Source organism: Coturnix japonica, chromosome 6 (genome assembly GCF_054131305.1).
Source record: "Coturnix japonica strain WE chromosome 6, WE-NBRP24, whole genome shotgun sequence".
Lineage (NCBI taxonomy): Eukaryota > Metazoa > Chordata > Aves > Galliformes > Phasianidae > Coturnix > Coturnix japonica.
The window spans coordinates 17223806-17356509 of NC_140668.1; the positions used below are offsets into that span (position 1 = coordinate 17223806).

At 45.2% G+C, this 132704-nt stretch overlaps 5 protein-coding genes and 3 long non-coding RNA genes across 9 annotated transcripts; 3 read left to right on the forward strand and 5 right to left on the reverse strand.

Moving 5' to 3' along the window:
- Positions 1-26712: 26712 nt before the first annotated feature.
- Positions 26713-29511, reverse strand: LOC146760402 (uncharacterized). The gene is made up of 3 exons (XR_014947702.1): positions 29446-29511; positions 27893-27967; positions 26713-26981 (listed from the first exon to the last, which is right to left on the reverse strand). It is a non-coding gene; the product is annotated as an uncharacterized LOC146760402 (long non-coding RNA).
- Positions 29512-29902: 391 nt separating this feature from the next.
- LOC146760403 (inositol 1,4,5-trisphosphate receptor-interacting protein-like 1) lies at positions 29903-31690 on the forward strand. Its single transcript, XM_085551587.1, has one exon. The coding sequence runs from the start codon at positions 29903-29905 to the stop codon at positions 31670-31672; it is 1770 nt and encodes a 589-aa protein (XP_085407713.1). The 3' UTR covers positions 31673-31690.
- Positions 31691-72145: 40455 nt separating this feature from the next.
- LOC146760404 (uncharacterized) lies at positions 72146-75690 on the forward strand. Of its 2 annotated transcripts, none has more exons than XR_014947639.1 (4): positions 72146-72556; positions 72914-73020; positions 73466-73593; positions 75550-75690. It is a non-coding gene; the product is annotated as an uncharacterized LOC146760404 (long non-coding RNA). The 2 variants fall into 2 exon arrangements; XR_014947640.1 differs by having other exon boundaries at positions 73469-73593.
- Positions 75691-82930: 7240 nt separating this feature from the next.
- LOC146760405 (uncharacterized) lies at positions 82931-86110 on the reverse strand. The gene is made up of 8 exons (XM_085551562.1): positions 86016-86110; positions 85715-85834; positions 85065-85188; positions 84651-84737; positions 84463-84567; positions 84012-84151; positions 83767-83834; positions 82931-83288 (listed from the first exon to the last, which is right to left on the reverse strand). Exons 1-8 carry the CDS (start codon positions 86067-86069, stop codon positions 83195-83197), a joined length of 792 nt encoding a protein of 263 aa, XP_085407688.1. The 5' UTR covers positions 86070-86110; the 3' UTR covers positions 82931-83194.
- Positions 86111-89575: 3465 nt separating this feature from the next.
- LOC146760406 (C-Jun-amino-terminal kinase-interacting protein 3-like) lies at positions 89576-100884 on the forward strand. The gene is made up of 5 exons (XM_085551589.1): positions 89576-89944; positions 97086-97206; positions 97482-97552; positions 97966-98057; positions 100842-100884. Exons 1-5 carry the CDS (start codon positions 89627-89629, stop codon positions 100867-100869), a joined length of 630 nt encoding a protein of 209 aa, XP_085407715.1. The 5' UTR covers positions 89576-89626; the 3' UTR covers positions 100870-100884.
- Positions 100885-102390: 1506 nt separating this feature from the next.
- Positions 102391-111301, reverse strand: LOC146760407 (kinesin-like protein KIF20B). Its single transcript, XM_085551588.1, has 7 exons — positions 111054-111301; positions 110303-110425; positions 108350-108617; positions 107794-107855; positions 107471-107590; positions 106056-106251; positions 102391-103792 (listed from the first exon to the last, which is right to left on the reverse strand). Exons 3-7 carry the CDS (start codon positions 108540-108542, stop codon positions 103038-103040), a joined length of 1326 nt encoding a protein of 441 aa, XP_085407714.1. The 5' UTR covers positions 108543-108617; positions 110303-110425; positions 111054-111301; the 3' UTR covers positions 102391-103037.
- A 1764-nt stretch (positions 111302-113065) lies between these two features.
- Positions 113066-114834, reverse strand: LOC146760408 (obscurin-like). Its single transcript, XM_085551590.1, has 3 exons — positions 114450-114834; positions 113975-114239; positions 113066-113139 (listed from the first exon to the last, which is right to left on the reverse strand). Exons 1-3 carry the CDS (start codon positions 114790-114792, stop codon positions 113106-113108), a joined length of 642 nt encoding a protein of 213 aa, XP_085407716.1. The 5' UTR covers positions 114793-114834; the 3' UTR covers positions 113066-113105.
- Positions 114835-115330: 496 nt separating this feature from the next.
- LOC146760409 (uncharacterized) lies at positions 115331-118965 on the reverse strand. Its single transcript, XR_014947641.1, has 3 exons — positions 118784-118965; positions 116766-116937; positions 115331-115675 (listed from the first exon to the last, which is right to left on the reverse strand). It is a non-coding gene; the product is annotated as an uncharacterized LOC146760409 (long non-coding RNA).
- Positions 118966-132704: the final 13739 nt, after the last annotated feature.

A 132704-nucleotide genomic window follows, 5' to 3' on the forward strand; every position in this document is an offset into this window, starting at 1 on the left:
CTGACCTTAAGGGCCTGCAGGGATGGGGCACCACCACCTCTTTGGGCAAATTGTGCAGTGCCAACACCGCCCTTATTGTAAAAACTTATGTCCAATTTAAATATCCCATCTTTCAGTTTGAAACCATTTAACCATTTTCCTCTGGATGAACACACCATCAGGTCTGTGTCTCCCCTGAACTGAGGACTCCACATATGGAGCAGTGCTCCAGGTGAGGTCTCACAGAGCAGAGCAGAGGGGTGGGATCACCTCCCTCAGTCTCTGACCACCCTGTTTTTTGTGCAGCCCAGGGTACAGTTGGACTCAATGATCTCTAGAGGTCCCTTCCAACCCCTACAGCTCTGTGATTCTGTGATACAGTTGTCTTTCTGGGCTGTGAGGGCACATTGCTGGCTCACAGACATCACTTTGGTCTCTTTTGGCTGAAATAAAGATGGAAGGCTGCAGCTACGTGCTGTACCTGTCATGCTGCCCAAGTGCTTCCTGCCCCCCAGAGCCATGTGCCCCACTCAGCCCTAGGCACAGTGGCTGCTTGTCCCCACCTGCTTCACACCATAACCCCTTGCTGGCCTTGCAGCTGGGGAAGATGCCATCAGTTAGAAGTGCTGCCCAGCAGCTGGGCACGCAGGCGTTTTTCTTGGGGAAAGGAAGGAGAAATACTTTCCTAAGGTGTTGTGTGCAAACCTGGGGAAGTGACAGATTAGGGAGACAGTCTGGATTGAGCAAAATGCTTAAAAACAAACCAAAACCACCTCTGAGTGCTAATGCAGTGTGCTATGTACACACCCTAAAGGAGACCAACAGCAGTGCAGGGAGGTAGAACAGCAATGGATGGGTGGCTGCAAGGTTTAGCATCCCTGTTGGAACTTTGAAGCAAGAGGGAGTAAATGCTTCTTTTTATGGTAGTCTGTTGTGGCTAATCAAGAAGCGTTTGGGAACTGCGGTTTTTACTCATTTTTACAAGAAGCTCAATGCCTCAGTGACGGAAATGTCGGGGCAGCGCTGCATGCAGTGTGTCCTCCCCTGAGGGCCGGGCAATGGGAGCACTGCGGTTATCGGGCACAGGGGACGCTCTGTCCGGCGGCGGCAGCGCGGTACGTCAGGTTCATCGCTGTTGGTTTCCCACGGTTTAAATTATTCTAGTTTCAGTTCTGCGGTCTGTAAGATGGGGGAGCTGTTGCATTGCACAAGAACCGCGCAGGCTGCTCCTCCCGGTTCCACGCGGTGAGAGCCTCCCGGGCCGGGCTCACCTGATCCATCACCAGCGATGGCTCCGCGGGAGCCTGGCCCACGGAAGGGACTGCTGGATAAGCCTCTTCCTTACTTTAATAGCTCTAACGCTATGTAAAGTGGACTGGCGTTGCATTGAAGCCCACAGTGCACGTGTTCGCGAGCAGCAGCACGGACTCATTTATTGCCCCTGGATGTGCTTCACTGCTGGGTGATGGTGAAGCAGGCTGGTCCTCAGGTCAGCTTGGTTCCCTGGCTGAAACTAAGCCAGGTGAAATAGATGCTTGGTTGCTGATGTGCACCTTGGGATTCTTAGTTTATGGGTTTGTTGGTTTGTTTGATTGTGGGTTGTTTTGGGCCTTTTTGTTGTTGTTTTGTTTTGTTTTTTAATCTTTTACAAATCTTTTCAGCCTAGATTTACATTCATGATTACAGTATTATACTGTTTGTTCTCTAACAGCCTCGCTTTCTGAGAAAGAAGTAAAACAAAGCACTGACACCTTTTGGGTTGATTTCTAAATCTCGTCTGCGATAAAATGAAGATTTCTACCAATTGGCACCTGACTTTCAAAATGGTGGTTTATATCTCTCAGCACTTTTTATCTAACAAATGCCACCCAGCAGATCAGTACCAGCACAAGGCCTGTTGGACAGCAGCGTGGCCCCAGCACCAGGCTGCATGGGGGACGGGGAGGATGGGGAGGAACACAGAGCACCACTCCAAGTGCCTCCGTCAGCACTGTCCACCTTTCCAGCCTGCTCACCACAGGGTCAGTGCACTCCCACTGCATTCAGGCAGGCAGAGCTGCTGGGTGAGGAGTGCATGGGATGGGACGGGCTGCACCCAGCTGTAGTGAAGTGCCTCTGTCCCACACACTGCAGCCACCCCTGTGCTCATGAAATAAAACCAAGCATCTGGGTTAAGGATGTGCTCCATTGCCCATCTCCTTTTCCCTTCTTCTGGCAGTACTTAGGTGTGCCCTTGGCAGTTATTAATGAGCTCCCTTAACACTTGCACTCTTTTCATGTTGCTGTTTGCTTGGTTGTTTTTATTTTTTTAATGCTTTCTTATTCACATTATTCCTTATGTGACTTATCCTTGTGGAGATGACATCTCTATAGGAAGTAGCAAAGTCAGCATCATCAGCCTGCATGAATTGCCTGAGCATCCTTGCTGCTTCTGAAGCAGCCAGGTGAAGGGCTGGTTTACAGCATGAACTGAAAATGGTTTGCTTGTCTCCCAGCTGCTGATTCAAGCATTTACCTTAGGCCAAGACTTAAGTGGAGAAGAGTAATTTGAGCCGCTTGCTCCATCTTCCTTCTGCATGTCCTATCTATTATACCCACCCAATCAGCTGAAGGCTCTCAATTAGCTGATGAGTGGGAGGATGAAGAACCATTTATGCACACAAGTTTAAAAAAAAAAAATAATAATCACTCGGTTTACAGTCTTTGTGGTCACAGCTTAAAGCAGAATTTCGTTAGAGAATTTCATCACTGGCATAACCACACTTCAGTGACAAAGTTGCATCAAAGCAAATCAATCGTTACTCCAAAATTTTACTCACAGGTACTGGCAGGGTCTAATTCTGTCTGATGATTTTCTGACCAGAGAAGGAATATTCCACTGGGCAGGAAAAGGAGTTAGATAGAATGACTTAGGCAGAAACATCCCAAACAAGTAGAAATGGAAAGATGCTGGGGTAACTAATATTGTCAGGAATTTGCCAATGGGGAAAAAAAAATAATGCAGAGGCACATGGGCAAAAGAAGTCTTGTAATAATTCTTCAAAAGAGAGGGAGCTGGAATCTGGCATGGATCCCCATAGCTTCCAAGCTTGTTCAATTAAAATCAACACTGAGTGGGTTTTCTTTCACTTCCATTACTCAAGCTGCATTCTTCAAAGGGATAGCAAATGAGTGATATGCATATGAAAGAACCATGGAGTATGAAATTACAAAATGATACAAGGTTTGGATATTTGCACTTTGAGATATTAAATCTTCTGAAGAAAAATATTTGAGCAAATTCTGAATAAAGGACCCTACAGAGGAGGAAGGAAGAGCTGTGAGATAAATCTAATAAAGATGATACTATGCAATTTCCGAACACTCTTGAATTACTGAGTTTAGCTGTGGCAGTGTTTCCAATGGAGGATTCACTCCCACGTAGTCAGGCAGCAAGCACATTTTAAAGCCCATTTGGAACTATTTTCTACTCATGGTGCCATGGGGCAGTCTATGGGGAATACGTATGTCACAAAATCAGAACCACAGGGGTGGAAAGGGACGTGTGAAGCTCCCTCAGCCCACCCTCTTGCTAAAACCCAGGTGACTTTATTATTTTTATTGTTAAAAGTGGACATCAGAAATTCACTTTTTTCTGCTGTAGCAGCACCAGCCCTTTGGTGCTGACCTGAAACATGTTCCCTAGCCCTCTTCCACTCCTGCTTTGCTGTTCCACTTCTCTCATAGTACTTCACACGCTCCATCAAAACCTCTTCTTACTTTTCTTTTAGAAACCTTTGTTTCCTCTGTGATTTTTATTGAATCCTGGATGCATTTCCCTATGGTCAATAAGCTTTTTTCCCCAGTTCTTGCAAGTTTTCTCATTTCTTATGGCCTCTTTAAAACATTCATCCATTTGAGGCACCATCACTCAAATTTTCCCTTTTGTGGAGGAGCCTAAATGCGCTGCACACAGCTACATGTTAGTAGGAAGGGATTTTTTTAAAATCAAAGTGGGGCTGTCTATGTGCAGTAAAGAAATAAGTACTACTGTCTCCATTTAGTCCATTCTCTTATGACTCCGCTCTCAGATTTCAGGCTGGATAGCAAAAGGGTGTGCTGCCAGAAAAGCTTTTCACCTCCTGGAGAAGTGCAGATACTCATGGACAAGATGTTCTCAGTCAGCACACCCAAAAATGTGTGTCCTGTGTAGTTGGTTCAGAGCCCATCCCCAAGGCTCTGAGCATGTGGGCCCCACTCACTGCAGGCAAAGCCTTTCCTGCTCCCCGCTGCAGAGCCACACATCACCCAGGGACTGATCCACACAGCTGTTTGCTTTCTCAAAAACAAACAACAACAAGAAGAGAAGAAAGAAGTATCTTTAACCACATTCTGAGAGATTTTATTAGCTCTATCTGATTTTAGAATCATTTTTAAAAAATAAATTTACCATGGCAACTCAGTAAGTCTGTGTATATTTCCAGCAGAAAAGCAGAGGAGAGTTTTGACATTCCTGGTTTTATCTTCAAACATGATGGGCACCAAAACACACAAAAGAGCACCCACACAAAACACCTGGTCTCATTTCTGATATAGTTCCATACCAAACATGGATTTCACACAAAACATGTACAGGTGCCCTGCTGGGAGACATGCGGCTGCCCCATCCTGCTGTGCAGCACAGACTGTGTGTGAGTGGGCTGAGAAAGAGGAGGGTGAGGAAGGCTTCTTAGTTCAGCACGGATCCACTTCATCTTGACTTCACCTGCAGAGTCCGCTGGGATGCTGAGCCGTGCTCTTCCGCAGCTCTGGTGTTATTACAAGCCTGCATTATGTTGAAAGCCAGTAATTAGATATGTTCTTTAAATTGCTCAAGTGTTTGTATAGTAAGCAATTACCAAATTCTACATCACAATTCTACAATTAGCAATTCTACATTGTTAATAATGAATTTAAGGCTTGTGCAATAGCTCTCAAGTGCTTGGATTCCTCCTTGAAGGATCATGTCTGCTCTCTAAGCACAGGCTGCACACCAGCCTGCCATCAGCAACCAGGTTGTTTGGACAGCGTTGGTCCCTCTGCCCAGCCCAAGGGCCAAGCAGGTAAAGGCCAGGAAACAGCAGCTCCAGCTGCAGCTGTGAGAGTGGGGGCAAAGGGGAAGCTGTGTGAGTCTCTGGTACCTGAGTACGGCCAGGAGGATAGGATGTCCTTCTGTAGGGGAGGGATGTGGGGAGATGCTGCAGAAAACAAGCAGCCTCAGGAGTTTCCTATCCTCCCTGCTCTCCATCTGACTCATATGAGGGGAATGTGCCCCTTTCCATAGTCCCCAGCACCCAATTCCCAGACAGAGCTGGCACTGCTTGCTGAGTGTGGCACCCACATTCTGGGAGGTGGTGAGAACACCTGAAGTCATTTTCTGGTTGTTTTCTCAGATACAGTTTGAAAAATCTTCAAGGTTGAAAAAGCCAGTCACAAGTGGCATCCCTCAGGGGTCAGTCCTGGGACTGGTGCTCTTCAACACCTCAATGACAGACGGTGGCATCAAGTGCAACCTCAGCAAGTTTGCAGATGATACCAAGCTGAGTGGTGCCATCGATACATTGGAAGGAAAGGAAGCCATCCAGAAGGACCTGGACAGGCTGGAGAAGTGGGCCTGTGTAAAATTAATGAAGTTCAATAAGGCCAAGTGCAGGGTGCTGCACTTGGGTCAGGGCAGCTCCAGGTATTCATACAAACTGAGGTAAGATCTCCTTGAGAGCAGCCCTGCGGAGAGGGACCTGGGGGTCCCACCAGGAGGTGGATGAGAAGCTGGATATGAGCCATCAGTGTGCACTTGCAGCCCAGAAGGCCAGCTGTATTTTGGGATGCATTATAAAAGGGGTGGCCAGCAGGGAGAGGGAGGTGATTGTCCCCCCTCTGCTTGGCACTTGTGAGGCCCCATCTGGAGTGCTGAGTCCAGGCCTGGGGCCCTCAATACAGGAAGGACATGGAGCTCTTGGAGCAGGTCCAGAGGAGGCCACTAAGATAGTCAAAGGGCTGGAGCACCTCTTCTATGAGAAAAGGCTGGGGGAACTGGGCTTGTTTAGCTTAGAGAAGAGAAGGCTCCAGGGAGACCTCATTGCAGTCTTCCAGTACTAGAAGGGAGCACTTAGGAGGGGGAATGCCTGTTTATGAGGATGAATAGGGATAGGGCAAGAGGGAATGTTTTTAAACTAAGACAGGGGAGGTTTAGATTAGAGATTAGGAGAAAGTTTTTCACCTAGAGGGTGGTGATGCACTGGAACAGGTTGCCCATGGAGGTCGTGGATGCCCCATCCCTGGATGTGGCTCTGGGCAGCCTGGTTTAGAGGCTGGCGGCTCTGCATGTGGTGGGGAGATTGAAACTAGATAATCATTATGGTCCTTTCAAACCCAGGCCTTTCTGTGACTTTGTTATTTTACGATTCAGACTCAGCTCACAGTGGATAGATGTTAGTGGGCTTTTGATTAGAACCAATTGCATCATCTGCTGCATTTCGCAACACATAAAATGTGATTAGTTTTCCATGTTGCAGAGGTAAAGCAATGTCAGCCCTCATCTAAACACTAAAGATGGTAAAGGATGTGTTGATAGATTTTATTTCTTAATAGAACCACTGATACGGTTGGTGAAGTTTCAGATCTGAAGAGCTTTTTTTTCTGAAACATTGCCAGTGTTCTTCCAGTGCATTAGGCAGCAAAGCACAGGATCCTGCCTCTGCTGTGAACATTCAGTGCTGCTGTCCTGATAGCACCACAGCCCCAGTTCTGTGCTTCACATGGGCAGCGGTGCTTCTGTCCTGAGGAAGGGCACAGCCAGTGGGGAATCCCAGTCAGTGGTTTCTACAACTGCCTCACAAAGCTGACTCTTCTGCAAGTGTCAATTTGATTAAAAAATATAATAATAATAAAAATCCTTTGTAAGACAGAAACATTTGTGTTCTCTTGCTTTAGAATTGCAAAACAATGCATCCAGGAAGAAGTTCCTTTCACCCTGAGCTGAGCTGCTGATAATGCATCTAAGCCTTAAACATGTAAGGGATTGCTCTGGCTAATTACGTGCTTCATTTTAATTGCAAGCCAGAATGAAAAGTAAAAAGGCCAAAAATACAAAATGTTCCTGTGATTTTCAGAACAGCTCCATAAGCAGAGCTTTGCTGTGCTCTAACATAGGGTGTGCCAAATGAAAACAGCAGCACATTGCACACAGAATGGCAGAGTGGCTGTGGGTGAAGCTCAGGGAGCATCATGGCCCAGGAACCAACACTTACTGCTGCACAGGTGTTAATTCAAGCTTTCGGTTGTGGGTACAGTTAATAATGCATCAAAGAAGATCTGATGTATTACAGACATCGCATAAACTATTACTGAAAACTTGTCCTCCATATTTTCCCAAGGCTCACAATCCACTTTATGAGCCTCCAAGTTGTGTGTTTTTCCCATTCGGGTGTCCCCTTTGTGCTTTATTTATTTTCCCAATTTGTATGCATTTATTCAGTCTGCACTGTATAGCAGTTACTATTTATCACTGCTCCACATGCCATGAACTCTGCTTGGCAGCACTGAGCAGTCTGGAGGCCCCATTTGTCTCATGATTGCCTTGAAAGTCCTAAGCCACCACGGCCACTCAGAAAGACACACTATTTTTTTTCCTGCAGGATAAATAAATAATTCAGCAAAATGAAGCATAAAGATATTTTTTTTTTTTCCCCCTCAAATTTTGCTTAAATAAGAATCAAGAGTTTGGGAAGAATTTTCTCTTTTTTTGGAAAATGTTTCAGTTCTAATCCCCTTCTCATCTGCAATTTCAGGTCACCATTGCCTGCTTCTCCCAGTTCATTTCCATCTTTCCATAATGGAAAAGGGATGAAAAGAAAATGGAAGGAACAGAACACAGAACAAAAATATTGATTGATTTAAGCTTTCTTTTACTAGAAGTGGAAACTCACTGAGGAATCCCTTCCTCCAACTTTCTCTTCCTCTTCTCTTCTCTTCTCTTCTCTTCTCTTCTCTTCTCTTCTCTTCTCTTCTCTTCTCTTCTCTTCTCTTCTCTTCTCTTCTCTTCTCTTCTCTCTCTCTTTTTCTTTTCTTAGTATTTATTGTAGGAATGTGGTGTAGTGGGCATGGTGTGATGGGTTGACAGTTGATTTGATGACCTTAAAGGTCTTTTCCAACCTTAATGATTCTGTGCGTCTATTTTTTATACAACATAATGTCCTGATGATGGCTATCTCAAGCTGGTTCTGCCACTGCCGTCCACCTGGACGAACCCCTGTGTGCTGATGCCCCTTCCCATCATCACCCAATCCCCTGGACCATAACCCATTTCCTCTCTCCCTGACCTCACAGAAGTTACACTAGCTTCACCGAGTGTCACCATCTCTCCATTTCTGCCTTTTTTAGGACAGAAGGGTCTGGCCCAAAGATAGCATGGGTGTCTGTTTTACAGTTTAACTGCCCTGAGTAAAACTGAAAAGAATTATTTCCTTTCATTATGCTGCATTGTCAGGTGGGAATCATCATCTGTTGATTGTCATTTAAGAGCACTTTCTTACAGCTGTCATGAAAGCAGTAAAGGTAGACAGCTAATCAGACAGAAATTGCTAGTGAGCTGTCCTCCATTAGTAAAAGAGCAAAAGAGCATTATAGTTCTGTGTCCTGTCAGAATTAAGGCACTAACTGAACTGAGAAACTGTTCATCGTTGCTGAAACAGAAAGACACAAAGATGGCATGATGTTTTCACCCCTGAGTTTTGTGGGATTTAGATGTGATGTTTCCTGAGTACTAAGTGCAGTAAGTGTACGTAGCCTGAGCCATCCCTGGGGCAAGGCTGCTCTTGCCAGGGCTCTTAGGGTCACACAAGTTACTGGAGCCCAGCTGTGCGCTGTACTTACATGGGCACACCTCATATATAACCAAAACCATGGCATTACCGAGCATTATTGAAATCTTAGGAATCAGATTCATGATAATCCAGATCTCATGGCTGCAGCAGGCGCTCACCTGCTCATTCCCACTACTCATGGGAAAAGGCAGGATGCCCACTGCAGCTACATGTGCAAAAACATTGCTGGGAACCATAAGACTACAGCAAACAAATAACATTATCTCATACACAAGTTGTATTACTTCAATAATACTTGTTGCTGTAGTGGAAATGCTGTAGTGGCCTGAAGCAATGATGGAGCACATGGTGGGAATGCAGAGCCAACCCAGGGGAGCTCTGACTGAAAGAGGTGGAACTAGGATCCTCCCCTTCCCAGACCTCATTAACGGGCTGGCAGTGGAGGTGAGTATTTCTTGTTGGAGATCGCTGTGTAGTTGAGGCTTTGGAAGAGTAGGCAGATTCTTATCTTTTTTTTCTGTGTACACAGCTGCTCTGTTTGAGCATATCTCTGTTACAGCCTACAGTGCTGTTATTACTGCACTTTCTATTGTGTTTCTGTTGTAACACAAACCATGATTTTCTCCTCTAAAGTTGGTACTCACATGTGGAGTGTTCTTCATTTTGAAAGGTGGCAATTAAACTCAGTTTTTAAGTGTAACACTTAATGGACTTTACACAGTTCTGATCGTTGTGATGCAGTTCCCCACAGAAATGTTGCCCATTTCCACGTGGTGCTTCCCCCACCCTGTGCTGCTGCTGCCCAGGGAAACCCTTGCTACTTGGGATCCCACCCAATCTAATGCCATCCCCTGACCCCATGGACAACACCTGCTCCTGCAAGTTGCAGCTATAAAACCCTTAATTGTTGCTGTTACTTAATTATGTTATATTATAATGTTACCTTAATTGTTACTCTCCTCTCTGCTTAGCTGGTGCTTCGGGATCTGTGTACTTTCTGCTCTCCACTCTTCATTGTCCTGTGCTTTGGGTCTGGGTTCTTCCCTGCGGTCTGTTCGTAGCAAACGGTGCTGCTTGCTCCCAGCTGTGTCCTAGCAGTGTCCTAGCATCACTCCTTCCCCTAGGCTGTGCCCTGTAGCACAGTCAGTGTTTTGCTGTGGGTGAGGTGTGTTGGGAGCTGCAGGAAGCAGCACTGCTGTCTCTTACCTTTACTGATTAAAAAAATAATAATAATAAAAAATGTTCCCAGAGATGCCTAATTCCTGCAGCATATTTGGATTTCCTTAAGTTTTTTATAAAGTTCTCACCAAATGTTCTCTGCAAAGTAACAGTGCTGTGGGATGTGTGGAGAGAGCATTTGTTGTCTTTTGTTTCTACGTAATATATTTAGTATATATTGTTCATAGATGTTGGGAAAATTTCAGCTCCAAACATTTTGCTCAGTTGTCTTTTAATCCCAGAAAGAGACTGAAGAGAGCCTTCATCTTTCTGTATTTGTATCCCTGTGGGGCCTCAAGGTTCTGGGGAGCACAGTCCCCTGAGCCCCGACACTAATGAGCCCTTCCCCTTTCTCCATTGGCTGAGCTACTCAGGGTTCACGTTCTCCTTGATTCACCAGTTTGTTGCTTTGCCCAACTAGAACCATGTTTGTATCCTGTAAAGTCTCGCTTTTGCAAACAAGATTTACTTGCAGGTGCTAAGCTAGCATCTCCTGCCATATATTTACAAGATAAGATTGCTTAACCAGATCCTTGGGGCTGAAATTCTTCTTTTCAGCTTTTTCTATGTCTTGTTTTGAGGGGACCCCATATCCTTCCCAAATTTTATTTTGCAAGGACACTTCATTCTTGTTTCTCCTTCAATAGATAACCTGGAAAACTCAGTACATAGTGGGAACACAAAGCCTGCAGATGATTCAGCCTGTGCTGAAAAACTTCCATTGCTAGTGGACTTCATCACTTTCTCTCTTGATACTTAGTTGTGTGAGGTCCTTCTTTCATGCCTTTGGTGTCGGCTTTAAATAATCAGGTATAAAATCACTGATGAAGTTTATACTGCTGAAACAAAAGGCAGGGGTTTATAGTGAACTGTACACAGTGCATAACTAGGTATCTGGTATTTCTGCAAGAAGCAAATGAAATGTCATCACTGCAAATATTTGATACTGAATCAGGTCTTGGAGACAGCAAGAGGCAAATTGAATACTCAGAGTTTGAGGCAGCGCTGTCTGGTTTGGCCTCTGCCCTGCTCTGTGCAGCCATGATCCTGCCAAGCTGGAAAATGTGATGGTGAACTTCACAAAGGACATAACCAAATGTAATGGAGTTCTTCAGCACAAGGAAGAGGTGTCTATGCAAAAGATAAGGTATGGGAAGAGGGAAGGAAAACAATTGAGAAACATTCTGCACTGCATCTTGCAGCACATGAACAAAGCAGACCAGCAGCAGCACTTCTTGAAGCAGTCTCTGCTGCTTGCCTGGAAATTCACTGTTAGAAATACAGATTGCTCCTCTTCTGGGCAGGGCTGATAAACAATCTCAGTGCGGATTCCTTTTCTCTCATTAGGCCTCGTTCCTTCTGCTATATTATTTATGACTTATCTGAAAGAACAATAATTGCAGGATTGTTCAGTGATTTATGTGTCACGAGTAGTGCACATTTACTGTTTCCTTTGTACTTCCCCTTGCTTCACTGGGAGAGCAAGTTGATTGCATTTCAAATGGAAAGGACGTTGTGCAGCAGCACAGCGCATAGAGGCCTGTTGGCTGAGCATGTCCCGATGTCACTCCAGGACAGCAGCCCCCAGCCTTGCAAAACTCATCCGAGCACTGAAACACCTGGTGGGGCAACCCAAGGACTCCTGTGGAACTTTTCTGCAGAGGCAACAGGGGGAGGGGGTGAAGGTTGAGTTGGGGTCCTGTGGCACAAGCGGGGGGACTGGGGGTAGACCTCTGCCTTCCCTGAGCTGCCTTGTTCCTTCTCCTAGACCTTGTAGGGGGTTGGGTCTGGGCAGTGCTGGGGGCTGCCCTTCCTGCCACCTCCCACTGCTTCTCTGTGAGCGTTCTGTGGTGCAGTCCACAGGTGATCAGCTTAATGAAGGAGATGCGTGTTGCTCTTGGCAGGTACCACTAAGCAGTTACTAGGAACCCAAACCTGCCATTATGGTGGGTCTTTTTATTTGGTTGGTTAGTTTTTTGTTTTGTTTTTAATTTATTTTTATCTCACATCTTTCTCACTGAAAGACTGAGCCTGGGCTGAGAATACGATGATTTCCCTGTGATTAACTGCCTTCAGGCAATGGGACCTCAGCCCCTGGCCTGGTCCTGGCTCCCATTTCCCACCCCTCAAATGACCCTCTGGTTCAGTGCTGATCCCCAACTCCAGTGCAGTCCCTCTCCATTGGTGTTTTCATTTTTTTTTTCTATTTCAGAGACTTCATAAAGATGGACTGAGGCTTTTGTAGCATGACAAAGACAGAAAGAAATGTGGGTAATAGGAAATAGGAGCGTGTGAATGGAGAAAGCTTGATTTCACAAACTTTGAGATAATTAGAGAATGCATGAATAAAGTCTTAGGCCCAGAATGCGGTTTGCAACTAAATTCATTTTTCCTGAAAAAGAGGCAAAATTGGATGACTTTTCTCTGTGTGGCATCATTAATACTTGAATGTTACACAAGTCTGTAAGCATCATCCTCTAATAATGGCTTTTCAATTGCTGTAGCAATGCAACAAACTGCCTGTCGCTGAGAAGTGGGTCTCTGACTGTGCTTTCCCATCCCATCAGCTGTGTGTTGTTTCGGCACTGGCTTTGTGCATTCAGCTCCCACAGCCCGTTAGTGTCTGTCACACCCTCCCCACCACCTCGCAGCCCCATCTGTGTGCTGGCAGCACTTACTCCCTTCCACTGTTGTGTAACTGCAGACCTCTGCGTTCAGAGGTGAAGAAGTCACAGAGTCACCCGCACAGAGTGCAATTGGTTTTCATAAATACCATTCATTATGCAAATTCTGTATTTACAGACAGCATTAAGGTAAAGTGAATGTGAGGAGCAGAGTAATAGAAACTGTGCTTTTGACATCAGGCAAGAATATTTGACAGAAATGGATTAGTAAATGAGTACAAAGATGTTTAGAGAATGGTTGCATGGCCCTTTTTGGCTGAGAAGTGCCACAGCCTGAGCAGAGCAGAGTGGCAGTGGGTGGGTGTGCAGGTTCTGCTGAGGAGGGTCTGTCCCCCCCCACTCCACTGCTGAGCTGCAGGATCCAGATCTTCCTTCATCCTTCCGGAGTCACACATGTCAGTACCCACCTCTCACTGGAGCAAATGTATGAACCATTCAACTAATGTCATTGCAAGCATCCTGTAGCTTCATAGTCTAGAATCTTAACCATGGTCTCCATTCTTTAAAGCAAACAAATCTACTGCTCTGGCTGTGCATATTTGTTTTGATTTTGTTTGTCTCCTTATCTGCTCCTTCCTGTGGAGGAATCAAACATACCAATTTACTCAGTGTAAAGGGATCAGCTGGAGCCTTGTAAAAGTGAGGCAAACGCTCCATTTCCCTCTCTTCATGGCTGCATTAGGTATGGCTCTGCATCCCATGGCACCTGTACCTCTACACACTGTTGGTGTTAGGGCAGGATGTGATACAGATGTGGTGCAGGTGCTTGGTGGTCAGTGCAGGGGGTCCCACAGAGCCATGTCAGTGGGGTTCTTGTCCTGGCAGCCCCCCAAAGGGCCATCAGTGAAGGAGAGATGTCAGAGCCATCCCTCCCACAAAGAAGTGCCTCCACTCCAGGCCCTCCCCATGGGACACTGCAGCCCTGGCCAGAGCTCTGGGCTAGAATGGGGTGGGGGCCCCGATGCTCCAGTTGTGCCCCAGGGGGCTGCCAGGGCTCTGCTCCCCACTCTTGGAAACCATGTGGAGCTGCCCATAAATCCTGCTATGGCTGCAATGGTGCTGCACCATCACCTTCAAGCCTCTGTGGCCTCAAAGGACCGTGGCTGGTGATTAAAGCTACATAGAAATCTGCTTCCCGTGCTCACGTATTTTTTGCCTGCAATTATAACTTCAGGCCTGACGTATCAATTACTTTTTACTGCTGGAGCAGAAAATGTCTCCATTAATTTTGATATAGTATAAGTGCAGGCAAGGCGGATGTGATTTACAAAATGTGATTTTGTCTATGAGGTTTAAAACTATAGTGTCACCTCTGGGTTTTATTTAGCAGCACTGAAGTCAGAGTGTGATGGAGGTGAGCATTATCTTTTCCTCTATCAGCGATTGTGCAGCCTATGAGTGCATTCCTTATCAACCTTACCTAATTTTATTTTAGGAATCCAAAAATACCAAACTGAAAGTACCATTAGAAATAACAGTAGTTTTAAAATGAGAGTAGGGTTATTCTCTTCACAGTTACTGACCTTATTTCTTGCTGACACCTGACAAAGGTGGGACTAAGAGAATCTTCTCATCACCTTTGTGGGGGATGTAGGAGTTGAGAGCATACTGAATCTTTCATCCTTCTGACATTGAAACTGCCCGCAGTTTAATAAAACTATTAGAAGTTACACCAGAAATCATAAAATTTCCCTTCTCCTTTGCGTTATTGACCTGGCTTTACCAATCTCCAGAAGAGGGTTCTGGGCTTTAGCATCTGCCAGGCTCTGCCTCAACCCCCACCACTGTGCAGGATCTGTACCAACATCCGAGGTGACAGTGTTTTTGTATGGAACCATCATGGTCTTTGGTCAGACAGGAAGATGTGAAATGACTGATGACTCAGAAATGTACATGCTCATCATGCAAAATTACCTCGCAGCCACCTGTGTAGGGCACATTTCCTTTTCTCTGGGGCTCTACATGTAATATCCTATTACAAGGAAGCAGTAAGAGAACAGAGCATGCTATCTATAAAATCTCTAAATATAGTTCAGCAATAATGCTGCTGCTTTCTGCAGATTAAAAAATGGACTGTTCAATCTGTAACACTAATACAATCAAGCACAGTCATGAGCAGCATCATTCACACTGACTTGATTAGTGAAAAACAAAGCAGAGTGCTAATGAAGGCTCTGACAGCATTTGTCTCTGTGTTAGGATGGGATGATGTGTCTCTTCTGCAAGGCTGTTTAACTCTTATGGACTTCCTGATCTTAGGAAAATTTTCTTCTCTTTGTTCGAAGAACAGTGGAAAGATGTTATGAGCAGCCCGAAAGACTTCTGCAGATCAAAACATGGAACAGTTTAAGGGAATCCTGTTCTGCTTTATGGTTCTGGAGCAGGGTGGATTTGGGACAGTTTGGGAGGATTGGGTGGGATGGCTGCATGTGTGATCCATGAGCACCCTGGAAACAGCTTGCACTGATAAAACTGGTAAACAAATCCAACTGTGAGAAAAAAAAAATTAAAAAGTTAAAATCATAGAATCATGGAACCACCAAGGCTGGAAAAGACCTCCAAGATCATCCAGCCCAAACATCCATCCACCACCAATATTTCCCCACCGAACTATGTCCATTAGTGATGCACTACATGTTGCCTCCAGGCAAGGTAACTCCATCACCGTGGCAGTCAATTCCAGTGCCACTCATTCAGAGAATATTTTTTTCCTGACATCCAACCTGAACCTGCCCTGGTGCAACTTGAGGCCAGCCCCTCTTGTCCTATTGCTAGTTATGTGGGAGAAGAGGCCAACCCTCACCTGAATCAACTAAGTTAGTTGATAAATCAATTAAGTCAATTGACAAGATGTACTAGAACATGACAATGAGTAGTTACCCCCAGAAATAATTCACCTGCTGTAACAAGCCCAGCAAAGGAAGTACCTGCTTGGGACTGATGACAAAAAGGCCAAGACAGACCTCTCCCAACCTGCAGAGCACTGCCTGCACAGCTCTGCTGTAGGGCACAGCTCCGTGGGTCGCTCCTGCACAGTGCCATCCCCACTCACTGCTCTGCCCACTCAATGCCAGGATCACACCATGCACCACCACTGTCACAGCAGAGTCAGGCTTCAGGACTGGTTTTGTGGTGAGGAAGCACAGTGCCTCACTGTGATGATGACTCCTTGCACATATGAGTGGCATTTCCCTGTGCATTCAGTGCCTCAAGACATGGCTGTTATCCTTTCCCCGGCTCCCTGAAATGTGTTTGCCCACCTGGCTACAAGAGGTGAGTTCCTTCATGGCTCACAGCTGTTGGCTGCTGAGGGCACAGCACTGCCTCACATCTGACGTGCCTTCCCCTCAGCAGTTTGTGAGCAATAATGTGAGTGCTGTATCAGCCCAGCTGTGTGCTTGACATAAGCAATGAGATACGGGGGGGCCACAGCTGAGGGTGCAAACTGCGTAACCTTTGTGTGTTTTCCAGAAAAAACAGCTGTCCTGTGCAAGATCTGCACACGATGCTCTGAGCTGGAACTGGGCCCTGAGCAGTGCAACGTGGGCATGCCCTGTAACCAGCTGACACTGCCCGGCTCCATGCGTGGTGTTTGTCCTGGCAGAGCTCATCTCTAAACTCTCACCAGTGCCTGGTCCTCAGCTGAGGGTGGTTCTGTTTACCCACCTACAAACTTCATCTTAAGCCCAGTCTGAGCACACATCAAGCTGCCAACAACCCTCACATTGGCTTCAGACTGTTTATTGGACCAGGTGTGATTTTTTTCCCTTTTCTGTAGTATCCACCCAATTTTGTCTGCCCAAAGTCTTGATACTAGTGCAGATCAGGGGCACACTCTTTCCCCGTTGGAGAGGTTTTTGCCTAGATACATACATCAGGATCAGTTCTTTTTGTCCCATCGTGTGTTGTATTTTTCAGTCCTCAGAGAATTTACTATTTCTCCTGGCTTGTTTGAAATATTCAGTTTGTGCTGTTTTCCCCTCACTTGATTGTGCTCCTCTGGTGCTGCCTTTGCTCCATTATCTGTCTGATGCAGAGACACAAGGCACTGGACAGTGGTTTACACATGATCCAGAACTTCCCTCAGCCTTTGAACCCTTCACTCAAATACCCGTCTGCGTTTGTCAGACACCTCCATCGCACCACTCACAGGTGCAGTAATAACTGTCTGGATCCTTTCAAGTATCAAAACTGACTCCCACTGAAAATCAGTCATCAGACAGACAAGAGACAGGCAGGATAGCAGAGAGCTGCCTGCCAACATTTTTTTCTATAAAAGCTCATGGAAGCAGGCAAAATATAAATGACTTGTCAAAGACAGCTTAAGGAGAGATACTGAGAATATAATTATGGCCACACAAATTGCAAAGATTGCTGCTGTGTGCTCAGAGAAGGATGTGTCTGAGGTACATGCTGGGGGTCAGAGCTCTGCTTTGCTCCCATGTCATGCCCACAGTACTATCTTTTCATTTATACATGAATGACTGAAGTCTTTCCTTATTAATATTTTAATTAACATTTATTATATATATGTATATATATATTAATCATCTTTTTCTCCCAATCTTAGGCTATCTTCATAAGGTGTTTGACTACCTATTTCCTTTCCTGTGACTTGCATGAAGAGAGGAAAAAACACATGGGGATGTCCTCAGAACAACCACTGCTGGAAAACAGGGCACTGACTTTTCCTCAAAGTACTCCTACACTGGTGACTTCTGCCACCACTAAGTTCTCTGTTGGGAAGCTTAGTGCACTTTGTCCTGTCTTGCTGCAGCGCCTCCCATCTCTTATAGCCATCTCTTGCCTGAGGGACTCAGATCTCTTCCCTTGGCTCTAAATGAGAAACACCAGGAAACAAGTCCTCCTCTGGGGCAGGCCAGGTGAGAGCCAGTGGGTGCCTCCCTGCTGCTAAGTAGTTCAGGACATTGTTCTCCCAGCACAGACCTCCAAACAGTGATAACGTGTGGAAGATAAGGCTGAAGGACTTTGTCAAGGCAAGCTTGGATTACTACATTTTTTCTGAGGGGGAAATAAACCACCACCAACAACAACAATAACAACAACAACAAAGCTCTATGACTGAGAGGACGTAAATGAGCTTCTGTCATGCTGCTGCTCCCTGAGCTGGGGTGCTGTGCAGCACTCTTACATCCATCACCATAATCATGCAACACCTGACCTCCTGCTTAGAAAAGCCACCTGATTACCAGGTGAGGCATTCCAGGTTTTATCTGTTGTAGCTCTGGCCTCCAGTTAGTACTTGTGGGTAACCTCTGCTCCTTCTTCAGGAAGGTGCAGCCAGAGCTGCCCACAGACAATAGTCATGACCCATACTCCTTGTCTCTCATCAGGGTGTCATCAGCACTCTCTATGCCTGCTTTGGAGAAGTGGTTTGCATGTACTTGATAAGAGCCCTATAATCATCCCCAGTGGTGAAACTGGCTCCAGTGGGGATGAGGCAGCTCCTGCAGGTGATGCAAATGAAAGCAATGAGAAGAGGTAAGATGGAAAGGTGTAAACATCTGCTCCAAAGTAATCCCCTCTTCTCTGCTCTCTACATTACCGATGACCCTCCTACCAACCCTGGGTTGTGTCAGCCAGACAACCACTGGTGTGGGTACATCTGGCAGCCCTGTTGCCCAGCAGAGCAGTGGGGCTTTGCTGGCACCTTCTGTTTGCAAGGCAGGAGCACAAGCTCACCCACCCTTCCCCCTTCTAATCTCTTTCACATCTGTTCTATCGTGGGCTGTGTTGCAACAAGCAGAAGCTACACTTACCTTCGCCTTATGTACCAAAACCTGCCTGTGTGCAGTCACAAAATTCAGCAGTGTGAGGAAATGAGAAAATTGACACCAAAGAAAACAAGTGCAATCACGGAGCTTCCCTTTGCCTATCTGGCTGCAAATGTTCCAGCTGGTATGAAGCTTCAGACAGTGACGTGGGCCCAAGATTGTGGTGTTTTTCAGTTTTTCAGTGGTTTTCTTTCTTTTGTTTGGTTGCTTGGTTGTTTTTTTCTTTTTAATTATTATCTTATTAGAGACTCCATGCATTTCAGTTCTCCCTTCTATACACTGACTTCTGCCTGGAGCAGTGTAGGTGTGCCTCATGCAGCTGACAGGGACTCCCTTACACACCTTTGTAGCTGCTCCATCAAGCAGTGGGCTCCCTTACCCCATGTTGTTTGCAGTGAAGGACCTACCCTGGGCTGCTGGTGGCTTTTATTAATTTCAAACACTTTAATGACTACAGAAAGTACCAGGTAAAAATTAGGTGACTGCCACCTCCACTAAAGCAGTTTTTTGCATACAAATTAAATGTTGACAAGTGATAATGGCAGGCTTGCTTCTGGACTCAGAGCCAAAGGCAGAAGACTACTGCCTAATTGGGAAAAACAGCAGAAAATGAATTAAATAATAGGGATGAGGAAGATATTTCATTAGCTGATCACATATGCCAAGCAATTCATCTTCAACATTTGTCACTTTTCCAACATGAATTTTAAAAAGTACGGTGCTTTATCAAATGTGTGAGGCTCTTCCAGAGTGAGTGGTGACTGACCACTCACAATGAGTTCATTAAAGAAGTTTCACACTAAAAAGAACAAATATTGGTGGAGATTAATTGATTTCCTGTTACCATACATTCAGTCTGAATGATGTAGCTGAGATGCTTTAGTTACATCCACTTCATCTAAGTCAAGTGCAGCCTTCAGTGTGCTATTCATTTAAGTTTTCCATGAGTAATGAGTGTTAGAATAAAGTTAAATACTATAACTGTCCAAGCTGTCGTTCCAGCTTTTCCTCAGCTTGCCCTGCATTCTTTGGCTAAGAGCAGATCTTATACCAAGCCACTCTTGCTGGAAAGTACTGAAGGTTCATTCACATTTCTCTGTCCCCTCAGCTCTGCCAATTACATTTTCTACATGCACCATGTCATCCTCATTACTTGCACTCACTGGATGATTTCTGATGGCTGAAGAATGAGAGAAAGCTTTACAGATGCTTTCCTCAGAGCACAAGACCTCTCCATCCCCAAGTATAGCAAGTCAGGAAAGGAAGGTAAGAGACCAGCATAGCTGTACTGGGACCTGCTTGTCAAACTGGAAAACAAGAAGAAAATGCACAGGCAGTAAAAACTGGGAGAGGTCCTGTATGAGGAGTATGAGGATGCTTGTGTAGGGATGTAGTCAGAAAAGCCAAGGCCCAGCTTGAACTAAACTTGATGAGAAGAACAAGAAAGTCTTCTACAGGTACCTCAATAAGAAAAGGAAAGTCCACAAGGGTATACCACCCCCCCCCCCCCCCCCCCACCTCCCCCGCAGTAGTGAGTGACACAGGCAAGCTGGTAACAACAGGCAAGGAGAAGGCTGAGGTGCAGTGAAATGGCATGTAAATTCAGGTCCAATATAGCAGTGAGCTTTCTGTATGGGAGAGGAGCGTGCTCTTGCAGTGCTTCTCTATTCTCCTTGCAGCTGGATCTGAAATGTGCTGCTTGCAGCTTGCATTCACATCTGTCTGCTGTGGTTCTGTGCCTCTCTGTGTCTGCAGTTTGCACTCTTGGTAGGGATGGCCTTTGGGATGTTCTGTTACGTTTTCATTTGAAGAGAGAAGTGAAAATGTTTAATCTCAGAGATCCAGCCCTCAGGGAGCGCGCAAAAGGGCAAGAGTTTGAGCAGCATGTCTTCCCATCCCACATAGCCATGTGCCAGTCTGAAAGAACACAGACACAGCAAGCAGTGCAGCTCCAGTGACCCTTCTGTGTGGCTGTCCCAGGGTCCTTTCTCCTTTGGTTTCTGATCCCAAGAACTTTACACGGCATGCCTGGCACGAATCTGATATCTTAAAGATTATTAGGGACCCTTCAGTCACCAGCTCAGTTCTTAACTCTGGGTTACATCATCTGAAGATGGAAAGTTCTCCATTGTAAGCTCTGGTATCTAAAGGCCAGTTTGGAGGGGAGGCAACACAGCCTGCATCTCTGGTACAAACTAATTTTGTTTTGGATTTTAGTGTGCAGGATTGTAAATATTTTAATTGCATTAAATTTCTCCTTTAATGAACAAACAGCTATATAATTACAGGAGCATATTCACATCTCTGCTGTAATGGTTGTTTAAGCATTTTAATTCTGCACTATGTTTGCAGGGTTGGACTCCTCTCTGAGAAAGTAATTTTGGGTGCAGAACAGTTCACAAGCCCTTACCTTAGGAGTGTATTTTCCCTTTAATTTACCCAGGAATATTGTGAAAGTTTGGGTATGTGCCCAAAGCCAAGCTTTGTCTTTCTGTCATTTGATTACCTTGTCTGCACCTCCCTAAAGCCCAGAAGCAGATGGTCAAAAGCAAATTTCCAGCCTTCCACAGAAGGCCTGTGGCTGTAAGTTCTCTGCTATTCCTTGGTAGATCACATTATTTGGTTTTATAAACACTGAAGTAGAAAGCACTCAGATGCTGCACTTAGCAGCGCTGGTGTCTGGCACAAGATGGGCTGTATGATTTTGTACTGACACACACACCCACTACCACTTCCACTCAATGCAACTTCCTTGTGTCTCACCAAGTAACAGCCTGTTCTTGTCCAGTAATGTCTTCATCTTCCTTTTCTCCTGCTGCCCTTCCAGCAGTGACCATTACACATCGCTTTGCCTATGAGGGTCTGCTGCATCTTCAGTCCTGCAGTGTCCTACAAACTGCACTTTGTTAAGAATGGTCTCAGGATGTGCATCCTTTCATGCCAAAATCAGTTTTATAGTTTTCTTTTGTTGTTTCTTTAAATACTACATATGATTTCTTTAGATACAATATTAGCCTAATTAATGAGTGTGAGAAGAGAAACATTTATCCAGTGCCCCTTACTACCATAACATACACCTTTCAGCAGTTTTAACATTCTTGGCACAACACATATGGAGCTGGAAGGAATCAGTGGCCTGAGAGCAACTCACATCATATTGCTCCATAGGTTTGCAAATAGAGCAGTGAAACAAAAACACAGGAGGTAAAGCACTGAGGTATTTTTTTCCTGGGCTTGATAGCTTAAAAAATGAATGAATAAATCACCGCATTGTTGAATGAAATGATGCAAGTATTGTGCCATCTGGCTCAGCAAGGAAGTTACTCACAACAACTGTTTTAAAGTGAAAATTGCAGTGACTGTCCACAAGCAGTAGCAGTAGACAGTTTCAGAAACAGTTTGTATCTTTAGTTATAAAAAAGATGTTAGCCCTTCATCCTACTGAAAATGTCAGACATGTATGTGTTGACTTTCTTGTTCTGTGAATCTAATGTGACCTACCAGGCTGTCACGGACTGAAGCTTGTACAGATGGAATCCCTTGCTGTCAGGCCCAGTTATTGTCAAGTCCACCAAAAAACCTTGCTGGTCATTCTCTCGTACTTCTTCCAAAACACAGGAATTCCCAGTTTCCTCAGGTCCTGCCCAAAGCACCTGGCACAGTTTAACTGCGATGGGCTTTGCCCAGTGCCAGGGGATCTTGTAGGCACGAGGAGCAGATGGATGTTGAAACTGGAAGGGACAAAGGAAATAGCCCCTGGTCTCCTGTTAGCACACTGGAGTAACCATTTATACTGTCAAATACTGCTGAGATTTAGTAAGTGCTTCAATAAGCAAATGATGGGAGGCACCTGTTAATTCTTCTTCTAAAGCAGAATTATTTTCCTTCTGACTTGGGAAACAGACATATGAGCCCAACTTTTCCCTCATAACTGTCAGTTTCATCAGATTCATTTTGGAATAACAGATCTAGCTGAAATCAGAAATAGAAAGCACCAGCCATATTTCAGACAGTGGATCCTATGTTAATTCTTTGTTGTTGCTTTGTTTTTTATTTTTGAAAAACAGAAGTTAATTTACTTATTTGGCTTTTAGATTCACAGTTGATATAACAGAAGATGGATAGGAGATTAAGTGTGGATTCCAAGGGGAGTTTTTCAGAGATTTTCATATGAGCAGTTTCTGTGGCTAATGGAGTTACTAACAGTACATTTAGGACTTGGTTAGTGTAGGCATTATAAAAAATCGAAGTGTGAAAGTTGAGCAGAGACCATAGGGCAAATGGGAATTAACTTGCTCAGGTAGACAGTTGTAAGATGAAAATTCAAGGCAGTAGCTGGATCTAAACACATTCAGGCAATGACAGAGTGCAGAGGTGAGTACGGAAATAGGGAGATGTAAATAGCTGATGGCATAAACAGTGCCAAGCTTGATTATTAGTTGAGAAATACATGGAAGAGATGGGCTGGCAGGGAATCAATTGCCCATTCATTCCTTATGCTGATGAGCTGATTACTCAGTGGGCTTTTGTGAGAGGAATCCATCGCTCTCCACTGTGCTATGTTTTTGGGGAATCAAACTAACTGGGAACAGCTGGGACAAAGTTTGCAAGTGTTTGGTCATTGGTATAAAACAGATGAAAGTCAGTCTGTATTGCTTGTAAAGTAATTTTCCAGCTGGTGGAAGTATGAATTATGATAGGAAAGGCAAATAGGATCAGTTATAGGATTATATTTAGAATAAGAGGGATTAATGCATGTAATTTTGATGCAAAATAATGAACCAGACAAATGTGAGGAGCAAAGGGGGAATGGCAGAGGAGCAGTGAAAGCAAACCAAGATCATAGAGGGTACATACAGATGTGGCCGAGTAGACGGAAGGGAGGGAAGTAGATGAGAAATTTACTGAGGGTCATAACAAAATGAGACTTTTACAAGAGGTGGTGAAGTCCTGTGCTCCAGTTTTGGCTTCTATTGACTCCATGTGAAGATGAAGGCAGTGAAATGTCTCTGATAGGCACAGCAGGTCTCCCATTGGCATGAGGGGTTCCCTTGTTGTGAGGGAAAGGTTTGGGATCAAAGAGTTTGCCTGCCTGAATTCTTTTGAACTCATCTGTTGCCTGTAGCCTTGCCAAATTAGGCAACACCATGGTTAGCCTGTGCAGGCAGTTCTACCCCACTGTCAGAAGCTTCTTTGAATGAGATCAGAGACAAAAATTTCAGTAGGTCTTCTCACAACAAAGTGGGAACCCTAAACAGAGCCTATAGCACTGGGGAGGCAAGAATTCTGGCTCATGTGAGGGCTGAGCCCCATAATTTGCCAGACTGGACATACTGTAACTCTAAACCCATTTCCAGATTAATTACACAAAATCTGCAAACCACTGTAAAATCATTTTCATCTGCAGAAAATATATTATGGTATTTCCTCTTCTTCTCAGATTCAGTGAAAGCAAATTTTCACATTCTCCTCTGAACAGACATTGCCAGGAAAACACTTTTGAATGTGATGTGTGTTATTCTCCCATAATTCAATCCTGTACTCTGAATGCCACAAGTGTCTCTGTTATTTTGTCTTTCATTAGGCTGTGAACTCAGATCAGGAACAGTGTCTCCCCATGCACTTGCAAAGTACCAGGAAAACCAATGACTGTGTGCTGTGAATGATGAATGTGAAGCTCACTTGACCGCAGACAGTGTAGGCCAAGGGCAGTTCTAAAAAACAACTGCCTGATGAAATACTTGTGTTTCTTTGTGACGCTGAGTTCAAAATGCTGTATAAGAACCAACAGCTTGAAAGAAAATAAATATTTCTATTCTTCATTTGCTTCAGGTTTAGGAGAGGGTGACCCAAGACTTCAATTAGGGTTACATCTATTCCAGAGTGAAGAACGAGCAAAGCAAATAAGTAGGCAGGCCTGGGAACAGACTTCTCAGAATGATGCAAAGATGATACACAAAAAACTTACAGGAACAATGTGTCCTAAGACACCTTCTATTTCTATGAATGTAGATCAAGTATAATAATGTGAGATTTTTAAATGAGTTAGTCTGATGGAGACCTTTATATTGCACATCTTTACTTCCATATTCCTTGCTCTCGGATTTCTGGTTATATACTGCTGGTTAAATGCTGCTAGCATTCTTCTTCTTGATATTTCTCTGGCTTGAATAACTTCTGCCATTACAGAATCAGTCTTGTCTGGAATAGAGGAGTCCTATTTCTATGATTTCACTATGTGTCTTTATGAAAGAAACATGTACCAGTCTTCAATTTGTTTTTGTTTCAATCTATATAGGACTTTCAGGACCCATTCCCAGATACAAATATTTGAGATTTTCAGTTCTGAATATCCTGTCTCAAAATACCCTGCAATATTAACTTAAAATTCCGTGCTTCAGTAGGAAGCCTCATGAATACCTGAATTAACTGAATACTTATAGAAAGCTGATACATGCAAAACTCATCCTATGAATTACACAAATGTTACCTAAAAGTGATCCTCACACGGTGCTTTCCCAGATTTTTACATGTATGTTACCAGTGCATCCAATGATGTGATTTACGTTGGAATGGTTTTATTGGTCAGTTTTTGCAACTTTGGTCTTTTTTCTTGATCAAAGAATTTCCATTTTTCTCCACTAGAAAACAGACACATTGAAGACTGCTTCAGTGTCCTAAAGATGTATTGAATCGAGCTAACACAGTATTTTCTGGGTAAACTAAGCACGTGAAAAGTGATCTTGCTTTTTTATTTAAAATTAGACAAATGCTCATGAGCTCTGGGTCTGCTTCCAAGTTGAAGAGAAATAGTTTTATTGATTTTAGTGCTCTCGATAAATTAGGAACGTGCTGAGAAAAATGCTCCGCTCCCATGAGTTTGGAATTTATTTTCAAACTGAAGGGAATGTTTGCTGTGTTTACTGTGGTATTCAGGCACTGGGTTCCTTTCATCTTTCTCAAGATGCAGCTATATACAACTAGAGGATGCAAAGACAGTGAAGCATTTGTTGCTTTGTTTGTTTTGTTTTTGCATATACTGAAGGTTTTATTTCATCACCCACTTTCATGGAAGAATAATTCAGAATTAGTTCAAAGTAAAGGAGGCCTGAACTCCTTCCTTCCTCTAGCTCAGCAGAAACCAACATTTTTGGAAGATTTGCAGAGGAAGGAGCGCAATGAAAAATGATCCCACTGAGTCTGGAGTCCAACCTGTCATTGATGCAATCCACACAAAAAATCAAAGCCAACCTTCCACAGACATTCTTTGACTGAGATGAGCACCACATGCAGATTGAGGAGCAGACCTCGGTGATTACATTGCTCTGGTTGTGATAAAAGAAGGCAGCACTGGGAGGGATTCCCTCTGCTGGTCCTGGGGGGCCACAGTGATTCTTAGAAGGTCATCCTGCCTCTCTGGTCTGGGCTTGAGAGTGAAGGAGAGCAGTGTTGTGTAGATGAGCAAATCTATCTCATTTACCATTTCATGTTTTGAGAATGAATGAAAACAACTGAAAATCTGTCTCCACAACATTCTCATATAAATTATTTATATCAGGATTGTTTTCAGCCCATAGAGACTGCAAAGCAGTAAAGGTTCATCCGATCCCACAGGGATGGGCTGGCTGCTCTGATGGGGCACTGCCTGGGCTCAGCTCCATGCTCCCCCAGCAGCCCGTGCAGGCAGGCAGCAGCCAGTGCCTGCAGTCCATGCAGCCCCAGCACAGCACAGCCGGCGCACAGAAGGCTCAGCAGGTGCCGTTTCCCCCTCCTCCTCCTCCCAGCTCAGCACCCCGCAGCTGTCTCCACCAACTCTCCCGTGCAGCGTTAATGTGAGGGAAAACTGTGGCATCACCATGGTGCAACTCTGACTTCCCCTCATCCCTGATCAGTTCTCAGACAGGTGTCAAAAGAAACATGATTTCAGGAAAAAAGGGCATTAAGATGTCAGTATAGAGACAAACTCAACTTAGACTGTGAGCACATCTGTATATTCTTGATTATCTTTTTAAGAAAACTAAAAGAAATATTCCTGAGTGCTCCACTGGAAATAGTCAGCAAATAAGATTCAGTGTTCATGGAAGAAACCTCTATTATCTCTGAAACAAGTTAGCATAGCACGGGCAGTCAGCAGCCAGTGCTGCATTTACACACTTAGAATGAGAAAAGGAAAACCTGAAATTTCACAAAGCATTGAAAAGAAAACTATTTTTGATATCTTAAGGCAGATGCTGGGTCGTGGTCTGATGTGTTGTGGTTCAGAAATAAAATAGGTCTTTAAAAGGAACAACAGCTCTCTTTTCTCTGGAGGAGAAGTTCAGTGAATCCTTTCAATTTCCAAAGGCGTAGAGGTCAGACTGCCCCGTGCCCTCACTGTGTGCTTTCTGCATGAGGCTGAGATGACTTGTGTGATCTCATAGGCATGGGCTGCTTTAAAGACTGCTTTATGCAGTACATTCTGCCTGGAAAAGCAAACTTACTTTTAGTATTCCTTCACACATGATTTTGCACAGACGGCTTCCCAGGGAGTTGAACTCAGCCTGCACTGTGAATGGTTTGAAAAATGTCTATTATTTAAAAGTTTCATTGTTAGAACTAAACCCGAACTGTTAAGAAGGAGCCTCAGCCACAACCAAGAACAAGTTCAAACTCAACAAAAAGAATTGCTGGCCATCTCTCCCGTTCTTGTCTTTTAAAGCTACAATAACAACAGAAAAACAATAAAACACTTTCCAAGCTTGGGAGCACTTTAGCATCAGTCTTGCTGACAGGAGCACCTTCCTCAATTATATTTTCATCATCAGAGAAACTATGAGCCCACTGTAACTGGATAAAAGCCCTTCAAAATGAGAGCTTCCTTCAGTGTCTCACTCCCAATCAGAGGTGCTTCCACGTGGCAGCCTCCAGACCTCACAGTTTATAACAACACAATGACACTTAATGACATTTCTCATCGCATTTCTGTCTCACATGGGGAGTGCACCACTGGAGGGGATGCACTAGGCCATGTGTGAACTGACTGGAGAAGAACTGGAAATACGTCATCACTGTTTTGTTTAGAAAAGTACTTCTGACAAAAAATCACAGGTTTTTTGTGACTTCATAGAAAGATTTCTTTCAAAAATATGAAGTAAGACCTGCATAAAAACTTGAACAAGATAAGCATGATTTTCAGGTTAGTGAAAATCAAGCACATTAATAGACAGCTCCTGGTTTCTGCATACAGAGCTGATTTTCTCTCCGTTGTCTCACTTGAGGGAAATTGAGCAATAAATGATGGGAACCAGTGGAGAGCATCCTCCTTCCAGGGCTGCAAACTACATTTGTCTCAGTTGTGCACACAGTCTGCATTCACACTGTGGTGAGTGCTCACCTGTGAGTGTGCAGTTCAAGTGCTTGTCCGGATTTATTTCTTGGTTGTTAATGAGTATTCAGTTTAGTTGTTTACCTGAAATGCAAAAAGTAGAGATTGGAAGTTTATTGTCATGTGCAAAATTATTGAGGGTGCACTGGATAGATGCATAATGCAAGGGGCTTTGACTGGTTTGCCTACAGAGGAACCCACATTGGTGATTCTCTGAGCAGCAGCAGCAAAGCCTCACATGTGGAGGCTGACCAGATTGCAGAAGGGGAACAGGATACAAACAGTTTGAGGAGCTGCTTCACTGACATTTCCAACACTGTTTTGGTAAAGGCCTTCGCTAAGCACAGTGACCTGAGATAAGCACAGAGTCAAGTTTAACATGCCTGAGAGGAGGATCTGGAGAGGAGGATGTCAGAAGTGCTCCAGTGTTACCATGATGACTGGCTTCCCACTTGCCCCCCATTGTAGTTGCACTGCTTGGCACTGGAAGGCACCAGCCTGGAGCTCCGGCTGCAAGGCTCCGCCAAATGCAGGAAACAACAGACACCCAGAGACTGGTGAAGTACAGAAATCTGAATGCTGAATTCAGATTCAGGAAAGAATAGGTCCTGTTTCACTGGGTTACACAGCTTCTGTTGGTTAATAATATTTATTGATATCCTTGTTACCGGAAACAGAGAAGAAGAGCGATTATCTTCTGTGGAGAAACCTACACTAGGGAACCTGCTGTAGCAGGGGATTTGGTCTAGGGGATCTCGTGAGGTTCAAATGACTTCCAACCCTGTTGATCTGGGATCTCCCCTGGCTTCAGGAGGTGACTCTGGCCTTACCTCCCAGAAGTCAATACAGCCATGGCTGGGAGCCTTGTGCTGCAGGCAGCAAGGTATGCAGGTGAAGCACAGCTGGTCTGACAGCTGCCATCACGCTCCTGTCCTACAGGGCTGTCTCCTTACCTACCAGACCACTCTGTGCCTGCAGGGCTGCCTTGGTTCAACACCCACAGGCTCCCAGCCAAGCCTTTCTCTGTTGGCCTTTGAGAAATATTCCTGCCTCGTGCACATGTGATTTTGCAACATGGGGTAGACAGCAGTTGCTCCTGCTGTTTTCTCTACAGCATAAGCTCACCCAAAGGAGCCAGAGCCCATGCAGCTGAAGAGGCTGCTGCACATGTGGGCATCCTAATCATCATTGTTAGAGCCCCTTTGAGCTGCTTGGATCGAGCCATCTGGCCTTTTGCTCAGAGGACGTTCAAACCACCGGTGGCTGAGGGAGCAATCAGCAAAGGGCTGTGTGATGTCAGGTGCTGAGACTTTGACATGACCGGCACTGATCTTCAGCTTTGTTCCCTCTGTGGCATTTCAGCACTAAAATGAGTTTCTGCATATGCTGCAAATTCTTATGTTTCCTCAGGAGCAGTAGTTTTGATTTTCCTTTTCTGTCCAAATGATTTTCCAGGGACAGTGTGTTTGGAACATAACCTGTGGGGTGGCACATGAGGAGCACAGCATCCATGGGAAATACCACCCCATTTTATTTTAAAGAAAGGCCCGGGCAGCTCCCACCTGCTTAGTAAAGAGCGTCCCCAGGAGCTCTGTCCAGAGATATGCCTCCAAATTGAGGCAGTGCCGTGGCTCAGTGGCCATGTGCCCACCCTGGGCAGCTGAGAAGGGTGGAGTCGGGCAGCCCATTTGTGACATCAGCAGGAATGCATTGCATCACAATGCAGGGGATGGGTTTAGGGCCACAGGCAGGCAGCGCTGCTGCATTTTTGACCTGGGCCAATGGTGAGTGCAGCAGCAGGGGAAGGTCGGGCTGGACGAGGGATGTGGTGCAAACACCGGCCCCTGTGGGAGCACCACGGGCAGTGCTTGGAACTGTCCCTGCCAGCGCTGGCCTCGGTCCCTGCTGCCACCCAGCTCCCTCGTACCCACTGCTCCTACCTGAGCACAGGGCCATGCGGCTCCTGGCCCCGCTCCCTCCCAGCCCCACTGAGCCCCTCTCTCCCATCTCTTGCAGATCATGGCTTTGGTGTTTGTTCTCGCATTGTTGGTGCGGGCGCTAAGTGTCAGTGTCAGTACTGATGTGCTCATGCTCGAGAACGTGCAGCGGCGCGAGGTTGATCTGCAAAAGCACATGATACCTCCGCAGCACGAGATTGAGCAGAGGAATGAGCAGCAGAGCTGGGTGGACATGTCATCTCTGCTCTTTGCTCTGCTGGATTACTGGAAGATCTGGTTCAATGTGGGGCTGATTCTGTTGCTCCTTTGGAACATGTTGCAGTCCATACAAATGAGCCAGCATGATGAAAGCAGCAGTGAAAATGACAGCTCCAGTGGCAAGGAGGAGGCATCGGGGGCGGAGCAAGAGGAAGAGGAAGAGGTGGAAGAGGTTGAACAGGAGGAACATCAGGAGGAACAGGTGGAACAGCAGGTGCAGGAGGAAGAGGAACAGGTGGAACAGGAGGAACAGCAGGTGCAGGAGGAACAGGAACGGGTGCAGGAGGAACAGGTGGAACAGGAGGAACAGCAGGTGCAGGAGGAGCAGGTGGAACAGGGCGGACAGCAGGAGCAGGTAGAACAGCAGGAGCAGGTGGAATTGGTGGAAAAGGAGGAACAGGAAGAAGAGGAGGATGACGAGGAAGAAGACTTCAAAGATTCAGCACTGACAAAATTTCTCACAAGGCGTGCCCTGGAAAAGGTGGAAGGAAGGGCCACCAGGTGCCCTATAGTGGAGGAGCTGATGAACGAGCTCGTGCAGACCTTCAGATTCATCTGGTCCAACAGCTTCTTCCCGGTGCTGCAGCCCGCCATTGGGGTGGGCAGTGCCTTTGAAGGCTGGAGTCCCCGGGAGTGGGACAATGTGTACTGCCTGCTCGTGCCCATAGAGCCTCCCCCCGGGCACACCTTCCTCCTGGAGCTGGGAGATGAAGGGCACGGGCTGGCAAGGAACTCCCGCGTCCGCGTGGAGCTTCAGTGCATGTGCCAAAGGGAGAAGCAGCTGGGGAATGTGCTGTGCTTCCTCCACCACCATGAGGAAGAGCTGAGCCAAAATCAGGACCCCAGCCTGCTACAGACTCTCTGCACTGACTCCTACCTGGATGTGGAGAGAACTGTCACCTGGTTCACCGCACAGGTGGCAGCAATCTGGAAGACCACCCACCACGCGCACGCCTACAGCCTGAAGGTGCTGCCTTCCAGACGCTCCTGCAAGCTCCAGCTGACAGAAGCCTACAGCGGGGAAAAAGTCCTCGTCGAGCTGCTGTTCGGGGTGCAGCAAGAATACTCGGACATCTACCTGACCAGCCAGAACACAGACGCCGGCTTTACGCCCAGCACAACATGGCCACAGAGCTGTGCTGTGGCAGAAAAGAAGTTCTTCCAGCACACGGCCAGGAGTACCGGACAGGACAGCTCCCACCTGCACTGCCTGACGTTGCTTGCCAGCATCTTAGTGGGCATGGGCTTTTCCACCTATGTCATCAAGACTCTTGTCCTCCACACTTTGGCCATCATCCCTTTGAAGAAGTGGCGCAGGAAGTATTTCCTGAATCGGATGGAGAATCTCCTGCGGTACCTGCGCTTCTGCCTGGATGAGAAATGCCTGAACCACTTCTTCCTTGGCAGCAAGTCGGTGCACAGCACGATTGTCCTGCCGCAGTCCTTCCGATCCGCCAAGCCGCTCAACCTCTTCCAGCACCTGGAGGAGGACCCGGACGCCCACTCCATAGCGCTGCGTGAGTTCAGGGAGCTGAGAGATCGCTACATCAGACTGCTGCTGTTCGGACGCTGAGAGAGACCTTTGTCCGAACCCTTCTCTTGTTTTGGCTGCAAGCTCACATCCTGTGAGCAATAAGACTCTGAGACCTATTTAGGAGGCCAGAGGTGGCTGTTTCCTTGTGGCAGTCAGTGTCACGTTGGAGAGAGCTTACCAGTGGAAGATCCGGCCTGTGACCAAATGACTCCATCTTGGTATGGGAGATCTGGGGATGGAACCATTGTATCTTGTGAAGGCAAGATGCAAACAGATGCTTCCCTGCTCCCTCTGACGACCATCTCTACTGAAGATCAACATCTGAACTACGAGTCATGCTGGAAACCCAGTGGTGACTAATTCTCTCTTGCTTTCTACAAAGACTCTTTGCTTTTATTTCCTATCTCTTTTCTATCACCCGACTTCCCTTCCCCATTTCCCTAAACAACAACAACTTTTAATAAACTCTTATAAACTATATATCCTGTTGTGTCTCAATCTCGCCGTCGTGTGTACGTATATTGAAAGAATATAGAGGCCACTAAGATGGTCAGGGTGCTGGAGCAGCTCTCCTGTGAGAAATGGTTGAGGGAACTGGGCTTGTTTAGCTTAGAGAAGGCTCTGGGGAGATCTCGTTGTGGCCTTGCAGTACTTGAAGGGAGCGTATACAGAGGAGGAATTGCTGTGTCACGGTGTTATCTAGATCAATCTATGTCTGTGACGGGGAGGGGCAGTAGGCTCCTGTTCCCCCTGGCTCCCAGCGTATAGGAAGGGAAAATAAGAAAGGGGTAGGGAGATGGGAGCTGGACTCAAGAAAACAAACAGAGAAGTGGCAACGATCTAAGGAGGAAAACTTATTATTTTACTAATTACAATCTAATGGAAATCGAGGCTAATAAGCCAAGTAAAATAAAAGGGAAAGAGAGAGAGAGGTTTTCCGAAGACCGAGAAGCCTACTTTGAAACTGAAGGTGCCACGGCTTGGAAGCACACCCAGACTCGCTACCAGGCAGTTTGAGAGAGAGACAGCATCACTTCCGTGATGTGTTTCCCTCTCTGACTGTGAGACCCTCTGGGACATGTAGTTGTTTTCTGTGCTCTATATGATGTTATGATGTGGAATACCAATAGAAAAATGTACAAAACCATGACATTGTGAGGGTGGGCAGTGATAGGACAAGGGGGAATGGCTTTAAATTCAGACAGGGAAAGTTTAGGTTGGATCTTAGGAGGAAGTTTTTCACTCAGAGGCTGGTGACGCACTGGAACGGGTTGCCCAAGGAGGCTGTGGATGCCCCATCCCTGCAGGCATTCAAGGCCAGGCTGGATGTGGCTCTGGGCAGCCTGGGCTTCTGGTTGGTGACCCTGCACACAGCAGGGGGTTGGGACTGGATGAGCACTGTGGACCTTTGCAACCCTGGCCATTTCATGATTGTATGATGGGTGACATAAATCGCTGTCTGATTATTGTTGCAATATGCTTCTTTTCATGTGCTCTTAACCAAATACTGCTGGTGTTGCCCTGGGTGTCCTGTTTGGGGTCGTATCCTGGTAGATGCTTTACGAATACAAATGGTGCATAAAGGCCTGTATAGTTCATTAGGACCAGATCTCATGTCCATCGATAGCAGTATTATATAAAAATAATATACCTTTACATATATAAAAATGATAGACCTTTCAGAAGGGTATATAAATGCAGCACAGTGGACAAACATATATTACTCTGTCCACCTGTTTGACAAAAATGTATATATTATTTTATACCCTGAAGCAGGGGTTTTAATATTCCTTCAACAATATTTTGATATAATCATCAATGACTATAACTGCTCTGCTCTGGATCTTCTTGTCATCTTTCTAAATGTCTGCTCCATTTTTTCATCATGTTGGACCAAAAATATAGCGTGGTGATGAACTACACAGGTCTGTTTTGTGCTGTAGATGCTTAGCCCTGGAAGTTTATCAGTAAATAAGAGAGATGAAAAATCCACTTTAGAGAGAGGATTAGGTAAAAAATTCAGCTTCTTGAAAGTAATCTGAGAGGTACTACTGACGTATTCGCCAATTAACCTGACTTATCCCAGGACTTCAACTGTCCCGGGGAGAGAGACACAAACATGGATGCCATCATGTCTTCTCTCAATATATTGCTCTGTCACACACCTTATATGCCATCCTAAATCCCGCGCAGACACGTACACCCGCTACGCAAACCCGATGCACGCGAGAGAACCTATACACACACCTACCTAAACCCGCAGCCCACTAACTCTTAACCTACAGGCCTAACTCAGCTATTCTAGAACACTCCATCTACTCAGAACTACTGTATGCACTCATAAATCCTCGCAAAGACAACTTAGCACCCCAACATACTACAGAACTCTGTGATCAGTGGGAGGTTGGCACAGGTTTGCTGTTAAAAATGGCACTTTCTGCCCTTCTGTGTCCATGGGCTCCTGAAGGATTTGTAAATCCTTGTGCTAAAGGTGGATGAGGCTTGCACATCTCCTGCCACCTGATTATTACCTGTGCAGATGGAACATATCTCTGGGTTCTGCCTGCAGGTAGCAAGGACAGAGCAATCCCACATGGACAGGGACTTGCCAAGGTATAGCTGAAAGCAGGTGGTAGATAAGATGAATTGCCTTCCAGCAATTTGCAACCAGAACGAGGAGAAATTTCATATGATAGTGAGCTGCAGTTCCTCCTATCAAACCTGACCTGGTGCTAAGCCTTCTAACAGCTATTGTCTCGGACCATTTAGAAGAGAGAGTCCCATTCAGCATTTCCTGTCCCTGCTGTTACCTGGAGGTTTTTTGCTGTGCTCTCACTGCTCCTTTCCATGCTGATCTTTGGGATGCTGCATTGCTGTAGCATCACTGAGGAGCAGTTAGAGAATCACAGAATCATCATCATAGACTCATAGGATGGCTGGGGCTGAACAGTACCACAATGATCATCTAATTCCATCGCTGGTGGCACCACAAAGATGAAAGGAAGAGGCTTTGTGTTATAGGAGCATTGCCATGCAGTGCTGATTGCCTATAGGGTTTCAAGCAAGGAAACACCAAAATAATAGATCAGAGCACCCATGATTTTGTGTTGTGTTCACGACAGTATTTGGCCCCTTATTTGCTATGGTGAGTTTCATTTGCTGGAAACCTTCATCTCTCTTTTAAATGATCATTCTTTGGTTTGAATCAAGCTTTAAATGGGAGTCAGTGAATGCGCTCCTGGATTTCTGTATGTGTTTGCCCGGTGGGATAGGTTGTAGTTAAGTGAAATGCATGGTGTAAGCAAAGAGAAATTGCTGTATGCAAACCATAATTTTTGCGTACTTACTGTTTGGAGTGCTGATGAAAGGGATGTATCACAGCATTTTTATCATGTCGGCTGCTCTCCCTGTCTCACTGCCTGAAGGGTGGCAAAGGGCCCCTTTCATCTGGAGGATTATGAGGCCATCATGGTAAACAGCAACACCTGGTTGGGTTGACCTTGTTGGAGCTTTCATCTTTTGTTCGAAGTTTTGAAGTGTTCCTTGTGGTTCTTTTGTTCCCCGAGTCATGACTTGATGTTTAGCGAGATCAGGGAGGAGCAGCTTCTTGCTGGAGTCATTAATGTGGATGGGGAGGGGAGAAGACAGTGGCCAGCTGAGTGCTTCCAGAGTCCCAAGGTTGGGGATGGCCCTACAGGTTTGGAGCTCAGTTCTGGCTGCACAGAGGGTGCCTGGATCTCTGCTTCTGCTGCTTTCACCCCAACAAATGCTCCTTAAGAATGAAATGCAACATGCCGCTTGGCTTCATACCTCTTAATCCCAGAACAGGAGTCCATCCACAAGCGGATGAGAGAAACTGACAACAAAGGACTTAGCAAAGAGACACTGACAGAGTCAGTGGGCAGTGCTGCCAGTTTCTGCCTGCACTTGTAACCAACCACCCAGCCTTGCCACCATCACACTGGCTTCCTGAGCTCATTCATTTACTCTGGGGGGTGCCTGCAGGGCCTGGAGCGTGCAGGAGTGGAACGGGAGGCTGTCCATGAGGCACTGTGCTCGGGGGGATTTCCCTGGCTGGACCATTGCATGTTCTCTGCCTTGCAGCCTCTGAATGCAGACAGAGCCGGATCCTGGTGGGCGAATGCCAAAGAAATCTCTTAGTTGGTAGCCGAGTCTCATACTTGCCTTTATGATATTCTTTTAACATCAAAGTAAGATTCATATATAAAGCAGAGCACCCAAGAATATATCTCTAGTAATGGTGACAGTGAAATGTCATTTTTGGATGGAATGTTTTTATTTCCCTTCCTTTTTAGTCTCACCTTTTTTAGTTTTCTATCCACTGATTTTGCCCAGAATTTCCAGCCTGTGGAAATATATTCCCGTGTTTATTTAGCACTGCTGCTTTTCCTGCGCTAGCAGTATGGATTTAGACATTGGCTCATCCTTTATGCAGTTCAGAGAATGACTTCAGAAAAAGTCCTAATCCAGCAAAGGTGGATTCTTCAATAAGGAAAAATACAGCTCAGATTGCAAGAATAAAGATGGAATGGGTCTTTGCTGTGTTCTGCCTCTTCCAAGCATGTAAGATTTTTCACTCAGGGGTGGTGACCCCAGCACTTGCTCTTGTTGAACCTCATCCCATTGGCCCCAGCCTATTGATCAGCCTGTCCTGGTCTCTCTGTGGGGCCTGTTTACCCTAAGGCAGATCAGCACTTCCTAACAACTTGCTGTCATGTGCAAAATTATTGAGGGTGCACTGGATAGATGCATAATGCAAGGGGCTTTGACTGGTTTGCCTACAGAGGAACCCACATTGGTGATTCTCTGAGCAGCAGCAGCAAAGCCTCACATGTGGAGGCTGACCAGATTGCAGAAGGGGAACAGGATACAAACAGTTTGAGGAGCTGCTTCACTGACATTTCCAACACTGTTTTGGTAAAGGCCTTCGCTAAGCACAGTGACCTGAGATAAGCACAGAGTCAAGTTTAACATGCCTGAGAGGAGGATCTGGAGAGGAGGATGTCAGAAGTGCTCCAGTGTTACCATGATGACTGGCTTCCCACTTGCCCCCCATTGTAGTTGCACTGCTTGGCACTGGAAGGCACCAGCCTGGAGCTCCGGCTGCAAGGCTCCGCCAAATGCAGGAAACAACAGACACCCAGAGACTGGTGAAGTACAGAAATCTGAATGCTGAATTCAGATTCAGGAAAGAATAGGTCCTGTTTCACTGGGTTACACAGCTTCTGTTGGTTAATAATATTTATTGATATCCTTGTTACCGGAAACAGAGAAGAAGAGCGATTATCTTCTGTGGAGAAACCTACACTAGGGAACCTGCTGTAGCAGGGGATTTGGTCTAGGGGATCTCGTGAGGTTCAAATGACTTCCAACCCTGCTGATCTGGGATCTCCCCTGGCTTCAGGAGGTGACTCTGGCCTTACCTCCCAGAAGTCAATACAGCCATGGCTGGGAGCCTTGTGCTGCAGGCAGCAAGGTATGCAGGTGAAGCACAGCTGGTCTGACAGCTGCCATCACGCTCCTGTCCTACAGGGCTGTCTCCTTACCTACCAGACCACTCTGTGCCTGCAGGGCTGCCTTGGTTCAACACCCACAGGCTCCCAGCCAAGCCTTTCTCTGTTGGCCTTTGAGAAATATTCCTGCCTCGTGCACATGTGATTTTGCAACATGGGGTAGACAGCAGTTGCTCCTGCTGTTTTCTCTACAGCATAAGCTCACCCAAAGGAGCCAGAGCCCATGCAGCTGAAGAGGCTGCTGCACATGTGGGCATCCTAATCATCATTGTTAGAGCCGGAAATGCAGGAAACAACAGACACCCAGAGACTGGTGAAGGGTCCTAAACCAACAGGCGGTACCACCCTCATTTGTAAATACAAGTCACCAAGCCCTGGCTTAGATGAGCCAGGATCCTGTTCACAGGACTACAGACTTCTATGGAATAGTTCTTCTTTCTTTTTTTCTTCGTATTATAAATTTTGCAAACAGATCACTTAACCCAGAGCAGAACAAAACCACGTGTAATTAGCTGTGAAGTAAGTGACACCATTCAATTCATGAGAATTTTGTTTTCTGCTTGCTCAGAAGCACAGCACTCAGCACAGGATATGATCTGCAGTAAGAAAGGAACACATCTGACACATTGGAGTCCTACTGGGATTTGGCAGTTTATTTCCATGAGCTGATTGTCAACAGTGGGGGAATTAATGACCACGTTATAAGCAGTGTGCATCTGCACAAAAGCACTTATGTTTGGCATGTATAGTGTCACACGTGCAATGAAATTAATTACAGAATTATGTGCAATTATGGTTATAAGTGTAACACATTAAGCAGTCTCTTGCCAACTATTTAATGCACGTACTCTCAGTAAACTCATTTTTTTCAAGGATTCACAACTCTTTTCAAACATATACTTCAATTTAAGCAGTTCCTGGAGTTAAAGTGGTTGACTTGTGATTTATACTCTGCTGATGGGGACATTTTTTTTTTTATTTTCATGTCCTTTTAAACTGCTTATTGTAAAGATTTCTCCCCATTGCAGTGTTTCTTGTGCCACTTCTTCTTACTCTGTTCCCTCATTTTTTAACTGACTTTCCCTTTGTATTGTCCTGTCATTATACGTACCCAGAACAAACAAGGTATGGAACAGTGTCTGCCATTGGTTTGTGTCTTACTGTATTGTGGTTAGGATGGAGTAATTAAGGTGAATAGACCCAGGGTTCCAACACCCCCCAGGGGCAGCCCCAGGTCCTGCAAGAGCAGCTCCGGCCCTGCTGCAGCCCTCACCATGCCACTCACGTCACACTCTCAAAGAGCAGCTGCAATTCCAAAGAGGGTTATTTCATTTGGCACAGAATCTTTTTTAAATGGGTAGCTTCCCAGACTTATGCTGAACAGCAACGAGCAAAATTAACTTGTAGAATTGTGTGTAGAATTATCATGACCAGTGTTCTAGCTGTATCAGCCAGCAACTACATCCCTAAGATGCAATTGTTATTTCATTTTTGTAAGCCCCTTCCCCATTTTCAGATGTCACAGAATGACAGAATTGTAGGGGTTGGAAGGGACCTGCAGAGCTCATCGAATCCAGCTCCCCTGCAAAGCAGGCACTCTACAGCAGGCTGTACAGGTAGGCATCCAGATGGGTCTTGAATATCTCCAGAGAATGAGACTCCACAACTCCCCTGGGCAGCCTGTTCCAGTGCTCCATCACCCTCACTGTGAAGAAGTTCCTTTGTATATTGGTGTGGAACTTCCTATGCTCCAGTTTGTGGCCATTTCCCCTTGTCCTGTCCACACAGACAAATGAAAAGATGGTGGCCATGTGCCTTTATCTCCCACACTTAAATGCTTATAAACATTAATCAGATCCCCTCTGAGTCTTCTTTTCTCAAGGCTGCACAGACCCAGGTCACCCATTTCCTCATAGGAGAGATGTTCCAGGCCCTTTATCATGTTTGTGGCCCTCAGCTGGACTCTTTCCAGACGATCCCTGTCTGTTTTGTACTGGCAGCCCAGAACTGGATACAGTACTCAAGAACCGGATACAGTACCATATACGTATTTTTTACTTCCATAACTCAACACAACCTTCTGTTTGGGAGACAAACAGCAACCTGTTTGTGATACACACCTGCAGCGTGTATCGGTGCTTTTGACTGAGTGAAAATTCATACATTCAAAATATGATTGCCAAGAATATAAAAGGGATCTTAGGCAGCTTCTCTTCCCAGAGTTTCATCACTGGCTGCTGAGCTCATAGACAGAGCTGTGTTTGACGGGGGCAGTGCCTGAGCACTTCACACAAAGTGGCCAAGGAGCAGTGCTGCATTTCTGCATGGCTGCATTTCTGCATGGCTGCATGGCTGCCTTCAGTGCTGCAGGAGCTGTCAGTGCTGGTTGTCTCCTGGCAGTTGGAGGCATTTGGGCTCCCCAGGAGCAATTTTGCAGAAAGCCTAAGAAAAGAGAAAAAGCAGTGTGTTTTTACAGACAGCCTTCTAGGGAGAACAAAGCGCTTCCCTTGATTTCTGCACATAATTTAGGGATAACTTAATTAGCTTCACTGAAGTCATGCTAATTTACCTTAGGTAAAAGTGATTCTCTTTCTCCTTTTGTGAAAAGGGAACAGTGTAAATTTCCTGATGTTAATTAAGACAGAAGCAGACTATACCTTCATGTATTCAGTGCAAAATAAGCAAGACTAGAACACAGCCCAAACTCCAGATTACAATCACTGGCATGGTCATCGTTTGGCACAGGCATCCGCAGCAGCTGGGATTTCTGCAGCTGGCTGATAGAACAGCATAAGGAGGAACGTGTTACAGAGGTGCTTGAGAACTGCGTGGGTTTCTTTCCATGAAAATATCAGAGATTTGGGAAAGCTTTTTTGAGGGGCAGGTGCTACAGACAGCCACTGTGCCAGGACCGTGGGGAGCTGCGTGGTGGGGTCACCATAGGACATAGAAGGTTCCAAGTTGGAAGGGACCCACAGGGATCACACAGCACCACCCAGACCTGGTGTCAGAGTGGTGTCCCAACACTCCCTGAGCTCCGGCAGCTCGGGGCTGTGCCTGCTGCCCTGGAAGCTGTGCCATGCCCACCACCCTCTGGGGCACAGCCTTTCCCTCACCCCCACCTGCCCTCCCCTGACACAGCTCCATGTGTTCCCTCAGACCCTGTGGCTGTCAGAGAGCAGAGCTCAGTGCTACCCCTCCACTCCCTGTGAGGAGCTGCAGGGTGCCATGAGGAGCTGTAGGGATGCCATGGGGAGCTTTAGGCTGCCATGGAGCTGCATTCTGACATGAGGAGCTGCTATGAGGGAGTCATAGGGCTGCTTTGAGGGATAACTAAACACAAAGACTACTAATACATTTCTGTTATTGTTTCATCTGAGGACCTCTATAAAACAGTGTAAGAGATTATTCTTTCACACCATTGTCTCAAAGTTTGCTGAGGACACAGATGGACAAGTCCTGGTCAAGGGTTGAGAAATCCTTTGTCTAAATCATAGAATCATAGAATTACCCAGGTTGGAAAAGATCTTGAAGATCAAGTCCAACAGCAGCCTAACAATAGCACCCTAACACTAACAACCCTTTGCTAAATCATATCCCTGAGCACCACATCCAAATGGCTCTTAAACACATCCAGGGATGGCGATTCAACCACCTCCCTGGGGAGCCTATTCCAGTATTTAACAACCTTTCTGTAAAGAAATGTTTCCTAATATCCAACCTAGGGACACATATGGACAAGTCCAGGCAAATCACAGTCAGAGTTGATGAAATATTTTGTCTGAAGATTTGCAGTCCAAGGGCAACGATAGAGAAAGAGATAAGCCACAGCTTAGTGGCTGGGAAGCAGTCTTTTCTCAAGGGAGATGCCATCTCGGGGGTTCTGCACATGGCTCTTACCCAAGTACCCAGGAATGCCACATTGGCAGAAGAAGGATAAAAAAGGGACCAATAAACATGACATCAGGTGCTTCACAACATGATTCCTGCATGCTGATAGACTCTCCTGGGCCTGCTACCTGAAACTTGCCCCTTCCTCTTGGGCCTGCTCTGTCTCTACCTGCTTGCTGCCTAAGGCCGGCCACTCTGCTGCTGCTCTTCCCTGCACTTTTGCCTTGGGGCATTGCAATGGCATGCAACAGAACACTGCTAGGTCTTGGTGGTGACTATCCCTGCTTTATGCAATTTTTGCTTCTTTCCTATATTTCCTATTGCCCACTTTCCCTTCCCCATCACCCTAATTCATAATAGTTGCCAGTCCTCCCCTTCCCCATCTCCCTGATTAAGATTTGTAATAAGCTGGTTGGACCACCATTTGAACTCTTTGTTTCTTAATCTCATGTCAGGTATACATATATCAAAGAACCTCCTCTCCTTCCTATGAATTGGAGCAAGACAAACAGCTGTAATAAATAATGGTTTTCCTTATCAACATGTGTGGGATCGCAACCTTCCTTCCTTGCAATTACACTAGAATAACAATTTTCTGCTAACTCCAAGTGGGCCTCAGCGTGAGTTCCTCAGATCTGAACTTTACTTGAGGATAATCAGGGTTGTTTAATTTCTGAGCAGCAGCTTCACTGAGGTAATTGATTTGTTCTTGAAATCGTGGTTTCAGGGAAATGCTCTTTGTAATTTCCTCAGCTGATATTTCATGTTGTGTAAAATTGCAGCTGTCACACTGCTTTGTATCACAATATGGTTTTCAATGGAAACATATCACCAGCTACAAGTGATTGTTGAAGGAAGTTTAAAAAAGGCACAGAGAAAAAGAACCCTGGAACTGTGTATTCTTTGAAAAGCTATAGAAAAATTCATGGCAAAATACACTGAAGTCTATGGACAGCAACTGTACTAATTGCAGTTCATGGAAGTAATATTTTTTTGATGAATAATGTATGCAGAATGAAACTTATTCAGTACAGTTCATCCTTTAAACAATGCCTGCAAAGATATGACAAGCAGCTGGAGAGATCTTTGTGGTGTGTGTTAGCCATGAACACAAACTACCAGTAAGCTATTAGGGAAAGTGCAAATTGTCCTTTACCTTACAAAATCTGTGTATTACAGAAACACACAAAAGGCTTAACTGGAGCTCTGCTAGCCAAGCGATGGTACATATTTTCAACATCTATGCCCTTGTGCATTTTCAAAAACCTCCTAATTTGTAGCACTTAGAGACCAAGGCATGATGGGCAATGGGTGGAGTGAAGCAATGCTGCGTGAATGAGTATTGGCAGCTGGGTGAGAGGTGTAGAATGGGTATTTTATTCCTCTATCCAGTTGCCCTCTGGGATGCCAGGCCCTTGGCAGATGGACATGGAAGGACATAGAAGAGACAGAGGGCACAGCTGAAGTGAGGTACATTTTGAGCAGGCACAAGATGACGCTATTGGCGAGAGGATGGCCAGGCACTCTGCCGGAGCCCAAGGAAGCTGTGGGTTCTCCATCCCCAGTCAGAGTCGGAGCTGGACTGGCCCAGGTCTGCAGTGGAAGCAAACCTCCAGGCTGGCCACATCCGAGCAGAGGACTGGAATTGCATTCTTCCAAAATTTGTCTAACATTTTTTTTGTGTGTGATTTGCTGTTCTTAAATATACGTATATATTACACATGTTATATAAACATTTAATTATTGTGTATTTGTATACTTAGAATATATCATAGAATCACAGAACAGTTGTCTGGAGGGACCTTTCAAGATCATGTAATTCCAGCCCCTCCAGAATTGATTGCCATGTGCATACTAAATATGTATACATCAGCTATGTAGTTGCTCGTTTCTCAAAGGACACCATGAGTATTGAACTGAAAATCTATCTGTAAAATGGAAGTATGATTGAAAACCACACCAAGATATTTTGAATCCAGTGATGTTTCTTATAATAGAACTAAAAGAAATCAGGCTTGCATGTCACCCACAATCTAACAAAATGTGTTTCTATCACATAATCTCTAATTCTAGGGTTTGACCAGTTTCATTTTATTATTTCAGCTTCTGCTTTTAGCTGTAATGTTTTAAAACTTCCATTGGAGATCTCTTGGTTTGCTTCATTTCATCTCATTCTATTCCTCAGTTTTAGACAGTGACTATAGCAAAGAATGTTTCTGATTTTCCTGAAAGTCGTCATTTACTCACAGTGATTTCTGACAAATGCTCTGTTGTACAGTTTCTTTTTTATGATGATTGCATGGAATGTGCATATCACCATTATTTCCATTATTTCCTTTAAGCCATTTGGATGAAGATTTGCTTGTACATTGACAAAAGCTGTATACCTTGGCTTTCTGAGTTTTGGTTGCATTTATCTTGCTTCATTTTTCCATTTAAGGATTACTCCATGTTTAACCAGCATGGAAATAGCACAGAATTTGGAGGTTTATTAATATCTATAATACAGAGCATTTGTGTCTGTCTCATGCATTGAATAAGATGATAGAAATGGGAAAAGATAAATGACAGGATTTTACAACTGATGTAGCAGCTGTTTTTGTGATGGAAAGCAAAGCCATTTCAGTCACTCTTTAATATGATTGGGCGTAGCAAGGTTATGCACTTGAGGAAGAACTGACAGAGGGAGCACTCTTAATAAGGGACAACTGAATTGTTGTGTACGAAAGAAGTGTGAAGCAGAAAGAGAGCAGTGAGCCAGAGGAAAGCCTGGAGCCTGAACCTGTTGAGCGTTAAATCCCCTTCCCAGGAATGTGACTCATTTGTAGCAATCCATGTTCCAAATCAAACCATCAGCAGACACATCTGCCTTAATCAGGGAGTATCTTTTCCAGACATTTTCTGCACTAATGGGACACATTTTCTGTTCATATTTTGATGGACAGAACAGTGCAAAAAACAGTCATCCTAAGTGAATATTTATTGTTGTATCTGACATTATTAAATGCCAAGCAGACATTATTTTACTGCTAGATTTTTAAAAAGATTCAGAAACACTCTGCAGATTAATGCAATTCAAATATAGGTATTTCAAATGCATTGTGATATTCACAGTAATCAGTATAAAAAAAAAATCAAATCAAGTCAAATCAAATCAAATCAAGCATTACTCCTCCGTTTTCACATACTGAGTTTCCTGGTAAGGCTTACAGCGTCAGGATACTATGAAATTATTTAAAAGACCAAAATGAACAGCCACTTGTTTAATTGCTGTAGACTTTTATGCCAGGTTAGACCTATATTTGTTTCATCATATGGGAACAGTCCCATTCTATCCCAGACAGCCATTTTATTGTGAACATTGCTCTGCACTGCGAGACCACACCTATGCCAGAGGTACTTGTTTTCTTCCTACACATTAACTAACTTTGGTTGTTGAGCAGCATTGACACCAGAGGCTGTTGGGCTCCTTACCACAAAACCATTCCTCAAGAGAGGCTGAAATACAGTCTTACCCATCACTCTATGATACAGTGCACAGAGGGAGAGAACAAAGAGGGAGACAAAAAACTGAAAAAGAGAGCAAGAAAGAATATCCTCCATGTGATCTTCTGCTTTGTGTTGATTAATAGCATTGCTTGTTCTGCATGACAGTTACTCCCAGTGTGAACTGATAGATCATCCAGGGATCTTACCCAAGCCAGTTACCCATTAACTCGTAAACAAAGTATAAATATTAATTAATAATTCTTGGTTTTACAAAGTAAAGGACCCATTAAAATCAGGCAGCATGGAGATTTCATTTAGAAACACCTGCTGTCTCTCTGACTAGGCTCCCATAGGCAAGGTTCAGTGCGACGGCAGTGTCTTTTGAGGGTCGTTGGATGCCTGGGAAGCAGCAGCAGCACTTCTGTACCAAAGTGTTTCCCTTCCCCTATGCATATTTTAAATGAGGTGAACGTGCCCTGTCACTCACCAGCTCCATCAGCTCCTTATCTTAGCAGCTAATCTTGCTGCAGGTAGTAAAAAAAATTACTGCAAGCTATTAAGTTTCTACTAAAATGTCAAATTCTGTGGAGTCTTGAAAAGAAAATGAGTGTATAGTCCCATTCCAGCTAGACAGATTGAGTTTGGTGTCCACTATGAACTAAAAGATTTACTCTCCAGATTGGCTAATTCCTTGAGCATTAAATGCCCCAAGAAAGGGAGCAAACATACTATTAATAACTCTAATGGCTAAAAAGCATATTATTTTCAAGTGATTTGTTAATCAGCATGAGTTCTGCCTACAGCTATTGCAATCAGTCATCTTTCTCCAGTAGTAGCTAGTGTCTTAATAAAGAACAACAAGGGATTTGGAGGAGCTAAAATTGTTCAGGCTCGAAGGACGATAACAGAAATTATTAACCAACTTGGATAAAAGCCACCAAACAAGATGGGAATACTATTGGAAGGGCAGATTGTAAAGCCTCATTGGAAACAGATAGAGCCAAAGAATGAGTTTGTGAGAACGTCTGTTCCGAAGCTGCTTCCCTCTGATGAAATTCTCATCCATAGTTTAAAATGGGAAGAGGAATTTTCTTGCATAAGACATCAGTGACTCATGGCTGTGGCTGCAGGAGGGACCTTGGATTTCTGGTTGAGCCTGGGGTGATGAAGCTGAGCCTGGAGTCCCCTGCAGTGCCCTCAGAGCTGCCCGCCAGACCTTGGTTGAGTTCTCAGCTAAGCAAACAAAATGATGATAATTTGTTCCTTAAAAAAAGAAGAAGAAAAGAAAAAGAAAAGGAAAAAAAGGAAAAGAAAAAAAAAGGAAAAGAAAAAAAAAGGAAAAGAAAAAGAAAAAAAAAAAAAGAAAAGGAAAAAGAAAAAAAAAAGAAAAAGAAGAAGAAAAAGAAAAAGAAAAAGAAAAAGAAAAAGAAAAAGAAAAAGAAAAAGAAAAAGAAAAAGAAAAAGAAAAAGAAAAAAGGAAAAAAGAAAAAGAAAAAAAAAAGGAAAAGAAAAAAAAGAAAAGGAAAAGAAAAAGAAAAAGGGGGGGAAAAAAAGGAAAAAATAAAGAAGGTTCTTTGCTGTTTATGCTTCTTTTTGTCCTTCAAAGCAAAAAATAAAAATAAAAATAAATAAAAAATTTGGGCTTGGCCCCAAAACTCCAGCATCCAGGAAGGGTTGTTATGACAGATGTGGTGAGCACCAGAATATCTGTGGGCAGGGGAAGTGAAACCATTGGAAGAAATTGCCCAGAAGTTGTCTAATTAAACAATTTGTGAAAACATTGTTGTCGTTGCCTCAGACAGCCTGGTTTGTGTGAGTAATTCAACGTTGTGTGAAGGCTGGATGAATGAATCTAATCTGTTTGAAGCTTCTGGCTTTATTGGTAACATTTTATAAATAAAATAGCAATACAGAGGGCTGTAGAATCCCAGTGCTCAGGTGGGATGCACATGATGAGATGCAGGTAGTGGACTGTAGAACACCTTCTGGGCAGGCACCCAGCACCCAAAGCACAGGGCTGAAGGACACAGCCCAGAACCAACGAGGCCACTTTGCAAAGCACAGATGGGCTTTCTAGGATGTATTTTTTTCTCCTGCACTTTTTAATTACTTCTTAAATCTGGGATCTTTTTAAAGCAAGTCAGGAACATTGAATTACCATTTTAGGTTTTTTGTTTGTTTGTTTGTTTGTTCATTTGTTTGTTTAGAATTATTAAACTGTTTTTATTACATTTTCAGACTTTCTATGGAATAATAAAAATTAAAAAGCTTAGATTGAGAAACAACTCTACAACATTTATTAGATGACTGGCATCTATGAACATAAGATTTCTTCATGAAATTTTGTTAATGAACCCACAACAAGCAGGGGAGCATTTTGGTGCCCTGATGTACACAGGTGGTTTCCCAGCAGGTGGCCAGCACTGGCATTCCTGCAGTAATTGATTAGCTCAGGTGTACAAGTACAGCACTGATTGATTACCTATTAAATAACACTCCATTGCATTTCTTTCAATTATACAACACAGGATAGCTGTTGCCAGCCAAGAATTCCATGATATCAGACATATTGATTACTTATAATTGTTTATTTGCATTTGGAGCTGAGGACTTGGAGCAAACCTCTGTGAATGGCCACGAGGAGCACGTCTGTATCACACAGACAGTGTGCTGGGCTGGAGGACGAGGGCTTGGATGGGTCACTGGGCTTTGTGACAAAGTACTGTGAACAAAGGGGACAGTCCTCCTAAGCAGGGCTGAGCAGAGGATCCTGCCCTGGGCTCCAGGTGGAGACACGGCAGCTCAGGACAGGCTCTAAGGAGGTGGTTCCAGTTGGGGAGGCCCTGCACTGCACACCCACCTGTTGATTTAATGCAGCTGAAAGCTGGCACTGCGCCTTGCATTGCTCGTGCAGTTTTAAACACACACAACTCCCAGATACTGGAATTTTACAAGGCCACATGCACATGTAAAGCAATCCTCTTGCTATTCTGAGGCAAAGGGAAGCTCTGTTCTAAAAATCTAACAGCTCTTTATGGCCATGTCTCTCATCTGATTGCTTTGCATCATTTCTGTGATCTCACTTCAGGATGCATTTTGGTTGGCTGTTTGTGAGAGCTTTTGTTAGTGGTGCTATTCTGGGACTGCATCCAACTTGCTCCTCATCAAGACCTCTGAGAGAAGTTTCCACATGAACCAAAGCCCTTAGAAGTCAGAAGTTTGAAGAGGAGATGCTGCAGCCAGTGAGCGGTGGGACATCCAGGGTCAGAACTATCATTACAGGTACAACAATAACTCCACTGCTGTTCCTACAGCCTAGACATGGCTGGGGGGGGGGGGGGGGGGAGAGAAGGGTGGGGAAAGGGGGATCACACATTCTAGCAGCCCCACTATCTGTACCAGGTTGGCAGAGGCTTGAACCCCCTGAGCAGTGCTGGGTCGGCTGGCCTCTGACACACTCCTATCCAGGGCTGACCTCCAGAACAATTCGGCATGAACAGGGGCACCCAGAGCATCAGCAACATAACGAGAGGAGGGGTTGTTCTACACATGCTTCTTTTTCTGAAGAAATCTTTTCGCCATCATCTCCCAGTGTGCTTTTTTTTCCCCGCAAAGCTGTGATCAAAGTCTTCAAACATATGGCTCCATGGCAAGGCAAGGATTTCCACAAGCTCCTGGACTCATCCTACCGCTCCAGACATCAGCTTCTTGGGCAGTCATACACATGGCTGGGATCCTTTGGGCTGTTTCTACAGAAGGTTGCAGCACTACATTACAGAGCCGAACCACTGCCTTAGGAAAACTATTCAGCAGCAGCAGCTAACTAGTGATAGGATGAGAAGTAATGGCTTCAAAGGTGTGCCAGAGGAAGATTTAACAGCCCTACAAAGTCCATCCTCCTGAAGATAAGAACAGGGGAGAGACCTGAAGAACATTCAGAGCCATACCAGGACTGCATGGTGCAGTGCAGCACAGTCAGGGCGCTCAGCATGGCCACAGTCATTGGGCAATTCCCAGCCCCAGCACCAAGGACTCAGGCTGTGCTGGTGCTACAGAGTCATGAGAGAAGCACTGCAACAGTGGGAGCTCTGCACAGGGGCTGTGCTGAGGGGTGGGCTGTAGGAATGCAGGAGTCATGCAGCCGCAACATGTGTTGGTAGCCATGGCAGGGGGGGATTTGATTCTGCCAGAAGCATCATAGCAGGGTACAGCTCAGGTATGAGGAGACAACAAGGTGTGTGCTGCAGAAGACTGCAAGAGTAAGAATTCATGAGTAGCCATAGTTATACATCTTGCTGAACAGATTCATTTCCCAATTTTAAAATGGCATTTGTTTTGTCATGTTTCTCATCACCATTAGTGCATAATGGGGCACTGTGCATCAGTTTAAATGAATTCATAATGTGTGCTGTAGCAAGTCTATTGAATAGGAGATAAATAGGTGATTATTCTGACTCTGCTCTGATGAATGGGATTACTTATGGAGTTATGTGCCACTTCCACAACCTTTTATGGAGAGAGATACCATAAATCAGAGCAGACTGGGTGACCCATTAGATGTCATAGCCAAAAAAGAGGAGGACTGACTACAAGAAGTAAACCAGAAAGGACTGACAATGCTAGATGCCAGCTAGCACAGATCAAAGAAGACTGATGAAATGTGAAGACATAATGTGGAGACTTGGGTGACCAGGACCCTCTTAAGGGAGTAATGTAAGGATGCAATGAGAAAAGGAAAGAAATGAAGGACTTGAGACTGGTACAAGCTTTAGGAGAGTCATGGGCACATTCACAGGAAGGTGAATCCTTCCAGCATTTCCCTCTGGGCTTGAGGGAAATGAAATTAATGGTGGGGAAAGGAAGGGAAAGAGCAGGGAGATGCCGTAATATGTATGTTCACTTTTACACAAAGGTAGAAGAAATGAATTAGTGAGAATTTAGCAATGATATCTAGAAAGTTAGAAGGTAAATGATGTGAAGTGGCCACAGATGTATGATTATTTCCTGAGGACATCAGCTGAATGGATGATGGATATTGTTGCCTGTGATAAAATGTTTGCTCATTAAGACCGGGATGTGGTAGCATTGTGGTGGAGTGCTTGTTCATTAGGACCGGGATGTGATGGTGGAATATGGAGGCCACAAGGGTTGCAGAACACTCTAATTTTATGGGTAGATTGTGTACTCTGCATAGTTACAGGCAAAGCGCGCCCCGATGGATACAAAGTTTCACGGAAGGACCAACCAAGGAACGACACACCAAGTGGCACGATCACGACCGACCAATTAAAGGACAATACACTCGGGATGGACCTTACAAAAGAAGTTGCAAGGGACGGGAAGGTGCGGCAGTTGGAGGAACGATGATTCCCCTGTCGCCCAGCGCTGAATTGCCTTTTTGTTTTACCCGCTACAATTAATAAAAGTTTCTAATTGGAACATTATGGGCTCATTGCTTATAAATTGATGACAATTTGGTGCCGTGACTCGGATGGGAATACTGGCGTGGGTACGAGGAGCCTGAGGGGGGCGCCCCGCCTAAATAGGCGGCCTCGGCTCCTATCCTCCCGCCCTACTCCCACCGACGATCCGAAATTTAAAACACAAAGGCAAGGAAAAACCGGTTAACCCTTTAAATTTCGTGCACGAAAGTCCGGACGAAGACGCAGGACAGGTGAGTATAGTCCGGTCTGGGTTGGGAATCCGGCGTGTGGCGAGTGTTGTGTGCTTGTGAAGGGGGGCCGGCAGCCGGCACTAACCCGAGCGAGTGTGGACCCCACAGTAGTGCGGTTCCCATTGCCCGCGAGGGCGTGGGCCACGACCTGGGGGAAGTGAGTGAACGCAACACTGAGTGAGGGCACGCCGAAGGGTGGGTACAGGGTATAAGCGGGACCCTTTCACCACCACAACCCCTAGAGCTACGGGCACTAGGAAGGATTATTATTTAGGTGTTCCCCTAGAGCTACGGGCACTAGGGAGGATTATTATTTAGGTGTTCCCCTAGAGCTACGGGCACTAAGGAGGAGGATTACTATTAGGTGTACCCCTAGAGCTACGGGCTCTAGGGAAGGATAGCATCCTAGAGCTACGGGCACTAGGGGGAGCTACAGACGTTGAATAAAACAAGAGAGCAAGAAGTAAAGAACGAGATGGGGCAGTGTAAAACTAAACCATCCGCCCCTTCTAAACGACCATCCATTCCTAAGGACTCACCTCTAGGGTTCATGCTAAGTGCCTGGACGCACTATCCAGGAACAAGAAATAAAGATAAGGCAAAGATGATTTATTATTGTGTAGAAATTTGGAGCGGACAACAAATTGGCCCGGCAGTATGGTGGCCTAAGTATGGTTCTAATGAAGATTGGGTACAACAGCAATTAAATTTTTGGGTAAACTCCAAAACCCCTTTCAATAAAGAAGAAAGTGACTATGCAGCAGTATGGGTCACTCGCCCAGAGGGTTTAGGAGTCCCCATTTTTAATTTGACACGAACAGAAAAAGATGTCGAAAAACGTAAACCTCGAAGGGAAGAGGAGGCCTTAGTGGGACCCCCACCATATGCTTTACCACCAGCAATTCCCCTACCTTCTCCTCCTCAGTTGGATCATGGGCAGATGGATTCGAGAGAGGCGGAAGTACAAAAGATAGAAGGGGGAGGGCCTGTGACACGGGCAAAGGCACGACAAAATAACCTCTACCCTTTAAGAGAAATGCCCATGGGAGGTCCACAACCTCAGATGGGGTTTATATCAATGCCCTTAAATTCAGGGGATGTTAGAGATTTTAAGAAGGAAATGGGTAATATACTAGAAGATCCCCTGGGGGTGGCAGACAGAGTAGATCAGTTCTTAGGGCCAAATGTTTATACCTGGGAGGAACTACAATCTATTCTAAGTATACTGTTCACAGCAGAAGAGAGAGGTATGATTAGGCGTGCAGGGATGCGCATTTGGGATGCTCAACATGCCCACGGGCCCGCTGCGGATATTAAATGGCCCTTACAGAATCCGCAATGGGACCATCAAAATCAACATCCTAGGACTCACATGCAGGACCTGCGAACTATCATTATCCAGGGCATTAGGGAGGCAGTCCCAAGAGGTCAGAATATAAATAAAGCTTTTAATGAAAGACAAAAGAAGGAGGAAACACCCACTGAATGGCTAGAAAGGTTACGCAAGAATTTACAACTATATTCAGGATTGGATCCCGATACACCGATAGGCCAGGCTCTGCTCAAAACACAGTTCGTAGCTAAGGCTTGGGAAGATATCCGCAAGAAACTAGAAAAGATAGAAAATTGGCAGGATCGGGGGCTTGATGAACTTTTGAGGGAAGCTCAGAAGGTATATGTAAGAAGGGAGGAAGAAAGACATAATAGGCAGGTTAGGATGATGGTAACAGCGGTCAGAGAAAGTAGGGAATTGGAAAGGAAAATGGGGGGATGGACGCAAAATCGAATTCCAGGACAGCAAAAATTTAGGAAGCCTGAAAACAGGGAGGAGGAGAGAATATGCTATTATTGCAGGAAAAAGGGACACCTGAAGAGGGACTGCAGGGTTAGAATGAGAGACGAAAAGTCCTTCCAAGAAGACTAGGGGTGTCAGGGGCTCTATATATTGGGGAACCAGAAACAACAGGAGCCCTTGATAAAATTGAAAATTGGTCCCCAGGCTGAGGAGGTAGAGTTTCTAGTAGATTCAGGAGCAGAAAGGTCTACTATACAACAGATCCCCCTCGGATGCAAACCTTCCCGGGAAACTACCAAAGTAATAGGAGCAAAGGGAGAACCCTTTACAGTAGGAATAGTTAAAAATGTAATGATAGAAGCAGAGTCCAAAGTGGGGTTGGGTGATTTCTTGATACTGCCTGAAGCGGAGTTCAATTTGTTAGGACGGGATCTGATTATTGCATTAGGCATAGGACTAGAAGTAGAGAATAAAGAATTGAGAATCAAACTCTGCCCTCTCAGGGTAGAGGATGAACAAGAGATCAATTCTGATGTCTGGTATACCCCTGAGAGTGTGGGACAACTAAAAATACCCCCTTTCACGGTAAAAATCAAGAATCCTGAAATCCCAGTAAAAATAAAACAATATCCTATTTCCCTGGAAGGAAGGAGGGGTCTCAAACCAGAAATAGATAGATTAGTGAGCAAAGGATTACTGGAACCCTGTATGTCCCCATTTAATACCCCTATATTACCGGTAAAGAAACCTGATGGAACATATCGGTTGGTTCATGATCTGAGGGAAATTAACAAGCGCACTGTATCTAGGTTCCCAGTTGTAGCTAATCCCTATACGTTGCTAAGTAAACTAGGGCCCAACAACTTGTGGTATAGTGTCATAGACTTAAAAGATGCTTTTTGGGCTTGCCCTTTAGATGAGACATGCCGCGATTTTTTTGCATTTGAGTGGGAAGACCCAGATACTAACAGAAAACAGCAATTAAGATGGACTGTACTCCCCCAAGGCTTCACAGAATCCCCTAATTTGTTTGGGCAAGCCCTAGAACAGATCCTGCAAGAGTATCAGCTAGATCCTGATACCAAATTAATACAGTATGTAGATGATCTGTTAATTGCTGGAGAGGATGAGGGAAAGGTTCGGAAAGAAAGTATTAAATTGCTGAACTTTTTGGGACTGAAAGGACTTAAAGTATCAAAAAGGAAATTGCAATTTGTGGAAGAGGAGGTTAGATATCTAGGGCATTGCTTGAGTAAAGGAGAAAAGAAGATAGATCCTGAAAGGATACAAGGAATATTGTCCCTGAAGTCGCCAAACAATAAGAGACAAATAAGACAATTGCTGGGATTAGTGGGATATTGTAGACAATGGATTGAAAATTATAGCAGTAAAGTAAAGTTCCTATATCAAAAGCTCAGTACCGATGGATTAATAAAGTGGGATAGACAAGATGAAGAGAATCTACAAAAGCTGAAGGAGGATCTCATCAATGCCCCTGTCTTGAGCCTGCCTGACTTAAAAAGACCCTTTTATTTATTCGTTAACATAGACAGTGGTACAGCGTATGGGGTTTTAACACAGGATTGGGCAGGGAAGAAGAAACCCGTTGGATATTTGTCAAAATTATTAGACCCTGTGAGCCGAGGATGGCCCACTTGCTTACAAGCAATTGTTGGGTGTGCGTTATTGGTAGAAGAAGCCAGGAAAATTACTTTTAACAGCAATATAAAGGTACTATCTCCCCACAATATTAGAAATGTGCTCCAACAAAAAGCTGAAAAATGGATATCTGATTCTCGTCTTCTAAAGTATGAGGGTATCTTACTGGAAGCCCCTAACTTAACCCTGGAGACCACAAGTCTCCAGAATCCTGCAGAATTCTTATATGGAAAACCCGAAAATGTGGGACTCATTCATAACTGTTTACATACGATAGAAGAACAAACAAAAATCAGACCAGATTTAGAAGAAGAAGAATTAAGAGAAGGGGAAAAATTATTTGTGGATGGATCCTCTAGAGTAGTGGAGGGAAAGAGAAGATCAGGTTATGCAATAGTAGATGGAAAGACCCTCCGGGTATTGGAATCAGGACCCTTGAGTAACACTTGGTCAGCTCAAGCTTGCGAGCTTATGCTGTTTTACAGGCACTAAAAAGATTACAGGGAAAAGAGGGCACTATCTATACCGATTCCAAATATAGTTATGGGGTAATACATACCTTTGGGAAGATTTGGGAAGAAAGGGGATTGATAAATTCCCAAGGAAAGGACTTAATACATCAAGAATTAATAAAGCAACTCTTAGTGGCCCTACGAAAACCAAAGAAGATAGCGGTGGTACACCTTAGAGGACACCAACAGGGGACCGATTACAAGACTAGAGGAAATAATGCAGCAGACCTAGAAGCTAAGCAAGCTGCCCTCAGGGAATTGGTCCTGAGGCAGGAGAGGCAGGAAGAATTGACACATGATGAGGCCCCTTCGTTTACACCGAAGGAAGAACAAAAACTGAATCAAATGGGAATAACTAAAAACACAGAAGGGAGGTGGTATTTAGCTGACGGGAGAGAGGTACTGACTAAGTCAATAGCATCTCAGGTGCTGACCCAGTTGCACGAACGGACCCACTGGGGAAGCCAAGCTTTAATAGATCATTTTGCCACTAAGTACATGTGTATAGGCCTACATAATTTAGCTAGACATATTACTCAAGGATGTATTACATGCTTAAAGATAAACAGAGCCGTACAAAGAAAACTGCCTATGGGGGGAAGACCCTTGGCCACTAGGCCATTTTCTAGAGTTCAAATTGACTTTACCGAATTTCCTAAAGTAGGAAGATATAAATATGTATTAGTCATAATAGACCACCTCACACATTATGTAGAGGCATTCCCCACAACTAAAGCAACAGCTCAGGTAGTAACAAAAATATTACTCGAACAAATCATCCCTAGGTATGGGGTAACAGAAGTAATAGATTCAGATCAAGGACCACACTTTACATCAAGAATCACTAGAAATATAGCTGAAGCCTTGGGAATAAAATGGGAAGAACATACTCCCTGGCACCCACAGAGCTCAGGGCGAGTAGAGAGAATGAATGGGGAACTAAAAAAGCAATTGGCCAAATTAACACTAGAAACTAAGCTCTCATGGATAAAATGCATTCCCCTTGCCCTCTTAAACCTTAGGGCCCAGCCCCGGGCTGACATAGGAATATCTCCCTTCGAAATGTTATACAGAATGCCATATGATGCAGGAACCCCTAAAGATCACCCGGGGGTGTTAGATAAGAACATTCAAGCTTATATCACGGAATTAATAAAGTATAAACAGGAATTGTGGAAAAAGGGACAATTGACTCAAAGACCCCCTCTTGACATTACCCTCCATCGAATAAAGCCTGGAGATTGGGTTCTGATAAAGACCTGGAGAGAAACCACACTGCAGCCTCGCTGGGAAGGTCCCTATCTGGTATTATTGACTACCAATACTGCCATCAGAACTGCTGAAAAAGGATGGACACATGCTAGTCGTATTAAGGGTCCAGTACAAAATCACGAATGGAGAGTCACTAGTCCAGCGGGTGATTTGAAAGTAAAACTGTCACGAAACCCTCCGTCAAGGAAAATGAGAACATGAATTAACAATGATTGTATAAACGTATCAGTATAGAATTTAATGTAGAAGGGAATATTTTGACTATTGTGAATGCAACTGTTGGGATATGTTTTAGAAAGGTAGTGGACCCACTGCGAAAACAGGAATACACAAATTGGTTATTAGCCTTCAGAGTGGCCGTGGAAATTTTAATAGAAGGGGGTAAACCTGGGGGTGAATTTGGATCCTTACCAGCATCACTTAAGTGTATAACCAGTGGGAAAAAGAATAGGGTGCAGTACCCCAAAGACCCACTTAAAAGGGAAGCAAAACCAGCCCCTCCTGAAGAATACTCTTGCTGCCGAGAAGATTATACACCCCATGGCTCGAGGCAACCGAGTTGATGGGCGAGGCAGAGGAGATAAAACATGTGGAGGGGTCTGCTCCATTATGAATGAATCCAAAGATTTAGGATCCAGAAGATACCCCAAGACTGGAAATAACTCCCCCGAGCAATTAAAGACTCACTACTGCAGTGGGAAAACTGCCTATCTAAAACTAGCTCAATTGATAATAATATTAAGTCTCATTAATGAGGGTTGGGGTACAGAGGTACAGACACATGAGCCATTTAAGTGGTCCCTAATCAGATGGGAAGATCAGAAGGTGATAAGCACAGACGTGACCCCAGGCGCTCCCATCCTTAAAAGTCAAGTATGTGACTTAGTACCAACACAACCATGCCTGAATCGCAAGGCAATCTATGCTTGCCCAGCATCAAATCCAGGAAAAAGTTATTGTAATTACCCAGGGGAATATTATTGTGCATACTGGGGTTGTGAAACGGTTTCACTGGGATTTCTGCCAGGGGGGGGACGAGATGAATATATAACAATTAGTTGGGGTCCCTCAGGTTGTACACCTCCGACTTATGGGACTCACTCTGGTGAAGGAACATGCCAACATTTAGAGATAAAAATCCTTAAAACAGAAAACACAGTGTGGTGGATAGGAAAGACTTGGGGGGTACGAATGTGGGAGCCTGGAAGAGACCGAGGGGGCCATTTCCTTATTAAAAAAGAAAGAGTTCCGCCAGACCCCCCAATAGGTATGGGACCTAACGTAGTAATAAATAACAATCAGAATAAGACAGAAGCTGTTACTGTAGGCCCGACCGAAGCAAGCCCTTATATTACCGAATATGGCACCCTTTGGAAAATAATTCAGTCTAGTTTCAAGGTGTTAAACAACACCCACCCAGAATTAACTAAGGAGTGTTGGCTATGCTATGATATAAGACCCCCTTTTTATGAAGCAATAGGGTCCGTAGCGAAGATTAGGAGAAGAAATGGGACTAACCCAGCAGAGTGCCTATGGAAAAAGGGAAGGCCTAATGTTCCAGGGATAACTCTAGCACATGTTACTGGAAATGGTGTGTGTGTGGGAACTATACCTCTAGAAAAACGACATCTATGTAATAAAACTATAGAAGTACAAAGTCAGGAGAAACCCTCAGACTGGCTCCTACCCGCAGACAATGCTAAATGGATATGTGCCAAATTAGGGGTCACTACATGCTTATCGACTAAGATATTTAATCAAACCACCAATTACTGTGTACAAGTAATTATAGTTCCACGAATCATATATCACCCTAAAGATTATGTGATCAGTCAACAAGAAACCTCTGAACATCACCTGATTAAAAGGGAGCCATTCACAGCCCTAACCGTTGCAATGCTATTAACTATAGGAGGGGCCGGGCTGGGGACTGGAGTAGCATCTTTAATAAACCAGCCACAGGGACTGAAAACTCTTAGACAATCTGTGGATGAAGATCTACAGAAAATAGATGAAGCCATCGATGCGCTTACAAAATCGGTACGGTCTTTATCAGAAGTAGTGTTACAAAATAGAAGGGGGTTGGATCTTCTCCTATTGCAGCAAGGGGGACTATGTGTGGCTCTTAAAGAACAATGTTGCACTTACGTTGATCAAACGGGGGTAGCAATAGATACAATGGCTGAACTAAGAAAACAGTTAGAACAAAGAAAAAGAGCCCAGGAGTCTCAAAGAAGTTGGTATGAGAGTTGGTTTAATAGTTCCTCCTGGTTCACTACATTATTATCCACAATAATGGGACCAGTTATTATGATAATATTAGGTTTGACCTTTGGACCCTGTATTTTAAATAGACTAATCGTTATCGTTAAGAACAGGCTAGAGGCAGCCCACCTAATGGTAATTAGAAAAAGATATGAACCCCTTGATGGGGAACCAGAAGAGGATGCTCTAGAATGGAGTCGACAAGAACTAAAACGGTTTAATGAGCAAAACAAAATAGTACAATAAAAGAAAAGGGGGGACTGTGATAAAATGTTTGCTCATTAAGACCGGGATGTGGTAGCATTGTGGTGGAGTGCTTGTTCATTAGGACCGGGATGTGATGGTGGAATATGGAGGCCACAAGGGTTGCAGAACACTCTAATTTTATGGGTAGATTGTGTACTCTGCATAGTTACAGGCAAAGCGCGCCCCGATGGATACAAAGTTTCACGGAAGGACCAACCAAGGAACAACACACCAAGTCGCACGATCACGACCGACCAATTAAAGGACAATACGCTCGGGACGGACCTTACAAAAGAAGTTGCAAGGGACGGGACGGCGCGGCAGTTGGAGGAACAATAATCCCCCTGTCGCCCAGCGCTGAATTGCCTTTTAGTTTTACCCGCTACAATTAATAAAAGTTTATAATTGGAACATTATTGGCTCATTGCTTATAAATTGATGACAATAGGAATGTGAAGGATATTTAAAGATATGAAGAATATATATAGCATAGTAATGGACGATGAAGTGTTGGGTCATTGGTAATTAATAGGCAGAACGTATTTAATCTGGATCAAGTTTGGTATGAATGAGACCATTCCAAAATTACAAACATACATGAAGTTGTTACAAGCAGCATTTTGCATTTGGTTTTGAACACACAGGACAGTGTGAATGTAGCTGTGCATCCTAAATGCTCTCCCAATCTGCAGAAGCAGAAGATGCTTTCATCAACAAGGAGAAGGTGCAGAAGGAGGTGAAGGCTGCACCAACAGAAAATGCCACGCTGAGCTGTGAGGTGGCCCAGGAGAAGATGGAGGTGAAGTGGTACAAGGAGGGGAAACTGATCACCTGGAGCAAGAAGTTCAAGGCTGAGTCAGAGGGCAAACAGCGTCGGCTGGTGGTGAGCCAGGTGGAGAAGAAAGATGCAGGGGAGTACAGCTGCGAGGCTGCTGGTCAGAAACTCACCTTCAAGATTCATGTCACAGGTAAGACAGGTGTTGTCTGAAATACAGCAGAGAACAGTAAAGTAAAATCTAGTTTCTATTATACAGTGATCCAGTTGCAGTAGTCTGTGCTGAGATTTTTTCCCTAGACTTGATTGCCTGGGTTTGTAGAAAGTATTTGGTTTTAGTATGGCACAAAGACCTGTTTCAGTCTGTCTGTAGAATAATAATTACTGATATATGTACAGTGGAAGCAATATTCAAGATAGTATTCAAATCTCTCCTGTGCCTGAGATCCCAAACTGTAATTCTTGTTCACCTAAACATTTGACTAAGATAAGTATGTGCAGTGAGGCTGGAGTGCATGTTGTACGTGCAGCCTTTCATGGCAGGAGAAGCAGGAACTTCTCCTAGTAGTACACTGCCTTTTTACTATGCCTTTATATTGGAGGCTGCATCTGGATAGGTGAGTCTGCTACACAGTAAGAGACCTGGTAGAGCTGACTATTCCCAGAACTCAAAGTAAAATAGATATCTGCAAATCACACACAAAGAACAAAGGACTGCGTTGGTGAGCATATTTCCTTTATGCCTTTGACAGTCACAGTTGTGGCAATGGTAGAGGCCATGAGGAGTCTGTTCAGGAAGCCAGGAGTACTGTTCTGGGTCATGAAAAGGCAGCCAGTGGTTTGACTATCACATGTTTATGTGTTTTGATTTTTCACAGTGGGTCTTAAGTAAAAGGAACTCAGGTTTTGGTTGTCTGCAGGACAGATGTTCTTTTGGGTTCAATATGTTTGCATAGTGACTTGCAACCATGGGACTGGTGTTCAAGGACCCTCTTGGTTCCTTCAGTTCCTAGGTTCTTTCTTGCCTAGATTTGACACTTTGTTTCAACAGAAGAGCTGATATTCTCTAGTGAAGGCTATTAGTTTGGGCACAAGTGGTAACCTAAACCTGTTCCAACCTGTACATACAAACCTGCAAGATGGTCTCATTTCAGTCCCTCAGTAAATACTTTTTCTTTTCTTCCCTCAGAGCCAAAACCTGTGTTTATAAACCAGGAGAAGGTGCAGAAAGAGGTGAGTGCTGCCCTGGCAGCAAGTGCCTCCCTCAGCTGTGAAGTAGCACAGGATCCAACTGGAGTAAAATGGTACAAGGATGGAAGACTGCTTGCCTCCTCCAGAAAGTTCAGAATGGAATCTGTGGGCAAAACACGGCGTCTTGTTGTGGAGCAGCTGGAGAAGAAAGATGCTGGAGAATACATCTGCGAGGCTGCTGGCCAGAAGATGACCTTCAAGTTGGAAACAACTGGTGAGCATTCGCTTTGGGAACACTAAGCAGCTTTGGTGGGATGTGGATGTGGGGGAATGGCTGGTTTCATTGACATGAGAGAACAGGCAGTGATGCTGTGAAAACAGATGGATGATGCTCAGCCTGGCCATGTGCCTCAGAGCTCTTTGCTCAAGGAAGCCAAGTGTAGTTGTGGGTTTGCTCTCAAGAGCACAGTTTGGTAGGGATGAGTTGGCGGTTGGACTAGATGACCTTAGTGGTCTTTTCCAGCCTTAGTGACTCTGTGGTTCTCTGCTTCAGGAAAGACCTACTCGCTGACTTACACACGTGTCCAAGTCAAGGATGCCGCAGAAATAAAATCTGTAGCAGAAAAGGCAGAATCTCGTGCCCATCTTACAGTTAAAGGTAATTATGGTTCAGATGATGATTTTGCTTAAATTATCTTATCTTATAAACCAGCTAACATCCTTTGCTTGAATGTCAAGGAAGTTAAACACCACCAGGACCTTTCACAGAAATGCAAACTCCTACCTACCTACCTTTCTGCCCACAAAATATCCAGCTTGTCTTTTCGGATTTACTTTTGCTAAGTAAATAGATTATTTTCTTAGGAGGTTTATTTTCTACCTTTCGACTTCAGATTTGTGTTTGAACATTTTGGGATAAAAAACATAGCGTGACTTTTTCTTCATTTTCTCTGTTTGTTTGAAAAGAGCTCAGGGTTGTTTTTTTTTTTTAATATATACAATGTTAGGGTATATATATGATGTTAAGTGTGGTAAAGAAAAGGGAGACATTTGAGTTAGCACAGTACTCAAGAGTTCAGTCCCCAGCTTTGCCACTGTTACAATTATAAGGGCAAGAACATCCTGGAAAATGAATTTCTCCTAAGTAGAGTCATTACATTTGAGCTACAGAGACCTTTACTAGGAGAAAACTTGTTGTTCAGAGCTAAGTTGCTGTATTTAACCAAAGTAATTATCAATGTCCATGTTTCAGTGAACCTCTATTCCACTTCGTAATGCGAGGAGTTTGATATCGGGATGGGAAGGTCATGGTTTGATTTAGATGTTGGACTGGGAATCAGAAGATCTGGGCTCTCTTCAGGTTGTCAGTCTTATTGTCTGACTTCTTAACAACATTCCTTTCTTTCTATTATTTTTTAATGATGTTTTAAGGCATTTTGAGCTGATAGGTGTAGTGTTCATGTGCAGTAATGCTGACGTGAGTAAGTAGGGTGATAATGTAAGGGTTTTTTACATTCCTTCTAAATCTCTGCTTTCTCTTGTTCCATCCTTCTTAAAGAGCAATCCATTAATCTAGTAAAGGAGCTGTGTGATGAGTATTTGACTGAGCCTGAAGAAGCCAAATTTGAATGCGAGATATCCATTCCTTCTGTGAAACCTCCCGAGTGGTATCTACGTGGGGAAGTCTTACAGGCTGGCAGAAACTTGATTATGCAGCAAGAAGGCACCATCCACCGGCTGAGCATACCGAAAACCACCACTGATATGACAGGCACCAGACAGTTCTCAATTGGCAAATCCAAATCCACAGCCAGTCTGCTCATCAGAGGTAACATATCCTGGCTTGGTTTACATCATGAAGATGAAGAATTAATTAACGTACAGCCTTCCTTCAGTGGGGTCTTTGAAATATTGTGTGTGTGTCTGGAGGGTCTCCTCCATTTCCAGTTCAAAGTCGTTGGACACTAAATGAGACAGCTGCATCTCAGTAAAAGATCTGTTTGAATATTTGTAATGTGCTTACTATTCAGATCTACAGAGCTGAGGTTTTGTCCTTGGCTATACCAAAGAAGTCAAATCAGGTGAAATTAATTGTATTTCTGAAGTAGACAAGTTTGAGTTTGGTAGCACGTAAATTTGATGCAGTTTGTCATTGATTTCATCTGAAAGAAACTTCCAGGCTTTTTATCTGCTGTTGTCCCCAGTGTAACAGTCTCCATTCACATCCTAAAGTACTTGTTATATTTTCAACTCACTCTTATTTGAATAATTGCCTCAACTGGGAGCAGTTTAATAAGCAAGAGCTGGACCTTGCATTTGGTATATAGTATACAGTGTTACTTTATGGAAATGTAGTCAAAGGCATTCCCTATAGGCAATCATTTGTTTTATCTTTAGAGTGGTTCAAAGAACCGATGTGAATATGAAATGAAATGGAATGGAATAGACGCAAGAGACTTTCCTCTTCTTCCAATTGTCCTCATCCTTTCTTCTCTTCCACCCCTGCTTTGCAGATTACCATATACAAATCACCAGGAAGCTGGAGGACAAGACAGGTTTGGAACGTCATTCTGTCATCCTGTCCTGTGACTTCAGGCCTTCTCCAAAGGTGTTGAAATGGTTCAAGGGCCACACACCCATTGAACCCTCTGAGAAGTACAAGATCAAGAGGGATAAGCATTCAGCAGAGCTCAAGATTCTGAAGCTGAAGCCCAATGATGCTGGTGTGTACAAGTGCAAGGCAGGAATTGCAGAGACTGAGGCCACACTGACAGCTGAAGGTATGAGCAGGGAGGGTGGCCTCTTCCATGTCCTATTTCACCTCAGATTTCTCTTCTTGAGGTTGATTTCTGCTGTTCTCTCCTGCTAACTTTATAAATGTATAATCTCCACTGAGAAGATTACACAAAGATCATCTAGTCCAACCATTCTACCACATCCCAGTATGATTTATAGTAACAGTGGTAACAGTTCACCTTGTTTCCCCACATTCCGCAATGTAGAAGTAACGAAGCACCTGCAGGATGTGGAAATTGAAGAAGAGAGCTCTGCTGTCTTCTCCTGCGAGCTGTCCCATGATGACGAGGACGTGGAATGGTTCCTGAATGGCAACCTCCTTTACACCAACAATTGCAATGACATCAAGAATGTTGGCAATTGCTGCACACTGACAATGAAGCAGGTTACGCCTGAGGATGCTGGCACAGTGACAGTGAAGTCAGACAAGGTGTCAGAAAGCGCACCTGAAGGTGATAGGTGGGTCTGATCACACCCCTCCTGGATGTAAGAGATGCTAAGGAGCTCCAGTTCATTCTATTGAGCAGCAATCCTGCTTCTCAAGCTCCCCACTATGGGGTGACAAGTCATCAGGGGCTTCTTCCAGTGGAAGGTTCCATTGCAGCAGATACCAACGAAGGAGGATGGTTTTGGTGTCCTGCCAAAGCATTCCATTGCTTTTTATCATCATTTTCCTTAACACAAGGAGAGTTAGAAGAGCAGTTTCTTTTACTGCTTCAGTGCCATGCAGTGTCAATGCTGTTGTCTCCAAGGATTTATGACTGCAGGGAGAAATCGTTCAGTGTGTGTTTTGCCTCCGGGATGACTAATGACCAGGCTGTGAGCAACCTGATCTAGCTGTGAATGTCCCTGTTTATTGCAGGGGAGCTGGGCAAGATGGTCTTTAAGGTTCTCTTCCAATTCTAAGGAACTTGTGCCTGAAGTGCAGAAGTGGATTCTGCACTTCTTCATCAGTGGATCCACTTCTTCATATCCTCCCCATGATTACACAGGAAATACAACAAAAGAACATGCATGGTCTTACTGTTGTCATTTGCTTGAATACGAAGACGTCTCTTTTTTATGGTTGAGATTTTTGATTATATGAGTCGGGAGGAACTCACGTTGTTTAGCTTTCTCAATAGGCGATCGTGATGGTCTCTATCATCTGGTACCCCCGTGGATTCATCTACATCAGGCACGAGTGAAAGAATTAAAACACAAAACAACCACCAAGGTGAACCCTTCCAAAAGGGGGAAAGTTCCAGTTGCTGCAAGCCACCGAGGTAACCAATAGAGGGGCCCTGATCCCCCTCATGCCATCGAGATGCTCTGGCGTGGTATGTGCCTCAAACTCAAAGCTCCTTCCCACCTCCCAAGGAAAAGCAAAACAACCCATGCATCTCCAGCAAAGCTGCCCAGCAGACAGCAGGGAATGCAAACAGCTTCTGGCTGCTCCCCTGCACTCATGTGCATGCCTGCACATGACAAAAGATGTTTCAATTGTGTCTGTGCTGACAGTGCAGCCCTGAGGAGCGGTGTGGACATGGCATGGCAGGGAGAAGGGATTTCCCTTCCAATGGGAAAGTGCCTGTTCATGTGTTGGTATGTAACCGCTCCATGGCCTGCCCCACATGCTTCTGAATGGGCAGCTCAACTTTTGTGTCACTCAGCCACCTGTGGCAGAGGTCAGGATTTCTGCAGGGATGGGAAATCATCCCATCACTTAGTGCCTTACAAGGAGCTGAGAAGCTTTTCTTGCTCAAGTCTTGCTTCCAAGCTTAACCACCTACAATGAAGTAGGTATCAATTTTCTGGTGTCCTTCAGTTCCATGTCCATCATTTCCCAAAAGCAAAAGAATTTGGAGGTAACCAGCTGCAGTGAAGTGAACGATTTCAGTGCCTGTTTCTGATGGTGGCAATGAGTTCAGAGGTCACACTTAACTGATAGTGCCTGTTTCCATTCTGACAAAGGCTGTAGTTGCAGCTGACTTCCCGAGGCTCCCATACGTGGTAGTGACGCAGCCTTGGGCTTGTGCGTTTGCATGACTCCCACCTTTCCTTTCTGTGTCTTGCAGGTCAGCTGGTGCTGGAAGCGGCCGGTATCTGAGTAGGAATGAAGGTGAGTGCAGGAGCAGCTGCTGAGGGGAGGAAGGAAGTCCATGCTAATGAGCTCTGAAGCACCTGCGGGTACAGTACCAGAATAGGCAGCAGTGATGCAGGGGGCTCCCCAGCAGGAAGCTGGCTGATCCAAATGCTTGCTAGGAGTTTGGAAGCCCAAACCCTTATGGTCTCTGTAAGGGTGGCCAGTAAAAAGATGTTAACCAAGATGGTGGTAAATAGTCAAAGGTTATTAGCAAAGGGAAACTCACCCACCTTGATCAGAAAGCTGAGGCAGTCTCAACTGGGGAGCAACCTCCAAGAGATGCTGCCTCAGTGGTGGTCAGCCCTTACATGAGGTCTCAGAGGAGGTGGAGTCGAGGTCCACCCCTTACTGGAGCACAGCTAGATTACTCTCACCTGTGCTCCTGCAGCTGACCCAACACTTGCCTCAGCTGATTAATGAGAGGTTCAAGCTGTGATTTCTCACACAGTCTGTAAGCTGAATGCAGCCTAGAGGCAGCATCTCCTTGATCACACATGGTGGTGTGCCTGAGTGAAGAAGTGATCAAAGCTGGATGCAGAAGAGTCATCTTAATTTCTCTTCTATTTTATTTCAGATGGCACCTACTGGGCGTTGGTTTCTTAAAATTTGGATCTAGGAGGTGGCCTCTCCCTTTGCTTCTGGTGAAAGCTGCAGCAGGAGTAGAAGACAAAGGTTTTCTTGGTGACACCAACACCAATTATTTGATTCATATGTAGAACTGTGATGAAGATGGTGAAGAACAGATCCGCCTCAAAGACATGCTTGATAACATAAGGAATGAGCATTTGATCCAAGACAGCCAGCGTGGCTTTAGCAGGGGAAGGCCATGCCTAACCAGTCTGGTGGCCTTCTATGATGGAGTGACGGCATTTGTGGACAAAAGGAAGGTAACAGATGTCACTGACCTGGACTTGAGCAAGATCTTTGACATTGCCCTCCACCACATCCTTATCTCTAAACTGGAGGGATGTGGAATTGACAGGTGGACCACCTGGTGGATAAGGGATTGGTTGAAAGGCCACAGACAGAGGGTGGTGATTCATGGTTCTGTGTCCAGGTGGAGGCCGATAACAAGTGGTGTCATCCAGGAATCTGTCTTGGGACCAGTGCTTTTTTACATGGTTATCAGTGACACCAATGATGCAATGGAGTGCACCCTCTGCTGTTTGCTGAGTGGTGCGGCTGACGCAGTGGAAGGAAGGGATGCTATTCAGAGGGAACTCAACCGAGAGGTTGGCCTAGGTGAATCTAATGAGGTTCAGCACAGCAAAGTGCAAGGTTTTGCACTTGGGCTGGAGGAATCCCAGGCATTTCTACAGACTGGGAGGAGCAGTCCTTAAGAGAAGCCCCGCAGAGAAGGACCTGGGGGTCCTGGTGGATGAAAAACAGAACGTGAGCCATCAGCGTGCTCTTGCAGCTCAGAGAGCAAATGGTCCCCTGGGCTCCATCAGAAGAGGGGATGGCCAGCAGGGACAGGGAGGTGATTGATCTTCATGATCCTTGAGGTCCCTTCCAACCCGGACCATTCTATGATTCTGTGATTACACTCGCTGTCAGAAATAACGGCAGCTGTACAGAAGCTGGATATATTGTGGGACAGTTCTTGTAACTAGCTGATTTTAAGACCTTGCCAGAGTTGAGAGTCTAAATTGCATGTCAGAAGAAAACTGGGAAAGTGGTTATTGCTCATTCTTTTTCATTTGCTGATTCTTTCTTTCGGGTTCCTTTTCCAAAGGAGATTCTGGTGATGGAAGCAGTTGAAGAAAGAACCAAAGCAGCTCTTGCCAAGAGTGCTTGAAGTCCCTGTGGAGAGAAGCAAAGAACTTGGGCTTCCTCTGGGATGCTCCCCACCATGTCTCAGGAAGGAGACAACTGCTGTTCCACTTTCTGCTCTGTGTGTGGAAAGGTACGTCTGGGTTTCTTCTGCTTGTTTTTTCTTTCTTTTTCTGGCTTTGAAGGAGAAGGAGTGGAGCAAAGGAGACCCACTGGTCATTTGTTAGCTCAAGAGCAGGATGGATTCTGCATTGACTGTGAAAAACCTGGGCTAGTAGCATGGGCATGTTTCAGGCTGGACTCTTCTTTGGCTGCTTGGTTTCCTTTTGGCTACAGGGAGACAGCTGTCTAAAGGTGTGTTTTCAAACCCACTCTCCAAAACCACGTTTCATTGTTGCAGGTGGTTCAGTGTGCTCTTGCAGTGCAGATGCTGTAGTTTGCTGTAGAATCTGAATGGTTTCTGTTCCTAGGGAAGGACTGGGAGGAGGTAGTGAGAAGAGAATTCAATGCCTGAGGTGTATCTTAGTGAGAAGTGTTGTCATGAGATGATGAAAGTCTTGAGTTGTCAAAGGCCAGTGATGCTCAGACTCCTTAACCTGCTGGAGCAGGGTGGAAGCAAGGAGTGGGCACTGCCGTCCCACAAGCTGCACTTGGTTCTGGTCTGCCAGGTCTGTGCTGGCCTGGATTTCTTCTGAGAAGTTTGTTGGAGCTGCTTGGAGTAGTGAAGGGTGGGGAGGAAGTGCTTCTCCAGAGCTAAGGCTCTGCATGATCATCTTGGATGGTTTTAACCATGATATCTGAAGACATAGTTTCCGTCAGAATGATCCCAGCATTGTGCAAGTGTCTCAGATGTCTGAGAGCACCTGCCTCCTCCAGCTGAGCCATAGGAAAGCTAACTGTGCCCAGTAATTACAGCTTCTGCAGATTGAATATGCTTCCAAGTGTTTTCCTTAGTGATCAATCATGTCCCAGCACTGTGATATTTCATCTCTGGCACAGTCTGGAGCATCTCTGCAATCCTTGGGTGCTGGAGGGCACGTGGTGAGTGCGTGGACAGTGTGGCACAAACGTGTGTGTGTGCTGAGGAGTTGGGTTGCACACAGGTGCACACAAAGGGGTGTTTGTGGAAGGTGTAGGCACGTAGGTGTTCCCAGGGGTCGTTGGCACACGTCTGTGAATGCAAAGGAGGGCACACGATGCAGTGCGTGCATGGGGGTGTGCAAAGCAGGCAGGGTGACACATGGGTGTGCATGTGCACATGGATAGGGGAAGGCTGGGGTTACAGGTTGACCTGTGCTGAGGTGAGTGGGGGCTCACGGTGTTGCTCATTGGTAGATTTGTTCACACTGAGTGCTAACAGGAAACTCGCACACCCTTTTTGTTTCAGCTGTGCCAGTGCTGTGATCCCTTGCTGCTGGGATGGGGTGTTGGAAGGATAGTGTGCATGCCAAGCTCCCATCTCTTGCAGGAATCAAGTGTAGAGCAAAAGGGATGTTTGGGCCAGGTGACTGTAAGAAGGCTGGCTGCTTTGGATGGTGGTAGCTGATGGAAACAGGTGCTCTGGGGACCGTTCAGCTTTTAACAGAAGACAGGGGTCCTGCAGCAAGAACGACTAGGTTCTCAAATGGCTTCAGACGTGCACACCGAGTACATCCCCGCAGACATTTACCGGTAGGCGGCTCTTGCAGAAGAAGATTCAAGCAGCAGAACCTTTTGCTCAGCTACAGCACACAAATGCTACAAAAGCAGGAACAACCCGCAAGCTCTGGGTCTGTTTGTCTTGCACAGGCATGCACTAACTGCGTTTGATGGTACCCCCCATCCTTGATTTCCTTCCCTGCTTCTTGTCTGATGGCGCTGCTGAGCCAGGAACAAGCTGCCCAGTGTGGCAGAGCATGGTGCAGAGCTGTGCTGGGACCTCCTCCCCTTCCTCTGCTGCACATCAGTGCCCCACACGTGCCATCGGGATGCTCTGGCACGGGATGTGCCTCCAACCCAAAGCTCCTTCCCACCTCCCAAGGAAAAACAAAGTAACCCAAGCATCTCCAGCAAAGCTGCCCAGCAGACAGCAGGGAATGCAAACAGCTTCTGGCTGCTCCCCTGCACTCCTGTCCTAAGTAAGAGACCCTATGAGGACTGGCTGGGAAATCAGTGCATGACACACGTGAGTGTGCACAGGATTGTGCAAAGCAGTGGGGTTCCACGAGTTTGTGTGTGTGTGTATCTCTGCTGTTATGAAAGCATGGGAAGACTGCCTTACTGAGTCCCAGATAATTACTTATCCTTAAATGATTTTTCCTGGCCAAATTTAGAGCCTCTCACAGGTAATCGAGATCAACAGGCTGTTGTTGCACAATCAACAGGCACAATCTAGATGATCAGCTGAGGAAAATAAAGCATCATGCCAAGGGTACTAGATAAGTGAGCAGCTTGAGATCTGCACATTTATGTGATACTCATGGTCTTAGACAATATTTGCCTAGAGAGGTCACATTGAATGAAAGCAAAATATAAGATGAATGAAAATATACACAGGAGAAGAAGCCTCTGAGGCTTCTGAAGTGTTATGATCAGAAGACATAAACTCTGTTAAAGCAAACGTTTCTCTCTATTTTTTGTGTTATTCCAGGCAGGCCTTGATTACCGCCTGAACACATGCTGTGGAAGCCCAGCTTATGCAGGACCAGAGCTAATCCAGGGCAAAGCGTATATTGGCTCAAAGGGATGTAGAGCGGTGTTTGTTTTCCCCTCTTTCCCTTCCCTCTCCACAGAGCATTTCAAGGCAGTGGAGCTCAGGTAGGCTCTCTTGGTTTCCCTTCTGAATTCTGCTAGGTTGCATTGCTTGGTAGCTCTCAGAAGCTGTCAGTGGCCACAGCCTAGAAAAGTGCAATTGGTCTCAGTTCACACAGCTGGCTGGTTTGTCTCAGGCTAATCCTGAACTGCCTCAAGCGACTGCTTTGGGGCTCTACAGAACAGCAACTTCAGAGATCTCTTTCTATTACTAAGTTTTTGAAAGAGCAATTTGCTCTGTTCATTATCCATCATTTCTGTGCAGTCTGTTTTGTCAGACTTGTCTTTAGCTTCCAAGTTGTATGTGAAGACTTGTTTGCACTGTAATGCACAATGTACTAAAAATTGAGAGATGTAAATGCAAAGAGTTTTTCCAGCTTTGATTTCATGTCTGGAATTTTGGAACCCACTACTTGCAGTTGTTAATCTGTCCAAACTGGTCTGGTTTGGGATGCCCTCATCCTTCTTGAATCGCTGTTAAAGACGGAGCAATTCCTACAAGTGCCATGGCCCCACTGTTGTTCTAATTCTTGTTTCTTTGTTTTCCACACACTGCTTTTCAAGCCTCCTTTTTCTTTACAGTCAAAGTGAGAATTGCACTGTGAGGTGTCTGAACCTTGTTGTGCCTCTACATAAATAGAACAGCAGCAAAGCCAGACAGGTGACTGTGCTGACAGCTCTCGTAGCCAGTAACACGTAACTGTGCTAAATCCCTTGTGACAGCTTTGATTTCATTTTTGCCAGTGAGATCCTTGTAAAAGGAACTGCAGCAGTGTGATGAGCTAAGGTGAAGGTGCTGGTTTTAGTAGTGCTCTAAGCTGAGTGGAAGGGCAATTGAATGAGGGTTATATGCTTTCTCTGGGACAATAAGGCTTTATTTCCTGAGGGAAAGAGCCAGCTTTTCATGGGCTATATGTGGGCTTTGGCAAGGGCAGACAATCCAGTCTGTCAGGAAGCCATTTGAGGTGCTTCAGGTTTGTAAGCTTGTCTTTTAGTTTTTGAGGCGGATATTTGGAGCATGGGTGTAGTGCTGTATGCTCTGCTGTGTGGGTTTTTCCTTTGGATGATGACAATATGATGGCACTCTACAGGAGGATACCAGTGGGTATCAGTGGTGCTAGAATACACTGAGAAGGGAAATAGCTGAGCTTGACAAGAGGCCTTGCTTTTCAGATGGCAGAACATGCTGAGCTGTGGGTAGAAAGGCCTGTCTGCTGAATATTGTCCCTGTTTTTGCTGCTTTGTCTACCAGTATTTTGTGGATTTGGTTCTACGCTTGGTTGGCCTTTGTGGCACTGTAGCCTAATTCTGTACCATGATAGCATACAGAATTTAAGGAGAAGTATTTTCTTGCCAATGGGCTGGATTTTTTGTATCTGGTTCTTCAACTGGCTGCTCCCTATACTATCTGTAGTAAAAATATAGACACATCATTTGATTTCCCTGAAATGAATGTTCCTAAATGCCAGCTCTTCTCATGTCTACAAAGATCAAAGTTCTGCATTTGCTATTAGAATTTCCTCTTCCAGAATCAGGAGGTAATGTAGGACCCCACAGATTGCCTTCAGAATCCAACAGTTAGTTCTGTTTCCTTTCGGAGTGCATAACAACCTGAGCACATGAATTGAATGACGTGGCTTTTTAGTCTGGTACAAACTCTGCTGTACACTGAAACTTGGTCCATTTGTAAGCAGGACTTTGTCCATCTCTGCAGGACAGCAGAAAACCCTTTGTGCTAATCGTGATGCCAAGAAGCAGAATGCGGCAAATGGCAGATGATCCAACTGCTTCAGGTGTTCATTGCCTTAAAACTGAGAATAGTTTTGGACTGAGAGTTTGTAAGCAGAACGGAGCTCTTAAAGCTGTCAGAGATTATTCCTGCACTGTTCAATTCTATCTGCACAACATACACAGGATCTCAGAACTGCATTGCTGCAACTTGTTGAAGTGATCTAGGATGAGAAAGTTTTAGAACTCAATCAGAATGCACTATAACATGGATAATCCTGTAGGTATTAAGGTACAAGCTTGCTATTTCTGCACTGAATTTGTTTTTATTTTACATGGCCGTGATCTGAAAGTTGCTTGAAACGCAGGCACCTAATCACTGTTGTGTAACTGAATTTCACACGTGATAGGTCCTGAAATATCCTGGAATCTAAAACTCTGACTTGTTTTAAGTCTGCTGCTTGAGTCTAATCAGGGTCATAGTGTCTGTGTGCAGTGGAGTGTGTGGGGAGATTGTTGCTGCAGATCCTGGGAAGTTGCTGTGTATTTGCAGACAATGGCTGCTGTTGGTCACTGGGTGCCACTGTTGCTCTGAAGAACAGCTGTGCTGTGCATGCAGCACAGCATGCTGTGCACGCCATGGAAGTAGGAATCAAGAAGAGATAGAAGCGTCACTTCTGCTCTAGTAAAAGGTCTCATCTGCTGACAGGCTTTTGTACTTGAATTCAGAACTCAGGACCTGTTGCCACAGAGGGACTAGTTGCTGAAGTTGGACGACTCTTTCTGTTTACTCCTTGTAATATGTAGCCATAACACTATTTAAAAAAGAATCTGAAATCATGGCTAATTATTGACTGCTGCACAGCAGAACACTACCACGGTGAGACTGGGCTGTGAGATGACTTGAAAGCTGTTTCCTCAGTATAGGTCTTATTCTTGCAGCTGGGACACCTTGATGAAGACTGTGTAACAGCTTTTTGTGTTTCACAACAAGAGAAGAGAGAGTAGATCAGCATTAACGTCAGAGGTAATAAACGTATGTCAGTAATTCTCTGTATTTAAGCCCACTCCTACAGTAAATAACCTTACTGTATTAACAGACTCTAACACTCACTTATTCTCAAACATGAAATATTTCACACCTTTCAGAGGTAAGTTACCACTGCAGAACTTCATAGTCTACCTAATAACTGCATTTCTGAAGTTCACATTTATTCCTTTTTTCTCCTTTAATTGTGTTTTCTCAGCCTTTTTGTTATTTTTTTACCATGCTGAAATCCTTTTGAATCTCTGGAAGTCCAGGCAGACTCAAAACAGAAACTGATGGATGAACAGCAGATGTCACATGCTGGCTTAACTCCCTGCTTTGAAATGATTCACTGATAGGTGGAAAATATCAACACATCAGGTAGGACAACCAAGCAAATTTGGAATTACAGTTCACAAATACTTCAGGAAATAAATTAATTCCAGTAACTTTAGAAAATAAATGAGAAAAGCTGAACTGAGTGCTTCTAGAGATGCTGTATAAATGTCAATAATGACATTCCAAGCTGTAGAAGAGATTTAAAACATGATGGGTACTCTGGCTTTAACCTGAATCTGAAAGTTGTCTCTTGAAATTGAGTTGTCTTTCTGTTAAATAGAAAGTGGTAGAACTTGAAGGATTGTTAAGATTTCCATATAACCTTAGTAAGACTAGATGTAAAATGTAAGTTTTATCTAGGCAAGATCAATTGTGGAGCCACTGTTACTTCTTTTTTAGGTACAGGGAATAAAGAGAACGATCGACCTACAAGGGGAAAAAGTTCTTCAGTTCAAGTCTGTGATATTATCACAGTCTTAATTCAAAGGACTTCTAATGCCTGATAAGTAATTCAAGCTTATTATACTACGCTGCGTCTGTCAAGCATTGTACCCACGGTTCTCATAGTAGTCAAAAAGCTGCTGAAAGTCCAGCTGAATGTCGATGCTCCTTGGAGCTGGGCTGAAACTTGGCCCCAGAAATGGGAGTCCAGCTGAAATGCTGTACAAACTGAATTAGTAGGAGCTTTGCCATTCACTTCAGTAGAGAGATTCTGGCACCAGCTTTAGATTTCACATCCAGCAATTGTACAATACACTAACTTTCAAGCAAAAACAAGAAAAGTCTGCTTCTTTATCTCTTACATATTGTGTGAATCAGCTGAGGCCTGAAACTACCCTAATGTGATCAGACGTGAAGGTTGCACATCAAGGGGAAAATATGGCAGACATGCAGAAATTGTCTTTGTACTGACAATGTTTCTGAAGAGATCTACATCCTCTTGTTTTCTAGCAGAATTACGACCAGTTGTGGCAACCTATCTCTTGCTTCAGTCTAAGAAGGCTCGTGGCAAGCACATTCCCTTGAGAATTCCATCCCAAACAGGACGTGCCAGTACCACACAGTCAGGAAGCCTGGGGGTAAGTTTTAGAGTTCAGCACAAGGTTCTGGTCAAAATGCCTCTGTGTGCTGAAGCTCTGCCCGGGTAAACAGTCTGGTGGCCTAAACATCGGTGAGGGAGCATGTGTGCAACCAGTCTTGGTCATCAAATCTTGTTCTATGATAAGGCCACCGACTCAGTGTATGAAGGAAAAGGATGTAATCTTTCTAGATTTCAGGGAGGCCTTTGATCCTGTCCCTTTGGCTGCATGTTCCCAACCTTCCATCAGGAAGCCAGGAGTACTGTTCTGTGTCATGAAAAGGCAGCCAGTGGTTTGACTATCACATGTTTATGTGTTCTGATGTTTCACAGTGGGTCTTAAGTAAAAGGAACTCAGGTTTTGGTTGCCTGCAGGACAGATGTTCTTTTGGGTTCAATATGTTTGCATAGTGACTTGCAACCATGGGACTGGTGTTCAAGGACCCTCTTGGTTCCTTCAGTTCCTAGGTTCTTTCTTGCCTAGATTTGACACTTTGTTTCAACAGAAGAGCTGATATTCGCTTTGGGAACAATAAGCAGCTGTTTATGTGGCTTAGAGGAAGACTGTCTGTCTTCTACACTGTGGGCATGGAACAGCCACAATTCCCCCTGGAACAACATCAATGACCCACACCACTAATTGGATTCTCCTTTTTAATGTAGTGGTAGCGAGGTGAAAATGTGGCTGTGGAATATTTTTGACTAAGGAACTTCTATATAGATTTTGTTCATCTTTGCATGCCTCATCACCTGATCTGTGTCAGTGAGCAGAAGCTGAAAGCAGGCATGGGATGTTCTGAAGAGCAGAGAAAGAGATAGGGAGGAAGGTGATTAAGACAATCCTCTCTGCTGCTGTGTGTCCCAGCACTGCCCAGTTCTGTGGCAAAGTGTTGTACAAGATGAAGAGGCCAAGAGATTGGGAGTAGAATGAATAGAAAATATGCCTTACTTAGGCCATACTCAGTGTATTAATACTTCTCAGTTAGTTTTAGAATTCTAGAAGTGAAAGGTAAGGAGGTAGAAGCCTGCAAGTTGTGTCCTTTTTTACAGCTGCTCTTTTCTTATGGGAGGATGAAGTGAAGAAGATTGGTCTATTCTACAAGCTGTTCCAACCTTTACGCTTGAATTGCTGTTGCAGCTGCTGTAGCATCCCCAGCATAGACCAGAAAAGACCTTCTTGCCTCCAGAGATCCAAGTTTGTCCTCTGCTGGCCACTTGAGAGCTCAGGGACTATGATGGGTTCTTTTCTGGTGTTTGCTTTTCACTGTCATCACCCAGTTTCTATCTCTTCCTAAAGCAGCTGGTAGGTTGTGTTCAGAGCCTCAGCTCTTCCTGACTCTGCTAAGCATGTCAGAGCTGATGAGGAGGATGTAGAATGGGGTTTGTGTCCCTTCAGACACCCACACTGGAGAAATCTGCAGCTGGCATGCACCCCACCAGCTCCCTTTGGCTGTGACTGCATGGGAGTGGTTGCTAGCAGGTCATGTCATCAGGTTGAATGTGTCACATTCCCAGATCTCTGATTCCATTGGCTGTGTCTCCAGTGAAATGAAATACAGCGGTGGCTGCTGGGGTTCTTCCATCTGTACAGATTTTTAATGGTAGTCAGGCAAATTAGACTGATGCTAAAAAACAGAACAATAAAAGCAGCAACAAGAGACAATCCCAACCAACCGACAATAGCAGCAAAAAACCACCACACATCTCATTAGGTAGAAGATTCGAGACACTGGAAGGTAGTCTTTAAGTCTCTTTAAGGCGCTGTTCTTACATTGCAGAATTAGAATGATAATATAATTCCATGCTGATAATATCTCCAGATTTCTATCTTTTGGATTTCTTTCAGCCTGCCATGATCCCCGAGTGTGTCTGTTCATGGGGTTTTTCATTTGGTTTTGTAGAACACGTTTGTTAACTTGTGCATTCTCATAGTTCTTTTCTTTCCTCTGCATCTTAGAAATCCCAGTGAAGTTCACCAAGAAGCTCGAAGCTGTTAATGCTGAGATTGGAGGCAGTGTCACTTTAAGCTGTGAAGTGAGCCATGCCAAAGGGAAGGTGGTGTGGCGCAGGAATGCAGTTGAGATCAAACCCAGCAAACGTTTCCAAACTGGAATTTAGCTAATTGTAGTAGGGAATCCAAGCCTTAATGAGATGAGTTGTTTAAAATATGAGTCCTCCATCTAAAACGGCATTGAACTGTTACCCTGGTTTATGATAGAAGTGAGAGTTTAACAGCAGAAGTCTGAAGTTATGCTCCATATTTCACAGAATCACAGAATCACAGAATTGTAGGGGTTGGAAGGGACCTCTAGAGATCATTGAGTCCAACCCCCCTGCCAAAGCAGGTTCCCTACACCATGTCACACAGGAAGGCGTCCAGGCGGGTCTTAAATATCTCCAGAGAAGGAGACTCCACCACCTCCCTGGGCAGCCTGTTCCAGTGCTCCGTCACCCTCACTGTAAAGAAGTTCTTCCACACATTTGTGCGGAACTTCCTATGTTGTACTTTCATCCCATTACCCCTAGTCCTATCCCCACGCACTACTGAAAAGAGACCAGACTCACCACTATGGCTCCCACACCTCAGGTATTTATAAACCTGGATCAAGTCCCCTCTCAGCCTTCTTTTTTCAAGGCTAAACAGACCCAGTTCCCTCAGTCTCTCCTCATAGGGGAGATGCTCCAGGCCCTTCACCATCTTTGTGGCCCTCCGCTGGACTTTTTCCAAGAGATCCCTGTCTTTTTTGTACTGAGGAGCCCAGAACTGGACACAATATTCCAGATGAGGCCTCACCAGGGCAGAGTAGAGGGGGAGGATCACCTCCTTCGACCTGCTGGACACGCTCTTTTTAATACACCCCAGTATGCCATTGGCTTTTTTGGCTACAAGGGCACACTGCTGGCTCATGGTTAATCTGTCGTCCACCAGGAGGCCCAGGTCCCTCTCAGCAGAGCTCCTCTCCAGCAGGTCTTCCCCCAGCCTGTACTGGTGCATGCAATTATTTCTACCCAGGTGCAAGACTCTACACTTGCTTTTGTTAAACCTCATCTGGTTTCTTACTGCCCAGCTCTCCAGCCTGTCCAGGTCTCACTGAATGGCAGCACAGCCTTCAGGTGTGTCAGCCAATCCTCCCAACTTCGTGTCATCAGCAAACTTGCTGAGGGTGGTCACTATCCCTTCATCAAGGTCGTTGATGAAGATGTTGAACAAGACCGGACCCAGCACAGACCCCTGGGGGACACCGCTAGTTATAGGCCTCCAGCCAGACACCGCACCGCCAACGACAACCCTCTGCACTCTGCCAGTCAGCCAATTCTCGACCCACTTCACCGTCCACTCATCTATCCCATACTTCCTCAGCTTTGTTATAAGGATGTCATGGGGGACAGTATCAAAAGCCTTACTGAAATCAAGGTAGACTACATCTACCGCCCTCCCCCTGTCCACCCAGCTAGTGACATCTTCATAAAAGGCCACCAGGTTGGTCGAGCACAACCTACACTTGGTGAACCCATGCTGAGTACTCATGATAACCTCCTTATCACCCAGTTATCTGGAGATGGCATCCAGCACAAGCTGTTCCATCACCTTCCCTGGGACAGAGGTGAGGCTGACTGGCCTATAGTTACCCGGGTCTTCCTTCTTGCCCTTTTTGAAGACTGGACTGACACTGGCTGTCCTCCAGTCTTCAGGCACCTCCCCAGTTCTCCAATACCTCTGAAAGATTACAGAGAGCGGCTCAGCAACGACTTCCGCCAGCTCTCTCAGCACCTGCGGATGCACCCCATCAGGTCCCATGGATTTATGGACCTTAATGTTTCCTAGGCACTCACAGACCACCTCTTCCCTGACTAAAGGGAAATTTCCCATTCCCCAGACTCTCTCATCAACCTCCAGGGTCCGGGATTCCTGAGGGAGAGCCCTTTCACTAAAGACAGAAGCAAAGAAGGCATTCAGTATTTCCACCTTCTCAGCATCCCCTGTTACCAGAGCGCCCCCTCACCTAGTATGGGGCCCACATTCTCCCTAGCCTTCCTTTTGCTGTTAACGTATTTAAAAAAGCCTTTTTTATTATTCTTTATCTCCTTAGCTAGATTCAACTCCAGGTGGGCTTTGGCCTTCCTGGTTGCATCTCTGCAGTCCCTGACAACATTCTTGTATATTGTTCCCAAGTGGTCAGACCCTTCTTCCACATATCATGTACTATTTCTCATCACTCAAGAGAATATTTGAATATATGAATTCCTTTGGCTATGTTAGAGCTCATAATGAGGTAAGCTGATGTTCTTTAAATGCTCGGAGTCTAGCAATGTGGGGAAGTGGACTGCTATTTGCTATTGAGCTTTAGGCTAAGAAGCCTGATTTTAGAGGACAGTGGACTTCCCCTTTCCCTTCCCCTCTCCTCCCCTTCTCCCTGGACTGATCCCGCATGGTTTGAGAATGATTTCAGAGCAAGGTAAACGAGGAATAGCCATGTGAAAACCTGTTGTTTTACTGCACTGTAAAAGACACTTAGTCAAAAGACAAGTGTGTGTTCCAAGCTTGAGATTGCAGGAGATCCTAGAAACAACCCAGCTGCTCAAACCTGTAGTCTGGCTGAATATTTTATTGTCAGTTTTGGTCAGGAGGAGATGCTTGAGTAAGACAAATAAAAGGTCATGGGTAAGTTGGTCCTTCTTGTGATATACGTCTAGGCTTTCATCAGGGAGAAGCTTAATTAGTCCAAATAATTATAGCAGAAACACCACACCAAGAACATGTGAGTGACATTTCAACTTTCTTGACGTGACAGTAAATTTTAATTTCAGAATTTCTGAATTTTCTATAGCCATTCCTACATGTTGAAAACACTGCACTGTGCTTAAGCTTCAGCATATGTTCCAGTAAGCACAGTTCCATTAATTCTAGGGGAGTGGGTGAATTAAGCATAGATCTGAAGGCTGCCTTTGCTCAGTGCAGAGATGGAAGGACTCATGGAGATCTGACTTGATATTTTCCCTTCTAGGATAGGAAAGAGCTCCATCAAAGTAAAAAAGGGGGCATTACTTCCCAGGGAAATAAGAGAAGTCTCATTATTCACAAGTGGTGAACTCTCATTTTCTCTCTCAGTCTGCAACCAGGCTGGGTTGCTGTTTCAGTACTGGCTGTTTTATGCAGGAACTCTGCTCCTGAGGTTAATCCAAGTTGTATCCGAGCCCTTCAGAATAAAAGGGAAATAGCAGCACAGAAATATGGTCTGATTCTGACATAAATAAGTGCAGACCTGGAGATTTAAAAGGGATTGTGTGATGTTCAAGGGATTTTGAAGCAAAGACGTCCCCTAGGTAAGATTTGTGGCTGACATTCCCCATACATTGTGGGCACACAAGCTAAGGAGAGACTAATGATGAGCATGCAGAGAAGCCAATGGTTCAGACAGGTTTGTTGTTTGGAAAATAAAGATGAGGTGATTGGTGGTAAGCAATATGGCTTCATCGAGGTCAAGCCATGCCTGACAAACTTGGTGGCCTTTCATGATGGAGTAACAGCATCAGTGGATAATGGGAGAGCAACTGACATCATCTACTTGGACTTGTGCAGAGCATTTGATCCTGTCCTGCATGACATCCTGGTCACCAAACTGGAGAAAAATGGTTTTGATGGATGGACCAGTTGCAGGATAGGGAACTGTCTGGATGGTCACACTCAGAGAGCTGCAGTCAATAGCTCAGTGTCCAGGTGGAGGGTGGTGTTGGGACCAGTGTTCTTTAACATTTTTGTAGGCAACATGGCCAGTGGAATCAAATGCAGCCTCAGCAAGTTTGCAGATGACACCAAGCTGAGCGGTGCTGTTGATGTGCTAGAGGGAAGGGACGCTACCCAGAGGGACCTGGACAGGCTGGAAAGGTGGGCCCTTGGCAGCCTCATGAACTTGAGTGTGGCCAAGTACAAGGCCCTGCACCTGGGTCAGGGCAATCCCAAGCACAGGCACAGGCTTAGAGGAGAATGATTTGAGAGAAGCCTTGATCCTGTTAAGAAGAGTTGGTCTGGAGGGAGGTGTCCCTGCCTATAGCAGGGGCATTGGAACTAAATGACCTTAAAGATTCATTCCATCCTATTGTTTTTCTACCCTTAATTTTGCTTGAAGAGTTTTAGAATAAATGATATTCTGGTTTCCATGAAAACTGTTTGCAGGGAGCTCCATTGTAGCTAGTAAGTCTATCTTTAAGTTCAAGGGCAATAATGCATTGACTGTGTTGAAGAGAGAAATGACTCAGGAATGGATGATGGTTTAGAATAAAACATAATCCTACTTATTTTCTATGCAAATATGTGTAAGGAAAAGATGCTGCACTCAGTTCTGGAAATATCCTGACAAATAAATCTCTACTGTTTCACACCTAGAGATATCAAGATTGTTAAACCACTGGAAGATGTGGAAGTGAATGAATATGGGAGTGCATCTTTGGTCTGTGAGATTTTACACGATGAGGTTCAGAGCCAGTGGTACAAAGATGACAACAAGCTGAAGGCTGATGACAACATCAGAATGCGGCAAGATGGTAGGGTGTAAGAGGGAGATCTTTCTCCTGAGTGGGTTGTGGGTTGGAGATCAAGCAGAAAGGACATCTGAAATGAAGTGAAGAAAGTTCAGAAGTGAGTTCCCCTTTTGTTTTGGGACTGAGGTTAGGGTGGAACAAGTGACAGGTGGGAAGCTTAGTGTGGGAAGTGTGATGCTATCCCACCATCCCACACTGCCAGGAGCAGGTAGGAAATGAGTGCAGTTCTTTCCAAAGTGGGGGTGACCAGGGCAGTCAGTTCACCTCTCCAAAGAGGTTTTGTCTGACAATGAGTGTGATCCTTCTGCATCAGGTACTTTGAAGGTGACAGCAGCCGCATTCGGTCAGTCCTTGTAGAAGCCATGTGTAGATTACACTTTGGTGGGGATGTGGACGTGGGGGAATGAGTGGTTTCATTGACATGAGAGAACAGGCAGTGATGCTGTGAAACCAGATGGGTGATGCTCAGCCTGGCCATGTGCCTCAGAGCTCTTTGCTCAAGGAAGCCAAGTGTAGTTGTGGGTTTGCTCTCAAGAGCACAGTTTGGTAGGGATGAGCTGGCGGTTGGACTAGATGACCTTAGTGGTCTTTTCCAGCCTTAGTGACTCTGTGGTTCTCTGCTTCAGGAAAGAGTTACTTGCTGACTTACACACGTGTCCAAGTCAATGATGCAGCAGAAATCGAATTTGTAGCATAAAGGGCAGAATCTCGTGCCCATCTTACAGTTAAAGGTAATTATGCTTCTGATGATGATTTTGCTTAAATTATGTTATAAACCAGCTAACATCCTTTGCTTTAATGTCAAGGAAGTTAAACACCACCAGGACCTTTCACAGAAATAAAAACTCCTACCTACCTACCTTTGTGCCCACAAAATATCCAGCTTGTCTTTTGGGATTTACTTTTGCTAAGTAAAACAGATTATTTTCTTAGGAGGTTGATTTTCTACCTTTAGTCTTCAGATTTGTGTTTGAACGTTGAGGGATAAAAAACATAGCTTGACTTTTTCTTCATTTTCTCTGTCTGTTTCAGAAGAGCACAGGTTTTGGGTTTTTTTTAACATATACAATGTTAGGGTATATATATGATGTTAAGTGTGATAAAGAAAAGGGAGACATTTGAGTTAGCACACTACTCAAGAGTTCAGTCCCCAGCTTTGCCACTGTTAGAATGATAAGGGCAAGAACATCCTGGAAAAGGAATTTCTCCTAAGTAGAGTCATTACATTTGAACTACAGAGACCTTTACTAGGAGAAAACTTGTTGTTCAGAGCTAAGTTGCTGTATTTAACCAAAGTATTTATCAATGTTCGTGTTTCATTGAACCTCTTTTCCATTTTGTAATGCGAGGAGTTTGATATTGGGATGGGAAGGTCATGGTTTGATTTGGATGTTGGACTGGGAATCAGAAGATCTGGGCTCTCTTCAGGTTGTCAGTCTTATTGTCTGACTTCTTAACAACATTCCTTTCTTTCTATTATTTTTTAATGATGTTTTAAGGCATTTTGAGCTGATAGGTGTAGTGTTCATGTGCAGTAATGCTGACGTGAGTAAGTAGGGTGATAATGTAAGAGTTTTTTACATTCTTTCTAAATCTCTGCTTTCTCTTGTTCCATCCTTCTTAAAGAGCAATCCATTAATCTAGTAAAGGAGCTGTGTGATGAGGATGTGACTGAGCCTGAAGAAGCCAAATTTGAATGCGAGATATCCATTCCTTCTGTGAAACCTCCCAAGTGGTTTCTACGTGGGGAAGTCTTACAGGCTGGCAGAAACTTGATTATGCAGCAAGAAGGACAGCCCTCCCGCCCACGTGACCGCTACTGTCCAATCACCGTCTCCGCCACCCCCGCCCCTCGTGGTGCTGTGCTGTCCCGTGGTGCATTGCGCGGTGTCGGTAAGATGGCGGCCGTGAGTCTGAGGCTCGGAGACCTGGTGTGGTGAGTTCAGTGCGCTGCGCTGCGGGCGGAGCGCGGTCCGATCCGATCCGATGGAGTAGAAGGACGCTAAAGCCAAACATGGGGCAAAGCAATGGCAATGGCACCTGCAGCACGGACACCCCGCAGCTCTGCCCGGCCCTGCACCTTCATAGATGATCCCGCATCCTCCCCGCTGGGTGGGCGGGGAGGAACGAAAAGGGACGGGATGGGGATGGGATGGGATGGGATGGGATGGGATGGGATGGGGATGGGATGGATGGGGTGGGATGGGGATGGGATGGATGGGGTGGGATGGGGATGGGGATGGGATGGGATGGGATAGAGATGGGATGGGGATGGGATGGGGTGGGATGGGATGGGATGGGGAACGGGAGGGAATGGAAAGGAACGTAAGGGCTGTGCCAGCAATGCCGCCGCCAGAGGCCGCCCAGGCCCCGACCACCGGGGTACCACGAAGCCACGGCGGCTGCTGGGGCCGCTCCCTGCACAGCGGCTTTGCCCCCAGCTCCTGAATCCCCCGTCGTTGTGTTCCCCCATGAGCCCCTGCCCTGAGTGCTGTGCTTCAGCCTCAGTTATTGAGCCCACTGTTACTGCCTTCTCAAAGGGTTGCCCAAGGAATCAGAACAGCAGAGCTCCCATTGGGCCCAAGGCAGAGTTTTGCTGAGGGTGAAGGAAGGAGGAAGTTTCAGCCCTGGATGGACGCCATTCTGTGCCCACAGAGGAGCTTTGTGCCCTCGATGCTGAAGCAGCACCCAGAGCTGGCGGCGGGTGCAGGACCTGAACTCAGAGCCACAAGGAAATCAGAACAGGATGCAGTCAGTGCTGATTGTCACTGCTTTGACTCGGCTTTAAGACTGTGCAGAGTCTCAGAAATACCCACAGAGTAACAACAAAAAGGAGCAGGGCTGGAAAGGAACAGGGCTGGTTTTAATTGTTGTTGTTTTAAACTGTCCAATCAGGCGATGGTGTTAAGCCGTCATGTTGGACAGGTCCAGAAGGAGCTCATCCACATCCTCAACGTCACATCAGTTTCTCCTTCCAGTTCTTCTGTGAGCTCCATCAGAAGCTCCTCAAGGTTGTTGTCTTCAGTGATGGCTGCTTCCCCCACCCCTGTGCAGCTCAGCTGCTAATTTTCTGCCCCTTGTGAGGAACATGATGTAGTGTTGGATTCCTCTGGCAGTGCCATGGGGTCTGCGTGGCTTCCTGGGAGCAGCTCCAGACTTGTGGGAAGGAAAAGAACAATCTACGTGACATTTCTGAGATGTGCTTTCAGCTCTGAGGTCTGTAGTTGACCCTCCCGCCCCTCACACCCACATAGGGATGGTGATTCGATTAACCTGCGGCTGCCTTTGGAGTTAAGGAAACCAGCAGGTGCCTTTTTCATCTGTTCAAGTAGAGCAGTTTGAGTCTGGCAATCAGGGGCTGGGCTTTGTAGCAGAAACACATTGCCACCCTCAATGCTTTGTCTGTAAACATGTCAAGAAATCTTCCTCTGCAAAATCCTGCTTGCTGGCTGAGGTACTTTTCCCCATGAACTCAGCAGAGGTTTTGACAAAGCAGTTTCAATGATCTCAGATGACCTCTTCCTTTGTTGCATTATGCCATGACACATCTCAAACACCCCATTTTCCCCCAGTGTGAAAGAACTTCTGTCTGATGGGAAAAGGGCATTAAGGAAGAACAAGTTGTGGTCATCACCTGCTTGGAAGCTTTATGACTTCGGTGCTGAGCACGGTGTATTCGGGCGGGACTGAAGCAAGAGTCTCCTAGGAAGAAACAAGACAGAGTATGAAGCACAGGTCAGAGTTTCCACAAGTACCTTGTGAGACATCTGCTGCCTTCAAGGGAAACAGAAGAGCTGTAGAACACTTGGAATTTCTTCCTTTTCTTCAAGGGCAATGTAAACCTTTCATATCCACTACTGCTTTTTCCACTGCTCTTACCATTGGTAGTTTTTTAGCTGGGGGCTCATCCGCGTCCTCAGCAGCAGATGGATGAATTTCTGCTGCTTTTCGTTTCTGTCTCCGCATTGGGGGGAAGGTGTTTTTCCAATCAATGGGCCTCACAGAGACCCTGCGCCCACCTAAAGTAAAAGGAAGAGAGAGCTGGTACTGTCTTGCTGCGCCTCAAGAGAGATCAAGTTCTCTTATCAGTCCCACCACCCTTCCACAAAGTTAAATACATTTGGCCAGTGGAATTGCAATGCCCTGTCCGGGATTCTCAGCCATGTTTTGCACACGGTCATCTCTGTGTACCAACAACGCGTACAAAGGAACAAAGAAACCCAATAGCTGCACTCAGTAATAATCCAGGGCAAGGAAAAGTCTGACAGAGAGCAATGCAAAATGACAGCACTGCTTTTCTGAGGCACCGTAACGAGTTCCTCGTGCTCACCTTTAACTCTTTTCTTGCAGGGTGATTCCCCTGCTTTTCCCTTCTCCTCCTCCGACCGTTTGCGTTTAAGTCCAGCCGGGCCATGGGAGGAAACTGGGATGTCAACTGCAAAGAGTCCCGGGAAAGAACAGTCAGATCTCAGTAGAAAAACAGAGCATCAAACCCAGGAGCCTGTTGAGTATCTGTACCTCTCTCTGGTGCCTTGTCAACCTCTGTCTGGTTCCCCAGACTTTTTGCAAGGCCGCTCTTTGGAGGAAGGCCACTGGTGTCAACTTCTGGCAGAAAAGAAACAAGGAATGATTGATGAGCGTCTCTTTGGGGGCAGGTTTGAGCACAGTCAACCACAAGCTTCACATTTTCAAGCACTGTTTGTTACATTTGCCTTCCGCTGCCCAAATGCTGTGCAGTCAGCACAGACCTGCAGTGCATCTTCCTCACTCCAGAAAAAGCCCAGCGCTGCTCTGACAGCCAAAGCACAGACGGATATTTCACTATCATGACTCTCCCCTGCCACCCCAATGAATGGTGACATGCATCCCGCACCCGCTCAGAACTGACATTCAGAATTGAGCCTTTCATGCTTCACGCCATCGGACACTCACTGTGGCTCAGCAGTGCAGTTGGTCTGTTCCCACCGCGTTCCTTCAGGTGACGAAAGGCGCAGTGTGGTTTCTGGCAGCCTCCGGGCTGGTTCTCCCAGAAGCAGGGAATCAAACTGCGCTGCTTCTGCAGAGAGAAGGAAAGAAAGGGCCATGGAAACGGGCACATCAGGTCTGCAGGGAGATGCCGCGCTCCAACAGCCATCAGAAACCATTGTGTGGAGCCTTAGCTCTGTACCCTCATTTCCTGCCCCTCCTTTCACTACTCCAAGCAGCCAGAATGAACTGCTCTGGAGAAATCCAGGATGGAGAAGGCCCGATAGGGCACAACCGAGCCCTGCTGGCAGGAGGGCAGTGCCACTCTCTCCTACCACCCAGCTCCAGCAGCTTTAGGAGGCTGAGCAATGAGAGCTTTTTGCATCTGGGGAGAAAATGCTTTTGGCTCCTAATGCAAACATCTCCCGCTGTGATATACCTAAGGCACTGAATTCTCTGCCTTCTTTACCTCCTCCCAGTCCCCTCTAGAAACAGAAACCAGTAAGATTTTCACAGCAAACATATCCAGCCTGCAGAAGTGCATTCAGCCCAACCACAGCCATGAAAAGTGGTGTTGTAGACTAAGCTGGAAAGCACATCTTTAGGCAAACACTCACATCAATCCTCATGTGACGGAACTTGCAGTTACTCCTCGAGCAGCCGCCCTCCATCCACAGTCTGCAGACTCGTTCGCTCCCCAGAGCCGCTTCACAGTGGCGGAAGGGGCAGCTGTCTCCCTGCAAGCACAAGGAAACCACAGGAAAATAAGAGCACAGCCTGAAACATGTCCATGCCATTAGCCCAGGCTGTTAGCAGCGCTATGAGGGTAACATCACCAGCAGGTCTCCCCTGCTCCACCACTTTCTCTTCAACATGAGGAAATGGAAGAAAACCCAGGCAGAAGAAAGTCAACCGTACCTTAGTGCAGGTGGAGTAGAAGTAGAAGTAGCAGTCGCCTCTTTGCTGAGACATGGTGAAATTCTTAGAGCCCGTCTGGGTTATCTCCAGAGGAATTCCCTGCTCTTGCAAAGAGACGGTTGTGCTCGAACTGCTTGGATCCCCAAAGAGTCCTCTCGGACCGGAACCCTACAGGAAGTGCCTACAAGGGAAGAATCATGAGGAATAAGCATTTTCCCAGCTTTCTTTTGATGCAGTTTGGGCTCTCGAGGAGGGCAATGCCTTGGAAGCAGCTGATTGCAAGAACTGTGCCAGCTCTGGAACCAATGTGTGTCTAAGTGCCATGACTTCCCCAGCAAGTGCTGTTCTCCATCCCACCAGCAGTTATATACCTTGCAGCATACATTTTGTGTTCCTGCCATGAGAAGGACTCCATCATCTACCCTTGCTGCAGCTGCAGTGGATGCAGTGCTACCACTCACACGTTTGAGAAACCTCCAGTTCTGGCTTACCCGGGCACAGCTGCAGTTCTCCTCCCTTCCAGCTAACACACCAGTGCAATGGCTGGGCAACACCGTCAGTGAGAGCAGGTAGCACCAGCAGCCACCACCACCGTCACTGCCAGCCGGGACAAGGGCTGACACAGCGTGTCCACACTCTGCGCAGCACTCACGGCTCTGGCACTCACTGGTGGCAGCCGTGGCCCCAGGCAGCGCTTGTGAGCTCACTGTGCTTGTGATGTCACTGCACAGCCCACGGCCCAGCTCAGCACCTGGATCTCACCAGGACTTCAGGGGGTTCTGTTAAAAATGTGCTGGATCCGGGGGTCAATAAAGCACAAGTTGCACTCCATGAAGTCTGTGCTCTCCTTCCCTTCTAATGTCTAAAACAAAGGCTGGGGACCAGCAGCAGTTCTGCAGGGCTGTAGCAGCGATGCTCAGTCACGGCTTGAAGCAGAGATTGAGCACCTGGTGGGATGGCAGGGCCAACCCAGGGCAGCTCAGGCACATGCAAACCCCTCCCAGACATCACTGAAAGGTTGGCAGTGCAGGTGAGGGTGTCTGACTGGAGATCACTGCCTGCCTGAGCCCTTCCAATGGTCAGCAGTTTTTTCCTTCCTTTCTGTGCCCCACAGCTGCTGCACTCGGGCTTATCCTCACCTGCTGCAGCCCAGGACTTTGATACCCCATTATCACTGCTGTGCTTTCCATTGCACTGCAGCATCACACAGGGCAGTAATGGCAGTTCATCATCCTCACCAAAACGTGTGACAGAATCTCACAAGGAATCAATTTCCCCTGCAAACAGCCACTCGGAAGGGCCTCCATTGAGCTGGGAGCTCCTCCCCAGCCCAGCTGTTCTGCTCAGACTCCTTCCAGCAGCCGCCCAGCACCAAACCCAGCTCACCTTATTGGCCTGGTCAGTCCGGGCTGTGCCCAGCTCACACACACGCCGCAGCGGTGCCTGCAGTGGGCTCCCAAAGGATGATCTCCAACAAGGAATGCTCACAGCTCAGTGTCTGTGTGCAGTACGCTCACCAGAGCACCAGCTCTGCTCGACAGCTGGGGGCCAAACCCTCCCAACCCAGCAATGACTGTGACCTCACACAGACCCACATCACTGCTGCTCTTTCATCATAAACACAGGCAGCCAGCACCTCCTAGATCCAATTGTAAGAGACCAACACAAGGGTCACCCAGTGGGGTTATCTGAAGTAAAGTAACAGAGAACTGAGGTGACTCTTGTCACAACACTGGGAATGGGGACCAAACCTTCAGGCCAGGTTTCTTGCAGTTAAGATTCCTCAGAGGGAGGTTTGCAGTCCCAGAGAAGCCCATGAGCTCCTCTGCACGATGCTCGGAGCAGAGCTGCCTCGTGATTCATCAGTGCTCCATTCCATAACTAAGTACATCTCAGATGAAATAATAATATTTCATGGTCACTTCTTCCTTTCTGTGAGACAAGCCTTAAATGTGTCTTTTTAAAGTCGTCGTGCACCGAATCTACAGCATGCTAGCAATATAGGTATAATGACATCACATAGAATGGAGTGTTTGCAGGGCTTAAGGCCGTGAATCACGGGTGAGATGTGATATTCCCACTGCAATGATGCTTTTAGGGCAGGTTTAAGTGCCTTCCGCTTTGTGTAACGTGGAGTCTGTAGGATGACAATAATGATTGTGGAATCACACTCATCTTTGAGCTCTAACTCACATCCACGTCAGGAGCCTTCCCAAAGATCAGGCCCTGGTTTGCCTGCCCTGCTGGGCCCAGCTCAGTGCAGGACAGGAGATGGATTTCTGCTGTCCCTGTGCTCAGACTCCAAAGCCCAAGATAAGCTGCAGCTGAGATCTCACAGAGCACTCTGAGGTTTCTCTGCAGCTGTTTTCTGCTGCTGTTACACAGCACGGAATAGCTGGGATCCCCCAGGCACTGCCCTCGCACCAATAACTCCATTGTGCTCAGGATGTGCCAATGTGCTGAAGTCAAACTGTGCCATGTGGGTTTCACACAGATCGAACGCAGGCTGCAGATCTGCTGGCAGCCCTCAGGAGCTCCCCTGCCCTAATCCCACTCTTGCACTCCTTCCCTTCGTGCTCTTGTGGCCTTTAATAACACCGTGACACCTGACAGCCTCCTCCTGTCTGTAAGCTGTCATTTTATGCAGCCGTTTCTCTTCCGTTTACCCCCCAAACTGAAGATGTTTCCCTGCAGTGAATAAGCGATGAGGTTCTTTTCACCTCTCCTTGGACAACTTCCTTTATTGTTTTTTCGGAGCATTAGGGACTCTGAGACCCTGGAGTGTGTCCAGAGAGGAGCAATGGAGCTGAGAAGGGCCTGGAGCTCAGTGGGGTCCTATGGGGGTGACCAAGGGGACGGCAGGCAGCCAGTTTTCCCTGTTTTTCTCTCTGGATCCATCCCCGCCTCAATGGGGCCATCAAACCCTTTTGCTGCAGAACCCGCAGGCACTTCACCTTGAAGGATCATTACCTACATTGAAACTACTGTTACATGCAGGCGCACAGGAGTGCCCTGGTTTTCACAGGCTCTGGGCAGGGACGTTCAGGTCTGGAGACGTTTGGGGCATCACTAATTGAGCTGCAAAATGAGCTTATAGCTCCTGACTCCTCCCATCCAGAAATATCGCTCCTATATCGGCCCGCGCTGCCGGAGCTCACGGGACTCGGCTCCCCGCCGCCGGGATTGGGTGGTGCGTGCAGGGCTGGGGGTCGGGCTGTATTGTGCTGTTGTGTTGTGTTGTTGTGTTGTGTTATGTTGTGTGTTCCCGGTGTTCCCCTGCCGCTCTCCAGCTCGGCTCGTTCCGGCCCCGCATCGTTCTGTGACTCCCCCCCCCCCGCCCCTTGGCGGCTCCATACATGCACACAGCGGCAGCGTGGCCCGCACGGCGCACACGGGGATGCCGCAGCTCCGCCCCACCCCGCCCGGCTGCAGCTCCGTCCGCTCAGCGCCGCGTCTCGGTGTCGGGGCGGCGCCGCGCGGCTCATTGGGTCCCGTTGGCGGGCAGGGCAGAGCGCGGTGGGTCTCGGCAGCGGCGGATTGGAACGGAGCGGATCGGAACAGAACGGAGCGGATCGACGCGGGGCGCAGCGCATCGCTGTGGGGCTGGCACGATGCTGGAGATCCAGCTGGATGATGGCGGCGTGGGGGGGTACCCGGGCAACGACTATTGCTCGGGGTCGGTGATGTCGGAGCGGGTGTCGGGCCTGGCCAACAGCATCTACCGCGAGTTCGAGCGGCTCATCCACTGCTACAACGAGGAGGTGGTGAAGGAGCTGATGCCGCTGGTGGTGACGGTGCTGGAGAACCTGGACTCGGTGCTGACCGATAACCAGGAGCACGAGGTGGAGCTGGAGCTGCTGCAGGAGGACAATGAGCAGCTGCTCACACAGTACGAGTGGGAGAAGGTGCTGCGCAAACAGGCCGAGGAGGTGAGTGAGAGCGGCCCAGCGCCAACGGGGCCCGGCATCCATCTTGTGCGCGGCGCCAAAGGCCGGGGATGTGATGCAATGTGATGCGATGATATGATGCGATGCGATGTGATGATGTGATACGATGTGATGTGATGTGCTGCGGCGGTACCCGCATCGCAGGCCGCGCTCCCGGCCCCGCTCCATCTGCTCCGCACAGCCCGTGCGGAGGGGAAGGGGAATGGCTGGGAATGGCTGGGAATAGCTGGGAATGGCTGGGAATGGCTGGGAATAGCTGGGAATGGCTCCGCGTTGCTGCGCTGCCCCGAGCTCGAACACCGGCTGCACGGGGATGACTGGAGGATTCCTGCCGGTTTCGGGTTTAAACGCGGCCCTCAGATGGTTGATGTCTTCCCTGTACTTCCCCTGCCCTGGAGATGGTTCCCTGTCTGATCTCAGCGGCCTTTCCCCGGGTGCTGCGGGTCCCGGATCCCCGGGGCTGCGGCAGGTGCTGGGAGCGGGCGGCATCGGGGCACAGCGCCTCATGCGGGGACAAAGGAGCCGAGCTGAGCGCGCTGCTCCGCACTGAGCGCTCGAGTCCGCCGACACCACCGGCATCTTTCTGGCCATAGGCGCGGCCGGGCGGCTCCGGCCTCCAGCAGGGCCGGTCTGCGACGTGCCGGACACATTGGTACCGCTAGAAGTGTAATGCTGTCGTGTCATCAGCATGTCTTTGCAAAGCTGCTGGGAAAGGAATGTATGCGTCTGTATTGGCTGTGTTTTAACACTGGGAGAGTAGAGGGTTTTTTCCGTCCCAGGAGTCTTGCTCAGAGTCGGGTTTTGATTTGCTTAGATGTGGTAAATGAAATCCCTTCATGACTCCAGAGTAAAGCGCCGTGCAGTATTTCAATGGAGGTGCTCTGGGTGCTGGATGGTGAGGACGTGAGCCCAGGACATTTATCGCCCTGTACTAATGCTGGTCAATTTGGGTTGTAGCCTTAAGTTTTAAGTATGTGTTAATAAAACTTACAGCTGATCTTTTCAAATTCATATGAAGGCAGGGAGGGATTGAAAAGCAATTCCAAGTGTGGGACTTCATTCCACAAGCCGGTATTTTGTAGCTTCTGAGAATTAAATACTTGGAAATGTGCTGCTGCTGGGGAGGAGTGGGGCTCGGGGCGTGGGGTGGAACAGCCCCATGGATGGATCCTGCATCTTTGGACTCGTATCTTTCTGCTCTCAGTTTACCAGGTACAGGGGGTGCTGCTTCCTGCTGTGCCTGCTCCTGGAAGCAGATGTGGTGACAACATTTACGTCCTGCAGGGACGCTCAGACCCACAGCATGGTGCTGTTGGCAGATGTAAAAGCACTCTGTCATCCTCAGGTGCATCTGAGCTGAATGGGCAAAAAAGTATCTGCATAGGGCCTTGTTAGCAGAAAGGAATAGATAATGTGCTTCTATGAGAACAAATGGGTTTTGTCCCCTGTGTAGCCTCTGCTATCAGCTCACGTGTGTGAGATACAGCTGTCATTCCCTTTGTGTGTGACCAAAGCACACCATTACCTGCAGCAGTTTCCTGTGTGCCTCTTCCTGTGCAGTGGATTACGTGTTATGGAAGTGAAAATCTCTTATGCTACAGAGAATTCTGCTGTTCATCAGCTCATTGTAAGCAGAGAAATGCACCCCCCACCAGAGCACGCCTTGCACTTCTGTAGCAGGGGAAGCCCATCTCCGTCCCTGAGCAGCACTCGGCGCTGTGTGCTTTGCCTGTCCTGGGTCTGCAGCTTCCAGCCCCACCTTCAGTGGGGGTTCCACCTCCAGGAGCGATGTTCAATCCCTTGCTGTTGAGTTCTTTGCGTGTATCAATGATCATTTCAACAGCTGCAGCAATGCTGGGGAGCTGGGAGTCGGTGATCACAAAGTAATTTGTTCCTGTATTGCAATATCATGTCATGGGCGTCTGATTACATCGTTAGTTTATGGATGTTAAGTGAACTGAAACCAGCAGTGGATGTTATTCTCTGGCATAAAAGTTGTGTCGTATCCTCCTGTTCCCGCTACTGCAGAACCACCAGATCTTGTTTTACATACGCGTGCACCCAGCCATGTCCTGCTCCATTGGGGCAGCTTGCACAGCCTTCATTTCCCTTCCTCTGAAGCAGAGGTTTCTGTCTCCATGTTCTGCCACTCATTTCCCCAGGATGGTTGCATTCAGTATCTTTCAAAATACTCTCAGCCAAAAGCGAAGCTTTTCTGGACACTTTGACTGCAGAGTGACTCAATATTTTCCACTTGCTCTAAAATAGGGCAGCAGAAGCACCCGGACAAGAGCACTGAAGTCAGAAGTCCCTTGAAATGAAGCAGTGCAGTCAGTCTGTGATTGCAGGGCTCAGAATGTCACATTTCTTTTCCTTGACCTCCAAAACACTGAAGCTGTGGAACAGCGTCAGCTTTTCAGTATTGCCGTGTTCTTCCACCTGCTTTGCATTGTGTGAGCGCCGGGTAATGGCTGCACCTCTCCTAGAGCCCATTTAGGGGCTGACTGCTGCTGGCAAGGGTCTCTTTCTGGAGATCCCCTCTTGGTGCAGCTTTCCCATGTGAATCCGAGATCTTCTGCTCCAGGTGAGCGATCTTCTTCCCTTCCTTTATAGCACCTCTGTTGTGCCGCTCCTGTCATTGCACAGAGCTGGGGCTGCCCTGTCCCAGTGCAGAGAACAGCACTTCCCTTGTTAATCCTCATGTGGAGCCTAATGCACATCCCACTAACTTGTCAAGCTCTCACTGCAAGGCCTCCCTACACTCCAGGGAGCCAGCAGCTCCCACTATTTAGTGACATCTGCAGCTTATGCATAGGACCTTGCATAGGAATTTTCTTCCTGCTCTGTAGCGGGTGTTAGGATGGCACCCACTTGTAGGAGCACAGAACTGGGAGGGACCTGCTGACTCAGCAGCCCATTCCTCAGCACTGCAGGCAGTTGCATTACAGAAGCTGCTTCATAAATGTATCAGGCTTTGTCTTAAAGCCATTACTTAAACCTCTTGCGTCTGCTCTGCTAAAAGTGACCTCCTCCTGAATTCCACTTTCTTTTTTTTTTTAACTTGCAGCCTGTTTTTACTGGTTTGTTCTTGTGCCAGCATTGACTTTTACTCCAAGTAACTTCTGCCTCCATGAGATATCTGTGCCTTTGAAGTATTAATAGAAACCAGTCCTGCCTTTGGTCTCCATTGTGTTGGTGGCACGAGCCGAGCTCTGCTCGCTGCCTGCTGGAGGAGGGTCAGGTTGGAGTGCCCCATGGAGGGATCTGTGTGCAGCTGGTTTGGGTGACACTTGGCTGTGCCTGGTTTGATCCCTGGGCGTGTGGGGCTGCAATAGCAGGTGGCTTTCCTGGAAGGCTTCAGCATGAATTGGAGTGTTGCACTGTTCAAAATGACAATGGTAGGATTTATCTGGTGTGATCACCCTGCGTGTTCACCTGTGTGACATCCTGTTGGCTGGAGATGGCAGCACGTCTGTCTGTCTCCTCACACTGTGTTGCAGCTGACCTGGGGCTCATCTTTGCTTTGTGCTCAGCTCCCTTCTCTCAAGTCTTCTCATTGCAGTCACGATGTTTGCATGCCCTTGCCCAGTCCCAGCTCCTCTCTGACCATCAGCATCGCTTCGTTCCTCCTGTGTGATGTTTTGATTCTCTTCATGAGTGGCATCTCCCAGTCCGGTCTCATCTGCTGCACTCGAGTAGCACCTCCTGCCCTGTCAGCCCCACTTACCACAAGGCTGCCTTGAAGAGCTCTGTTAGCTGCCCGTGCTCCCTTTGTGCTCCTCTACAGTGATCCATGGTGTGCGGGGGCAGAGCTGTGTCAGGGCTGAGAAGAGCCCATCTGCCTGCCCTGGCTCTGCCATAGCACCAGGCCTGCTTCATGGAGAGCATTTAAAGGGCAGAGCATCTCATTCTTCAAAAAAAGGCTCAGATCCCTTGGAATAGGAATCCAGGAGATGCTTTTATTGATATATGCCAAAATAACAGCATTTGATTTCACAGAAGCATTTGAAGACCAATCTACAACTATAAAGTAGCTAACACATAAAAGATGTGCTTGTGAATCCTTGAAATTAGCAAGAGAAGCAAAAGCCCTTAAGGGCTGCAGTTGTCAAGGGGATGTTATTTCACTGAGGCTGTGTGCTCCTGTGCAGGTGGAGGTGTTCCTTCAGAGGAGTGTTTCTCTTTGGGGAGGATAGCAAAGATTTGAGCGTGGGTTGTAGCTCAAAGCATCTGCCCACCAGGCAGTACTGCGTCCTGCCACCAGTGGGTTCTGCCCTATTTCTTTGTCTTGGCCTCCTAAGACAGAATACTGTCAACGTAACTTCCCGAATTGCCAGTTAATTACTGCCCCAAATTGTGAGTTGGAGGCTGCACAGCCTGCATTGGCTCCCTGGCTGACAGCCTTCCTGCAGGTGGGGAGTGGAATGCGGTGTGAGTCCTTCCTGCCCTGCAGACAGCCCCCTCCTCACAGGCACCTGTGCGTCCAGCTGTGCATCCAGCTGTGCGTCCAGCTGTGCGTCCAGCTGTGCATCCAGCTGTGCATCCTCCCTGTTCTCCCGGGCAGTGCATCCCAGCGCTGCTCTCTGCCCAGCCGCAGGGTAAGGTGACGACTGAGCTGCTGCTGTTCCCGTCAGCATGTAATACGTGCTGCCAGCCAGCCCAGATTAAGACCTTATAATAAGATTTCTGCATATATGCACACCTAGCTCACTCTGCCTGATTTATTGTTAATATGATATGATGGTTTCTGACCGCATGCTACTATTTTTAGTCATTTTCTTCCTCTGAAAGCCAGTAATGCAGGAAGCTCAGCCATCTCCAGTGTACCGCTGCTTTGCAGAGGAATACTCGTTCTTTCACTTAAGATGATTTTGTGCTCGTTGTTTTCCATTTAACGATGAGCGTGTGAACCATGGTGCTGGTTGTAACCTTATCCTGAGATGTTAGAGACCAGCGATCCTGCTTGAAATCCAGGGAGAGGCTCCAGCAAGACTAATTTGTATGTGTACAGCAGCATCATGTTCCATCATTGCTAACTGTTTAAAATATATCTGGCTCCTATAACTGCTGGAAAATTATCCTTTGAAAGCAAGTATGAAGGGATTGGAAAAAATAGTAATGCTGTGCTCGGCTTTGCTCTCCCAGGACAAGTGGGAGTGGGCTCTTTGTTCTTCCAGTTCACCCATTGATTTCATTGTAGTGGGGTAGAAAAGAAAGGAAGATTTTCCCTTCAACATCATTTGAATTACCTGTTCCTGAGGCCTCACTTCTTGAGCCTGTCCAGGCTCCATGGCATCCCTTCCTTCTGTTCTGGTGCAGTTTGTAAACATATGTGTGGAAAATAGATAGCTGTGTGTTACTGTCAGTTAACATCTGCAATGTTGAAGTCACCCATAAGGACCAGGGCAGCTGGGTTTCAGGTCTCTCTCAGTTCCTTAGAGAACAGTGCCTCCATGTCCCCATGCTTGCTGGGTGGCCACTCCCACGGCACCCACTTTATTTGCTTGTCTTGACTTTCTGATGCAGGGGGAGACACTGGCTGGGAGATTCTGATGGAGGAACAGCCAAGAAGCGTTTTGGAGCCAGACAGAGTGAGGAGCCGTTGGGTCCCTGTGCCCAGAGCTGGTGTTCGATCTCCGTAGGAGATGGAGCAGGATATTGCTGCAATGCACTCACCTGAGATGCTCTTCTTCCCTGAGAACACTTAGAGTGGCATTAATTTTTAATGCTGCTGTCTCTGTTTCTTCTCCACGTGGTCGGCTCATTGCTAGTTTGCAGTTTGTTTGAGTACTTTGAGGCTGCAAGACAGACAGGACTAAGAAGAGCCTTAGTGTGGAATGTTTAATCTTCCAATCGGTTTCACTAAACTAAACCAAAGCAACGGTAGCAAATCCAGGAATCCTATTAAAGTTGACCTACATAGTGGGAATAAAATTGGTCTCCTGCTTTCTTTTGCTTCCTGTTTTACTGTTGAGAGTTCTGTGAATGTTTTCCTTAGAGTCAGTTAAAGTTTATTGCTACTCCAAGCACAATTCCTGCCTGGCTGGGTGGCACACGCCTGGGTGGGGAGCTGGGAAGAGATGGGCACCTTGTGCAAGGAGAGCTGCACAAGAGTGAAAGCCAAGCAAGTGAGAAGGGAGAGGGATTTAGCGCTGGGCTGTAATTGGAAGTTTGTCAACAGAGCATTAGCATGGAGTGCTTCCAGCAAACCCTGAGAGGGGGCAGAGGGAAATACTGCTTTTCTTAGCATAGCTTCAACCAGTCCAAACCAAGTGAAATGGCTTCTTTAGGCCTGTTGCTCAGTGTGGCTGTCTTGGTTAGAACTTTTTCTTTTTTACTGATGCCCAGAGAAGACTGGCCGGGATTTTCTTGCTGTGAGGTCTCATCACTCACTGCTTCCATTCTGCACCAATTGAGGCATAACTCAACTTACAGAACTGAAAAAGTAAGACTCAAGTTTTTCTTAGCAGCTCTGGAGCTGAATGTGCCATCCTTATAGAATCACCTGTCAAAGTTGCTCTGGTTTTTACCATGTAACTCTCTACCCCTTCTCTGATGTGTGCCTGAAAAAACCTCTGGTCTGAGATCTGGGAAGTGGATTGCAAAGGAGACTGTGAGGTGTGACGGTTGTGGGTTGGTTTTCCACAAGGCTTGTATGTTTCCTGCAAAATTTAGATGCAACATCATTAATAGTGGGAACTTTCTGATGTCTGAAGGAGATTTCTGACGTAGGCACTTCTAAATGCGTGACCGTAGACACAGAATTTGGCTTTTCTGACATAAAACTAACAGGAATCCAAATTCAGCCTAGCATGATAAAGGTGTTGATGAAGATGATGGAACCGTGTTGGTTTACATAACTTGCATTGGCCAGCAGATTATATCTTAATGATACACAAAGTACATCTTTTACTTTATTTTAGAAGATAAGTATTTCTAGCTTGAGTAAATGCTGTTTTAACTTAAAGCACATAGAAATTCTTATCTCTTGCTTTTTTTGTGTGTGTACATATATATATGTATATATACGCACACATAGTATAGGAGGAGAGAAGAGGAAAAGTCAAATACGTTTAGGTCTGTTCCTCATCCTTACTTCCTTCTCTGGTTTTTCCCTGTACAGAAGTTCATAGAGTTTGAAGATGCACTGGAACAGGAGAAGAAAGAGCTACAAATCCAAGTGGAACACCTTGAATTTCAGACTCGACAGTTGGAGCTGAAGACCAAAAACTATGCAGATCAGAGTAAGCAAAGCTGTGCACCAGATACGATTATGTAGTTTGCTTTCCATGAGCATATACTTGCAGATATTCTTCATGTGCTGTTTTTTCTTGTTTGTTTTAATGTAGTTTGTGGAAAGCCTGAAATCTGTGGCTGTCCCTTTCTTTGGTATAAAAATCAGAGCAATCTACAGGGTGCGACATATCCACACTAGTGTAGTGCAGGTTTCATTGCTTCTCTTGCATGGAGCATGTCTAGATCTGTATGTTAGCTGATGGGTGGAATCTTTTCTTGGCAGTTTCACGGCTGGAGGAGCGTGAATCAGAAATGAAGAAAGAGTATAATGCTTTACATCAGCGTCACACAGAGGTAAGCTGTTGCCTGATTCCTTCCAAATAAACAAACTCTTAGCTTACCCATAAAACCACATCAGAGAATTGGGTTTTTCATCCTGACAGTGACTAGAGCTTCAGAAACTTGAGAGCATCAACATTATCTGAAGGGAGGGTGCAAGGAGGATGAAGCCATGCTCTTTTCAGTGGTGCCCAGTGCCAGAACAAGAATCAGAGGGTGCAAACCGGAACACGGGAGGTTCTGTCTGAACATCAGATAGCACTTTTTAAAAGAAATTTTAAGGAATTGGAAGTAAATGCTGGAAAACAATATTCAAAAAACAGAAATCACAGAATATCCCAAGTTGGAAGGGACCCATAATGATCATGGAGTCCAATGGAGTCTTTTGTTTTATTCTGTTTGCCTCACGTATTTTTTCCTCTTCTCAGATGATCCAGACCTATGTGGAACACATCGAACGATCCAAGATGCAGCAGGTTGTGGGAAATAATCAAACTGAGGGCAGTGTACCTGGGAGAAGGTAGGTCCATAACCTCTCCATATAATGTTTGCCATCCAGGAACTTATCAAATGAGTGCATATTTGCAAGAGAAAGAAACCAAAGGATCTTTCCCTGTGGGCATGGATTGTACCTGAAGCTTTTTGTAATGGGTTGAGGGTGAGTTGTGGATAAGTTCTCTAAGGTTTGACAGAGAGGAGTTTTTTGTGTTCTGTTACAAAGCTTAGACTTCATTGTGCTGCTGCAGATGGACGTCTTCTGGAAAGCAACGTTTGTGTTCTCAGGTATCATGTATAAGACTGATCCATAAAATGGATGGGGATGGAAGAGAGTGTTCATTTGTGTGTGTCTGTGTGCATGTGTGATAGCCAGCGAAACTGGAGTAGTTAAACGCATTAGCCTTTATGTAACTTCTTCCCCAGTTTCTTAAGGGAAGATTTATCTGAGTCAGTCACTCAATAGATCTACTTATGCCCATGAAAGTGCTTTGTTTTTTTCCCCTCTGTTTTCATAGCACCAAAGTGATCAGAGCCAGCCTCTGTTTAAAGGAATGGCAGTAGCAGGAAATGAAGTGCAGTATATAAAACCACTCTATTAAAACCACATATAAAAAGATAATTTCAAATGAAGAAAAGAAGAAATATTCTTCCTATTTTCTAAACATAAGGTTATTTTAGTACCTTCTGTTTAGATCCGTAACATTTAAATACTAGTGTGTCCATTAGGTTTGGGATAAAGAAAGTGGAAGGAAGTGTCAGGTCTTGAAATAAACAATATAAGCTCTCTGGAAGCTGTGGCTTCCTTTTGCTGGGTTGGAGTGCCTGGGAAGGAATTCAGATCATCAAGGTTTTGGTTGTGTATTGTAAAACAGCAGAGGAGAGAGCAAGAGAGACACAAACTGCTCCCCGATTCCTTGCAGATGTGATGTTCCTTCCCCAGCCAGTGCTTGGCCTCCTGCCCGAGCATCGTGCTGTGAGGGAAAGGTTTGGGGGTCAGCCTCTGGTTCTGTGCTGGTGCCTTACTGGTGTGCACACAGGGCTGCTGGGGGGAACGGGAGTTTTGTTCACAGCTGTTGGTAACGTAACATTGTGTTAGAAGGAAGGGAGGATGCTGAAGGAAAATGGGCTCTGTAACTGCAGAACATCCATGTTTGAGACTTCTGCTGGGCTGTGTGCCTCTGCTGTCAGATGTCTCTGTACAAGCTCTTAGGCACACCCATGGTGAAGGAGAAACAGGGTGGATTAGGTCTTTGTTCAGTCCAACTCACCTCTCCCACCTACCTGAAAGGTATGAATGTTTGTAGGAAGAACAGCTGTGCTGATGTGTGCGTTTCTGTCTTGTTGCCATCTCCATGTCTCAGCTGGGAACAGGGGGAGCTGGGAATTGCTGAGCTGGCAGGGTGCAGCATTGCAGGAAGCCAAGTGTCAGTGTGTGGTCCTGTTTCTTTTGTTCTGCAGAGAGCAGCTCAGCTCTCCTGCCATGGAGAATATCCAGCAGTGTTTCAGGGGCAGCAATATAGCAGTTTGAAGCAGTTATACCCTAAACTCCAGAGGCAGAGAGACTTATCTAGGCTTTCTCCTGCACAAACTCTGAAGGACAGCACAAATCTGTAGCGGATCTAAAAGGAACTGGAATAGGAACATTCTGATCTGGCTGAGTTCTTTCCATATAGTAAGTTCTCAGTGCTGTGTTTTCTGCAGAGCAGTAAATTGGTGTCATGTCAGAGAGTGGCTTAGAAAAATAAAACTGATTACAGAATACAGTGTAACCCTTTCCCATCTGAAGGTGATGCTTTTCTAGCAGACCAGTGGAAAAATATAGAAATCTATACAAGGAAAGAAGAGCAGAAGCTGGATGGTGGCCTCTGTAGGTGAATGGAGGCAGGCATGATGGGTATGGAAAGAGAAGATATGGGGTGAAAAGAACCAGTAGGTTGTTAGGATTGTGAGAGTGTGTGTTCCTGACAGCTCCCTCAATAGGTTGTTTCTGTTTTCCTCTGCCCCAAACCAATCCTGATCACAGCTGTAATGGTTGGAGTGTGTTAGGCTGGTTGCCCCCCCACACCCCGTTCTCTGGTATGAAGGACAAACCTTGCACTGAGGATTGTCTCTGTGTTGGAGGGATGCTATTCCATGTAACGTGTTGCTAGTTCCTGGAAGAATGGGAAGAAAGAGCAGCTCGCTGTGTCTGTCACAGCCCTTGCCAGGCCTCCATCTGAATCTGTAGGAACAGCAGCTGGGAAGTGGGTCGTTTTCCTTCATTTCAAGCTTTGGGCTGTTCATGTGTGCTGTATTTGTGTATGTTTGTGCCTTTGAGGGTTGTGTGGTCCTGTGTCTGCACAGCTGCGTGTGGGTGAACACCAGCACTTGTGAGTTGGTACACTGATGTGTTTTGGGGGGGATATGGGTGTAATCTCTCAATGTCTTCCTACATGTTTGTGAGTGCATTTGGTTACCTTCACCTGTGGATGTGCTTGGGTGTGTTTTATATGGTAGACTGTGTAAATACATATTTGCATAAGGCTGTAAATGCACCAAGGGTGCTTCCTTGTCACTTGAGAGAAGATGGTGCAAGAACTGCTGAGGGGTGTGTGTGTCTGCTGCCATCTGAGGAGGGGAATGGGTACAGTGCACACCTCCAAGTAGTATGAATAAAAGTGCATGCATTCGCTGTCTCTGATAGGGCTGCATGTTTGCATGACCTTCATTCTCTAATAGTTGTTGTTGTGTTTTTTTGTTGTTTTTTTTTTGTCTTGCTTTTTGTGCAATTGCTGCTCTGTTTTGGCTGTTACGTTTGTCGCTGCAGTCATCGCCAGTCATGGAGGAAAAGGTAAATCCTACTGCTATTTGTTAATCATAGTTCTGGAGGTTGCTGTTGGGTGGTCGTGGTGTGATGCTGAAAGGTTCTGTGCTGGCCTATTTGCCCTCTTTGTGTACTGACATCTGCATTAGATTCACTCACATGGCACACTTCCCTTGGCTGGTGCAGAGGGAGCCAGCAAGCTGCTACATCAGGAAGGAGCTCATGCACCCAAAGCAGAAGGGGCAGAGGCTGGATTCCAAACCGGGATCATCCCTGTGTGATTGGACATTTGCACTTCACCTTCCAGATTACTTTAAAAAGTTGTCTTTTCTCCTTTAAATTAGAATCATCAAATCACCAAGGTTGGAAAAGATCCCCAATGATCCAAGTGTCCACCTACCACCAATATTTCCCTTCTAAACCATGCCCTGCCTACCGCATCTACACGTTTCTTGAGCACTTCCTATATGAGCACAAAATACACCTCTTTTCTAAGCAGGGCAGGAAATGCGTGTCACCAGTAACTGTCAGAATGCACATCTGACTTTGGCTGAGGCAGTGAGTTCTGCACCCTCAGCCTACAAAGAGGGCTGTTGCCACCTTGCAGTGATGGCAAACCTAGTAGTTCTGTTACATTTTCTAAGCTTTAAGGTCTTACAGGAGGAGCATTCTGATCCAGGTTTTGGCTACTGCAAGCCCTTATAGAGGCTTTTGCTGTTTTCCTCACAACATGAGGTGGAACTAACCAAGTGCTCAGAGTCCCCCTGGACCAGAAGGACGTGGGTGTATGAAAGTCACTCCAAAGGGCTGTAGTCAGCACTGAAAATTTATAGCAACCCTGAGGATATTCTGAACTACTCTGGGGACTGGTAACACCAACGTCAGGACTGTGAAACTGAAGTTATCTTTCCTGCAGTTTTTCCTTGATGGGGCACAGTAAGCAGCCATTCCAAGCAGGAGCCATGCTGGCACAGCGGTGTAGTGTCAGCTGGACAGTGCTCAGAATGGAAAGGCTGAGCATTGGTCTCTTCCGTTAGACATTTTGCTTTCACTTTGTAAATGAACTCTTTTCTGCCCCTGCCATGTCAGTGTGTTTGAGTCAGTCCTGGGGCAGCCTCAGATGCAGCTGCAGTTGTTTTTCACCCGTGGTCACAGATCACAGGATCACAGAACAGGTTGGGTTGAAGGGACTGCTGGAGGCTGCCGGTCCCACTGTGTGATGGTGGTAGCTGAGCTGAGTCTTGGTGAAATGATTGCTGTGTCCAGGAGCAGTGCTGTACTGGGCTGGCATGGAGCCTGATGGAGCAGGGAAGCAGATCGGTGTCTTGCAAGGAGGTGTTGACTGCTGCCCTGTTTCTGGAGTGTTCATGCTGACAAGCTACTTTCTTTTTTGAGTTTCCACCTCCACTGCTTGCTCTACATTTTCTCCCACTGGAACTTGGTCCCCAAATCTGTGCCAGATTCCATATTGAGAATCAAATCCACAGCTTGCTGGTCACCTGCACTTGCCAGAAAGGAGAGTGATAAAGAAAAAGTAATACAGACATCTGGCTTTATGAGTGATGCATTTATTTATAAGTTTGTATAAATTCTGAATTTTGAGAAGACTGTAGTTGGATATGGAGGAGGAATCACAGAATGCAAGTATTACTTCTCTTGCTTAGTATTAGAAGTGATCCAAAACCCACTGATTTCTGCTGTTGGTGCAAACCAGGTTTGGGGTGGAATGTGCAGAAGTGGCGTGTAGGTGACTCACTTCAGCCTCTTTCTTCGTTCAATGATGCCCATTTTGTTGTGGGATTGTCTGCTGTGGCGTTTTCCCACGGTGCACCCATTTCTCAAAGGACACATTGGTTTGAATTTGCTCGGTTTCTTTGCACTTTTGCTTTTCCTTCAAACACTGCATGGGGGTGCTGATGTCAGTTGTGCCTGTCCTGGTCACTTGACCCCCTTTGACTTTCTAGGCAGATGGTTGGCTCTACCTGTAGACACTCTGGGTCTGAACAAACAGCACCATGGAGCTGTGGGTTTGGGAATCCACACAACTGCTAAGCTGGGGCAAGGAGTGCTGTTCAGTTTCTAATGACTAACATTTTGCATGAGCTAGTGTGCTGTTTCTTTTGTGTATGAAGCTCGTAAACAGCTAACAGATTGGCTTTCCCTCTCTCTCTGTTTCTCTGTTTAGCAGGAAGGAGCGTCCTAACTCTCTGAATGACGATTATGATTTTCAGCATTATTCAGTCCCGCCTTTAGGTTTTCATTGTCTTGAAGCAGTGCTTTGATGTGCTGACTTTTTTGTGAGGAAACATCAACAATACTTCTGCATACCTCCCAAATCCTTTCAAGACTATAGTTAAAGGAGAGGTCCTGCACAAGATCTGAGATGGAAGAAGTCTGTGACTGAATGCATCCAGAACTAATTTGAGATGTCCCTGGCTCATCTTTTTCACAGTCTGAGGAATCCTTTACACTGACAAAGTCAGTACCGATGGCGTGAAACTCTAAGTGACATTTGTATAATTCATCTAATTTGGTCCGCATTTCTTTTACTTGTGACACTTTATCAATTATATATTCTTTGGCAACTTCTATGTTGTTAGTTAGTTGGGCATTTTTGTTTTCAAGTGTCATATTTATAGATTTCTGTTCATCCAGTTCAGAAGCAATTTCCCGATAGTCAGCTTGACCCTGCAGAATTTGTTCACGGAGGGCATCAGCTGTTTCTTCAGAAAAAGAAAGCTCAATACGCAGGCTTGTTACCTGCTTACTGAAATCTTCTTTTTTATTTTTTTCTCTTCTGCATTGTTCTTCAAGCACAGTTAAATGATGTTCCAAGATTTCAGTTCTTTCCCTCAGTGCTAGTACTTCCTTTCGGTACGTGGAGCACTTTTGCTTCATGTGTTCAATTTTCTTTTGCTCTACAGTGTTCTTTTTCTTTCTCTCATTTACAACTACTGTAAAACAAACAAACAAACAAACCAAAAAAAAAAGGGGAAAAGGAATGTAGCTCAGATTGATTAAAATAATTATTACATAGCAGTTCACAACACCAAGTAGCAACTTCTAAGTGAAACACTGTCGTAATATGCAAGCCATGCCCTCACATCACATAGTATTTGATACTAGTGAAGGAATTAAAGTCCTCTGGACACGTAATCAGGTGCCTCAGATTTCTATACAGAATTAACAGCAAAAGGTTTTCAGTCTGGAAGAACACTTTTACCATGGCACTACTCAAACCTTCCACTCCACACCAGTAGAAAATCTAATTAGATTTAAGAAACATGGGAACGAGATAGATAATTCACAGCTATATTCTTTCTATCTTCCGTGCTTCAGCAATCCCTATAAGGCAGCCAGGAATCACTCCATCTACATCTAAATGGTAGATAAACAGTTCTCTAAGAAATTTCATTCAAACTCACAGTCCTCTTACTTTCAAAAGAAAGATAAAACCCTGGACAAGTTGATCACTTAAGTGTTGATATCTGTCTCTCTTATTCTCTAAACAAAATATGAGGATTCCTACTTCTGTCCACACTTACTCTTTTGCATATAAAGTTCATTCATAAAGTTGTACAAATTTGCAGATTCAAGTTTCCATAAATATTCCATTAGCTTGGGGCTGTTTTTTTCTTTAACTGGTGAGCAATTAGCTAAAATCACATGCATTTTCTTTCTATCAAAAGCGACTTCTGCTGTAGTGCCCACGTGCAGCCTGCATTACATACAGATTCACATGTACTGCATGGAAACAGCCTCTTAACTCATCTAAGGGGTTTTATATACAGCCCTCAACTGATTTAAAAGTCATACTGAAGAAACAGCAGTGGCATATTCCACCCTAAACCAGGTTTGGGTTTTGATTGCTGCTCCCAGCATCACTAGTGAGGGGAATATGATTTATAAGTAATCTAAACACTTTATGCTGAAAACAACAAGCAAGCACTAAAGCAAGATAAATAAGACTAGGGAGAAGATGTGTAATGTTCAGTCTAGAAGCTCCTTACACAGGAAGTAGGGAAAAAGCATTATTACAGAGCATAGGAAACAAGACCTAAAAGCTCAGAGAATGGTGTAAATACCCTGAACTTGAAGCTGAGATAACCTAGCATCTCCTAAAACACTTTTGCTCGTGCTACTTATATAACTAATTCTACAAAAGAACCAGCACAACATACCTGTGCTCATTGTTCTACTGTGTATATTTAACATAGCTAAAGAATATATATTAAGCAGTTTTTAAAATTGGATGCTATTAATACTCACAAATAGAAGAAAATTTTAACATGATTGAATACTCAGTACTTCTTAACAGAAAACTTCATGATGGCATTGTGACTATCAGCTACCCATTTTAATTCCTATGTGGAGCATTGCTGTCATTAATTTTTAAATGAGAGCTTTGGTCATATGATTAGAACAAACCCACTACTATTTGCAGTATGGAGGAGTCCACATCCCTCCCTCAGTCTCTGGTAAGATGCTTATATGTGATGCCATTCAGTGGTCACATTAGGATTCAATATTTATGCCAAATAAAGGCAGCAGGGACAAATCATCCAAGAACAGTATCTCATCCAAAGAAGGCCTTGACTTTCTCCCTTGCACATATTTTGCAAGAGGAATACAAGAAAGGAAGGGACTACAGCTAAGTTTTAGATTTTCCCTTCTACATTGTATATGCCTTCCGTAATTCTAGGAACACTGATGCTCAGCTGTGCCCAGAAGTGAAGTTAAATGCATCAGAGCTTATCCAAACCATTTTGCTCAAATATTGCCCATGAGCGAGCAATTAGCAGGTCGTCAACAATTTTGATAGTTGCTTCAGGAAAAACAAAACAAACAAACAAAAAAAAGCACTTGAGCAGCTGATGCTACGCAGAAGATCAGCAACAGCAGTTGAAACAATCCTAAAGAAACTGCTTTAAAACTATTACCAAATCTGCAAGTGCATCAACAGATGAGGAAAAAGCAGCAAAAAGGAAAAAAATAGTGCAAAAAACTTTTATTCTTAAGCATTCAAAAATGAACAGCATAGGACCTTCTGAAAAAGGGATATTTACATAACAGTTACTTCTATTTACAGTTTAACACAGTGGCTTTTCTCCTTATACCATAAGGTAACGCGCTTCACAGCCTTTTGCTTCCGATTCGGAATAGGAAGCAATTTATTGTTTTGGAAGACACCCTGTTCAACGATGGAAGAAACTGTACCTTTCTTTGGAGGTGGCTCTTCCACAGTAGGCTTATCTTCATCAGTACTGCGCTTTCTTCCCACTTCCAACTCAGTTTTCTCTTGTTTCAGTGCTTTAACTGAAAGCACTGAAAATTGGCTGCTTTCAGTTCCTTTATTAGTGTTCTCTTCTGCCGGTTCTGCTTTAATGGTAGTTAAATGGTAGGTAGTCTTTTCCTGTATTGATATAAGATCAGTTACATTGAAGCTTAACAAAAGGAGCACTTAAGTCTCAGTAATCTTCTGTAGGCAAATATTTACACAAAACCATACACCTAAAATATTTACCCGGTGACTCTATAGACATCAGTTACAAATCTCAATAGAAGACAGAACAAGTACACCTTCAGATAATGACAAGTGCAATACTCGGTAGAGTACACAAGGGAAAGCAAGAGCCTAGCAGGTTACAAAGTAAAAGACTTGCACACAATCAAGAGTTTACCAGTTTATCAAAGAATTTCCTGTTTCCAAGAAGTCAACAAAATTACAAACATGGTCAAAGAGCAAATGGTCAGCTCTCATACAAGTTCATCACATCACACTTCTGCTAAGCTGCTAAAATCACTTTCATCGTGACAGATAGAATCCAACCTTAAAGCTTAGTCAGCTCTGTCACGCATATTTTAGATTGTGTCCTTGACCACAAGTGAAGCTTCCTTACTTACAAGATGACGATTGTTAAGCCATGCTGGCACTGCCAAGGACTGATTATTCATCTTTAGTAACTTATGAAAAGAAAAGCCTCAGAAGTGTTCAGGCCACACAATCTCACAGATAGAGTTGGAGCCTTGTTCTTGGAAGAAGTAATAGGTGAGGACATGACTACTCATCACAGTCAGCTTTAATACCATGGAAATACTAAGTTGCAGTGATGCAGACAGTCAAAGACTAAGAAGGGTCAAGTTGCTAAGCTTACAAGGTTAGAGATCTGAGTGACAGAATTAACTATAAATGTTTTCAGAGCTACTTCAGGCTACCAAACATCAAAAAATGAACAAAAACCACCAGAAGTGGTATGCACACATACTTAATCAAGCTAGTCTTCACATATTCAGTAGCTGGCAGTACATTAGTCAGGATAAAGTTTTATGGACTGCATAGAACGTGGAGATATCCTGACCATTCCTACTCGTACTTCCAACTCTACTCAACATACTTTTACTGTTGCTCTTCCTCTGATGTAGGAGTGTGAGGCAGGAGTTAGTGGAACACACTGATATTTTTGTTGTTTGTGTTAACAACAACTACCTTCAGATAAATTTGAATTGTTTACAATTTCAAGCGAGTACCAGCTACATACAGAAAATCACTTTTCCAAAAATGTGTTGATTACAAGCATAGAATTAGTGTTTTCCTTTTTTTGTATAAGGATACGTAGATGTGTAAAACTCACATAATCTTTTACTTTTTCTTCTAAATGAGATTTTAAGTCTTGTAGCTCTGTAATAATGTCATCTTTCTGCACCACGATGTCCATTAGCTCTCGAATCCTTTCATTTTGTGTATTCATTTTCTTGGAAATAAAAAATAAAAAAAAATCAGTCATCAGTTTCTAATGTAGTGTTAAGTAGCTGAATTACACAATGCATTAAAGGCAAATTCAGTTAATCTAAGCTCGGTAAGAAATCTATTAATGGAGCCTACTGGAATAGCATTTTAAGCTACCACAAGTTGGTATTAAAACAATTTTACACAACATCTTCTTGATAAAGTTACCTCAGTTGCTTCTTTAAGTTGCTCAACAGACTCATCCAATTTAATCACCTGCATTTCAAAGTCTGTAACACACAGAAAAGGTTGTATTACATAAGTAGCCAATAGATAGTTTATTAAGTAATCAATTTTTCCAGATATTCTAATGTTTAGGTAGCTTTTGAACAGATTAATTAATTTGCATGTGGTCTTCACTTATTGGGAGTGATTCAAAAGTTTTCTATATTTCTTGGAACGAAAACATTGCATCAACAAGACATAAAGAAGAGTAGAGATTACAATATAAAAGTAAAAATCAAGATATAGACATTTAACCCCATACTTACGAAAGCGTAAAGCTGCTCGTTGCAGTTTAAAGGAGAGGGGGAAAAAAGAAAAGAAATAACCAAAAACCGTGGAATTGCTGAACCTGAATATACACAAGGAACAAACTATCACTTATCTACAGGCTATGGTTCCAAAGGTAGAACATCTCCTCTAATTCCTACTCAAACTGGTTATTTCTCTTTTAGATTAATGAACTATTTCTGTCTTCTACCTTTCACATTGCATAACTCACCTTTGCTCTTCTGCATCAGCTCTTCTTCAGTTTTAAGTAGTTTGGTGTTTTTCTCTGTTAGCTCTTCTTTGGTCTCCATCAGTTCAAAGTTAGTTTTCTCCAGCTGCTTTTCAAACCAGCCAGTATCTTCCTTCGGGTCCCCCAGGGATACAATGGAACTATGTGCTGCCTCAGCTTGCTCTTTAATATCCATGACATCATAATGCACAGAATCAAGAATGCCCTCAGGATCAACACAGGTGTCAGGCACTATGCTATGTTCTCCACCCTGAAACGTAATTTATAATCAGTTAAAACTGGTGAATAGCTGACTACATAATAGCTCTTATTTCTACAGATAGTCTGGATAGCCACTATGAAGACAGCCATACAAGAAGTTTTTAATTTCAGCTTCAAAACCCACCTCACAAATTTACATACAACATGACAGTGATTCGTATGGGGGGAAGATAAGTGGCATTCTAGTAGTAAAAGCTAATATATTTTATAGTATTTGATGACCACACTCCCCCTCTTTTTTTTTTTTTTTTTTTTTTTTTAAATATTACCCCAGATTGATCTCCTTCAAATTTAACGTACAAGTTTGGACTCCCCTTTTCTTTGTATACAGCGTAAATTTTCATTTTGTGTTGCAGAAACAAGGAAAACGCCCAAATTCCCAAAGCTTTCTGAAACTGTTCTTAAGGCTCAGCAACTATTCCTGCTAGATGAAGAATAGATGTATCTTGCTCATCATACAGCAACACAGCATGCACTTCTTTGTAAACAGCCTTGTGTTTCTACAAGATGTGCCCATAACATTTAAATAGTAAAAAGGAAAATATTTAAGAAAAAAAAAAGAAAAATACCAGGGTGTCATGGTTTAATAATTTCGTAATTTTGCTATCAGTATTCCACATCATAACGTCATATAAAGCATGAATACTTTTACTGCTCCCGAACACTTGCAGTATATTGTTGATATTGTCGTGTGGGGCCATACAGCAGCAGAGATTTTCAAGAAAAGAAAACAGATAATCCAAATTCTTTTGCAAGCTGGTTTTGCCATTAAGCGCAGCAAGGTGAAGGGGTCTGCACAGGAAATCCAGTTCTTAGGTGTAAAATGGCAAGATGGGCATCGACACATCCCAGCAGATGTGACTGACAAAATCACTGCTATGTCTTTTCCCACCAACAAGACAGAGACCCAATCTTTTCTGGAAGTAGTGGGCTTTTGGAGAATGCATGTCCCAAACTACAGCCACATAGTGAGCCCCCTCTATCAGGTAACACGGAAGAAGAATAATTTCTCATGGGGTCCTGAGCAGCAGCAGGCTTTTGAGCAGAGAAAACAAGAGATAGCCCGTGCCGTGGCCTTGGGGCCAGTACGGACGGGACAGGATGTAAAGAACATCCTCTACACTGCTGCTGGAGAGAAAGGTCCCACTTGGAGTTTGTGGCAAAGAGCTTTAGGAGAAACCCAAGGCCAACCCCCGGGACTTTGGAGTCGAGCATACAAAGGGTCAGAGGAGTGCTACACTCCAACTGAGAAGGAGATCTTAGCCGTGTATGAGGGGGTTTGGGCTGCTTCTGAAGTAGTTGGGACAGAGGTTCAGCTCCTTCTAGCACCTCGCTTGCCTGCGGCCCCCCTGTCACGGACACAGGTAGATTTTTGTCTAAACCGTGACAACTACCCAGAATGCAGCATAAGGGAATTTTTGCCTAGAACTCTGGAGGACTATTTGTAACTCAGAAAGGTCAGAGATAGAAAGTTCACACTGATTTCTGGGTCACCAGCCTCACCGTACATCAGCATTTTTGGTTTTTAAATGATACATAAAGTTCTCAATAGCACTGCTCTAGTCGGTAGTTCTTTCCCTTTCTGTGCAGCTTGCTCTGTGCATGGCTTGTGAACTGCTATTCAGGCCAGACAGCTGCAGCCCCAAAGACCTGCCATAAATGTACAAATTCTACCAGGATAATGTCTTGATAATATGACGAAGGATGCGGCTTTCTCGCTCTGACATGTAAAAAGTGCACTTCCACTTTCTTCAATTTTCACATCTGAAAGTTCCTTGATAAAGTAATTAGGTTTTTCTGGAAGGAAAAAAAAAAGGATGAGGGTGTAGGACAAAGGGATTTGTTACCCCAACAAGTCCCAAGCATACAGAGGTGTCCTGAATCTCCTTTGCCCTCATTTCAGAATATCACATAGAGATGCAAAGAGTTTAAGAAGACCACAGAGTCCACCCATTTACATAGGTTTGATAATTCCAGTAGATATCTGGAAAGTTCAATACCATTATACATGCGCTGGTAGGATCTCATCTGATAAACTGCATATAGTTTGGATTACACATATTCAATATAGACTAATTCAGATTGCCATCTTTTCTTGGCTCACTAACACCCAAGATCATAGAATCATAGAATGATCACAGAATCATAGAGTGGCCTGAGTAGAAAAGGACCTCAAGGATCATCTAGTTTCAAACCCCCTCCAAGGGGTCACCAACCACCAGACCAGGCTGCCCAGATCCACATCACAGTGGAGAATCATTCAGTTTCCAGATTATTTTAAGGAAAAGATTTTAATCCATCATATTTTCTGAAAACTAAGAATTGATCCTGCTCAAGGAAACAGAAGAGAAAAACATCACCCACAGGCTGCAGATATTTACCTCGACTTCTCTACATGCCATCCCCAGTGTGCTTTTCAACTCACCTTGCACAGTGACCCTGGCTTTTGTTATGGAGTCCTCTGTCTCACAGGGGTACTCCCCACTGTCCTTGGCAGTAGAGTCATGGATGATCAGAATGGCCCCAGTTCCCTCCTGCTGCAAGTCGTACTTCTGGCTTTTTCTGATTGCTCTGCCATCCTTGTACCACCTGATGTTCAAATCCGGTTTTGACAGCTCACAGCTCAGGCTGATGTCCTGCCCTGCTGCTGCTGTCTTATCCTCCAGCTGTTTTGAAACCTCAGTAGGTTTTCCTGGAAGAAAACATTGCTTTTTGAGTAACATACACTTAGGGTAGGATGCCTCTCTCAAAATACAGGCATCTACATGCTGGAGATAAGTTAGAGAGGCACTTGCAACAGAGGCCATCCTACAGCCAGCAGTAATCTGCAAAGTACAGACAATAGAATTCCAGGCAGCATTTATTTTCTCTTAAATCTACCCAATTGAGGATGATGAACCATGTCTGAAAACTGCCTCTCTCTTCTCTCCACTCATCACACTGGGAGCCTCAGATGATGCTCTCAGATGCACATGTTCTAGATAGGAATTTGTTGTACAGCTAGATGATGTGAAGGCCATCCCTTCAGCTTATACTTAGAGGATTTTTGCTCCCTCAGTTCCCTCAACAGATCATTCCTGATTTACTGTTAATGGAACAAGCTGTAGTGAGATGACCATTGCCAACACTACCCCAGTGCTTTGGGTAGTTCTCACATTTGTGTAAAATGTTTCCTCCTTTTACTTATTTTTAAGAGAAATTCTCAGTGCTTCAAGGTTCAAGTAGAAGGTTGCTATTCACTTTAACCATATTATGAGTTAGCTCTCACGACAATCTTATCAGAAGACAGTTGAAGGAATCAGACCCCAGAATCTCTCCCATCTCATTACCTTTCACAGACAGAGAGGCTTTGGAGGTTAGACCACGGGCAGTAAAAACGACTTCCTCAGTGTCAGTAGGAGTCACACTTTTGATAATGAGAGTATATTTCCGACTCACGTTAGAAGCTTTAAATCGCCCACCACTTTCCACTCTGCTTCCAGTCAGTGTCCAGTTGAACTCATCAATGCTTTCATGGGAGAGAATGCATTCAAAAGTACAATCTTCTCCCTCCTGCATTTCAGTGTTTTTCAGCCGTTTGGTAATGCCAATATTCAGCTCTGGAAGATAAGAGATAGGTTAGTATGAGGTTTATATGGAGAAAAGGCATTTGTGACATATGTGAGTAGCAGTACTGGTGTTTTAACTCAGGATTTGCAGAACATGGCTGTGTTCCTTACTGATGTATTCTCTAAGACATTCTCCACTCAGAATTACCAGAAAGCTATAAAAAAAAGAGACGTGAATCTCTTGTCTTTGCTCTGGAAGAACTACAAGGCGAGCAGCTCAGTCCATGGAGCAGAATGAAGATTCAATGAGCTACAGAGGGAAAAACCTAACAGAGAGGACAACTCTAAGATGCTGCGTGAGAAAAAGGGTTTTGCCTATGACAAGAAATTAACTGTTTCTATTAGCTCATTTGTTACCATCCTACCCCTATTGGTGTTCAAACCATTTCTCCATTTTTGGTATGTTTAGAAAGGAAATATTTCCAGGACATTCTTGATGTGTTTGGTGATTTCCATGGCAAAATGAGATACATTTACATCAAAAGCAATGGGAATTTTCCAGACATCACTGCACTAAATTGCAGTAATACACTTCTATTGTAGAAACTATTAAGGCTCGTGGGGGAATAGGTGTAAGACATAGTGACCACACTGAATGTGCTTTCAGCACTCCTTTACTTTCCACAGTACTTACCCTGAATGCCGACCTTTGACTTGGCAACATCAGTGCCAATATCACAGGTATAGAAACCTGCATCTGACATCTCGAAGTCATGGATAAGGGGATATAGGGTCTTCCCAGACTGTACCAGTTCATACTTGTTGCCAGAAGGGAGCACAACACCGTCCTTTTTCCACACTGGTTTGACCTTCTCTTTATAGAGACTTAGCATTCCAATTTAATCACACCCCGCTCCTCACCAAAAACATCATCCAAGGACTTCATGAAGACAGCAGGGTTCTCTGCAATTAAACAGGCAAAACAGAACAACATGATACAGAAGATCAGACATTTCCAGTTGCTTTCAGATTTTTAAAGAGGGATAAATAAATCTTCACCACTACTGACGACACCAAGATAGAACCTAAAGCGGTTTCATGTCTGTTGACTGAATACGCTTTATGGAATTCTGAACTAATCAGTAGGAGAATACAGGGAACAGGAGGGACAGCCTGCATTGCTTTGGGTGGGACTGATATCATATGAAGTAATTAGGATGCAGCTCTTCTAAAGCTGGAGAGCTGGCATTGCCCTCACATGGAGCAGAGCTCATACAGCAGGCCACAGGATTAAGAGGAACACTTTTGATTTTCCTGTATTATTGACTACTCTTATCTGTCTTCTATTTCACACATCAGATTTTTATACTGGGGAAAAAACTTCCACCAAATGCAAAAGTAAGGAGAAAGAGGAAATCCTTCAAACTCTGAGCGCATAGAGTAAAAGAGCTTAATTGCAGGGGAGAGCAGATTAGAATCACAGTATCCTTAGAATTGGAAGAGACCCTTAAAGGCCATCTAGCCCAGCTCCCCTGCAATAAAAAGGGACATTCACAGCTAGATCAGGTTGCTCACAGCCTGGTCATTAGTCATCCCAGAGGCAAAACACACACTGAATGACCTCTCCCTGCAGTCATAAATCCTTAATTCCATAAATCACTGGAAGAAAGCCCATCATGACTTTGGTGGCTATCTGAGCCCCAGAGAGGTGAGCTTTAGAAGCAGGATTGCTGCACAATAGAATGAACTGGAGCTCCTTAGCATCTCTTACATCCAGGAGGGGTGTGATCAGACCCACCTATCACCTTCAGGTGCGCTTTCTGACACCCTGTCTGACTTCACTGTCACTGTGCCAGCATCCTCAGGCTTAACCTGCTTCATTGTCATTGTGCAGCAATTGCCAATGTTCTTGATGTCATTGTAATTGTTGGTGTAAAGGAGGTTGCCATTCAGGAACCATTCCACGTCCTCGTCATCATAAGACAGCTCGCAGGAGAAGACAGCAGAGCTTTCTTCTTCAATTTCCACATCCTGCAGGTGCTTCGTTACTTCTACATTGCAGGCTGTGGGGAAACAAGGTGAACTGTTACCACTGTTACTATAAATCATACTGGGATGTGGTAGAATGGTTGGACTAGATGATCTTTGTGTAATCTTCTCAGTGAAGATTATACATTTATAAAGTTAGCAGGAGAGAACGGCAGAAATCAACCTCAAGACGAGAAGTCTGAGGTGAAATAGGACATGGAAGAGGCCACCCTCCCTGCTCATACCTTCAGCTGTCAGCGTGGCCTCAGTCTCTGCAATTCCTGCCTTGCACTTGTACACACCAGCATCATCGGGCTTCAGCTTCAGAATCTTGAGCTCTGCTGAATGCTTATTCCTCTTGATCTTGTACTTCTCAGAGGGCTTGATGAGTGTGTGGCCCTTGAACCATTTCACAACCTTTGGAGAAGGCCTGAAGTCACAGGACAGGATGACAGAATGACATTCCAAAGCTGTCTTGTCCTCCAACTTCCTGGTGATTTGTATATGGTAATCTGCAAAGCAGGGGTGGAAGAGAAGAAAGGATGAGGACAATTGGAAGAAGAGGAAAGTCTCTTGCGTGTATTCCATTCCTAATAATGTCAAGTTCACAATGGTTTTTTGAACCACTCCAAAGATAAAACAAACGATTGTCTATAGGGAATGCCATTGACTACATTTCTATAAAGTAATACTGTATATTATCTACCAAATGCAAGGTCCAGCTCTTGTTCTGTGCTTATTAAATTGCTCCCAGTTGAGGCTTTTATTCAAATAAGAGTGAGTTGAAAATATAACAAGTACTTTAGGGTGTGAATGGAGACTCTTACGCTGGGGACAACAGCAGATAAAAAACCTGGAAGTTTCTTTCAGGTGAAATCAATGACAAACTGCATCAAATTTAGGTGCTACCAAACTTAACCTTGTCTAGTTCAGAAATACAATTAATTTCACCTGATTTGACTTCTTTGGTATAGCCAAGGACAAAACCTCAGCTCTGATCTGAATAGTAAGCACATCACAGCTATTCAACCAGATCTTTTACTGAGATGCAGCTGTCTCATTTAGTGTCCAACGACTTTGAACTGGAAATGGAGCAGACCCTCCAGACACACACACAATATTTCAAAGACCCCAGTGAAGGAAGGCTGTACGTTAATTAATTCTTCATCTTCATGATGTAAACCAAGCCAGGATATGTTACCTCTGACAAGCAGATTGGCTGTGGATTTTGATTTGCCAATTGAGAACTGAATGGTGCTTGTCATATCAGTGGTGGTTTTCGGTATGGTCAGCTGGTGGATGGTGCCTTCTTGCTGCATAATCAAGTTTCTGCCAGCCTGTAAGACTTCCCCACGTAGATACCACTTGGGAGGTTTCACAGAAGGAATGGATATCTCGCATTCAAACTTGGCTTTTTCAGGCTCAGTCACATCCTCATCACACAGCTCCTTTATTAGACTAATGGATTGCTCTTTAAGAAGGATGGAACAAGAGAAAGCAGAGATGTAGAAGGAATGTAAAAAACCCTTACATTATCACCCTACTTACCCACATCAACATAACTGCACATGAACACTACACCTATCAGCTCAAAATGCCTTTAAAACATCATTAAAAAATAATATGAAGAAAGGAATGTTGTTAAGAAGTCACATGAACACTACACCTATCAGCTCAAAATGCCTTAAAACATCATTAAATAATATTCTAAAGAAAGGAATGTTGTTAAGAAGTCAGACAATAAGACTGACAACCTGAAGAGAGTCCAGATCTTCTGATTCCCAGTCCAACATCCAAATCAAACCATGACCTTCCCATCCCAATATCAAACTCCTCGCATTACGAAATGGAAAAGAGGTTCAATGAAACACAGACATTGATAATTACTTTGGTTAAATACAGCAACTTAGCTCTGAACAACAAGTTTTCACCTAGTAAAGGTCTCTGTAGCTCAAATGTAATGACTCTACTTAGGAGAAATTCATTTTCCAGGATGTTCTTGCCCTTATAATGGTAACAGTGGCAAAGCTGGGGACTGAACTCTTGAGTAGTGTGCTAACTCAAATGTCTCCCTTTTCTTTATCACACTTAACATCATATATATACCCTAATATTGCATATATTAAAAAAACAAAACAAAACCAACCCTGTGCTCTTTTCAAACAGACAGAGAAAATGAAGAAAAAGTCAAGCTATGTTTTTTATCCCTCAACGTTCAAACACAAATCTGAAGTTTAAAAGTAGAAAATCAACCTCGTAAGAAAATAATCTGTTCTACTTAGCAAAAGTAAAACCCAAAAGACTAGCTGGATATTTTGTGGGCAGAAAGGTAGGTAGGTAGGAGTTTTTATTTCTGTCAAAGGTCCTGGTGGCGTTCAACTTTTTTGACATTCTTGCAAATGATGTTAGCTGGTCCATGTCACTTGTTCCACCCTAACCTCAGTCCCAAAACAAAAGGGGAACTCCCTTCCGAACCTTCTTCACTTCATTTCAGATGTCCTTTCTGCTTCATCTCCAACCCACCCCCCACTCAGGAGAAAGATCTCCCTCTTACACCCTACCATCTTGCCGCATTCTGATGTTGTCATCAGCCTTCAGCTTGTTGTCATCTTTGTACCACTGGGTCTGAACCTCATCGTGTGAAATCTCACAGACAAAAGATGCACTCCCATATTCATTCACTTCCACATCTTCCAGTGCTTTAACAATCTTGATATCTCCAGCTGTGAAATACTAGAGATATATTTGTCAGGGTATTTCCAGAACTGAGTGCAGCATCTTTTCCTTACACATATTTGCATAGAAAATAAGTAGGATTATGTTTTATTCTAAACCATCATCCATTCCTGAGTCATTTCTCTCTTCAACACAGTCAATGCATTATTGCCCTTGAACTTAAAGATAGACTTACTAGCTACAATGGAGCTCCCTGCAAACAGTTTTCATGGAAACCAGAATCTCATTTATTCTAAAACCTTTCAAGCAAAATTAAGTATAGAAAAACAATAGAACTGACTGAATCTTTAAGGTCATTTTGTTCCAGTCCCCCTGCTATAGGCAGGGACACCTCCCTCCAGACCAACTCTTCTCCTCAGGGTCAAGGCTTCTCTCAAATCATTCTCCTCTAAGCCTGTGCCTGTGCTTGGGATTGCCCTGACCCAGGTGCAGGGCCTTGTACTTGGCCACACTCAAGTTCATGAGGCTGCCAAGGGCCCACCTCTCCAGCCTGTCCAGGTCCCTCTGAGTAGCATCCCTTCCCTCTAGCACATCAACAGCACCGCTCAGCTTGGTGTCATCTGCAAACTTGCTGAGGCTGCATTTGATTCCACTCTCCATGTTGCCTACAAAAATATTAAATAACACTGGTCCCAACACCACCCTCCACCTGGACACTGAGCTATTGACTGCAGCTCTCTGAGTGTGACCATCCAGACAGTTCCCTATCCTGCAACTGGTCCATCCATCAAAACCATTTTTCTTCAGTTTGGTGACCAGGATGTCATGCAGGACGGGATCAAATGCTCTGCACAAGTCCAAGTAGATGATGTCAGTTGCTCTCCCATTATCCACTGATGCTGTTACTCCATCATGAAAGGCCACCAAGTTTGTCAGACATGGCTTGACCTTGAGGAAGCCATATTGGTTACCACCAATCTCCTCATCTTTATTTTCCAAACTATGCCAAGGAGAACTAGACAGAACTCTACAATGTCGTGTCACTACAAACCTGTCTGAACCATTGGCTTCTCTGCATGCTCATCACTAGTCTCTCCTTAGCTTGTGTGCCCACAATGTATGGGGAATGTCAGCCACAAATCTTACCTAGGGGACATCTTTGCTTCAAAGTCCCTTGAACATCACACAATCCCTTTTAACTCTCTAGGTCTGCACTTATTTATGTCAGAATCAGACCATATTTCTGTGCTGCTATTTCCCTTTTCTTCTGAAGGGCCTGGATACAACTTGGATTAACCTCAGGAGCAGAGTTCCTGCATAAAACAGCCAGTACTGAAACAGCAACCCAGCCTGGTTGCAGACTGAGAGAGAAAATGAGAGTTCACCACCTGTGAATAATGAGACTTCTCTTATTTCCCTGGGAAGTAATGCCCACTTTTTTACTTTGACAGAGCTCCTTCCCATCCTAGAAGGGAAAATATCAAGTCAAATCTACATTAGTCCTTCCATCTCTGCACTGGGCAAAGGCAGCCTTCAGATCTATGCTTAATTCACCCAATTCCCTAGAATTAATGGAACTGTACTTACTGGAACATATGCTGAAGCTTAAGCACAGTGCAGTGTTTTCAACATGTAGGAATGGCTATAGAACAAGCATATATTCTGGCTGACATATGAGAGCTTAATGCACTGCAGAGGACTGTTAACAAGCCCGTTTGGACATCACCTTGAATAAATGACGTTATCCCCAAGTAAGGGAAGGAACAACTGAGCACCAGGGAGGTACACAAAGGGCCAGAGCAAATTCTCACACTGTCAGGTGCAAAGAAAACTCAGATTTCACCCTAAAACCCAGTTCACAACAAGGCTACAAAATCCTGGCTGAGAATTTCTGAATGCTCACCAGTTGTTTCCAGCTCGAAGGTCATCTTCTGGCCAGCAGCCTCGCAGATGTATTCTCCAGCATCTTTCTTCTCCAGCTGCTCCACAACCAGACGCCGTGTTTTGCCCACAGATTCCAGTTTGAACTTTCTGGAGGAGGCAAGCAGTCTTCCATCCTTGAACCATTTTACTCCAGTTGGATCCTGTGCTACTTCACAGATGAGGGAGGCACTTGCTGCCAGGGCAGCACTCACCTCTTTCTGCACCTGCTCCTGGTTTATAAACACAGGTTTTGGCTCCGAGGGAAGAAAAGAAAAACAGAAGGACTGAAATGAGACCAACTTGCAGGTTTGTATGTACAGGTTGGAACAGGTTTAGGTTACCACTTGTGCCCAAACTAATAGCCTTCATAGAGAATATCAGCTCTTCTGTTGAAACAAAGTGTCAAATCTAGGCAAGAAAGAACCTAGGAACTGAAGGAACCAAGAGGGTCCTTGAACACCAGTCCCATGGTTGCAAGTCACTATGCAAACATATTTAACCCAAAAGAACATCTGACCTGCAGGCAACCAAAACCTGAGTTCCTTTTGCTTAAGACCCACTGTGAAACATCAAAACACATAAACATGTGATAGTCAAATCACTGGCTGCCTTTTCATGACCCAGAACAGTACTCCTGGCTTCCTGAACAGACTCCTCATGGCCTCTACCATTGCCACAACTGTGACTGTCAAAGGCACAAAGGAAATATGCTCACCAACACAGTCCTTTGTTCTTTGTGTGTGATTTGCAGATATCTATCTTACTTTGAGCTCTGGCAATAGTCAGCTCTACCAGGTCTCTTACTGTGAGTAGCAGACTCACCTATCCAGATGCAGCCTCCAACATAAAGGCATAGTAAAAAGGCAGTGTACTACTAGGAGAAGTTCCTGCTTCTCCTGCCACGAAAGGCTGCACGTAGAACATGCACTCCAGCCTCACTGCATATACTTATCTTAGTCGAATGTTTCGGTGAACAAGAATTACAGTTTGGGATCTCAGGCACTGGAGAGATTTGAATATCTTGAATATTGCTTCCACTGTACATATATCAGTAATTATTATTCTACAGACAGACTGAAACAGGTCTTTGTGCCATACTAAATCCAAATACTTGCTACAAACCCAGGCAATCAAGTATAAGGGAAAAACCTCAGCACAGACTACTGCAACTGGATCACTGTATAATAGAAACTAGATTTTACTTTACTGTTCTCTGCTGTATTTCATACAACACCTGTCTTACCTGTGACACGAATCTTGAAGGTGAGTTTCTGGCCAGCAGCCTCGCAGCTGTACTCCCCTGCATCTTTCTTCTCCACCTGGCTCACCACCAGCCGACGCTGTTTGCCCTCTGACTCCACCCTGAACTTCTTGCTCGAGGTGATCAGTTTCCCCTCCTTGTACCACTTCACCTCCGTCTTCTCCTGGGCCACCTCGCAGCTCAGCGTGGCATTTTCTGTTGGTGCAGCCTTCACCTCCTTCTGCACCTTCTCCTTGTTGATAAAAGCATCTTCTGCTTCTGGAATTGAAGGCAAATGGGCACATTTAAGACATGAATCTTTTCTACACAGCCTTCCCCAAATGCCCAAATTAGTCTTTGGACTGTACCGTTGAGGACAGCTTTCCCACTCACATTTCCTGACAGTGCTATGAACTGAATGCCAACATCTGAACTATATCAATTGCCAGTGAAGAACTTCCTCCCTGCCAGACCAAAACAGCTTAGATAGCCCTAAACTTGTTTTCATTTCCACCAGTATCATGTTCCAAAATCTTCAAAAATTAAAAAACACCCCTTTCCCCACTGTCCAGCAGCACACCAGCATACGCAGTCATTGAAAAGTCTGTTTCATACAAGGGGACAGGCATTAAATTGTCCAAACAAGCTGACAGTTGTAAGTTGCTTTGCCAGCAAAAGCCAGGTGAGGGGTCAAGGTTAAATTCTGTTTGTGATTAAGTCATAGTGAGGAAATGTATTTTTCTCACCTACTTATTTCTGAAAACAATTCTAATATCTCCTGAGTTTTCAGAGGCAGTAATAAAATGGTTTCCCCTATGGAATCATAGAACGGTTTGGGTATAGAAGGAAGCTTTAAAGATCATCCAGTCCAACCTCTTGCCGTGGTCAGGGACATCATTCACTAAATGAGGCTGCCCAGGGTCCCCATCCAGCCTGCCCTTGGACACTACAATGATGAGTCACCCACAACCTGCACTCGACAATCTGTTCCAGTGTATCACCACCCTCATCATAAAGAACTTTTCTCATGTCCAAACTGAGTCTACCCTCTTCACTTTTGAAACCATTGCCCCTTCTTATGTTGCTACAGACCCTGGTAAAAAGCCTTTTTCCACTTTCTTATCAGACTCTCTTCATAAATAGAACGCCTGTCTTCCTCCATTTTGGAATGAAAAGCACCAGCTTGAAGCCTTTCTATTTTTAAGCATTTCTTTTGTACCTGCTATAGAGAAGAAAACAAAAGAAAATACTGGAAAACCTTTTTAGTTGCAGGTTTCTTTAATTTAATAGAAACCACCAATGCCGCCGTCTAGCATTGTGACCAAATGCTGTCTCTGAGACTATTTAGGAAGAAGCATTTGCAGGGGTGTGCTTGTGCCCTGAAGATATCTTTAATATTCTTTAATTTCCCCTGAAATTATTGACTTCTCATTTTGCTATCATTGCATCTACTTGAGATCCCCAGGGAAATTCCCAAATTATTTCCAGCCTGTCTTAAGCTGAGGCTACCCAAGTCCTCTGTGTTCATAGCTTCAGAAGGCAAACAGGAATGTACACAAATTAAACAGAATTTAAGCACCGTCTACATCACTGAATGCTGGGGTTAAATGTGTCAAACCACTTAACTTTCCCCTCCTTCTTTGTTGGGGGGTTCAATACAGTCGAAACAATTTCTCTCATCTGTGACATGAATCTTGAAGGTGAGTTTCTGGCCAGCAGCCTCGCAGCTGTACTCCCCTGCATCTTTCTTCTCCACCTGGCTCACCACCAGCCGACGCTGTTTGCCCTCTGACTCCACCTTGAACTTCTTGCTCCAGGTGATCAGTTTCCCCTCCTTGTACCACTTCACCTCCGTCTTCTCCTGGGCCACCTCGCAGCTCAGCGTGGCATTTTGAGTCAGTGCAGCCTTCACCTCCTTCTGCACCTTCTGCTTGTTGATAAAGGCATCCTCTGCTTCTGGAATTGAACTGGAAAACATTGGGTAAAATATACATTAGATATGAGCAACTTGTGACTAGAAGACATTAAAAGTTGCTTCTATGTTGTATTGGACCATTTCCTGGAGCAACTCTGCTTCACAGTGTTTATCACACATTATAATGCATCCTCAGCACAGTCCATATGGTCATCCCATCCCTCTGGGTAGTCTTTACTATCAGCTTGGACTCCTAATTTTCAGATTTCTTCTAATGAAGACAATGACAGATCTTCATCTGTCTGTCTTTTTGATATTGCTCCACTCTGCACTGGATATCAGCCAAGTACAGCTCAATTATGAAGACCTCAAAATCAGGAAACCATAGAAATTTAAGAGCAGAAAACCATCTTTTGACTCTACCCTTTGGTAATGATATAGCCCTTAATATGGTGAATATTTGGCCTACATTAGATTTTGTAGCTCAGTTTTATGCATAAAGCATGGTTTTGTACTCTCAGCAACCCCTGATTCTTCAGAGAACTGGCTGAGGTCATCTCCTCTTAATACCTAACACATATAGAAGAAAGTGTTTAAAGCCCACCTTACCCTTTGTGTCAACAAATGGAGTTAGCATCAGAGAGATAGCAAGTGTAATTAGTTAGGCATACACACTTCAGTTAAGGTGATTCAGTTAATCACTTTGCTAAGTGGGAACGATTGATACATTGAATCTTTTATTGATTACTTTAATGACTGTTTTATCTGGTTCTCCTTTTACCAACAACTGGTTGCTGAGAGCGTTCATGCTAGTTCCTATTTGAGGAGTGGGAGAACAGATAAACCCTAAATAAATGGGCTTCCATTTCTATTCCATGGTTTGCCCTACAAAAGGCTGTAGAAGTGCAGAATATTTCTGACGCACTTACATCATGGACTTCTCTAGTGCTAGCCAGCTTCTAATTACAGCTCAATTTTGAATAAGCTTCCTATGCTTGTTTGGGTCCCAGGAAAGATCCCACAGTCCTGATGCTGATACCAAGACAGAGGCTTCAAGCATGAATGCAGGACTAGCAGGTGTGAGGGGGATTGACATTGCCTTTTATTTGCAGTGGAGACATGGAAGACCACTCATTCAGATCATTCATGCAAGCATATCCAGGCATACCCAGCTCAGGTGACCGGGAAGGTTCCTGCTCCCCAGCAGTCATGGCAAACCCTTCCAGGACCTGTCCCCTATCTCCTTCCTCCCCGCTGTCACTCTGTGAAGCCTTCTGCTGCCATCCCTTTCCCTTCCTTCATGACTTTCTCCTCTGCATGCTGTCTGAATTCTGAGTGGCAGCAGCTGCCCAGGAGGGTAAGTTCAGCTCAAGTTGCTGTGCTGCTGACCGTTGCAGTACGTGCAATCCCAGGATTCACACCACAGCTCTACCACCAGCACTGCAGTCCACTGAAGGCGAGGGAGCAGGGCAGCAAGCCAATGCAAGAATGCAGTTGACACACTCTACATTTGATCTCCCTGCTTGTACTGACTGTAGAAGCATCATTCTCTCCGCCCATCTTCAACAGCCCCTGTTCTGACTGATGATTTTCAGGGAAGGTTCAAGTTGGATGTTAAGAAAAACTTCTTCTGAAGAGGAATGGTGATGTGGTGGCACAGCTTTGCAGGGAGGTGGTGGGGTCACCATCCCTGGAAGTGTTCAATAACCATGGAGATGTGGCACTGAGGGACGTGGGCAGTGTGCATGGTGGGATGGGGTGAGGCTGGATGTGGGGATCTTTGTGGTCTTTTCCAACCACAATGATTTGATGAAGATCAGAAGGGTTGCTTATTAGCAAGACAACAAACATGGCCTAGACCAACCAGGTGATGCAAAACTTCTCACAAATGCAATGGAGCTTTGGCCCACTTCAAATAAGGATTTCAGCATGCACCACAAATACTGAGATAATTAGATGGCAGAATCAGCCCTTTTTACTCTTGTTTTCTATAGGCTTCCAAGGTGTGCAGCACTTGTTTCTTTTAAGCAAGAAGGTCTAATCTGCATCCCGTAATGCTCAACACTGAGCACCTAACATTCAACATGTCCTTAAAATGGGATTGTTCTGTGCTACCAGTGGAACCCTGGGGTAGAGGAACCCTGAAAAGCTTTCTGAGTGCAATGGTAAGAGGAGAAATTAAGACTCAGAAAGCCATTGCACTTTGGGAGAAGCTAGTAAGATGAGGATTTCTGTAGTGAAAGAGCCAACCACTCCAAGAGTACTCATAATCCCTCCTGACTTTCACACCACATCATTTTGCAGTGAGGGCTGGACTTGCACGTCATGTTACGGTGGTACACATGAGAAACGGTAGCTAAGCAAGCACTCTCCACGTATGGCAGAGGAGGAGGTATTACATTACCCTGTGCAGCCATGAGCTCATCCGGTCTGAAAGAGAACAGAAAACCTTTGGTTTCTGAGGCAAACAGCTAATAATAGCCCTCAGCTAGCAAAATTCAAGTGTAAAAGCACTACATTTCTGGGTTTTCTCCCTACACCTCTGCAATAAGACGTGGGCTGGCTTTGGCTGCTGAGGATTAACTTGGTTGATTCCAGCTGTTGCCATAGTCTTTCTGTCAACGTTCATGTTTCATTTGCTCTGACAGATACCTCCCAAATCTACCCTTTCTGTAAACCACTATTTGCTGAAACTGCCAGTTTCCTGAGCCAAAAGCATGAGCGACACAACTCACGGAACAGATCCAAAGGCCCCAGAATCACATCCACGTGGTGTGGGAATAGTAAGAGCTGATGGTTTAGAGTCTACACCACAGGCAGCAGCAAAACTGTCTACTACAGGAGCAGAGATATATTGCACACCAGGGACTGAAGGAGCAGAATGCCCCAAGATGGAGAGAGCAAAGACTGTGACCTTTACAAGGGAACAGAACGCAAGCTATGCCCTGCAAGGACACCAGGTCTGTGTGAGCAGAAAGGCAGTAGACTCCCAGTACAGTTGCTCCTCCACATAGCTGACCAAATGCCAAACCTTGACCAGGATTAAGCTCCAATGTGTTCACTGCCATAGGAAAGAAGAGGAGAAAACAGATTCCCTGTCCTGATCAGCTCAGAATACAAGACGAGAACTGTAAAGTTAACAGAGAACAAGCTGACTTATGAGCAAAAACATGTAGAGTGCAGCTACAAATAAAACAGAAGACAAACCCTCGTCATCAGCCAGCTCACTAATGGTCACTCCGAATGCAGCTGATGTGCCCATGGCTATCTGGAGTCTAAGTTAAAATTTACCGGATCAGCAAAATATACTGACACCAGAGCAATCTCTACTGCAGCTGGAGTGAGAGATCTACCTCCGTGCTAAACTCTCAGACTAATGAGAAATGTACAATTAGAAAGGTATCAATGGATTCATGACTGGTCATTACATTTACAGAACATGGAACGAATGGTCGTCAACATGGGATTCAACAAACCAAAGGCAAGTGCAATGCCTCTGACTAAAAGTTCTTACTTTTACCAACAACCAAACCTTCTCAGTGCAGCCACAGTAGAGATCTGTAACTACTACTGTTGAAATATCAACTGGCAGAGCAGTGTTGCACATTGTACAAATCACAGTTGGACATCCATGGACAGCTGATGATAAAAGTAGTCCTAGGGGAAGAGCTGGATGAAACACTGTTAAAAACAAATAATCATTTTAGCTGCATGTTTGTAAGCATTTATTTTCATCCTCCCCAAAACAGTTTCATGTCAGAATAAAGATGACACGTTCACACAGACGTTTCCACAGCCAGACTATGGAATAATCAAAGAATATCAACCAAAATGTGTTTCCTACCAGTTACATGAATCTTGAAGGTGAGTTTCTGGCCAGCAGCCTCGCAGCTGTACTCCCCTGCATCTTTCTTCTCCACCTGGCTCACCACCAGCCGACGCTGTTTGCCCTCTGACTCCACCTTGAACTTCTTGCTCGAGGTGATCAGTTTCCCCTCCTTGTACCACTTCACCTCCGTCTTCTCCTGGGCCACCTCGCAGCTCAGCGTGGCATTTTGAGTCAGTACAGCCTTCACCTCCTTTTGTACCTTGTCCTTGTTTGTAAACACGTCTTCTTTCTCTGCAGGGACATCACAACAGTCACACCATTTTGCTGTAGTCTGCTGCAGAGCTAAGTCCAGTTCCCCGTTTTCACTATACTTGCCCTTCACATTGAGCATTGTGATGCCTCATTAAGACAGGAAAATACTTTCCCCTCTATTTTGCCTTGGGAAATTATAGGCATATCAGTTCATATCATATCATATCATATCCTATCATATCACATCATATCATATCAGAAAGCTAAACATTTCGCACTCTGATAGCAGATTTGGACATGAGATTTAGAACACCTGCATGCACTGCTGAACCTCCTCCCTTCTCTTTTTTTCTTCTGATGTCTCTCTACATTTCCAGTAAATCGGAAGGGAACGGCCCTCTAGAACAGGTTGCCCAAGGAGACTGTGGATGCTCCATCCCTGCAGGCATTCAAGGCCAGGCTGGATGTGGTTCTGGGAGCCTGGGCTGCTGCTTGGCAACCCTGCACATAGGAAGAAGGGAGTTGGAACTGGATGAGCACTGTGGGCCTTTGCAACCCAGGCCATTTATGAGTCTGATTATTGGCATTTTCCACCTCATTGTGTCCTTCCAATTTTGTAACCAGATCTCTTCAAACACCTCCCCTTTTCTCACTCCTTGCATGCCCGGTGTGCGCTTGCACTGTAACCCTGCAGACACCAGCTGACTACAAGAGGTGCACAATTTACCCTCCTTGCCTATGGTTTGTTGCAGTAATTCATTCCTGGATGGAAAAGCACATGTAGAAAAGTGTTGCTATGACACTAGATGACAAAGAAAGTCCTATAGCCAAAGTGTTTTGCATCAGAGAGGCATTCAGTTGATCCTCCAAATGCAAGACACACAAAATGAAGCGTTCCTTTATCTCTGGGATTCCAAGCATTTTCTCACCTCTGACTTTCACTTGGAATGTTGCTTTGTCATCTTTTGTTTCACAGCTGTAGCTCCCTTGGTCTTTCAGGGTCACATTTTTGACCATGAGCTTGCGGTGCGTCCCCTGGGAGATGATGGTTGTCCTCTGGTCCTGCTTCACCTCTGTTTGATCTTTCTTCCATACGACAGCTCCGCTTGCAGCTGACACCTCACACACCAGCTCCAGGTCTTCAGAAGGACTGACTGATATTTCTGGAGTCGTTTTGGGCTTGTTGACAGAATTAATGGCTTCATCTGAAAAAAAAAAGAGAAAGTGGTTTACATCCTGACTCAGGCTTATTCAGCACAGCAAGAAGATACAGTTAGAACTGATTGTAATGTCTCTGCTCATTACATTTGGGTGATCGAGTTTCACCTCTGGGGGTACTTACATACAAACGTCTGTTTGATTCTCCTGTGTAAGGAAAGAGTAAGTTCTATGCAGACAGTTCTTATTTCTTTTAATCAATTCTGTATTCTGCACATGTTCTTCTGAAGCTAAAATGAAGGCAGCTAAGTAACGTGTTTGCAATACATGAACAAACCTATTCAACACTTTATCTCTAAGCTAACAAGCAGAGTTTGATGAGCACATCAGTATTTCATGCCCTTCATTCCATCCACACAGAACCTGCCTGAGGATCAAGCTGATGGCTGTCAGCTACAGGCAGACCTAGCTTAGTACTGCATTTCTTAGAGCAACAACTGTTGCTTTCAGTCACTGAATACACCAAGGCCAATTGCTATGCCAGGCACATTTATGGCATCAGTGAACAAATAATGCATTAAAAATTGTAATAGACAGGAGCCATCTATTCTTTTAAAACTAGGTGACCAAAGAAGAACAGTCCCTCTAGAGTCAAGCTGTGAAGAACTAATAGCACCAACCAATATCACATAGATAGATTACTTCCCTGCCCTAAACCATCTTGTGACCATTTGGTGCTCCTAATTAAGCCCTCTTGATGGCATTTTGTCTGAGCCATGTGACATTTTGTGATAGGAGTTACTGCTAGTGTTCCCTTAACCCAACACCAAAGTAGGAGGTATCCATTCTCAGGGAATCATGCAGGCTTCCTCTGTATTTGATGCTCAGAGACAGCCCCAGAACTTTTTAAATCTTAGCTTAGCTCTCATCCAATAATGTTCATCAAACAGTGCAACTTGTCCTTTGGGGATGCCTTTGTTCTGCATCAACCAGTTCCAACGGAGTCTTCTTGGCTTGTTTTAGATCAGTTTTTCAACAGATAAAGCCAGAGTCTTTGAATTACAAAGTGAAATTGCAGAATGCATGATTCTCAACCAAACAGAACAGCAGGTGGGATGCAGGATGAATACCTGAGCCAACATCACCTGCAAGCAATCTTTCAATATCTTAGGAATCTCTAGCCATCCCAAATCCAGTGTTGTGCTTGATCTATCATCTCTGCTGAGTTTTTAGCTAGCTGATGGTGAGCATCATGGTGGTGATGGGTGAGCAGTCGGACTAGAGGGTCTTAATCAACCTTAAGGATCCTGTGATCAGAGGAACGTGAATGTGCTGTTAAAGGTCACAAGCGCTGCACTGCAGCATGAGCATACACAGAGAAAGGCTTTCAGTAGAGCTTCAGTTCATAACTGAGGACTGGGTTATGGAAAATAGGCTCAAGATAGAAACCAGAAAGCAGATCTTAACGCCAGGTTCTGTGAATGCAGCCAGCTGAATTTCACAGATATTGAATTTCAATGACAATTTCTTGTGTTATTTTACCCTCCAGCTCCACCCTGAACAGGAACATGTCAGTGACAAGCATTACTCCTCCAGGCTTGACCTGACAGTGCTTTACTTGTACTATGAGCTAATGCCAGGAAGAGCAGGAAAAGAGTTTCATCCACGTGCCTTCTCCTTCCTTAGTAAAACCAGTGTGAAACTGCAGCCACGTCAGGCTGAAGGAGACGTCTCAGATGTCCTGCCTGGATGCAGGAGGTCACGTGTCAGAGGATGTCTGGCACGTCAAGTCTCATGGCAGTGCAGTGCATGACAAACTGCAACAACACTTTCCTGTGGGCTCCTTTGGGCACGAGGCCCAGCGGGTGACACACCTCTGGCTGCAGCTCTTCAGAGCCTCCCAGCAGCCACGTGATGCCCATGGGAGAGACACAGCTGACCCGCACAGCAGATGATTGTCATGGTTTTGTAATATTGCTATCAGTATCAGTATTCCACATCATAACATCATGTAAAGTATGGATACTTCTATTGAATGTGCAGTCCACAGAAGAAGACTACATATCCCAGAGAACAACAGGGTTAATGATAAGTCACGGGACCAGGACGCTGTATAATCTCGTTCCCAGGCTGGAGTGCCCTCCTTCTTCTCTCGAACTTCTCGGAGAGTGGGAAGCGTTCCAGCCGTGTCGCCTAGAGTTCACAGTAGGCCTCTCGGTTTTCGGGGACTCTCTCTCTCTGTTTCGTTCAATTTGTTAGCCTCAATTATATTATATTGTGTTATCTTGTATTTCGGTATCATATTTAGTAAAATAAGTTTTTCCTCCTTAGATTGTCGCTGTTTTATCCCACTCCCTTTTTCCCCCTCCTTTCCGGGCCCCGGGAGGGGGGCCCACGGGGTGGCTTCCCCTGTCACGGGCATAGGTAAATCTAAGTAACCCGTGACAGATTTTTTGGTGGAGAATGCGGGCATAGAGCTTTTTAGCTTTTAGAACAACTCTCTCTTTACTCTTAAAGAGCTTCGTTAGGGGAGTGTTATCTTTTCGTAGCTGCTCACTGAGAACGTGACCTTGAAATACCAGACAAATTGTCAACATTAAGGGCTGCTGTACATTCTCAGCACTGCTATCTAACTTTTGTGTAGAAAACAAAGGGATTTCTTTCTCCCTTAGAGCAAAGCTAGCTAGCTCTGACTTTTACAGAGCCTGCCAGCTATGAATCCACTCTTCATCCCAGTTGCTCTGTTTAAGGGATTGAAAGCAATTATGATCTTCTTAAAGTATTGGTCAACTATTAACACCATAATTTGGTGTTGTGGAATTGTGCAGGTATATAGCCTAATAAGGTGGATACTGATGGAGACACCTGCCTGGTACTTTTATGAGATGTGGTATGGTCAGAATTTTGGCACCTACATCCCAGATGGAATTGTGAATCTTACAAACACTTGCATCCCAGATGGAATTGCGAATCTTACAAGTACTTGCATCCCAGATGGAACAGGCAATTTTACAAACACCACCATGTTTAATTCATTGTACAGGCTAAAAAAACCCTTTTTATTTAGGTTGTACTCTCAGATTTCCACACGCCTTTCAATAACTGAGATAGGGTTCATACTTGCATCCATGTTATCACTATTAATGAATGCATATATGTTCCTATGCATTCGTTCTATGCGGAAGTCTCCTCCAGAACCAGAGAATGATGACTGGCAGGGAATATGGAAAGGTTTAGGAAAAGTCTTAGAAGCATGGGGACCCGCAGTGTCATGGGATTTCACTCTTGAACACCTAAGGGACCCTAAGAAATTGAGTATTTGGGTCAGAGATCTAAGGAGGTAAACCTTATGTGGGGTTTGGCTTATGCATACCGTGCTTTGTATCATACTATTCTGGAGAGAGAGAGTTTCCGATCTGAGATTCAAGCCCAAGTTAATTCTGATCAGTCACAGGAGGCATCAGTAGCAATATCAGTTGCCCCTGTGGAAGGCAAGAAGTGGAAACGGGTGTCCACGCGTCTAGAACGAAAAGAAGGAGAAGCACAGGGGGGGGCTGCAGAAGACCCAGGTGCCGGGCATGGAGCAGTACCGAAAAAAGCAAAGGCAAAAACCAAGAGGCATGAAGAAGAGACTGATGATGAGGAGGAAATCACCTATTGTCGACCTCTGAAGCTGACTGAAATCCAAGGCTCAAGAAAGGAGTTCACACGGCGTCAAGATGAAGGTATCCTTGCTTGGTTGCTTCGCTGCTGGGACAACGGGGCCAACAGCTTGTCTCTAGATGGTAATGAAGCTCGCCAACTAGGAAGCATTGCCCAAGATGCAGGTATCGACAGAGGGATTAGCAGATGTTCGGATGGAGCTGCCACTCTCTGGTTGCGGCTGTTAGAAGCCGTGAGAGAAAGGTACCCCTATAAGGATGCTTTGAAGCCTAAATTTGATAGTTGGAATACCGTCCAAAAAGGCATTCAGCGCCTGAGGGAATTGGCCATGGCGAAAATGTTGTACAGCCCTGATCCAAGCGAACTTGACCCTGAGAGAGTGAGGGCCGATCCTGACATGTGGCAGAAAATCACAAGTACAGCACCAGAGAGAATGGCACAGTCATTGGTAACAGGTTCTAAAGGGTTCGTGGACAGATGGCCCCGAGTTGTTGAGCTGATTATAATGCTTCAAACCACCGATCAGCAGCTCCCTCAACTGCATGCCGCAGTTTCTGCCATCTCACGGCTAGAAAACCGAGTAGATGAAATGTGCAAGAAATTGTTTCCATCAACTAATCGTAATGATGATCCCGTAATAGTATCAGAAACAACTGATGAAGGTCAATCCTCGTACGGGCCACCAGGTCTAATGAAGGATCTGATCAAAGTATTCCAGTCCTACTCCTCACCTGCATCATCAAAAGTCTCAGCTGTTAAACGCACACGCTTCCCAGCTCGAGCAAAGAACAACAGTACGATTGCACCGCGTGTTTCCATGTGGCGCTACCTACGTGACCGTGGAGAAGACATGAGGAAGTGGCATGATCAGCCCACTTCTGCACTACGAGCACGGGTGAAAGAACTACTAGACATACCAACCACCAGTGGAGTTGCTCCAGTCATCACAGGTAACCAATAGAGGGGCCCTGCCCTCAGTCAGGGGAGGGAAAGGGATAATAGAGTTTATTGGACTGTGTGGATTCGATGGCCTGGCACATCAGAACCACAGGAATATAAGGCGCTGGTGGATACCGGTGCACAGTGCACCCTAATGCCCTCCAGTCATGAAGGGACAGAATCAATCCATATTTCTGGAGTGACTGGGGGCTCTCAAGAATTGACTGTGCTGGAGGCTGAAATAAGCCTCACTGGCAAAGACTGGCAAAAACATCCTATTGTGACTGGCCCAGGGGCTCCATGTATACTGGGTATTGATTACCTCAGAAGGGGGCATTTCAAGGATCCTAAGGGGTATCGATGGGCCTTTGGGATAGCTGCTGTAGATATGGACAACATTAAGCAGCTGTCTGTTTTGCCTGGCCTGTCAGAGGACCCGTCTGTTGTGGGGCTGCTACGAGTAAAAGAGCAGCAGGTACCGATTGCTACAAAGACAGTGCACAGACGGCAGTATCGCACCAACAGGGATTCCTTGCTCCCCATTCATGATTTGATTCGCCAGTTGGAGAATCAGGGAGTGATCAGTAAAACTCACTCACCTTTTAACAGTCCCATATGGCCAGTGCGTAAAGCCAGTGGAGAATGGAGGCTGACAGTAGACTACCGTGGCCTGAATGAGGTCACACCCCCATTGAGCGCTGCTGTGCCGGACATGTTGGAACTCCAGTACGAGCTGGAGTCAAAAGCAGCCAAATGGTATGCCACCATTGACATTGCCAATGCCTTCTTCTCTATTCCTTTGGCTGCAGAATGTAAGCCACAGTTTGCCTTCACCTGGAGGGGCATTCAGTATACTTGGAACCGTTTGCCCCAGGGGTGGAAACACAGCCCAACCATTTGCCATG

Excerpts from the sequence above, each read along its gene's own strand:
- LOC146760407 (XM_085551588.1), bottom strand. The coding sequence starts at position 108,542 with ATGGATATTAAAGAGCAAGCTGAGGCAGCACATAGTTCCATTGTATCC. Across the intron at positions 107,591-107,793 it reads AACTTAAAGAAGCAACTGAG|AAAATGAATACACAAAATGA; the intron begins GTAACTTTATCA and ends TTTATTTCCAAG. Across the intron at positions 106,252-107,470 it reads AAGAAAAAGTAAAAGATTAT|GAAAAGACTACCTACCATTT; the intron begins GTGAGTTTTACA and ends ATATCAATACAG.
- LOC146760408 (XM_085551590.1), bottom strand. The coding sequence starts at position 114,792 with ATGGAATACACGCAAGAGACTTTCCTCTTCTTCCAATTGTCCTCATCC. Across the intron at positions 114,240-114,449 it reads GGCCACGCTGACAGCTGAAG|CCTGCAATGTAGAAGTAACG; the intron begins GTATGAGCAGGG and ends GTTTCCCCACAG. Across the intron at positions 113,140-113,974 it reads AGCGCACCTGAAGGTGATAG|AGAACCCTGCTGTCTTCATG; the intron begins GTGGGTCTGATC and ends GTTTAATTGCAG.
- LOC146760406 (XM_085551589.1), top strand. The coding sequence starts at position 89,627 with ATGCTGGAGATCCAGCTGGATGATGGCGGCGTGGGGGGGTACCCGGGC. Across the intron at positions 97,553-97,965 it reads TACATCAGCGTCACACAGAG|ATGATCCAGACCTATGTGGA; the intron begins GTAAGCTGTTGC and ends TCCTCTTCTCAG. Across the intron at positions 98,058-100,841 it reads GGCAGTGTACCTGGGAGAAG|TCATCGCCAGTCATGGAGGA; the intron begins GTAGGTCCATAA and ends TTGTCGCTGCAG.
- LOC146760403 (XM_085551587.1), top strand. The coding sequence starts at position 29,903 with ATGGCTTTGGTGTTTGTTCTCGCATTGTTGGTGCGGGCGCTAAGTGTC.
- LOC146760405 (XM_085551562.1), bottom strand. The coding sequence starts at position 86,069 with ATGTCTCAGCAAAGAGGCGACTGCTACTTCTACTTCTACTCCACCTGC. Across the intron at positions 84,568-84,650 it reads TGACAAGGCACCAGAGAGAG|TTGACATCCCAGTTTCCTCC; the intron begins GTACAGATACTC and ends GACTCTTTGCAG. Across the intron at positions 83,289-83,766 it reads GTCATAAAGCTTCCAAGCAG|TCTGGAGCTGCTCCCAGGAA; the intron begins GTGATGACCACA and ends CCTTCCCACAAG.